Below are 135435 nucleotides of genomic sequence, written 5' to 3'. Positions count from 1 at the left end.
ACAAGTTTGGGTACGGTTACACAAGCCTAGAAACGTGCATTTCATTTGTGTATAACAAGCTATGTTTTCGATCTATCGGTTGATAAATATTAGCTTGAATCTAATCAGGTTTTCATCTAAGGGTGAATATTGAATGCTTTGTTACCAAGCTAACATTGATTGCAAACCCTGATTTGAAAGACTATATAAGGGAAAACTCTAGAAACTGGAAAACCTAATCCCCACACATTCTGTGTGATACTAGTTGTGCTAAGCTAGAGTAGATTCTTCTTTAACCTTTGGTTTCTTCTTCTAAACTAGGTTAACGACTTAAATACTTCATTGGGATTGTGAAGCCAGACCGATACTACTTTATCCTAGTTGTGTGGTATGATGTTGTTGTTTCTATCGTACGAGTACAATTGTAATAATTGGCTTGAGATTTATATCTCCGATAGGCAAGATAAAAAGTAATCACAAACATCTTCGTCTCATCGTTTTTGATTCCACAATATCTTTTTTCGATACGCCGATTAAGACTATTGTGAGGTGATTGATAATACTAGGTTGTTCTTCGGGAATATAAGTCCGGATTATCAATTGGTTCATGTTCACCTTGATTTACCAAAAGACGGAACAAAACTCGTAGGTATATTCGTGAGAGATGGATTTATCTATTACCATATACTTTTCTATGTGATACATATTTGTTTATTAAAGTCTTCGACTTTGGGTCGTAGAAACTCTTAGTTTTGGGTGAGATCAGCTAAGGGAATCAAGTACGTAGTATCCTGCTGGGATCAGAAACATACGAGCATAACTGTACCTTGGATCAGTGTGAGATTGGTTGGGGTTCAACTACAGTACAGACCGAAGTTAGTTTGGAGTAGGCTAGTGTCTATAGCGGCTTAATACAGTGTGTATTCAATCTAGACTAGGTCCCGGTGTTTTTTTGCATTTGCGGTTTCCTCGTTAACAAAATTCTGGTGTCTGTGTTATTTCTTTTCCGAATTATATTTTGTTATAGAATTGAAATATCACAGGTTGTGCGTTGTTCAATCAATTAGAATATCCGACCTTTTGGTTGTTGATTTAAATTTATTGACACTTGGATATTGGTCTTTGGTACCATCCAATTTATCTCTCTAGTATTTGATAAAGACTCGCAGATTTCTATTTGCTTGAGTATATATCAAATCGAGAGATTGAGATATAAACTCTTTGATATACTTTTTATCTAGATTGAGTCTGACTATCTAGTTGTTTCTCTAGAAAGTATATTGGATTTTGTCCATACAGATTGCTAAAAGAAATATAGGGTGTGGTTGTTAGACCCCTGCTTTTTCAGGCATCCCCGAAGGAAAGCTTCCCACTTCCAGATATACCACAAATGGTGGAAGCAGCAGCAGGTAACGACAGGTTATCACTAATGGATGGGTATTCAGGCTACAATCAAATCCCTTTGGCGGAAGAAGATCAGGAACACACGGCTTTCTTTGCACCAAGAGGATTATATTGTTATACGCGAATGCCTTTTGGTTTAAAAAATGCAGGTTCAACATACCAAAAATGGTAGAAAATATATGCGCGAAGTGGGTGCATACGACATTATAAGTCTACGTGGACGATATACTAGTGAAGTGTAAAAAGGCGGAGGATCATGTTGAAAACTTGAGGAAAATATTCGAACAAATGCGGCAATTTAAAATATAAACCGAGCAAAATGCATATTTGGAGTAGCATCAGGGAAATATTTAGGTTACATTGTATCAAATGAATGAATAGAAGTAGATCCAGATAAGGTGCAAGCGGTTCGTGACATGCCATCACTCGCAACAGTAAAATACGTGCAAAAATTGAATGGGCTACTAGCTTCATTAGAGCGGTTCATTTCAGCTTATCAGACAAATGCAAACACTTTTTCAACATCTTGAAGAAGGGAACCAAATTCGAATGGACGGATGAATGCGAAAAAGCGCTACAAAGCATTAAGGACTATTTAATGAATTTATCTATTTTGCAGAAAGCGAAGCCAAGAGAAGAATTTAATATAATTAGCATCAACGCCGCATGCGTTAAGTGTCGTATTGCTCCGCTTGGATGAAGGAGTTGAAGAGCCAATATACTACATAAGCAAAACTTACAATTTCGCAGAAAAAATTACACAAAGATCGAGAAGCTTATCCTTGCACTGGTCTATGCAACACAAAAGCTCCGTATTTACTTTCAAGCTCAAAAAATTAAAGTACTAACGAAAGTGCCAATCGAATTTGTAATGAAGAATTCGAAAAGATCAGGAAGAATAGAAAGATGGAATGCACAAGTAAGACAATTTGGAGTCAAGTAAAAAATACTATCTTCACCAAAATCACCGGTTATTGCGGACTTCTTGGAAGAATTTCCATTAGAAGAAGACGAAAATGTAGAAGAAATGATGGACATAGATGAAGAGAAAGGAAACCCAAAAGATCTATTAAAAGAACGTAATCCAAATAGATGGGAAATCTTAGTAGATGGATCATCAAATGGAGAAGGAAACGGAATTGGAATAGTATTCATTTCACCAAAAGTAGCAAGAATGGCATACTCGTTTAGGTTGGAGTTCGCATCTACATATAACGAAACAGAATATGAAGCAGTGGTGCATGCGTTACGACTGGCAATTGAAATGAAGTTATAGGATTCTAGGATAACTAGTGATTCAAAATTGGTGATACGCCAAATACAAGGGATGTACAACACAAATGAGCCATCTCTACAAAAATACAAGCAACTCGTCGCAGAACTCTCGGCAAAAATAAAAAACGTAAATTGGAGGCACATATGCAGGAAAGATAATCGATTCACAGACGCACTGGCATTCATTTCCTCTATGTTAGTGTATCCTACCGTAAGGGATATAAAGATAGAGACGCTCTCTTTGCCATCAATTAAAAAAGAAGAAGAAGAAGACGCAGACGTTATGATAGTGGAAAATGCTGAAGAAAGACAAGCAGATAAGGAGGAAGATTGGAGAACCCAACTTCATTTATATCTAGAGAAAGGAGAGGTACCAAGAAACAAAATACAGGCGCACAAGTTAAAGAGTCGGGCGATAAATTACGAATTAAGAGAGGGCGTACTCTATAGAAAATCCTTCCTTGGACCATCACTCGGATGTTTAACGCGGAAGGAAGGAATGGAAATTTTAAAGGCAATAAACTATGGAGACGTAGGGAACCATAGCGCGGGAAGGTCCTTAGCTTACAAAACAAAGACGCAGTGATACTACTGGCCGTACATGCATGAGGACGCAAAAGAAGCATCCCAGCGGTGTAAAGAATGCCAACGACACGGGAAAATGATACATGCACCAGGAGCGGCGCTAAACTCATCAACAAGTGTGTGTCCATTCGTAAAATGAGGCCTAGACATTGTAGGTCAATTTATGTCAGGAACGGGGCAGAGGAGATACTTAATGGTCACAACAGACTACTTTACAAAGTGGTCAGAGTGAAAGCAGTCCAACATATCCGAGATTGGGATGTATGCACCTTCATATTTGAAAATATCATTTACAGATTTGGAATTCCTGTGCAAATAGTCTCTGATAAAGAAAAGCAATTTGAGGGAGAAAATATAGAGATGCTACTTAACGCGTTCAAGATCCAAAGTGGAAAATCAACTCCTTTATATCCGTAGAGCAACGCGCAGGCTGAGGAAACTAATAAAACAATCGCGGACATATTGAAGAAGAAGCTGGAAGGACACAACAAAGGATGGTGCGAGCAAGTACATAATGTAGTATGGGCGTATAGAACAACGCGGAGAGAAGCTACAAGAATGTCACCCTTCTGTCTACCATATGGAGTAGAGGCGGTGTTGCCAACTGAAGTTATCATACCCACCACAAAGAAAGAAGCATGGGAGAAGAGACTAAACACATACTTGATCTTAGCAAAACTTGATGACCTAGAAGAAAATATAGAAATTTCCCTACAACATATGGAGAATTACCAAAAAATACTAGCCAGAGAATACAACAAGAGCGTTAAAGAAAGAGAATTCCAACCAGGAGAACTAGTATTGAGAGAAATACCGCCCTATCAGAAAGGTGGAGACGGAAAACTAGAGAAGATGTGAGATGGACCTAATATAATCAAAAGGGTTGATGGAAATGGAGCATATGAATTAATGGATAGTGAGGGGAGGAACACGGGGCGTAAGTTTGACCACCCATAGAATAGAATATATCTGAAGAAGTATTATCCATAAGTCATGCGGTAGTCATCATACATCTGAAGAAAATAATTCGTACGCGAATCTAAGGAAGCACAAAGGTTGAAGGAAATAAACAAGTCATGGGATTTTTACAACAAGTAGTTATTATGTAGGCGAATAAATGAAGATAGAAGACATCAAAATTGTACTAATCAAGCGTATGAATGAAAATGAAAAATACTTCTTCTTTATATATTAAACATTTTATAAAAGATACAAGTAGAAGAAAAAGGAAAAAATAAGACCTTATAATAAGACCTTGATAGAAGGCAATAAAAATCAAAACCTCTAACTAGGGAGGCTAGGCATCCAATTGTGGTGTGGTACGATGTAACTCTAGCATCCCTTCTCACTCCTTCTTCTTTATCTTTTTATTATTTATCTAATAATCAACATCATAGGACTTAACAAATCATCTATACTTACGACCATGCAATGCATGGCTTCGCTGCTCGACTCACGCTTTCTTAAGCGCCCCATCTTCGCAATGTTTCCGGAATAGTATTTGTCCTCCCTGAGGAAATCCGCGAACTCCACACCACCCGTACTCCTCAGTTTCTTGGTCTGGATGATAAAGTCGGGATATGGCCGGAATCAAATTATGGCGATGAAAGTAAGAGGCAACAATAAGACCTACCGCGCGTCATAATTGGGGAAAACCTAGTTGGCATGGATCAGGTGAAAGCTACACCGGAACTGGAACCTGAGTCAAGGAGATTTGGGGCGAAACGAAAGCCTATCCAGCAGAGACTCCTTAGTCAAAAGACTAATGTACGATGCTCTCTCCCAAGGAGTGTAGAAACTCGATCAGGGCGTCGAGGTACACGGTTGAATCAAGAGTGCCTGGGTGTCTGGAGCGTACCTGGCCATTCTTGGCAAGTCATGACTATGATACACTCGGTCCTCAAGAAACCCCACTTAGGGTGTGGTCTCGTAACCATAAGCCATATCGGCGGAGGGATAAGAGGTCACGAACACAATTGATTGTTGGCGTCACTGGATGGGAAGATCCCACCTTAACCCGGTAGCGGTAAGCATCCTTGAAGAGGAAGTCAGGGGAAATATAGGGACGGAATCCTCCATTAGAGAGCTGAATTGTGTCAAAGACGTCAATATGACGAGACTTTTACTCACGGGAGTAACAAGACTTGTCATATTGACGCATCAATACACCCTGCAGAGGAAAAAATAAGAAAGATGATAAGGAAAAATCAATGGGTTATCACTTGAAAGGGCAGTGACCTCCTGCGATTTTGCCGCACGACAAAAAAGAATACCCTAGGGGGAAGATAAGGAGGAGGCTGATAAGACCTCTACTTAGGGAGGCTCAATAAGACCTCAATATAAAACCCTAAGATTACTTTAACTATAACAATTATTATTTTGCAGGGGAGGAATTCGAAAATAACACGCAAAGAAAGAAAGAAAAGCAAAACATAATTAAAGTTTAAATGACGCACAGATATAACCGCACGATGAGAAGACAAGAGTATTTCTCCAAAGGTGAATAATAGAGGCAAGCATGGGAATAATATAAGGGAGGTATTATTCTCCTTTTTAGAAATAACCTTGTATAGAAATAGAAATGTGCTTCTTTAATGGGCAGCCAAAAACAGATAAATAGAATCCACATTCTAAGTTAGAGAATATTCAGACACACAAAAGATGGAAGAAGAAGAAAAGCTATAGATCATTCTGAGGCACATCTTGCTCTGGTGCAGATATTTCAACCTCAGCATTAGGGTCAATATCGGGATTTGGGTCCTTAGGAAGATTTCCATCGGCTTCATCTTCTTTGGGTTGATCCTCCTGAAGAAGAGTCTCTTCATCATCATCGCTCTCATAATAATAATCACTGTCAGGATCAGGAAGCTTCTCGTCTTCAGCCACGTCAAGAGGTTCCACATCTAATAAAGGAAGTGAGTTAGTGAGACAAACTCGATCTGTAAGAGCCTGAGACTTGATGTGGACTTATCGTGCGGCACTTTTCTTAGTATTCTCCATGGAAACCTCCATAAATCAATCAAGATATAGACACCTCCTATTCTCCCCGTCTCGGGAAGAGAAAAGTGCTACGGAAAGTCTCCCGCGTTCTTTATGAGCATTAGCCAGATCAGACCTCAACTTCTGGATGGTAGATTGATATGACCTCTCAGATGCTGCAAATGCAAAGGACATCTAATTAATAACAGAGCGTCAAAATGGGAACAAGCGAGGAGATTTCAAATAATTAAAAGTTGAGAAAACTGAGGCAGTCAGCTCAATGTGCCTACCTTCCTTCTGAGAAATGAAATATTGAGATAAGGCAAGACCACTACTCTTCATATCCTCCATACATTTATCAAAGTCATCACCAATTAAACCTTGAAGACGAGATCGAATCTTCTTTTCATCTTGGAAGAGAAAGGCATTTTGTTTTACAAGAAGGTCATGAAACCCCTTTAATTGTGTATGTTTCTCTCGAAGTTTATTCATATTCATATTCACTGTCATTTTTATTTTTCTCTGGATAATCTTCTCATTCTCCAAGGTTAATTTCTTAACGACCTCATCATACTGGTTTCTCAAAATGTGAAGAGATTCCTCTTGATCAGCAAAATTCTTCTGAAGAATAAGATACTGGCGCGTAAACATTTCCTTCTCATTTAAAACCGCCTCCCTTCGGCAAGGATTCGATTTTCATCTGTTAGAGTTTGATTTCTTAAACCAGAACTGTATAATAATCCCGAAAGGTTGGATACTTGGGAGCCTAGAAAATCATTTTGATTACATAGACAAAGATTTTCATTCTTTAGATTATCAATTTGGTCAAGTAGGTATGAATGGTTATTAATTAATTGATCTAGTTAACTCTGCAATCTCTCATTATCCACACGAGCATCCTCAGCAGATTTTTGATAATTAAATCTCTCCGTGACGCGCTTCTGGTTTAAGTCTTTACATATGTACGAAGAAATTCAAAAAATGGACACAAGCACAGCAAAGTTCAGAAACGATTAATAAAATAAAGGAAAACACACCTCTGAGTTCTTGATTCTTGTCACGAAGATTCTCGGACACAAGAGATTCAGCGAGAAGATCCTCCTTTAGCTTAGCATTCTATCGGGAAAGTTCATGGATGGTATTACTAGATTTAGAGAATCCCTCGGTTTGGACTAAGCGGCGACGAGATACCTAAGGAATAAATAGAACAAACATAAAGGCGCGGTAAAGTAGAGTGAGTTGAAAAGTGCAAGTGAAAGAACACTTACCAAAAGATCAAAAGCAAGATTAACGCTCAGATCCAGTTGTGAGAAAATTTCGCTCCTAGTTGACTTATCCGGAGGAGAATCACATAATAACTTAGCAAGGGCGTCACAAATGCGAACTTGGGAAGGATCACTAATGGATGAACGAGCGACATTAATGATATCCAAAAGAGATTTGGTCCCAGAATCGACTTTTACAAATACACCCTGATCAGCAGAAGTGGTATCCAAAGGGGAAGAAATGAAAATGGAAAGAGGAGGAGTAGTCACAAGAACACTAATAGAGGAACCGGCGACAATATCCTTCGAAAGAGGAGCGGTCGTATCCTCCACTGGTGTGGGAATATTCACAAAGATAGAAGCAGTAGCATCTTCCATTGACGCGGTTATATTTTCAGAAGAAGAGGTCATGTTGTGCTTTATTGATGCGGCACTCTCAGAAGCGGTAATTTCCTTCGATGACGCAGGGGTACTCAAAGAAGATGGGGCAACAACGTCCTTCAAAGGAATGTCAGCGGCATCATTAGAAGAGACCTTCTGCTGAGGACGAAGCTTATAGTTGATCTCTGGTAAGACAAGGGAAGTGTTGAGTGTAGGAGCACGGAAAAATTTCTTAACCTTCTTCTTCTCGCAATTAACTTTGCCCTCAGCACCCTTCAAATAATAACGCAGATAAGAAACAGAGGCAACAATATTGTTTTAACTATAAAGAGAATAAAGTATTTCTTACTACCTTGTTATGTGAAGGCTTCCTCTTGCGAGATTCATCCTCCTTAGAGCTCTAAGAAGAATTAGGGTTTGAAACTTTAATACGAAGATTACCAGATGGGAAATTTGTGCTGCAACAAAAATAGTATGGGAATATGATTAACAGTAGCAGATCAACAATGGTGGTCGAAAACTTAAAAGAAAGAAAAACAAGACAACAATGAAGATAGACAAATCTAACCTTGGGAGAGAATCCATGAGACCCAAAGAAGATCAACACCAGCGAAATTTCTGAAAAAGTGGAGAATGAGGGCTTCGAGAAGATGAAGAAAATTCACAGAAAAAAAGGGAAATAGAGAAAATAAAAGATATCTCTCCTCACCACAGTACATAAATAAGGAAAATATAGGAAAGAGATTACCGGTTAAACCAGGACGTGTCGGTTAAAAGGGGAAAAGGTCAACACGTGTAGACGGTTAAGCTGAAATCCCGGAAACATGTCGGTCGAAAAGAATACGAAGAGATAAATTGGTACGGAAAAACAACCAAATAGAACTTCTCTTACCACTCTTTCTCTCAAAAGAACGATACGAGAAGAGGCAAGATATGGGTGAAAAATACCGCACACTTATGTGTCAAGAGAACACAAACGCGTACAATATATCCTAGATGACGAACTAGATGACGTCACCAAGTCACGGCTGGAGTATGAAGATCAACGTGGCAGTAAAGAACCTATGCGACAATAATAAATTCCAAGCGACGTTGACGCGCACCAGATCCTAAAATAGGGGCTTTATTAGATGTCCTTCACTATGTAAACTCTTATAAAAGGAGGAAAATGCCTTTGTAGAAGGGGGAAATCTGTTGGTGAGCTAAGATAAGATATTTAGGAGAGAGAAAGTTATTTGTTTCCCAAGTTAGGGTTTCTACTCATATATTTTGTGTTTGATCTATCTTTTAATGAAATGATTTAGAGTTCTTCCCATGATGTCTTGAATAGAGTTCAGAGATTCTACTAGGGTGTGGTTGTCGGATTTCCTGCAACTACATAGACAAATTTATATAAACCAAATTTAGTAATTTTTTTAGCAAACAAATTGGACTCGTTGACCGGATACTAATAGGTAACATAAGTAATAAATCATGTCACACTAAATTCGGTATCCAATGTGTGAGTTCAGAGTTTGACATATCAAATCAATTATCGTCAAGTCCAAACATTGGGATGGTGATTCAAAACTTAATAACGTTGTCAATCAAATCCGATTTGATTTTTAGATATATATTTACAAGAAAATCACTGAACATTTACGAAGTTCAACCTATTACAAAGAGGAGAAAAAACACAAATGATATATCGATCATATCAATTTGAGACGACGTAACCACTCTAATCAAGTTTAACAAATTTAAATGATCATACCCTTTTTCATATTTTTACCCTTATTTCTTTCCATTGATTCCCCAGGTAGGTATTCCATACTCGGCTTCATTTCTCTTCACATAATTACCAATTTTCATTCAAATTCTTGAACACAAGAATACCTAGACCATTATGGAGAGATATTTTTTTTAGCTTTCTCCCATATCTCAAGCTTTTCCGGATGATCAGAAGAACATGGAAATAAAGTATTATGCATTGATTATGATTTTTGAATGAGAGTAAAAAGTTTGTTTATATTGAAACAAAATATACAATCACGTGATCATTTAATTTGAGTATCTCCAACATATCACAATTTTATCATTGGGCATTTGAAAAAATTGCGCAACTCATGTTATTCTAACAGTAATTCATGAAATAGTTTCATCTCTAACATTATAACTAGGAACGTCGAATAAAGTCAGTTGAGAAAATCATGTGCACCGTGATATCTATTTTTCACAGTTTATCGTTGGAATAACCACGGATGCCTATCTGAATTTTAACATGAAATTTTATCATAGATTCATGGATACCTATGGACTTAGTAAATTCTATAATTCGCAAATCTATTTGTGTCATCAGAATTTGTCTATATCAATTATACGTTTGGAATCCTCATTTTAATTTCACGAATTTTAAGCCTAAACAAATTATATGTGTATTTACGAAGTACTAAATTATACGGACCATACGATACTTTACCACGTCATTACCAAATTACCATTCTCTATCACGTTTTTGACTTTTAAAATTTTATATACATTCCTCTACCAACAACTTACATGTTATTTTTATGATTATGTACATTTATTTTTTTTATTATATTGCATATATTATGTGTATAGTAAATTGAAATCATTAAATCATATTACATAAGGCAAGATTATGTTAAAAATAGTTTTTCTTTATAAGTTAGTATATGCTGATTTTGTGTGTCAAATTTATATCTCTATTAGACCACTGCGCGGTTAAACCCATCAAGCATTGGTATGTCAATTTTGGTTGTCATATTTAGTTCCAAAATTCGAGTGGCTTAATAAGTAAAATATCTAGAGTCAACTTAGTTAGGATAGACTAGAAAAAATATAAATTTTGTTCTCAAGTCACTCACGAAGATCGAAGATGGATTGAAGAAAATAAATACATTATCCTTCAGCTTGAGGTTAGTAACAACAGATTTGACTTGTTCAAATTCTATCTTGTTTCTTTCAAATTGTTTAGATCGAAAACATAACATGCGAAGTTATATATGATATTATAGTATTAAACTTGGTAATATTATTATGATTAAAGTGTCAAGGAAGTATATACCATTTGTTGAATGCTTTAAGATAACGAGTGAAATTGGAACTGCTTTGCAGGCCATTTATTTATCCAAGCAACTTCATGATAAATTCCTAGTCGAAAGGGATTGTTTTTCCTTCATTTATCTTACTTATGAAAAATATCTATCTTTTTGCTGTAATTGTCAGGTCATTTAGCATAACTTTGGAGAATGCAAGCATCATAATCCAACTTCGATTATAGTTGTGCCTAAAAAAGGTACTAAACAGGTAAAGCTTAGGAAAGTAGTATAACAATATGTTGTGAAACCATTAGTTCATGCTGTTAGTGGAGCTTAAGATCCCAAACAAAGCAATTCTGTAATTAAGTAAATCCTAACTCGTTGATCTCTGATGAATAATGTTTTGTCTCCAGTGCATTCTCCAAGATGCAAAATTGATAATACAAGAGATAACGTCAATGTAAGTAGTGTTGAATGTAAATCTTGTTGAGCAAATAGCGATCCGAGCTGCTGACTAAGCACTCACAAAATTGCAACAATATATTGTTCTTAATGAAAACCCAAGTATTGCTACTAGTACAAGTAGTTAACTTGTTAATCAAGTAAGTCTGGTTTCTTTAGAATAGTCTCGTTAGAAAGATTTATCGCAGGTAGAATGTGAAATTTATTCTCAAAAAACAAGAAACAGACAATGGATTTCCTCTCAGAAGTTAATAAGGTCGGATAATGATGATACAAATATTTAGTATGCTAGACATGTATACATGTGATAATGATTATTGAATATTTTCATTATCCCCGGTATTGGATAATATGGTGGTAGAATGTACTTCTTCTCCCCCGTCAGATAGTTTTTTCCATCTTTTTTTTTGCATGGTTATAAGAAGAAGAAAAAAAAACAAGGAATTTGTTTGAAAGATCCCGAAAAGAATTTTCAGGTAAACCGCGTTGGAGGAGCTCGTTGATGTAATTTTTCGTCTTTTCCGATCTTTGGTTCCTTCTTCTTTTATTTACAGGAAGTTCTGGCATTATGTCCTCGTTTTGTTTCTTTTTCCTTTTCGTTTATTTTATTAATAAACTCTTTAGTTTTTTTGTTTTATAAAAAAAAACTCCTCCAGAACCGTTCACGCTCACATCAGCGAGCCTGGAAATCCCCACCTCCCTGTGAACAATAAAGGATCCCATTTTTGGGCGAGTTTGTCTGTGCGGTTTATATGTGGTTTTTTTGAACGGTCTATAAACTTTTTTTGTCATTTATACTTTTAGTAAAAAAATTAGTTAGGGTATTACTAGGTAATGTAAACACAAGTAACCAAATTTAATTTCATTAAGGGCATATAAGTTCAAAACAACTTCTAAAAGCACAAAAACTATTTTTTTGGTAAAGCAAAATAGTTTTGCTTTTGACTTTTACTTGTGATATCCAAACGCGTTATAAGCATTGTGCAACACATTTATATCCGTAAGTTTGTTGATTTTTCTATTCTTAAATAGTGTAAATTAGATTATCCTCAGGTCCCCGCTCACGTAATGGGGATAAAGATTCAAAGACTGGATAGGGTTATTGATTCAATCCATTTTGATTTTTTAGTAGAACAATTACAATAAAGTCGTTAAGCGAATACAGAATTCAAAATATCAAAAAGGAAAATAAACCACATTTTTTTTCGAAATCTACCTCAAGAAACAAATCGATACCCATTTGTCAATATAAATGGTAAATCAATCGTATCAATTTGACAAAATTGCAATTCAAGCAAAATGAATATAATTAGGACTAAGAGCTGAGAAACAGAGTTTTCAAAACCTAAATCATCTAATCAACTTTGTTTTTTATTGTTTTTATCATTTTTTCGCTCCATTAATTTCTTTACGAAGTAGTCAGCTTCATTTCTCGTCACATCATTATTAATTTCCGTTCCAATTTCCGGATAAACACAATAATACCTATACGACTTTCGGGAATTCTTCGTTTAGTTTTCTCCCATATCTGAAGCTTTTCTTAATGATCCGGAACACAAAAACAAAAGATTATGCATTGATGATAAATTTTATTACGATATCGTTCGGCTTTTAAGGAATCTAATTTAAATCAAGGTAGGGTTGTAAGTTTCGAGACAATCTACGAAAACAATTCATTCTAAAATGAAAACTCTCCACTCCACATATATATCCGATGAGTTCAGTTACAACATTAATTTGATGGGATAACTCATTGATTTCTAAGTTATTTGTTTGTTAAGTAGGATATGGATCCACATATTTATTGTCCTCATTTTAAAGGTTATGTCTATATATTGTTTACACGGTGGACGAGCCAGGAGGATATAACTTTTACAGAGAGGTGGTAAAACAACCAAAAATAGCGGAAAAAAAAAAACAAGTTAGTTCCACGGTCCAGTACAAACAGGTTCATTAAAAATAAGCTTGGCGGACATAAAATGTAATTGGGTGGGCCTGCTGCTAGGAGAAAGTGACCCAATCCGTGTGCCAATCTAACCATGATTGCTAAAGACGAGTACCAAAATTAGCACCATGAATACCATTTCATATAAAACAAAAATAATTGTAACCGCTCCTGATTGTAGGATCATTGAAATGGTCCCCGCCTAATGGTGGTACATGCTTTTGGTAACAATGACCATAACAATTAACTGGAATTTTGTATATTGTCTCTTAGACTGTCACTACTTTGGTGACATCTAAGTTTTAATCAATTTGTCCTTTTCCTTGTCAGAAAAAAAACAGTGACCATAACAAAGTGATATTAACAAAATTAAATCCATTACTCAATGACTAATGACAGAACACTACGGGAAAAATCATCATTGACGACACAAGATAAGCGTTGTAGTACCCCTACGACAACTCTATTTCATGCATTGTGGAACGGGGGTATTGTAGAAAGTCCAAGTTTTTCTACAATGGTTGACAAGTGTTGTAAAGGGTGATGTGATTCATGGTTCGACAATAGTTTGTCAATATTGTGATTCTCTTTCGATTTTTTTTTGATAACCTAATACAACTCTTGCTTGTATTGTAGAACAATCGTGGACAACATAAGTAGCATATCGTAGAAATTTTTAACACAACACTTATTAGTATTGTGAATATTACAGTTAGTACACTTGTTAGCATTGTAGAAGTACCTTGATACAACTATACTATGTGTAGTAGGACTATCTTGGACAACACATAGTTATGATTGTAAATAAACTATTTTACAATACTTGTGAATAAGATCAAACCCATATTTCAGAATATATATATCACTTTTGTCACTACTATTTGTGAAATGTAAAGAAACAACTAGATTAAACTGAAATGTAAATAAACAATTGGATTAAACTGAAAGACTCATTCAAATTAAACCAGACCCAGAATTAAAGCATTCACATACCAATGTGATATACACAAAACATACAAAAAAGTGGCAGTGATATGTTTGTTACCAAAAGTTAAGTCTCCAAAAAGATCACAAAAGATTAAGAAGTCTATTGGTAGATTATTCTATCTTTGGGCCATGTGATAAAATTTGAAACAACATCATGAACAGTTCTGACTTCTGAAGTAGCTTGGTAGACAAGAGCATCATCCACATAAGAAACCTTCACACATACAGTGTAGGCTCCAAGACCGATTGGTTTTCCATGTATCTGCTTACTTGGATCTGTTTCAGCAATTTCAGCATCTGCAACCACCTCGTCCTCCTTGTACCAGCTTAACAACTTGCTGCCAAATAAATGTATCAATACATGAGTCATCAAGAATAGCATAACAACATGGTATTATCTCAGAATATTTCTAAGATAAAACTTTGTAGAGAACTTCAAACAATTATATTTTTAACGATGCAATAGCTTTCACATGGTGAATATCAAGACTGTAGAACATACCAATTTCACCTCCAATCGGGCGTAACCTTCTCGACTTATGGTATGTGGGGTGGGGTGTTTTGAACAATTTTCTTGCATTTTTATTCTTCTGACCTGAATAGAAAAGTAAAAAAATCATTTGACAGACTTTAAAGTTTTTAATACAAATATATAGGCATTCTATATAATAGAAATTACTTACTCTGAATTCAATAGAGTCTACATGTTTCACAAACTCTTCCCACTCCCTAACTGTCATGGTCCTGGGCATTAACTTCTCCAGCCATTTCATTTGTTCTTCCCCTTGTAGCCGATCCAAAGCGTCATGTACCAAACCAGCTTTCCTTGACCTTGCTTCTCTAAGATAAGCGAGAGCTGAAGTTGAAACAAACTCGAGCTTAAGCTAATAAGCTCACTAGAGCTGAAAATGTAACAGTTCTGTGCAAGTACTGCAAGGTTAATGTTTATAATCTTTAGCTATTCTAAAATATTCAGACTTAAATCTTCTTCTGAAACAAACAAATTTATTTGCTTTATAGATGACACACAGATGTTCATAATATTTAACAAACGACAGGGTAGAAAAGAGCAACTGCGCCTCAATTAAAAAACAGGCAGTGCCTCTCTCAATAGTTAGCAGATGTCAATACCATAGGCTATAATTATGGATTGTTCGACTCAATCCATGGACAATCAATAAAAAAGCCACATTCACTACTTAAGATCAAATGCACCTACAAAAAAATAAAACATGGAACTCCTGTATGTGTGTGAACGAAGAACATAGTACAACTACAAATGATGTGATATACGACATTTTAAAATGCTGAAAAAAATCAACTGCACTGCCAAAATCTACTCAAAGAATTATACCAACTAACATAGCCAGTGAATACAAACAAAATAAGTATGCGGGCGAGCAACAAACCTGCTTGTGCATCGGTGCTCCACCATATGCAACAGCGACTTTAACACCAGTCTGATAAGAGAACTTTTTCGCTTCATCATGTATCTACAGGACCACAAAACCAAAAATGAGTAATTAGAAATTAGAAAAGTGTATCTACATCACTAATAACAATCATTAAACAGAAACTCAAACAAATAACTTAGCAATTTTCACCTGGCAAGACAACTCTCTAGATACCCTCCTCTCCTCCTTCAATTTCAGTAGCACTTAATTCAGCAAATTTGTCATCAACATCAAATGGGTTTGGCTCATAAGTCCTTCTCCCACCACCACCACTACTACCACCACCACTAGCACTCCATCTACCTCCTCCTCCTCCACTAGCACCACCTCTAGGTCTAACTCAGGCGGTACCTGAAATTGAAAATCAAACACCATTATGTTAAAACATTGACAAAGAAAAAAAAAGTAAAAACACAAAGTGAAAAATCCCAAACATTATACACAAATAATACTTACAATACAAATATTGTCAACACCACCAAGTACAGCAGCAGCAAGCTTTGATCTAAAAGGATTTCAGACTTTGTACCCAATCACTTTACTACCACCTTTCATTCCACCACTACCACGACCTCCTCCTTTGCTGACTCATCTGCCTCTACCACCACCACGACCTCTAATTTTTCAAATCAAACATTCCCATCTCTAATCCTTCCCTAAAACCTCAATTTCAATTTCAGTCACTTGATTCAATTACATCCAAGAACCCTAATATCTATTTTGGGAAAGAACAGAAACCCTAGCTTCTTTAATCTTCATTAAAACTCACACATCAATCACTAATTCTTCCTCATCATACTGTGTTCACAAAACCCATCTTTAATTTCTCCATTTCTAACTCAATTAACGATTCACTGAGAAAACCCTAGTTCTCGATTCATAACAGGACTCAATCTTCTTCTTCATAATTAGCAGAAACACCAACTCCTTATTCTTTTATACATCCTCACGATTTAAATTTCCTCAAGACATACCTCAATTTCACCTCTCGATTTTCAACTGAAGAAGAGCAGAGAAGAAGAACGAAAAAGAAGAAAGAAGAAGAGAGAATAAGAAGAGAAAATGAGTTTCAAAGAAGCCATTGCAATTTGAAAGAACCGAACTACAACTTCCGTAAGTTTTTTTACATAAGAGAGTGATCGAGAAATAGATTATGTGGTGAGTTAGGGTTTTCTTTTGCAAGGGAGGCGGAAGATAAGGTTAGAGACGAAGATAAGAGAGGAAAATGAAGAAACTGTAAGAAATTTTCTTTTGATCTTCTATATACCTATCTTTAAACGGCCAAGAATTGATTTAAATATGGTCATACGGATTAGGGATATCTTTGGACGGTGGAGATTTGATGTGAGACTGTCATACGGATCAAGGAAAGTGTGTTTTCTTTGTGTGTTTCTTTGTGCTTTCTCTATGTGCTTCCGGATTGAATTTATACTAGTCACATAAGTCGTGAAGTAATTTCGACTATCCATACATGTCATGAAGTATCTTTAGTTCACACTGGAAGACTCGGGTTCTCAGGATACACCATTGAAATCGATAAATATGAAGCTCTTTGTGTGTTTTTTTGTTCTTTTTTTGTGATTTCGATTTGTGTTTTTGTGCTTTATTTTTTTGCTTTCGGTTTATTTTAACTAGGGTTAGCAAGATACATCATCGAAATTGATAAATATAAAGCTCAGTGTCGACTCGAACTTCAAATGTGGCATAATGGCATACAAACTATGAATCGGGAAGCTCCAGGAGGGTTCTGACTTCAAGCTTAGCATAATACATCATCGAAATTGATAAATATGAATCTCAATATCGATTCGAAATTAGGTATAACGACAAATAAAGTATGAATCATGAAGCTCCAAGAGGGTTCTGACTTCAAACTTGGCATGATACATCATCGAAATCGATAATAAATAGAAATCTCAGAGTCGATTTAAACTTAAAATATGGTATAACGACATAGAAACTATGAATCATGAAGCTCCGGGAGAGTTCTGACTTTAAACGTAGCATGATATATCATCGAAATCGATAAAAATGAAGCTTGGAGTCGATTCAAACTTCAATTATGGTATAACGACAAACAAACTATGAATCATGAAGCTTCGGGAGAGTTCTCACTTCAAACGTAGCATGATACATCATCGAAATCGATAAATATGAAGCTCGAAGTCGATTCAAACTTCAAATATGGTATAACGACATAGAAAATATGAACCAAGAAGCTCTGGGAGGGTTCTGACTTCAAACGTAGCATGATACATCATCGAAATCGATAAATATAAAGCTCAGTATCTATTCGAACTTTAAATATGGTATAAAGACATAAAAACTATGAACCAAGAAGCTCTGGGAGGGTTCTGACTTCAAACCTGACATGATACATCATCGAAATCGATAATTATGAAGCTCAGTGTCGATTCGAACTTCAAATGTGGCATAATGGCATACAAACAATGAATCAGGAAGCTACAGGAGGGTTTTGACTTCAAACTTAGCATGATACATCATCGAAATCGATAAATATGAATCTCAATGTCGATTCAAACTTCAAATTCGGTATAATGACAAACAAACTATGAATCATGAAGCTTCAGGAGGGTTCTAACTTCAAACTTGGCATGATACATCATCGAAATCGATAAATATGAATCTCATTGTCGATTCGAACTTCAAATATGGTATAACGACATAGAAACTATGAATCATGAAGCTCCGGGAGAGTTCTGACTTCAAACTTAGCATGATACATCATCGACATTGATAAATACGAATCTCAATGTCGATTCGAACTTCAAATTAGGTATAACGACAAATAAAGTATGAATCATGAAGCTCCAGGAGGGTTCTGACTTCAAACTTGGCATGATACATCATCGAAATCAATAATAAATATAAATCTCAGAGTCGATTTAAACTTAAAATATGGTATAACGACATAGAAACTATGAATCATGAAGCCCCGGGAGAGTTCTGACTTTAAACATAGCATGATATATCATCGAAATCGATAAATATGAAGCTTAGAGTCGATTCGAACATCAATTATGGTATAACGACAGAGAAACTATGAATCATGAAGTTTCGGGAGAGTTTTGACTTCTAACGTAGCATGATATATCATCGAAATTGATAAATATGAAGCTCAAAGTCGATTCAAACTTCAAATATGGTATAACGGTATAGAAACTATGAACCAAGAAGCTCTGGGAGGGTTCTGACTTTAGACTTAGCATGATACATCATCGAAATCGATAAATATAAAGCTCGGTATCGATTTGAACTTCAAATATGGTATAACGACATAAAAACTATGAAGCAAGAAGCTCTGGGAGGGTTATGACTTCAAACTTGGCATGATACATCATCGAAATCGATAATTATGAAGCTCAGTGTCGATTCGAACTTCAAATGTGGCATAATGGCATACAAACAATGAATCAGGAAGCTACAGGAGGGTTTTGACTTCAAACTTAGCATGATACATCATCGAAATCGATATATACGAATCTCAATGTTGATTCGAACTTCAAGTTCGGTATAACGACAAACAAACTATGAGTCATGAAGCTTCAAGGGGGTTCTAACTTCAAACTTGGCATGATACATCATCGAAATCGATAAATATGAATCTCAGAGTCGATTCGAACTTCAAATATTGTATAACGACATAGAAACTATGAATAATGAAGCTCTGGGAGAGTTCTGACTTCAAACTTAGCATGATACATCATCGAATCGATAAATTTGAAGCTCAATGTCGGTTTGAACTTCCTAAGAACGATGAATTCATTCATCTACAACTAAGATTCCATCGGAATATTCTCTGAAACCTTAAGCACACCACAAATTTGTTAACTTCGACATTGAACCTGGCTACGAGCTCAAAACCTGGCCGCGAGTAGACTACAATAAGTCGGAAACTGCGTAAGAACGATGAATCCATCCATCTACAAGTAAGATTTCATCGGAATATTCTCCGAAACCTTAAACACACCACAAATTAGACACTGAACCAGGCTCTGAGCTCGATAGTTGGTCGCGAGTGGACTATTATAAGTCGAAAACTTTATAAGAACGATGAATTCACCAATCTACAGATAAGATTCCATCATAATATTCCCCAAAACCTAAAATACACCATAAATTCGTCAACTTCGATACTGGACCTGGATCCGAGATTGAAACCTGGCTGCGAATGGAGTATTATAAGTTGGGAACTTCGTAAGAACGATGTATTCACCCATCTACAGGTAAGATTCTATCTGGATATTCCCCGAGACCTTATACACACCAAAAATTCAACACTGAACCAGGCTCCGACCTCGAAAGATGGCCGCAAGTGGACTATTATAAGTCGGAAACTTCATAAGAACGATGAATTCACACATCTACGGATAAGATTCCATTAGAATATTCCCCCAAACCTAAAACACACCTCAAATTCGTCAACTTCGACACTGGACTTGGATCCGAGATCGAAATCTGGCCGCGAGTGGACTATTATAAGGCAAGAACTTGGTAAGAACGATGAATTCACCCATCTACAGGTAAGATTCCATCGGAATATCCCCCGAAACCTTAACCACAAATTCAACATTGAACCAGGCTCCGAGATCGAATCATGGCCGCGAGTTGACTACTATAAGTCAGAAACTTGGTAAGAACGACGAATTCATCCATTTACAGGTAAGATTCCTTCGAGATATTCTACGAAACATTAAAAAAATCATATTTCTGCATATTGTATGCGTACCCGGATCCAAGATCGAAACCTGGCCGTCGAATCCCCCAAACCTCATTTTTTCCCACATTCTATATTTTAACTTCAACAACACTTATAAGTGTTGTTATACGTTTCTATTAAAAAAAAAACCTAAACTTGTGAACTGTAAGGATGGTTGATGAGCTAGACATCCATGCATTAGGTTCATGTTCGAATCTCCCCTCTAACGTATTTTTCATTATCATATTTTTGTGTTCTTCAACAACACTTGTGAGAATTGTGATAGGCTAAGTCACTACACTTATGAAACAAAGTTGTTATACCTAAATGTCGTCACAACAGTTTTGCTAAAGGAGTTGTCGTTTGTTTTCTTAGCGCAACCCCTTGTTCCTAAGGGTTGGTAGTGATGATATACGACAACTCTTCCTTTGAAACCAGTTGTAAAACATAGGACTTTCTACGATGTATAGCGAAGTGTTGTAAATCTCCAGTTGTAGATGTATATTTTTCCCGTAGTGGAAGTAGAGATGTTCTGTTTCTCACATAAGTAGAAGCACTTCTCATAGACCAAAAAAGTGCACGTTTTGGCTTACAAGCAACTTCTAGAAGTTATTTTATTTTACTAGGATGTTTGTATATGATGTTGAAATTAGTTTGTTAATACAAGTTCAAAATAACTTTTAAAAGTAAAAGAAAAATTAACTTTTAAAACAAGCCTAATAGCGCGTTTGGATATATATCCAGAAACCAGAAATAACTTTTTGACTTCTAGAAATCAAAAAACAAGAAGTCAGTTTGGGTGTAGAATTTCAGAACGACTTCTAGAAGTAGAAAACTTGACTTTTTATGAAGCAAAATATCTGGACTTCTGATTTCTGATTCTAACTTCTACTTCTCCAAGATAAATTGTTTTTGCTTTTGATTTTTCATATTTTACCAGTATGGTGATAAAACTGACTTTCATTTTTAACTTTTGGAAATAAAAAAAAAAAAAAAAAACTTGTCAAGTGACCGCCAAACAACCTTTTTCTTAAAAGCAGAATTTACTATTGTTCATACCAGAAGCAATACAAGGTTAGCTTTTGCCCTGCAGAAACCGACTCCTAATTATGATATATGTAGCCAGCTTATCCGCTAGGAGATTGCATTCTCCACTTATTTACTCTACATGACCGCCAAACACCCTATAAGCATTATGCATCAAGTTTTGCATTTGGGATAGCTATTCAAGTCCCATCAATGTCATTGGTGATGGGGATGATTTTCAAGTCGTTGATCAATCCCTTTTGATTTAGTCCAATCAAAAAAATCCCTTTTGATTTAGCAGTGCATTGAGCATAAATTCAATTCTTTATAATAAAATCATTTAACAAATACAAATCTGTCATAACATAACAAACAATCAATCAATTCACCTTAAACAAAACAACAAAAACAAATACGAATCAGACAATGGTAGTTCCAGAAAGAAGAGCTGTAACCAGATTGTCCAAATTTAAATCAGATGACCGACCAACTGAAGTTGATTCTTCAGCTTTCTTTTTCCATTCCATAACTTTAATCTTCATTTCCTTACCCTTATCTCCATCCATCAATTCCCTTACAAGCTTCTCAACTTCATATCTCTTCACATTATTATCAATCTCCATTCCAATTCCCCAATGACCACAAGAATACCTACAATTTGTTTGTTGTTCCGCAAAAAACGGCCAGCAAATCATAGGTACACCCCCGCATATACTTTCCAATGTTGAGTTCCAACCACTATGAGTTAAAAACCCACCTATGGAAGGATGGTTCAATACATCTTCTTGTGGGCACCAACTTGCATACAAGCTTCTGTCTTTGGTATCCTCTAAAAATTCCGCTGGCAACATTGCCGAATCACCAACTACTAAATCCGGCCGTATTACCCATAAGAAAGTATGTTTACTATTAGCCAATCCCCAGGCAAATTCAATCATTTGTTGTGGAGTGATCACAGTAATACTTCCAAAATTTACGTAAACGACTGAGCCCGGTTCTTTCATATCAAGCCATTTTAAGCATTCGGGTTCTTCTTTCCATAGATTTGAACCAATGGATTGCAGCTCATTTTGGTTAGTTTGATTCAGAAGTAATGGAAGTGGACCAATTGAGTACATTGGCGGCAGTGATAGCTGAGATCTGAAAGCCTCTAAAGCATCTTTTTCTAAATCATCAAACGTATTGAAAATCAAGGCTGTCGCATCTTTCGCTTTTGCAAATTCTCCTATAGCGTAATTGACCATGACTTCGTTGGGATTAGTTGTTCGGACGAAACTTGGAAGATCTCTAAACCGGATAACATCTCCAATTCCAGTCATCCAATCCATGGGTGTGTCAAGAAACCCGGCATTTGTCAGATAACTCTCATCTGCAACATGTATACACCATCGTTATCTTTGAATTTGGCCTTAACAATACTAAAATTTTAATACACAACAATACACTACAAAATTTTGTCATATAACTAGCAAGTAGCAATGAAGCAAATGCAATATGAGATGCACTTCATTGCTCACCCGCACAGATACTGTGATTGTCGGGTGAATAATTCATCGATAACATGGATGGCACATGGGAAGCTGTACGCCTATGAATTAGTAAATTGATCAACAACATGGCATGGCCCATGGGGAGCTACCGATCAGTAAATTACTCCATTAAAGCTTTTGAATCTATCAATATCTCAAACCGAATAAACAGTCAGTGCAATGAGGGAGATAAAATATACACACTGCTCCAGGAGATAAACTTTCACAGGGCTGCCTGTTATCTCGTACTTTAGATTTGACACTTAGTTGAGTATTTCTTGGTTTTTGCTTTTCTTTTGTAATAATGTTGAAACTATTTTTTGTTGCTTTAGTTTGTTTGTCAAGAGTATAGTTTTCTTTTATAATCTCTTGAGTTTTTGAAGTCAGAATACAATTATGATTAAGCAAAAAAAAAAAAAAAAAAAAAAAAAAAAAAAAAAAAAAAAAAAACAAGAAACAAACAAACACCAAGGATTATGTTAATTGCAAGTGGATTACCTTTGAGTGGAACAAGACCTTTCTGAACAAGATGACGATAATGAAAATAACCAGCAAAACCACAGAAACTAATAGTCCAAAAGACTACTTCAGGGATTCCAAACTCTTTCGCAACTTTGAGAGTGAAAGTACTCAGAGATCCATCAGCAACTATACAGCTAACAGGAGGTACTTCTCCAGAATCATTGAGTTTATTGAGAAGGTTCTTAAATGGCTCATAACAAGTATCTCGCATTGAAATACATAGAGATGGTATATCTTGTGTAGCGTTTACATCCGCTGGAGGTGGAAGACCATCTGGAATTGACTCGAAACCAAAATCTTGTAAACCTTGAAGAGAATCGGATCCTCTTGAATTTAGTAAACGTTGATGATTGAAATCTGAATTAACGAAAGTTACATGGAAGCCTTTGATATGAAGAAGTTTTGCGACTTTCATCATCGGGTTTACATGACCTTGAGCTGGATATGGAATACAAACCACATGAGGCTTCTTCATTTTTCTCTTTAGATACTGTCACTTCTATCTCTCAGACTCTCACTTTATCTAATGGGCGATATGTTCATAGTGGTCTACATACATGTACTTATAGTACAAATATGTCTATACTCGATGTGTACATATGACGTATTCTGTGACAATGCAAGTTTTGAACAATTATTTGTTGTACAGCAGAGAAATAAGTTTGAATAAGAAAAATCATTCAAGGTGGTCCATGAAGAATCTTGGCTGCATGTAGACACCTTGTGAGATGAGAACACCCCCTCGGTGTCCCAAAGCTCTCGATATGATAAACCAAAATATCCGCTTAGTTGTTGTTCTTAATGGTTATCATCCCTCCACTCCCTGTGAGTCCATCTGTTTGAAGAGGTTGTAGTGCAACTGTAAAGTCTGCAGCTAAAGCCACCAAGGTGTAATTTTTAGTAGTCCAATTTGGTAGACTACATTCAAAGACTGTAGATGGCTCTTTAATTTGTTGATAAAGCTACAAGTGTAGATATTTTCTTTAAAGTGTTTGCGAAAAGGATTAACATGAGCGTAAGTGCGATATAAAGGTAATCAAATATTTTGTCTTATACTAATAATCTTTCCTTGTAAACCATAAGATTAGTAAGAATATGCTAAATGATAAGCACCCTGAGAACGTACTTGGTACGCAATCTCCACTCTACAATGACGTATTGACACTGGCAGTTTTATTGATTTGTATTTTTCCTAGCAAGTATGTCGCCTACAATCTTGTCCAAACTAGAGGAAGTGGAACCACCGGGTAAGATGGCCTCTTCTGCTTTCCTCTTCCACTCCATAGCTTTTTTCTTCATGTTTTTACCTTTCTCTCCTTCCATTAACTCTTTCACTAAGCTCTCAACTTCGTCTCGTTTCACATTGTTATCGATCTCCATGCCAACTCCCCAGTGCTTACATAAGTACCTGCAGTTCGTTTGCTGGTCTGCGAAAAACGGCCAACAAATCATAGGAGCACCACAACACAAGCTTTCAAGGATTGAGTTCCAACCGCAGTGTGTCAAGAAACCAGCTATTGATGCATGATTTAGGACATCTTCTTGTGGGCACCAATTTGCTATTAGTCCTCTTTCTTTAATTTCTTCTGCAAATTCAGGTGGCAAAGTAGCCGACTCACCAACCACCAGATCAGGTCTTATGATCCATAAGAAGTTATGCTTACTGTTGGCTAATCCCCATGCAAATTCGATGAGCTGCTGAGTATTCATAACAGTGACGCTGCCGAAATTCACATACACCACTGAGTTAGGTTCTTTAGAGTCAAGCCATTCTAGACATTTGGTATCCTCTATCCACATATTTGTACCAAGAGATTGCGACTCGCTAAATGGAATTTGATTGAGGAGTGAATGAAGAGGACCAACTGTGTAAATAGGAGGCAGTGACAACTCAGACTTGACTGCATCCAGAACCTCCATCTCCAGGGCATCAAAAGTATTGAAAATCAACGCTGTAGCATCATAAGTTCTTTTAGTTTCTCGTATCAAAAAATCCATCATAGGGTCGTTGGGATCGACCGTTCGGACGAAGCTAGGTAAATCTCTGAATCTGATATCTTTTACACCGGGTATCCAGTCAATCAGTGTGTTCTCCATGTAACCGTTGGTTAAATAACTCTCATCTACAACACAAAACCATTAAAAAGGTCATAACACATATCTAATTAAGTACAAGTGCACATAGATCCTCTATATCTTAGTTCTGCGTACCTTTGAGTGGAACAAGACCTCTTTGGACGAGATGCGGAAAGTGAAGAAGACAAATAAAGGCGCAAAAGCTAACTGGCCAGTATGTCATATCTGGAAGTCCAAACTCTTTAGCTGCTTGTAAAGTGAAGCTCAGAAAACCATCAGATACTATACAGCTCACAGGAGGGACATTTGAATCTGCAGAGTTGTTGAGTTTTTGGATAAGATTTCGAAAAGGTTCTAAGCAGTTAGTTTGTGTGGAGACGCAGAGAGATAAGACATCTTGGGTAGCATTTGGATTGGTTGGTGGTGGTAGACCGTCAGGGATTGTCTCAAAACGAAAATCCGGTAAGCCTGTAAGTGAATCTTGTCCCCTTGTATTTAATAAACGTTGATGATTGAATTTTGTGTTGACAAAGGTTATATGAACACCTCTGAAATGAAGGATTTTTGCTAGCTTCATCATGGAAGTTATGTGACTCTGAAGTGGGAAGGGGATGCAAACCACATGAATTCTCTTCTCCATTTTGTGTGTGATTGTGGTCAAGGGGAGATTGCTATCTTAGCACATTCTTCCCCACATTCTTATAGGAGTGTATTCCAGGTAAACCAAAACCAGTGGTTCATGTCTAGGTTTCAACCATAGAACATTCAAAATCAATGAGATTTACAAAATGCGTGGTGGTCCTGTATTTTGTTTTTCTTTGTCGAAGAAAAAATGGGAAATACATTGAAAACTGAAAAGGGAGTAAGAGGTACAGCCACAAGCCCACAAAGAAACAATACGTGTTAGAAGATAATATATGAATGGCTTGGGACTTTTGAGTCAGTTGTCAGTGTCTCTAGGTTAATAAGGTTTCAGTTTATTGCGGTAGAAGCAGACCATTTCTCATTTTAATACTCGTATAGTGGTAGCTACAAACATTTTGATGCCTATAGACAAAATGTCATTTATATAAGTGGCCCTGGTGATTTAACCGTTTTATAGCCCATAATGTTATGCCGTTGCAATTTGCAAGGCCTTTTATACGCTGTAAACATCAACTTAGGCGCATTTTTGGCTGGCGATAGGCCATTTTATGCTGCCAAGATTTATAGGTGCAATTTCTGAAACAGCAAACTTTGCAAGCTTTGAAGTAGGCGGCAAGATGGAGTTTTTGTTACGGCAATGTCAACCGCAAGAATTGGGCTTCAAAACACAAATCCTTATTAAGAGACTTCAATCACAAATTTAAGATTCATATAGTATGAAGGTAATAATTACATATTTATTATCTATTTAGACTTTTAGTTTTTCCAGTAAAATTTTACCAGAATGGTGAATGTAAAAATACTCAATAAGCAAGTTGCATGATTGTGCTCTCCACCTGAGCCCCAATAAAAACTGTGAATGTAAAAATACTCAACAATCATGTAGTTTTGCTGCCAAACATTTCGCTGACGATCTTGTCTATAGTAACATAAGAGGAACCACCTGGTAAAGTTGCCTCTTCCGCTTTCAACTTCCACTCCATAGCTCTTTCCTTCATGTTTATTTTACCTTTCTCTCCTTCCATTAACTCCCTAACTGACCTCTCAACTTCATCTCGCTTCACATTGTTATCGATCTCCATACCGACTTCCCAGTGCTTACATAAGTACCTGCAATTTATTTGCTGGTCTGCGAAAAACGGCCAACAGATCATAGGAATTCCACAACTCAAGCTTTCAAGAATTGAGTTCCAACCACAGTGTGTCAGGAATCCACCTATTGATGCATGATTTAAAACATCTTCTTGCGGGTACCAATTTGCTAGAAGTCCTCTTTCCTTAATTTTTTCTGCAAATCCAGGTGGCAAAGTAGCTGACTCTCCAACTACTAGATCAGGTCTTATGATCCATAAGAAATTATGCTTACTGTTTGCTAGTCCCCATGCGAATTCAACGAGTTGTTGAGGTGTCATAACAGTGATGCTGCCGAAATTCACATACACGACTGAGTTAGGCTTTTTGGAATCAAGCCATTCTAGACACTTGGTATCCTCTATCCACAAATTTGATCCAAGAGATTGCGACTCACTTAATGGAATCTGATTGAGGAGTAAATGAAGAGGGCCAACGGTGTAAATAGGTGGCAGTGGCAACTGAGACTTGAGTGCATCCAAAACCTCCATCTCCAGGGCATCGAAGGTATTGAAAATCAAGGCTGTAGCGTCGTAACTTCTTCCAGCTTCTTGCATTAAAAATTCTACCATGGGATCATTAGGATCGGTAGTCCGAACATTGCTTGGTAAATCTTGAAACCTTATATCCTTTACACCGGGTATACAATCAATTGGTGTGTCTAGATATCCGTTTGTTCGGTAACTCTCATCTGTAATACAAACAATATGTAGAGAAGGTCAAAAGAGCATACGATGCAGTATAAGTAGACATAAATTGAAATATATGTCATTTCTGTTTACCTTGGAGTGGAAAAAAGCCTCTTTGGATGAGATCAGGAAAGTGCAGAGTGGTATGACATCTTGGGTGGCATTTGAATCCGTTGGTGGTGGAAGACCGTCAGGGATTGTTTCGAACCGAAAATCAGGTAAGCCTTTCATAGAATCTGGCCCCCTTGAATTGAGTAAACGTTGGTGGTTGAATTCTGTGTTGACAAAGGTTACATGAACGCCTCTGAAATGAAGGATTTTTGCTAGCTTCATCATGGAAGTTATGTGACTCTGAAGTGGGAAGGGAATGAACCACATGAATCTTCCTCCCCATTTTGTGTGTGATTTTTGGTGATCAAAGGAAGATGGGTGCTATCTTAACTCATGAATCTTCTTCATTTGTATATATCAGGTAGACCAAATTAGCTAGTGGTTTTGAATACCTTTCAAACGTGTAAACAGGTCCAACTGACAGAACATCCAAATTAATGAAAACTAATTAAGAGTATATTTTCATGAAGAAAATTGGGAATATGTTGAAAAAGGAATAAGAGGTTAAGCCAGAAAGAAACAAAGCTGAAAGAAGATATTATAGTCAGTGGATCATTACGTAGAGTCATTATTAACAAATGTGCGTTGTGCTAATGCGCCAACCACTTTTGACCTTGGACTTTTGAGTCAAATCTCAGCATTTTTCTTTCTTTTTTTTTTGCAAGTTTTCCAAGTATGAGAACTCTTATTGCAATTGACTTGAAGCAAAAAGGACTACATAATTTGTTTTTTTGGTTCGTCTGAGAACTCTCTTATTGATTTATGAGTCGGACACTTGATTTATATTGCCTTGCACCACTTTTAAGAGTTCAGAACTGTAGGCTTAAGACGGGTAGTCAGGTATTCAAAACATTTAAATACTGAAGTTTGAGATTTGTTAATGGTTTCTTCTGTATCAAGAATGTTAAGTGGGATCAGAAAGAATCGTTCAATGAGTGATTGCTTTCTGTAATAGGATTGTACTGTGTACATTTCATCTCGGACTTCTAGCTCATTCATTTCATTAGTTTCTTCCTGTTGCAAGCATATTCTTCTCGTTTGTTGTGCTTCTAATACTCGGCATCCTCTCCTCTCAGTAGTTTGTTTAATCCTCTTTCTCCGTCCAAAAGAATTTTGAGTACAATTTAGTTGATCAGTAAAACATTTTGCTTTCCGGAAACAAATCCAGTGTGGTCGCATCAGAAGATATATAGTTGTGTATGCGTTATTTTTGACAGCTGCAGGAAGCAACGGGTCTTTATTCTTATGCCCTACTCACATATAGTACTACAGTCACTATCCAAGAGTTAAATCCTCAACTGTTTTATAATAGTACATCTTTCAAAGTCTGTGCCAGCTGAATTTGAGTTAATATTTTCATTTGTTTTTCATCCATCAATTATTAAACTTAAAAAGTAAATTCAAGTGTTAAGTAAGTTTGTAGTTTGGGTTTTCCGCCTGTCTGGTTCTAAGGTTTTCCGGGGCAATTAGAGGATATTTAATGGTATTATAGTGTTTCTAGTCTTTGTCTGTACTTTTAATACCGGGAAAAATTTTATCTGGCGGAGAAACTCGATCGGCGAGATCTTCGAATATATTTTGAAGCATTTTTATACTTCAAAAATTACATTTTGCACATTTTATACTTGCTAAGGTTGTATAGAAATAGAGTAATGAGCATTACCATTGGTCGGTAACAAATTGATGATACTCAAAATTATGATCAGTCTTCCGTAGTATGTCACGAGTTACTATTTTTTTGATTGCCAGATATCTTGGGTAGCATTTGAATCGGTTGGTGGTGGAAGGCCGTCAGAAATTGTTTCGAAACGAAAACCAGATATAAATCTTTCTTTGAATGTAGTCCCCTCGAATTTAGTAAACATTGATGGTTAAATTTTGTGTTGACAAATGTTATATGAATACCTCTGAATTGACGAATTTTTGCGAGGTTCAACATGGAAGTTATGTGACTCTGAAGTGGCAAGCGGATGCAAACTCCATTTTGTGCGGGACTATAGTGATCAAGGGAAGATTAATTGCTGCTATCTTAACACATAATCTTCTTCTCCATTTTTTATTTTCAGGTAAACCAAAACAAAACATAGTGGTTGTGAAAATCTTCTTTCAACCATGTAAATAAATCCAATAGAACATCCAAATTAATGAAAATGGCTGAATATCAGTAAAATCATTGAGCGATGATGATGCAAATAACTTACGGTCGAACCTCGTCATCGATTTTTTTCTATCGATAGAAAAAGTATCATAAAATAACTTCTCCCTTCTTGGTACTGTCTAGCTTCTAGTTTTAGGCCCCAGAAGAATCCATTGTAGACATAAACTTGACACAACATTTCTACAAATTCAAAGCTCCGTAAGTTTACCTGATTATCAGATTATGGCATCAAATATAGAAATGACTTGTAATTTTCTAACAGTACGCATATTCTAACTACTATAACGTTAAGAGCTCAATAAGAAATGTTCACCAACCTGTCGCGAAAACATGTGCACACTGAAACGAAATACAATATAGCGTAAAAATTCCAATCGAACTAAATAGCTTTTACTGCCATTACCATCCAGGAAAAAGAAATGAACAATAACAACAAAGCATAAAGCCATTGAAGGACATCAATAGAGGAAACTCCTAATTAGGATTCCATTGCATAATGTTAAATTGTTGCAATAAAACATCCATATGGAAAACTCTCCTGCAGAACTCGGTATGTTTATTTTCATAGCCTCAATTGTCGAGACCACAAACTCTAAAAGTCAAAGTTCTAAACCTAGTTGAAGCCAATATCCATTTTCTATTTTCTGGGGAAGTTACTTCTAGCCAACTTTCAATTTTTTCAACTTTCAAATATAGAAATGACTTTTAGCTATGCGAATTTGCTCAATGGATCAAAAGATTCGAAATAAACAGATATACCTCTATATTTCAATTTGAAAGATAAATGTATCCATCCATGTGTTTTTCCCTTTCAAATATACCCCTACTATTAACTTTTCCATCCATCTTGATTAAGTCTCATTATAGTTTACTTGTTTAACCTTTGCGCGTTGCCATGTTGGGCTCAGATTAGGTTTGTTTCGCCAAGGTTTCATGTCGGGGTACTATTTAGTTGGTGAGAAATTAACCTTCTACAATACTTTTCAGATTTGTCAAGCCTTATCCAGAATCGTTACACCGCTTTCAGGTTCGTCGAGTCCGGTTTAGGATTATGATATTGTTTTCAGGATCGTCGAATTATTTACCCTCCTCATGATTTAGGGTAAATAAGACTTTAAAATTGGTGAAATAACTGCCACCCATCACTTACAAAATAATCAATGGGTAACTTTTGTAGATATGCTTCAAATTTTCATTACTGTTGAGATTCCACTTATTCAAAATGATAGAGATACCTAGGACGATGCAAGTCAGACTGATTCTTTATCAATTAGTTTTGTTATGGACAGTGTCAGAAAGCATATGCCCAAACTGAATTGGTTCAGGAAGATATTGAAGAATGCAGTTCATCCCACTGTTTCAAGTAATATTTGGAAAATGAATAGAAATGCTTGTTTTACTGATGAAAATAAATAAATAAAAAGTTTTCTTATGGAATCTAGATGTTATTTGTGTCATAAAGAGCTGGATTATGTAGAGCATAATTTGTGGACTTATGACTTCAATCAGATCCGATCTTGGTTACGAGGTATTTTTCATTTCTTAAATCCATATGCTTTTGAATATGTTCTGAATATGGGTAAAGCTAAAAGTCATATGGTACAAGAAATCTGGTATGTCGCATCCTTCGATTTTATGGTAGAGTTATGGTTCTTGAGGAATCTTATATGCTTTGAGGATGAGAAACCAGAAAAAGAAAAAATCAGGAGTAAAATCTTAAGAATAATTCATGTGCGTGTGAAAGAAGATTGAAGGGATATTATGATTATAATCAGAACTTTCTTCAGGTTTTTAACATCTCTTACAGGCAGATTCAAAATCTTAGAGTGATCGTATTATACTTCAAGCATCCCAATACTGATGAGATCTTTTTTTGTTGTGATGGTGCTTCAAGAGGGAATCCAGGTATATCGGGATACAGGTTCTTAGCAAGAAATAATTCTGGTTATTTCTTATATGATTGGTGTTGTTCCCTAAATCTCTAGATTCTGGTAATGGGTAAGGATTGGAGAATTTTATAACGGAGGGGAGTCCCTCTTCTCATCGTACCTTTCCATACGTATCCCACATATGGCAGACTTCGAAAGAGAAGAGAGTACTTCATTCTCAATAGTTGTTGAATTTTTTGTTGTTCTTAGCCTCTCTCTCCTGGTGCTAATCAGGTATGTAACAACACTCATTATCTTGATAAATCATGATCTTAATCTTTGGAAAGATCCTTATTATTTATGTTGGTTTCAAATATTTTATATGCTAATTTTCCTACATCTAACGTTTTTTGAATTGCATCAATTGTGGATTATCAGCATGGCATCATTAAATTTATCTAACCAACATGTATATCAATCAAATGAATCTCTACAACTGAGAAGAAGAGAAATCTTTCTTATCCGGTCGATATCTCACTCAAGCATGGAAAATAAACTTCATAGAATTATTTTTTATTTTTATAAACTTCATAAAAATCTTTTTTGTTTTTACTTTTATTTCTTTATCGATCGAAAAAAATAATTATACACTAATATATAAATGTCAGTTTCAAATCAATTGGAAGCTCTTGGTCTATATAAAAGGGTGAGTCAAAACGTCGTTGTCGATGATCGAACCCGAGTCACCCAGGTGACACGCGAGAATATTCATGCACGATGAAAATATGGAGGATCACATTTTATTCACTATTTATCATCTGATAAATGTGAGATAAAAGATCACACTATATTTCCACGAGAAACTAAAAACATTGAGTTCTTTATTGCTTTTCTGTTGTTCGCATGATTGTTCAGCAATTATTACTCAAAGAGACAAAAAAATCGTTTTTTATAAGCTATTTATCTTTTTGAGTGTGTATTATCCTATGATTTGCAAGTGTTTTCTAAGTAACCCGAACAGTAGGGCTGTCAATGGATATTCGATATCCGGTATCCGTTTCCGAATATCCGGATTCCGTTAGGTTAATATCCGACATAACGGCTATCCGATATCCGATAACCTTAACGTAACGGATATCCGTTTATTAACATAACGGTATCGGTTAAGGGAGTTTCCGTTAGGTTAATATCCGATACCGTTAGTGTATAACTATATCATAAAATTTTCGGAAATTTTCGATACCTAATACTCTTTAGGTTTACTCTTTAGCCATTTGATTACGTCTTTCCTAAGTAAATATCGGAAATTATCGAATATTAACGGAAACTATCGGAAATTATTGAATATTAACGGAAATTATCGGAAATTATTGGAAGTTTTTTGTATCATGAGTAGATAACGGAAATTAACGGAATAATATCTGATATCCGATAGCTTATCCTTAACCTTATCGATATTGAATTTTTGAATTCCGACGGATATTATCGGATACCGGATATCCGATAACCCTTAACCTTAACCTTATCGGTATTGCCAATATCCGACGGATTTTTATCCATTGACAGCCCTACCGAACAGGTTTTGTCGATTGTATTGGGAAATTGGATCCATCACTTTGGATAATTAGATGTTATATAAAGCAGCTAATATGTTGGAGTAAATTGAATAAATGTGCCAGTCAAATGTGTATATGAAGAATGGCTTTGAAGTGTAAAAATGTTAATTAAAATCGCTAGAATTTAAGTATTGTTGATTAAGAAATGTTATTTTATATTTTCGGATACCGAGAAGAAAAGTTAGTTCCTATTAATAAATCAACTGGTCCGACTAGTTAAATGAGATGATAAAGGTCCATTAGACCCCTTTTAACATATCCTTTTGGAGAAAGGATATAGTTTTGTAACTCCATTGCAAATAATTTCTTACCCCTCAAGTAAAGGAGGAGTAAGAAAGAGGTTATCTGTAAATCTATGGGAATACAATTATCTGAGGGATGATGACCGATGAGATCGTATTCTCCCACCCATTACAAACAAAACAGAAAAAAAGGAAAAAAGAATTCTACAAATGAGATTGTGGATAGATTATACTTAATCGAAATTGACAAAACAAAAGAGATCAAAAAATTATGTTAAGATTGTATGCAATTATCATATTCAGGTATAAAGAAAACTATGGTTAGATCTAGTCTAACGATATGCATGTTTTGAGTTCCTTTGTAACTTGGAAATGCACACATGTGCATAGGGATGCAAATATAATAAAGTTGCTCACTCGCTGTCTAAACATGGTATAGCTAGTGTTTCAACATAAGAATGGTCAAACAATATTCGGGTTTGGATAACACAATGTATCTAGAGGGATAATGATTTATAATTTTTTCAATTCAATATATTTCCTTTTGTATTAAAAATAAAATAAAAAAAGTCTAACAATATAGATCCGAGTTGGGATAAATGTTATACTAACGAATAACTTTAAATTTGGGGCTTCCTGGGTTTTTTTTTTTTTTTTCTTCCGTGTCATGTTCCAATGTTTCTTCGAAGATAGATCTAAATTGTTCGTCTTCTTGAGTAGGCCTGGATTGATGTCAAAATAGACCTAGATTTACAAAGTGCAAAAAAAAAAAAAAAAATAGATCACATATGTCACATTCCTGTCGCTTGAACCGAAGATTGCGCGTTGTTGCCTGCTGTTCTGTTAAATAATTTGTAAAACATAAACGCAGGCACATACGACGCATATAAGCAGTTCCGAAAAAAAAACAATCTCATTGCATTTACTTGTTCCACACTGATAAACATTAAGACCTAGGAATCAAATTTTTCATTCAATAACGTCTCAATTTAAAGTAATCATTCACATAAATTATTCTACAGCTTCAATAGAGACTGGATTGTTGACTACTATCCGTTGTGGTATCAATTAACTGTCAAAGTTATTGGGTGATGACACCACTGACCTGAGTTCGGAACTCGTCAGTATAAAAAATAGAAAAAAGAAGCAACTGTCGAAAGCGAGCAAGATTATTGACAGCCATCCGTTGTGGTATCAATCCACTGCCGAAGTCGAGCTTGCTTCATTGCTTAAATTTCTGAAAGAATGATACAAATGTAAGTTAACAATTAGATGAACAAACAAATCATTTTATCCCTTGGCTAATCAAGTCTTATGATCAGGTACTACTACACGATCCTGCATCCACTATTCTCTTCTGCAGCAGTAATATCAGTTATTCCGTTCAATAGAAAAGAAAAACATATTCAAGTTCTGAATAGCATCTAAAAGGAAAGAAAACAAATTGCCCAAAAATAATCCATATAACGATTATTGGAGTAAAGAAGAGAAATATCCACATACACTTCAGGGGTCAAGATTTTCTTTGTCCCATCATTCAATCTCTAAAAGCTATTTTAACCCCTATCTTTTTTTTAACTTTTGATTTGTTTGACCTACATTTACATTGTAACAGGTATCTATAAAAACCATATTTCTTAAAATTATAAAGTGTAGTTACCTTCAAACTGTTTTCTCATTCAACTTAACATTTGGGCACGGTGGGACTTGCAAGATAATCTCGCAACCTACAAAATTGACATTGAACAGTCAATTTGTAAAGCATAAAGTAGGTTATTCAACGGCAAAAAAAAAAAAAACTAACTGTTGGTTTGCACGTTCATAAAACACCATCTTTTCAGCCAAGATCACCTCATTCGCTTGTGATATTTAACTTCCATCAACCACATGTGAGGCCCAGCATGGGTTCTTTGAGATGAGCATTTAGTCTATTTGTGCCCAGCTTGTCCAAAACATCTTTGCTACCATTTTTCCCTGCAAACAAAAATATGGACTGATCACTAATGTACTCCTGGTTGCATTTGTAACAATACACGACCATACAGTGTTATAATACACAACAGTTACACCAAGGCTAACTACTTAAGTTAATGAAGGATTACTCTGAAGCACATAATATTCATTTGATTCGATGTTGGTAAGCAAGATACCAAAATTGAAAAAGGAACTGAAATGATTTAGTCGGTAACCAATATACAGCATATAGTGTACTGACAGTTTCATCAACATTTGAAATCTTGAAGAACTACCTCTTATTTCTATGAAGAAGAATAAGAACCATACACTTGACCAATCATTCAATCACAATGTTAGACTTGAACCCCCAGTTTGATATACAAATTAACCGATATAGCATATTGAAGTGAACATTTAATCCCCAAATGAATAGTTTTAGTTAGAATTTTTTCACTGGGGTATTTTGTCAAATACTTGAAGTTCAGTAAAGGAAGTTGTATTTTACACAGTGGAAATTGAACCCCCAAACTTTACAATCAGTTTATTGAAGCTTTGTAAATGTGCTTTCTTTAAATTTCAGTAACATCATACTACGTTTTTGTTTAGCCCAAACTTGAAGGACCTGCAGTTGATCTCGCATGTTCTTCATTAAATTGAAATCCAGTTGGTACTGTTCCAGTTGGAATCGAAACACAGAGTAATGTAACACTCAAAATTGGGAAAACGATAATTCGAATTCAAAATTGGGAAAATCAAAATTCGAATTCGGTACTGAAAATTGGAAAAATCGAAAGTCAAAATTGAAATTGGAGAAAAATGTGTACCTCAAATAATGATTACGGTAGAGATGAATGACAGTAGGTGCTGGCGGAGGTTCATGCTGCTGGTTCCAATGGTGGTGATGGTGTTGGTGGTGAAGGAATGATTATCAGAATCTAAGCAAGGGAGTATGGATTTTGATTGGGAATAACGTAATTTAGTGGTACTTCTAGTTATGGTAGTTGGTGATGCTGCGACAGTGGTGGTGGTGGTCGTTGTGCTGGCCACAATGATGACAACGCTGGTGGTATGCAGTGCAATAAAGAGAGCTTCGTGTTTTAGAGTTTCATCGAAATTATAAGGATAGGAGAAGAGAGATATGTAAAAGATGAAGGGTAATTTGGTCTTATCAAGTACACATGACCACCAACAAAACCCCTTTTCTTTATTACGGTGATGCTATTCAGAACACAAAACACCACTCTACTCACAGCTCAACAACATCTAAACTCTCCATTTCTCAAATGATGAACCATTTTTTCTTGTGGTGGGTCCTGACTGAACATTCCTGACCACTATTTTTGCAACACCTAGCATTTGAGTGGTGAATAGAGCTGTAAGTAGATAGATGAATATCATTTCCGTTATAGTAAGATTGAAACAAGATTTGGTTGACAATGTAATCCTTTAAGATTTCCTTCGGCGAACTCCAGAGTCATATATTATGTTTCACAAACATCTTAATGTCCTCTACTGGCTTGACTCTTCCCCCGTAAATCCTGTTGTTCCTCTCCTTCAAATAATATCTCCCAGAAAATTGCATATAGGATTATCTACCATATCATGGGTTTTCTCCTACTAACTTTGTAAAGTTTCCAACTGGCCTGAAGGGAGCAGTGTGTATGGTGTAACTTTGGCTCTCATTACTGTAAAGAGTAGAATTGAAATCTCTCATAATTACCCTAGTTAAATCCATATGATCTCCCATATCTTTGATCAACTTCCATTGTTGTTGTCTCTCATCAGTATAAGTAGAGTTATATAGACATGTGAGAACCCATTCACTATTAGCTGGACTCGAATGGATAATGACATTCACCATTGACGAAGTATAGTGCATGAGCTCAAGTTGAAACCCATCTTTCCAGAGTAATAATGCAATCCCCCTGCTCTGCCTCGATTGTTGAAACACCACAGATTCGGATAATTCAAGGAAGAGAAAAGAGATTGAACTTTCTAATTTGTCGACTTAGTATACCACAAAAAGAGAATGTCAGACTGATAGTTAAAGATGCAAGTAGAAATATGATCTCGAGTCAGCTTAGGACCAAACCCTTGACATTTCCTCATAATACAAAGAGACCTAGATAAAATAAAAAGTAAAGAAATGAATGAAGTAAAGCAAAGACGTGAATGAAAAATCAGAACAAAAACATTAGGAAAACCAAAGAGGAGTAGAAGATAAGAACTGGACCTGATCAATCCAGCCTGCCAGATAACTCATGGTGTTGCTGGCAGTCGAAGGAAGAAATTTGTCCCAATCCCCAACAGCTGGTTGAGAAGATGTATGCTGCATCATCATCATCTGATCGAACTTAACCGACTTATTAGCATGCTTTAGGCCACATTGATCATTAATATCTGGCTCCTGAATATTATCCTCTTACATAGGTTGGTTGATGAAAGAACTTGAATCTTGTCGAGAGAGAGCGGCTTGATTACGAGTGTGTTTGTACTTACGAAGAGATAACCTTTCAGTTCAGGTAACAGAATTAGTGACTGAGAAAGAACTAACCAAGTGACCCCTCATCTGGTTTAACAAAACCTGCTTATGAGTCCGTTGTCTACGATAGCGAGGTGGTAAGCGAATAAGAGCAGCGTCGCCAAAATCAGGATCATCATCAGTATCAGGAGCATTAGGTGCAACTTCAGCACCATGCCTACCAAATTTATAAATGCTACGAGCTCGTTCATTAAGTTCAGCAGTCTTTCAGCACATTCAGCTTCAACATGATCAATAATGAAGCACGAAAGGCATATATTATGAGGCTGTTTGTGATAGAATAAAGGAATCCACTGAACATAACCCGCAGTAACCGCAAGAGTCTCACGAACAAGAGTCTTTTTAAGGTCAATATTAACACCGACACTCACCACATTAAAATCAGTTGGGTTAGTATCTTCTGGGACAATTGCTTGAACCTGACCCACCAGACCACCCATAGCATAAATAACATCCACATCGAAAAATTCTAGTACTAAAATTTTGAAGTCAAGCAAGAAATATTGTATACCAAAGTTTAAGGTTCTATAATCCACCGATGGATTCCAGGGATGTATACGAAATAAATAACCGACAAGAGACCAAGAAACATTTTTGAGGATTTCTAGTAACTCATCTTTAGACTGGAATCGTATTTGAAAGATATTTGGAGCTGGAGTACGAAATTGGAAGTCCTTATGCAGAGACCAAATATGACGAGCGTGATTAACAACAAGCGTAATTGACATTGGTTTCTCACGAAAAACTTTGCAAACTACAGACCATTTCCGTCTTTCAGTTCCACGAGATAAATCGACATTTGAAAGAAAGACTGTATTACGAATATATTTGGAATGTGCTAATTTGTAATGTCCAAATGAACAAGGTTAAGAAAAATCTAGAGTTGGCTACAGTAAAGAAATGTCTTGAGAGTCTGGAAATGTCCAGGTCTGTGAAGTCGGTCAAATAAATTATGTTAAGAGAGTCGTAGAAGAGCGGCAACTGTATCAGTTTGAATGTTCTCTAGAAAATTCCAGGAATTGTATGGTCGACATGCTATAGGAACTTCTATCATGAGTTGTAACTTGAGCAACAACACAATAAGATATGAGAGTTTAAAGAAATCTAGTCTTGCTCAAGTTTCAACTGATGATAGATGTGCCTATTTATATGTTATAGTTGCCGACCATACAATTACTTGAATTCTTCTCTAGAGAATATTCAAACTGATACAGTTCCCGCCTTTCTAGGACTCTCTTAACATAAGTTATTTGACCGACTTTACAGACCTGGACATTTCCAGATCTAGATTTTTCTTAACCTTGTTCATACTTATCAAACTAACTAGATTATCCTAAACTCATTTGGACTTCATTTGGACATTACAAATTAGCATATTCCAACACTCCCCAATAATTTGTAATGGCCTTTGATTTTTGATCTTCACCCAATTTTCGCCTGATAGTTTTCTAGCTTCCCTTGCTCGTAGTAGTTGCCTCTTCCGTCCAGCGTTTCGTCACGCCGTCGTCTTGTCTTCTCACTATCCAGTAGTTGTCTCCATCTCTTGTCTTCTGTTTTCTTCTTTTCTTGCTAGCTTAGTAGTGTGCTAGCATTTCAGTTGCCATATTTGAAGCTTGATCGTATAGATTCAGAAGCTCCGTTCGGCAGTTTTTTCATGTCGGGTTTTTATGAACTTGACCACTTAGTTGGTTCAGAAGTTCACCTTCACTCAAAAAAATTCTCTTTGCTTTGTTTTTTTCAATCTGAGGAAGCAATCTGATTATTGCTCTTACCCTCAAATTCTTGTTTTCAGAAATGCTCTTATGCATCTCCAATTTTTATTTGCAATTGACGGAGCAATCTTATTGCTCTTGCCCTCAATTTTTTTTTCTGTGTTTGAGGAAGTAATTGTGTAATGCTCTTACCCTCAACTTCCTGTTTGCAGAAGTGCAATTCGTCTGCACCTCTCACAACTTTTTTTTCTTCTTTTCTTGTTGTTTAAATTTCATGGAGACGATTTTCATCTTGAAAACTTCTGCAACTTTTCTTAGTATAAACCCACGAGCAAACTTTCCTTATTTTTTGATTTTTCTCTTCAATACTTAGAACTTCATTAGTATTCCTTCATATTCTTGTTCTTCATCTCACTTCATCTTTTTTTCTTGTTCTTCATCTGTTTACATGTTTCTCTTACATTCTTGGGTGATAGCTTCTATTGGGGGTTGCATCTTCTTGTCTTCCTTATCTTCACATCATCTCATCGATTTCCAGCGGACCTTCACGCCCATATAGATCAAACTAAGCTATGATACCATGTCTACTTCTCCTTGTCTTCTTAGACTTCATTTTTTATTCTCTTTACTTCTTAGGCTCCATTTCTTCTTCTTCTCTTCTCATCTCGGAAGCTTTACGCCCATATGGATCGAGAACAAACTCTAATACCATGTTGGTTTTTTAAATATTTGATGATCTTCGGAGATATATGAACATAGAACTAGAATTGCTCATACGGAGCTCCTAGTATGGAGTAAGACTATGCTTAGTAAACTCACTGATTTATTGATATTCTTGCTCAAGATTACAATGGAATAGACCATGGCTATTTATAGCCTTCAACTGACTCTCTAGAGTTTTCTAACAGTAATTGATCGACCAGTACATTTCTATATTTTTATTCACTAAACTATTTTGACTGAACAGACTCTAAAGAATTCGGTTCTCTATCTTTAACTTAGACCAACTAGTTCTCTTTTAACACTAACTAGCCGACCTTAGTTAACTCTAGACTATTCTTACATCAAGACCAAACGCCATTCACACTTACTAAAACTAATCCAGATTACAAATTATATTCCAGCATCCCCGTAATTTGTAATCGCCATAGATGTTGTAGTTTTGATATTCGCCCAATTTTCTGATCCATTTTTATCTTCTTATGCTCGTGTTGCAGCTTCTTCATGTTCGAAATTTCGTAAAAACCCAACGAGAAAAAACAGCCGAAAGGAGCCTCTGAATCGCGACGATCAAGCTTCAAAAATGGCAGGAGACGGTGGGTAGCACCCACTAAGACGCTAGCAAAACTACTAAGCTAGATGAACACAAAAAGGGAAGAAGAACACAAGATGCAAGAAGAACACAAGAAAAATGGAAGGAGAACACGCTTGCAAAACTACTAACCTAGCAAAAGATGCAAGAAGAACACAAGAAAAGTTGTCGAGGAACAGCAAACAAAGAGGGAGACGACTATGAGATTGAAATGAAGATGAGATAATATTTGCGAGAAGAAACGCCAACGTGAACAAATTACTGCAAGCACGGGCAAAAGAAGACGGAGAACTGGGTAATGATCAAAACTACAACTTCTGTGGAGATTACAAATTACAGGGGATGTTGGAAAGGGTAATTTTGTAATCAAGATTAGTTTGAGTAAATATGAATGAGGCTCCATAATATGAAGTGTTAGAAATGTCTCGAGAATGCTAGAGACAAAACTGGGTCGGTTGTAGTAGTGTGAAAAGATGAAAATGTAACTGGTTGGTCAAGATAAACATAGAGAACAGAATTCTCTAGAGGCTGTTCAAGGTCAGTCAACATAGTTTAGCCCAGAAAAATCTAGACAGTGCATGGTCGGTCTAACACTGCCTATAAAGAGGGACCTGCTGTATCATTGTAAAACTTGAGCAAGAAATGCTAATAAAAAAGAGTTTACAGAAAATTAAGTCTTGATCCACCTCTGCTTCACAGCAAATACAACTCTATCAAACCACGAGAGTTTTAAAATATCAAAAATTCAACAAATATCTGCGGAACTTGTGTAGGTACGCGAAATAGGTTCGCCACGTGTCAGATATAAAGGGAAGAAATAGGAATAGAAAATTTCCCTAAAAGATCCCAGTCAGAAACTTGTCAATTCAAAAATCAGAGTTATCTCGTCGTTGATCGCCCTTGCGAAGTAGAAAGAGAGTGCGTGCGGAAGCGACGAGACTCGCACCAAGTTGAGGTATCCAACAAGATATCAAGGACGAAGTAAGATTACTTGGCTGAAAAGACAAGCCACGAGATAGATAAATTACGGAGGAAGAAAGAGACAGGTGTCCCGACAAGTCCATGTGAAGTTAGCGAAAGAAGGGGAAAAAATTTATTGGAAAACGGTCTGGGCGATGTATACAGCACTACTGCGAGAACGTGACGAGATAAAATGAGTTGTGTTCCATTAGGGTTAGATGGCCTATAAATAGAGGTCCTTGGGATCGGATTTTGTGGAGAGTGGGAGATATAAGCCTAGAGTGAGATTAGGGTTTCCTTGTATTCAAGAACTTGTATCTTTGTCACTTTGGGTGATTCTTCAATAAATATTTCTGTGTTTATATTACTTAGTATGTCTTAGATCTTGGTTAATATCATTTTGGGCGTGCTGATGAGTTTCCAGTAGTTACATTTTGGCGTCCAGAAACAGGGAACTTAGATCGGGGATTCATCCTCATCTAAGGAGTGGAGAGAAGCTGAAATTGTAGGAGAGAGAGATCTTAGTGAGACATCCCTTTTAAGAGTAGAGTTTAAAGGATAGCCGATATTGAAACTAGGATAAGTTGATGACTAGAACACCAGATCGACAGCACACATGATAGCGACGGGGAGAAGCAAACAATTGGAGGCCAAAAGAGGAGGAAGAATGGAAAGAGGAGGAACATCAGCTGTAGGAGAGAGACAATGCGTGAACTAGCGGGATACTGAGGAGGCCAACGAAGATCATTTTGGTGAGGGTTATGTACACACTTCTGACACGAACACCATCGTAGAAGAAGAAACGACTCGTGAGGAATTGGAGGAGAATATCGATGAAGAAGACATGACGTTGGATCAGCTGAGGGAAACGCTCCGTCTTGAAAGGGAACGAGATAGGGATGTAGCGGAGAAGCATGCCCGATTAACGAGGCAAAATGCCAGGTTAATGTTCCAGAATCGTCAACTGAACAAAGAAGCGGCAGCTGACGCCACGAATTCGGAGGTAAACGTGATATCATCAGGAGAATAAGAGTTACGACGAAGGAGATACACCCGCGAGGACAACAGATGAAAGCGAAGAAGGAAGCGACGAAGAGAAAGCAGTGAAGAGAGAAGACTAAGAAGAGAATTGGAAATATCAAGATGGGAATATAAAAGGCGAAGATATGAATAAGAGAAGAAGCATGAGGAAAATGAGAGGAGAAGAGAAGATGAAAGACATCTCTAATTCAACCGGAAGGATGAGGAAGAAAGGAGACGTGGCGAAGGAAGGCTCAGTGTGATGACAGGAGACCGTTGGGAGAGAAACGGAGGGAACCTGAACCAGGAAGTCTTGGATGAACTGCGAGATATGAGAACACTGATAAAGAATTCGCGAAGAGGCAGCAGAGTGCAGCTGGAGGAGGCAATAGAAGAGGCCGATAAATCCCCATTTACCTATGAGATAATGTACATGGACATCCCATAGAAATGCGAGCTACCAACGCTACCAAGCATATTCATCGGATCTGAGGGTGCTCTGCAGCACTTGAAAAATACACCCTTTCATTGATACAATGGGGACGAAATGATGCGGTACTTTGTCGATACTTCCCCGCGATCTTGGACGGGGAAGCGTTGGCCTGGTTTGATGGGTCACCAGAAAGATCGATTTCGTCGTTCAAAGACTTACAGAGGATATTCCTGACCACTTATATAACTAACAACATGTTGAGTCCAGGAATTGAAACTCTATTCAATTTGAGAAGGACACCCACAGAAAGCCTGCGAGGATTGGTGACGAGGTGGAGAACGGTATGCAGCGAGCTTGCAGGGAGATTTGACGAGAAAAATTTCATCTTAGCTTTCATGAACGCTTTAATCCCAATTGACTTGTTGTACACTCAAATATTCATTATTCGAAACTCTTTGACGATGAATGAATTGAGAGAGTACCAAGAGGAGTACATAGACTTAGAAGAAAAGCAGAGGCAAGTTAGCGACGTGGCACCGATTCCAGCGAAAGAATGAAATTCAAGGCTATTACCAAGGACAGTTCATGTCGTGGAGAATGATTCGAAACATGAGAAGGGAGATCATTCAACTCCAGTCCCAGCGAAGCTTGTAGCTGTATCAAGTGGAGATCAAGAATGGATCGATCAATAAAGGTATGAGGAATCAAGACAAAAGAATTACGATCCACGAAGTTACAATACAGTGTATCAACAAAGGAATAATCAAGGGCCTAGATTTGGAGAGCGGAGACCAAATGCACCAGATTTCGAGGATTTGAAGCTCCCTAGGCTTAACACGACTGTTGAAAAGGTATGGGAGACAATAGTGTTAACAGAGGATATCCCACCACCAACCAATTTGGGAAGAGAGCCACCCCAAGGGACTAGGAGTCACGAGTTCTGCAAATATCATCGTTTTCATGGGCACCACACGAAGGACTGTCGAAACATTCGCCGAATTATATTTCATCTGATAAAGCAGGGAAAACTCGCACATTTTCTGGAAGGCTATGTGCCACCACCACTTCGTGATAATCAGCAGATATACCGAATTAAAATAGATCGGGGAGCACAAAAGCCAAACTGTAATACGATAATATATGCAACGAAGAGCATCCAAAATTTCCATGACAACATACTTAAAAGGGTATATAAGAGGGACTTTGAAGGAAACGAAATATTCAGCGTTACAACAAGAGAGTCATTAGAGGAATGGCAGAAAAGAGAAATAACGTTTTCAGCAAATGATGCACCCGAAGGAGGAAATTCTCACACAAACCCCTTGGTTGTAACCCTGAATTTTGGGAAGTACTCAAAGTGGGAATAGGATCAAGCCGAAAAGAAGAAAATCTAGGCGATTGACAGAATCTTGGTAGATACGGGGAGCTCGGTCGATATACTATCTTATCATACCTTTAGAACCACGGGGTACAAGGACTCAGATCTCGTGCCATCCACGTACAACATATATGGGTTTAATGGAGTTGCATCTAAGCCGAAAGGAGAACTAGTTGTAAAAAAATTCGCTGGTGAGCTGGAAATGAAAGTCGCAGTCTGCGTGATAGACATAGACTCACCTTACAATGCTCTCATAGGAAGACCATGGATACACAGGATAAAAGTGATTGCATCCACATATCATCAGGCAATACGATTTCCCATGCCAAGTGCGATTGGCGAGATAAGAGGAGATCTCCTGGACGCGCAAGATTGCATCAAGAAGGATGTCCATAATTATGAGGAGAAATAAAGAAAAAAAATCGAGCAAAGGAAAAAGGCGTGCGAAGAAGAAGAGCGGATCAACTGATGGTATTAACGGACTTGGACGAGGAGGAAAAAATGACGAGTAATGGTGAGAAGGAACACGAGATGACTTCAGAAAAGGGAGGTCAAGCTGAGGTAAAGCAAAGTGGAAAGGCAAAGAAAGGAAAAACGGCTGAAGGAAGCGATGCATCGAGAAGTGAGAAACAAACCCCTATCGTTAAAGAAAAACGAGCACCGCGAGGAGGAGCAAAGATAAACACTTCTAAGTGTAAAAGGGCATTGAAACAAGAGGCTGATGAAAGCGTTGAATTGCATGATCCTCTAGGTAAAGGGAAACAGGCTTGCGAGGAAGAAGAAATGCAGCGGTTGAAGGAAGAACTGTATCAAGAAAGAAGAAAGAGAGAAGACTTAGTGAGGGAACGCATAAGGTTGGAAAGGAAAAATTAGAAGCTTATAACTAAGAACAACCATTTAAAAAGGAAGAAAGAGGGGAGTAGTGCCCAAAGAGGAGAATATGCTCCGAAAAGGATAGCTGAAGGATGTCGCGACTATCGGCGAGATGACAAGGGACGACAGGAACAAAACGAACGAGAAGACTTAAAGAGAGCCATAGAGAATATCATGAGGGAATTCATAGAAAAAGATTATCTAATGCAGAAATCGATGGTGGCCGGAAGGAGAGGAAACAATACTCAAATAATAGAAAAGGTAACCGGGTTGCAACCCAAACTAATGAACAGATGTGCAAGAAGCGAACCACGCAAACCAGAAATAACAGCATTGTTTTCGTTAAGTCAAAGAGAAAATGAAAATACGCAAAGTCTAGTGGCGAGATGGGACGCTATCTGCAGAGAACTAAAAGGAAGGATTTCATAGGAAGATTTAGTGTGCTCATTCATCTTTGCGTTGTCAACTAGGTAGCCATTATTCACAATGTTATTTAAGATCAAAAACGACGTAAATATGAAGGAATTGAAAAGATATCAGTCTGAGCACATTCACATGGAAGAAGAACACTGATAATCGAGGAAGAGTGATAGAAACCAGATGAATATACTTAATTCAATCTATCAATTGATAACGTATCAAATTTCAAAAGGATATCAATGCAATTTTTATGAATTTTTATAAATCGTATCATGAATATGAATTTCACAAGAGCAAGGTAAGACCTCACATTAGGAGGAAAATAAGATTTATGAAATAAGCAGTTTCTAGAGAAACTTAAAACCTTCGCCTAGGAAGGCTGAGAATCCACGGCATGCACCCTAGTTCGCATGAAAGTGCAAGAGGCAACACTTAACGCATGTCGTGAACAACTCTCAGAGAAATAAGTTAGGGGCAATGATAAGACCTATCCGCTGAGGGTCCATTTTATACTGGCCTTCAGTAAGGGGTGCAGAAATATGACCAAGGCGCCGACGTATTCGGTTTAACTGCGGGTGTCTGGGACGTTTGGAGCGTTACCGGCCATGTACGTATGGCAAGTCTTGTCTACGATGCACTCGATCCCAAAGAAACCCCACTTAGGGTGTGGCTTCGTAACCCCAATCCATATCGGCGAAGGTGATAAGAAGCCACGAAAACAACTGAATGTCGTAATAACTAGATGGGAGGAGACCAACATGCATGTTAGGGTTAACCTCCTTGAAGGGGCAATCAGGGGGAATATAAAGGGATGGAACCCTCCAAATTAGGGAGTTGTGTGACCAAAAAAGACGGCAATGTCATGGGGCTAATGTTCATGGGACCAGCTAGGCCCGTCGCATTGTCGCAGAGAAAAATAAAACAAATGTTAAGACGAGGTTGATGGATTATTATTTGAAAGAGTAATAAGCGCATGAGACTTCGTCGAATTAAAATACTTCAAAAAGGATGAGGCAAAATAAGACCTTAATTAGGAGGCGCACTAAGACCTTGTATAAAGTAACATATAACAATCAGAAAGTGAATAAGAACTAAAGGCGGCGAAATAATTCTTGGAAGGTAAAGGTAGCAAAGGTAAGGCTGTCAGAGGAAAATAATATTTTTTACATTTTATATTCTTCTTTAACATTATCCACACGAGACTTAGCTTTTCTCCCCGATGATAAAGGCAAGAGGCAAAGGCAAGAGAAAATAACATAAGAAGGTCGATGATGAAGACAACATGAGAGATGCAGACGAAATATAAGATAAGATGTGGCGAGATACTCCGTGAAGGATTTAGCAAGGTCGAGGCACTGCTGGGGAGGTATCGATTAACTATACACCCTACCTCGGAAACACACAAAAGAATAAGAGGCAAGTATATACTTTAAATTTCATTATTATTTTGAGTATTCCCTCGGTAAGTATATACTTGGAAAAATAGAAAATCATGGTAATAACATAAAATTCAATCAAATTTCTACCCAAAAAAGTTAAGATATTTTGCCCCCCAAGCTTGGGAACGCCCAGAAAGATAAATTGTTTCCAAAGTGGTCAAGCATAAAAAAAAATATGAAAGAAGAAAACTAAGACTGTTGCTGAAGAAGGAAGTCGTCAGTAACTGTTGTCTCAGGGATTTCATCACCCGTTCCAGCAAGACCAGCACCAGTACTAGCGGAGACACCCTTGGACTCTTCCCCCTCAACCTTAGTATAATCGATCTTTTGCTCCTCGCCATCTTCAGTGAGCCTATCTTCTTCACCCTATATGACCCTATCATCCTTTGGTTGCTCTTCATCAGAGAACACCTCCAGAGGAAAAGTAGGATGAGGAAGACCCTGCTCGTTGCAGAAGTTGCCGAAAAGAGAGACCAGATAGTTCTGAGTATTCTTGCGAGCACACTTCGATACCTTCGCAGAGGTCTCAATCATCTCGTCCATATCAACGTTCAAGTCATCGACCTCATTCTTGAGACGAGAAACCTCTGTGTGAAATTCATCCCTTTCATGAGAAAGGTGAAGGACTTGGTTCTTATGGCGCTCTTCGGATTCTGCAAAAATAAAAACAAACAAAGCTTCATCAGAAACTGGAAGTTTGACATCATCAATAATATTTCGCACTGCACCTAAATCTACCTTCCATCTGCAAAATAGTGGTATTCAAGGTTCCTTGGACGTCGGTATACAAATGATCCAGCATGGAGATCGCTAGATCCGACTCTTGGAGTTGGACACATAGCTCATGATATGCATTGTCCCAACCTTTACCATGGTCAGATTTCGAAGTATCTTTATCAGATTGAATGATAAGATCACCCTTGTTTTGGCAAGAATCTGCGGACTTGGCTTGAGAGGAAGATTTGATGGACTTCGGGCGAGAGGAGTTATCTAGCTGAGACTGAAGGAGTTCGTTTAGACCAGCTACCTTATTACGAGACTTGCGAAGATCAATCACAACCTTATTTTTGTTAGTGATCACGCGCTCGTAATCTTCTTCCAATCTCTTGTAGGCAGTTAATGACGAGGAATGAAGATTCCGCGACGTGAGGAGGGAATTGTTGACTCGTTGAAGTTCCAGCTTGAGGCGCTCATTGTCATCATGAAGATGGTGATTCAGCTCCTCATTACGAGAACAGTCAATGGAAAGATGATCTACTTGCGAAAAAAGAGTTTCAACATTCTCATTTAAAATTGTATTCTCGGACACATAACAGTCATTTTGGGTCACGAGGTTCATGTTCTCGGCATGAAGATTTCCTAATGATGCGGATGCTTCGGAGGCACTTGTTTGTTGCATGCACCGAGCTTGACGAAATACGAAATAAGAAAATATCAGAAGTAAAGACAAAGGAAAAAAAACGAATCTACGAGGGGAGGGAACTTACTTAGAAGCTTATCTATCTTCTGACTTTGCATGTTGGAGTGCTCCTTCTCTTTGATATCATTTGCCAAAGTTTTGATTTGAGCTTCATCCTTCTTGGCTTTCTCGCAGACCAGTCTAATATCCACGAAACTGGCCATATGATGATTGACCTCTTATAAATCAAAGAACCAAAAGTTAGAAGTAAGCCTCGGAGTGAGAGGGAGGTCGAACTGAGGAGATACAAAGGATTCACCTGGCATATTAAGGTGGAAGGTTGCTGGACATACAACTTCATAGAACCGTTCAGCATCACAGAAGAATCTTGGGAAAGAAAATCGTCAAAGCTAAAGGTCACCAAGGATTCTAAGGAACGGGACCTCAGAGCTGGATCTTCGTGAGATTTGTCATAAACCTCCCAAAGAAACTTCATGTCGGGATCATAAATGAGGTTAGACATCACCGACGAAGCCGCTTGCTTCTTCTTCTCGCTGGCAGAAGGATCCTCAGTGGGCTTCTTGGAGTGCTCATCCTTGAGAAGAACAGGAGGATCAACTACATTAGAAATGCGGTCGCGCGAGGCTGAGAAGGTTGAGGCTTGGGAGGATTAGAGAGGCTTGTAAGTATGGCAGATTTCGGAACTGCGATCAAAGCAGCTAGATCCAGGACCTTCAGTTGCCTCTTATGCTCGCCTGAAGGAGGGGCACTAGTCTGCAAAATAAAAAGATTAGAAGGAAGATGGCTAAGAGTTCGAAGCAAGCGAGGTAGTAATGATGACTAAGTAGAATACCTGAGAAGAAGGAGGAGGATGAGTACGGTGATAACGCCTTTTTCGCCCCTTTGTTGACCCCGAGGTGGGATGCTTAACAAGATGAACATCGTCCTTCAAGGAGAAAAGGATTAGGATTTAAAGATATCGCGAGAAGAAAGTTATAGGCGAGGTGGGTACCTGTTTGGGAGTTGAGTACTTCGTGGTTACAACCATTTCCTTTCCCATCCTGAAAAATTCAGCGGCATTGCATTGAGAACTGAAAGAAAGGAGGAACATGAGAACTAATCGAATCCCGAAGAAAGGAAGATCTTAAAGAAAGAAGTCATACCTCGGCTGGCACAGACCACCGAAGCCTGCAAGGGTCGCAACCAGCGAGGTAGCAATGTTTAGAAAGAGGGCTTTGGCGAGGAAACCCTTTCTCGTCAGAAAAAGCTCAATGCCCCATTCCTGGTGCTCTCTCATGCTTGTGAACTTCGCCGAATAGTTAGCCACGAAGGTTTCCACGTTGAAATCGCGAGAATCGAATTATTCAGCCACTGATGGAACCTGCGAGATACCACTACCAGAACGGATTTTAAACTCGTTGGATATGCAAATTGCGTTACCCGAAAGCTGAAAATCCCCGCACTGCAGCTTTCCCAGAATCTCGAGGAAGATGGGGTTGGAAGGATCGTAAAGTGGGAAAGTTAATCCAGCCCTCAACTGACCAATCGTGACGATCATCTTATCGGCTGTCCAAGGATCCGACTGAATCCACATGTAGTTAAGTTCCATATCCTGAGTAGCAATAACATGAGGACTCACAGAAGAGTCAACATCAGGAGTTAGGGTTAAACCCATCTTTTGAAAATCTGCTTGGAAATCTTCAAAGGATTTAAGAGAGGTAGTTGCGGAGACATTCTTGAAAGCCATGATAATGAAAGAAGAATAGAGGAATAAGAAGCGGAGCGACAATGGCAGAAGAAAGTAAAAACACAAAACCAGATAAAAGCAAAAAGAAAGAAGAGGAAAGGAAAGGAAACCCCAGACTTAGGTCAGGTGGGATATAAATAGTACAAGAAGGACGAATGGCTTAATGGGTTGACGGCACCATAGACACGTGGAGGCAGGGAAGTGGAGAACGTGGCGGCTAGGGAATCCGAAGCGGTTCTTATTCCATTCTCGTATGACTCGAAAAGAATAAGAAAAGACAAAATGTAGGTACACGAAATAGGTTCGCCACGTGTCGGACATAAGGGAAGAAATAGGGATAGAAAATCTCCCTAAAATCTCCCAGTCAGAAACTATTCAATTCAAAAGTCAGAATTAGCACGTTGTCGATCGCCCTTGCGAAGTACAAAGAGAGTGCGTGCGGAAGCGAGGAGACTCGCACAAAGTTGAAGTATCCAACAAGATATCAAGGACGAAGTCGTAAGGGTCGAAGTAAGATTACTTGGCTGAAAAGACAAGCCACGAGAAAGATAAATTATGGGGCAAGAAAGAAACAGGTGTCCCGACAAGCCCATGTGAAGTTAGCGAAAGAAGGGGAAAAACTTTATGGAAAACGGTCGGGGCGAAGTTTAAAGCACTACTGCGAGAACGTGACGAGATAAAATGAGCTGTGTTCCATTAGGATTAGATGGCCTATAAATAGAGGTCCTTGGGCAATGTATTGGGGATCGGATTTTGGGGAGAGTGGGAGAGCTAAGTCTAGAATGAGATTAGGGCTTCTTTGTATTCAAGAATTTGTATCTTTGTCACTTTGGGTGATTCTTCAATAAATATTTATGTGTTTATATTACTTAGTATGTCTTACATCTTGTTTAATATTATTTTGAGTGTGCTACTGGGTTTCCGGTAGTTACAACTTGTCAGGGAAGTGTCAGTCATTCCGCTCAATATTTCTTTAACATCCTCGGGAATATCAGAAGCTGTTGAGAAGCAAACCAGAAGAGAATGGCTTGATTTTTCAAGTCAACCCATTAATGATGTCGTAGGTGTTTGGACATTTTTTGGTCCTCCCATACGACAACGTAAGATAAATGGTCGTAAGACCTTAAACAAACACGTTACTAAATATATCGGGCCGCAATACAGTAGCACACAATGGTTGCAAAAAAATAACGATTTTTTTGGGACCATGGTTATTTTGGGTATCATGATTTTATTTTGGATAAAAATATTAGAAGTAAATTTAGATCATCCCATATCTGATATTTATATTAATATCTAAATTATCCTCATAATTAGGCCGACCGACCGAAGGGTCTGAAGGGAGGGAGTCCCTTTTATGGCCACTTTTTTGTAAATGGAAACCTATCAAAAATGTTCAATTTGATAAAGAAATTTCCATGTCCATGGTTACTTTTTCATTAGACAAAATTGTCTCTTCCTTTTAGTCCAATTACTATAACTCCTTTGTGTATCCTATTTTTAGTCCAATTACTTGAATATGATGGATTTTATCAACCACAACCGGAGGAAGAGTATTTGGGTGTCCAGGTATGCTCCAAACTTAGATAATGTATGTTGAATTGGTCAAAACTTTCCTAAAAATGTAAAATTTTCAAGTGGATTTGGGCTTGTTCGGTTACATTATGTGAAGAACAGGTAACCAAACTCATCTGGAAGTGTAGTTCGGTTACTTTAGCTAAACACACAAGTAACCGAACTCATCTGAAAGTGTTGTTCGGTTACTTTCTCCAAACACGCAGGTTACCGAACTCTCCATTAATGAAAGTTTCTAGGTTCGGTTGGTTCGTAAAAAATTAACAAATCGAACTTTACGTAAAAATTAGATCTAACTTAGTTTACAAAGTTCGGTTGGTTCGCAACCAATTAACCGATAACTAACCGAACTTACGTATAAATAATAATTAACTTAGTGTACAAAGTTCGGTTGTTTCGCAAACTGCATGTTTACGACCTAGCTAACCGAACTTTACATAGTATAAGAGTACGAACTTAGTGTACAAAGTTCAGTTGTTTCGCAAACTCGAAACAACAGCATAAACAACCGAACTTAACAAACAAACAAAAAATGTGAAGTTCCAGGGTTCTATTCGGTTACCTAGATAAAATAGGAAGTAACCGAACTTTTTTTATTTTATTTTTTCGGTTACATGTCAACTTTGCTTTATGAACCGAACCTTGAGTTCGGTTATTGCAATAAAATTTACAAGTAACCGAACTCTAATGTAATTCCAATTGATGTTGTTCCATTTCTTGTAGAAGGAATGCCAACCTATACCAATGGATGATCAACCTTCTCCGGTTGATATGTTATTCGAAGATACATATCATCACTATGCTAGTGAGTTGGTATTTTACTTACCTATTGATGTGAAGAATAGGGCTAGAGAACATGCTAAGAGAGTCAAGTGCGTCTTAGTTTTGAATGTTAAAGAAAGCCAAACTCGTTTTGAAATGGTTTGTGAGATAAGTAGAGATCCTGATGTTAGTCACAAGAGGAAAGGTTATGAGTATAAAGGAAAGACGACGAGGAAGAACACAACATGCTCAAAGAAAATTAAGTTCCCGTTCAAACTAGTATTTAGCAAGAGGAAATTAACGAAGAAATGGTTTCTAGCTATGGATAAGGTGGTAGGTCGTCATAACCACCCTCGTCCGGAAGATATTGAAGGACATGCAATGGCTGCAAGGCTCACTCCTCAGGAAATGGAAAAAATTGCTAAGTATAGGAAAATGAGTATTGCACCTTCCGTTATGCTTCGCTTATTAAAGTAAGATAACCCGGATAACGTATCATCTTTGTTCACCATTTACAATGCAATTGAGACAATTAAAAGGAATGAATGGAAGGATAGACAAGTAATGCAACAATTGTTTTTTTTTTTGCTCAAGAGAAAGGCTACGCGGTTCAAAAGAAGGTAGGTCCGGAAGAACAAATAACTCATCTCTTCATTGCTCATCCGAAGAGTGTTCAATTGGCTCAATCCTTTCATGAAGTTCTTATAATGGATTGCACTTACAAGAAAAACAAATAAGAGATGCCATTGTTGAACATTGTTGGTCGGACGTCGACGAAGTCACCGTTTACCGTTGATTTTTATTTTCTAAAGGACGAGCAAGAACCAAGTTACCCTTGGGCGCTACAACAAGTGAAGGCGATCTACCGAGATGATGATATCCCCGGGGTTATCATGACGGGCAATGAGGTAGCATTGATGAACGCAATAGAGAAAGTCTTCTCATTGGCACATAATATGCTTTGTACATTTCATATATGGTGCAATGTGATGAATAAGTGCAAGCCTCAACTTTGTCCACCTAAGAGGATATGATTGGAAGATATTAGTAAGCTACCGAAAGATAAAAAAGCGGATGCAAAAGAGGTATTCGATAAACAGTACACCATAAATCACGCTAAATGGGTTCCCTTCTCCGGGGAATGGGAGGCATTGACTTGATCTCTCACCGAAGAAGAGTATTATCTAAATCTTGTTGAATTTACCGAACATTGTTCTAGACCCGAATATCCCGAGGATATTGTAACGTTTGTGGTGGAGAAATAGTTGGAACCGCACAAAGATCGCTTCGTTTATTCTTTTACCAACCACCATAAACACTTTGGGAACCAAGCGACAAGTTTGGTAGAATCGGCTCACCACCAGTTGCAGAAAAATCTCTTTGAAAGTGTCGATAATTTTGTGCTTGTGTTTAACGCAATGGAGAGTTACTTTAACCGCGAGATTGAGGGTATTAAAGAGAATTTTCAAAAAAGACGCATCATGAAGTACAAGAAGATTGTATACAAAGGTAGTAACATCAAGAAAATGGAGGACCTTCGGTTTTTCAAGGGACTACACTATAATGTTTCACATGCTTGCATTAAGATTTTAATGGTTAAGATGAATTTGATAGACATATGGGGAACCAAGCCGGACGAGGTGTGTGTTTGCAACATGATGAAGTTTATGGATTTCCTTGTCGCTACATGATAGCTAAGTATGAACATGGTATAATCCCTTTAAGCGATATAGATCCACATTGGAAACAATTAAGTTTTGTCCCTCCTCCAAAGGGCGATGTCGTAGAAGAGTTTTATGACAATGCAATGGGTAGAATAGTTATCGAGATGTACCGGAACAAGAACAAACTCGAAAGGCAAATCTTTTGGGATGACATGCAACCAATCGTTTATCCACACACTTCGGAGAATGTGCAAGAACCGAATAAAGGCAAGGGCAAAGGTAGGTCAAAAACCAAAGAAACAAAAAAACAAGTTAGAGAATATGCAAAGGTGTTAGCTAATAGGGAAAGTGAAATGACCCCTTTTACTAGAGATCCTCCATGGCATGAGCATACCGCGGCGAAGTACCAAGAAGATTCTAAGAAAAGGGCTAGGAATATTATTAAAAAAGGCGAGACAAGTGATATGAAGAAGAAAGGACCAACATTACACTCTCAACCTACTCCAATTAATGATACACCACCTCTTCAAGAAAGGACCAATCTTGATAAAAGGTTCTTGGAAGAGATACCTCCTTACATTAGAGATTACGTCATATCCACCGATGACGTCCCTCTGGATGGTAATTGCGGTTTCCACCTTGTCGTACAACAATTAGGGCCTTTCACTCACGGTTCCAAGTTATATAATGATAATCAAATCACTTATGTCCGTCAAATGTTGTTGATGAAGCTAAAGGAGAAACCGAAATTTTACAAGACAATGTTGGCCGATGGGGATGCTAGTATCAATATGCAATTTGTTAGGTATCAAATCCGTCTCCACGTGGCCAATTCAATCACAAGGGATCATTGTATGGGAATGCCTATATGTTGGCACTTAATCACCGACACATTCAATTGCATGGTTCACTATTTCTCAAAAGGTGTTAGTTTCTCATACAATCCGAAAACAACCATATGTGTCGAGCAACTTAGACGTAGAAGAGTGGTGATTGCGTTGATTGACAACAACCATTTTATCGGCCTCCGGTTACAAGACAATTGTCCATTGCCTCCGATATGGGGTCACTCTTATTGGAATGGATTTAACCCCGACATAGTGTTGGGTTAGTGCATTATGTATGAACATAACATAGAGATGTGGAAAGCTTTGCAGGAATCAGACAAAATTATACACGAAGGAACAATTTCACTTGAGGATGATTAAATGTACCATTCGTTCGACTAAGTATGCTTTGAATATCAACATATGAATGAAAGATTGTGTTTTTTGGTATTTGGTCTTTTTTTTGTGTGTTGTTTGCAATGCAATTTATATAAGTTCGGTTAAGAAATAACATTACATGACATTACCAAACTATTACATGACATAAGTTCGGTTTGGAATTGAAATTACAGGACATTGTCGAAATTAAATTACAAAATACTTAATACCCAAAACACGTTATGAAAAAGTCTCTAAGGATGCGGAAATGATCTTCATATTTGAAATCCTTTCCTTTCCATCGTCACTATTCATTCTTTGACATTAAAACGATTTCCTCGTATGTTTCACCTCTAAGTCAATTCTTCGCAACAATCCGATACAAAATCAAAAAATCCACAACTCTTTCTCTAATCTTTTCAAATCGAATGAACAAAGGTAGTTGGTCAAGGTTACCTGTGTCGTCGCAGAATTTCTCATGAATTTTCCCCCAAAAACTATTACTCATAACACTATTTCCTCTTCGTTCTTCATCCCTCTTTGGAAAGCATAGAACGTAGTTTCTACAAATAGAAAGATCTTCTTGTACAGTAAATTTATGACTAGGAATTGCCATTTTTATGAAAATTTGGTAGAAAATGTTAACCATGAGAGGCATATATATACCATTAGGGTGTAAAACGGATATAAAAATAACCGTTCCTTTTGTCAGAAGAAGTACATTGTTGTCTCAACCCTAAAGTTCGTTAACATAGCAAATTTCCATATAACCGAACTCCATGGTTAAACAAAAATCAGAATCTCAGAGTTGGGTTCGGTTACCTGGTAAATTTTAGCAGGTTACCGAACTAATTTGTTCAGTTTACCAGGTAACCGAACTACACATTGGCTAATACCTGGTTTTGGCACCCCATTGTTCGGTAACCTGCATAAACTTACTAGGTAACCGAATCCAACTCTGAGTATCTGAATTTTATTTAACCTTGGAGTTCTGTTATATGGAAATTTTGCGATGTAACCGAACTCCAAGTTCGGTTGCTAATGTTTTTTTGCGAAACAAGCGAACTACCGTATTGAATAAGAAAAATTTGAATGTAATCAAAAACATGACATGAGTGTAACATAAAGAACATAAAAATACCATAACTAATTGTTTTAAGTCTTCCAAACCCAAGATAACAAACTACCAAATCCGCAATTAAAAAGTCTTCCAAACATAAGAAAACAAACTACCCAATCCGCAATTAAAAAGTCTTCCAAGCATAAGAAAACAAACTACTAGTTGTTTCAATCACTCATTTACGACGACCACTACGAGAAACTTTTCCACTCTTGCCTTTACGAGCTTTAGCTTTTCCATCGTCACTAAGAGTGTCCTCTCCACTGCTTTGTTGTTCAACCATTCGCCTCGAACCTTCCCCTTATTGGCGACTCCTCTTCACCGGCATTGGATCAACAACATTGGGTGAAAAATAATAGTCAATTGGTTGTAGTGGTCCGTTTTATTTCGAGTGTTCATCGGCTCTCCACTTAGGATTTTTTCCATCAGTTTCTTCAACAATTTAGCATCGGACTTCACCTTTTTGCAACCAAAATCATAAACAAATGACTATTATTTTTTATTATGTCATAACATTTTGAAAATAAAAAATAAGAGTTAATATATTGTCGCCGAATTCCATAAAACCAAGGACTTATCACCACAGGTAGGCGTATTCTTCATAATTCTCTGAGCCTCTTTCTACACGAACTTTGCTTTCTCTTTCTCAGCACGGGCTTGTTGGACTTTGTTTATTACACGAGGATGAGAAAAAGTTTCATACCATCCAATATATCCCTCGTCAGCAGCATTTGGCTCATCATAAAAATCGTGCAAGTCTTCAGTTGGAACAATATAATACCCCATGTTGTTCCAATGGTCCACTGATAGAGCAGGTTCGTATTTGGGAACAAAATTCTTTTCGATGTCCTTAGATCCCCGCTTCTTCACCTTGAAGTTGAATTTTTCCTCTTATGGGACAGTTTGGATGCAAGAAAATTGTCTCAATACTCTTCGAGGATAATACATTGTACAACTGCCAGGATAAAACAACGGTCCATTGTAACCCGCGACAGCTGAGAAATCAATAACCTCAACATCTTCCTCTTCTTCATCCGAATTAAGGTTGTATGGATGGAAAACCACATATTCAACCGTTAAATTTCTCCCTCAACCTCAACACCTTTTGTTCCTTATTCTTTTCCTATGAGTTCAAAAATTCATATTTACTAGATGTAGGCTTCCCATATTTCCAAGGACTGTGAGCATGAGACAATTTCAGTTTAGGGAAGTGGTCGTACACCCAAACCTATGAGAACAACCCACAAATGATACATTCGCAGTATGATTAGTAACAATAAACATTCATTCATTCACTTAATGAAGTTTCAAACACACAAAGGATAATTCAACGACGTACCTGGACAAGGGTGTATAACTCTCCAAAGAAAACACTCCTAAGCCTCGAAGCTTTTCTGAGCTCCGCTTTAATAAATGAAAGAACCGCAATGCCCCAACAGTATTTGTTCACCTCATCAAGGGGGTCCAATAGCTGGATGTAATGGGCATTTACCACGTGACCTGAAGTATCGGGGAAGAAAATGGTTCCTAGTTGACATAACAAATAAGCAGTCACATGGTGCTTAATCTTCTCCTCGGTCATCATTAACTTTCCTTCAAGAACCAAATTTCTCTTCCCACTAAACTCATCAAACAAGGTTGTCATCTTGATTTTTTTCAACGTCTTCTTGGACATGCGGTCTTTGTTAAACGGGTTATGCTCATCACCTTCGTCAGGCTCTTTTGCAGCCTTTCTAAACTCACATTGTGCCTTGTCAGAGCTCCATCCTAGACACTTTTCGACCAACTTTTCAAGACGTTCATAAATCATTGAGGGATCATAACCTTCTCGAATACTTGTTCCCGTAATTGGTAGTCCTATGATTCTAAAAAAATCATCCGGAGTTATTGCCATCTCGCCAAACGGTAGATGAAAGGTATCCGTCTCTGGATAAGCCCTCTCGAAAAATGCAGTAACAGTGACAGCATCAAATTTTTGGTGCGCGTGTTGTATCGCGTTCCAAAGTACACAATCATATACCACCAACTGGACCGCATCATACTAATTTTCTATATTCCATAACTTGTTCTTTTGACATTTTAAATCACGAACAACATTATTATGGTCCTACAATAACAACATCCTATCTTATATACTAATATATATATATATATATATATATATATATATATATATATATATATATATATATATATATATATATATATATATGTCAAAATATAATAAAATCATTGAGAAATCTTCATGGTTAAGATTCAATACCTTTGCCGAATAGATCTTGGAAGCCCATGAGTTTTTATAGCTAAACAAGACCTCCCCTCCATCTCTTGGAGTACCATAAGTTGGGTTCTTTGGTGGCAAACACAAATATTCATCAAGAATGTATGCATATCTAGCACAAGGTATTTTAAGCGTCTTTCTAGGTTTTTTCTTGATTGTTCCTGTTCAACTTCCTCTTCATCTGAGTCATTCTCTGCTTCGTCATCTTCATTGTCTCCATCCTTATCTCCATCTTCCTTATCTTCTTCATTGTCATCCCCATCATCCTCATTTCCTTCTACGACTTCAGTTGGTTCCTCTTCTCCTCCTTGATTATGTTCTTGATTACCCATGTCTTCTACAATTTCTTGATTAACTTGTTGTATTACATTGTCAACATCATCTCTATTGACATCGTCTTGGATGACAACACCTGGTAATGACCCACCTCCAAACTTAGCATTTTTGGCTCCAAGATTATCGGCACCTAAGTGTTTTGGGCCTCTAGGCGTGGGAGTTCTCAAATCTTCCGGTAATGGTTGGTTGGATTTCTTAACTTTGCCACTAAACAAAAAAACAAAAGAAATTAGCTTAACCGATAAATGATTGACTGAATCAGACGCAACATAAGGTACCCTCAGCATAAGGTTTGGTTAGTAGGACTAATTCAAGAAAAAAAGGCCAACTCAAGAAGAAAAAAATGTGTTTCAGGGTTGAGTTCTGTTTGTCCAGCTTTTTTGCGAACAAACGAAACTCCACATATATGTAATTAACAAAAAGTTCGGTTACACTACAGTATTTCAAATTTATGCGAAACAACGAACATCTTGGGTAGAGTTCGGTTATAAGAGAACTCAACGTAGGGCGAAAAATAGTAAAGTTCGGTTACTTGAAAAAAAAAAAATTTTGCAGAGTTCGGTTACAATGAAGTTTTTCAAGTTTATGCAAAACAATCGAACCTAGTGGGTAGAGTTCGGTTATATGGGTACTCAATATATTAGGAAAAATGAAAGAGTTCGGTTACATGGAAAAATACATTTTTTTTTGGTAATATGCGTAGAGTTCGGTTACATGGCAGTTTCAACAAGTTTTGCGAAATAACCGAACTAACAGTTCGGTAACTTGGTTTTAATTCCTATAGAACCAAACTGTTCTTCATGTTCTTCATACCAGGTAGTTCGGTGAAGAAACTAGGGTAACAATAAAACATGAAATAACCGAACTCTACCTGTAACTTCCATATGAACACTATTTTGATGATTTCTACTCAATTGAACCGATGAAAATCAAATTAAAAGTAATGGGTTTGTCGGGAAATACCTGCGAATCGGTTCCATGGAAGATTTAGGGTTGTTCTTGCGACTGTTACGCGGAATCAATTGTTCACCTTCCGGTTCAAGTTCTTCCTCAATTTCATTTGCTTGATTAGCTAGATGTCCTATTGGTGGACCTGCTCCTGTAATTATTTTAGTTTGCTTTCGAAGAACCATTTATATAGTTGATTGATTAATCGACGATGAAAATTTATGAATCGACGATTAATCGATGAAAACGATGTTGAAACGAAGAAGAAGAGGAGAGAACAGGAGGAGTGCAGCAGTTTTTTTTTTTTTTTTTTTTTTTTTTTTTTTTTTTTTTTCAGATTAGCCGATTTAAGGTAGGGTTAATGTTAATTAGGATAAGGTACAAATTAATAAACTCTCTACGTAGGGTTAGTGTTAGGACACCCCATACGATTGTAGGGTATATGCCTTATAAAACAATGGTCCCAAAAAAAAAATGATGCCCAAAAAGAATGGTCCCTAAAAAAAATGCACCTTGTGCTGGAGCCCAAGAAGCCCCCTCCAGAATCGGGCCTGTTATTAAAGCTCCTATCGAGAGTCGATGCGAAAACGAGAAAAAAATCTACCATATGTCATCCTAAAAATTATGCAAATGGAAAAGCAACCCTTTCCAAAATGAAGGGAGTATATCTGAAGAAAAAGATACTTGAAATTTTAAAATATCTTTCCACTACAAGAAAATTACTAACTTAAATATTATTCAAGTGTATTAATTTCTATGGACACATACCACCATGTCCTCCGAATGCCATTGATATCTCCCAGTCTGATCCTAAATTACCAGCGAACAAAATATTATAGCAGTCTAATGTTGTATCTTGCTTAGTTTGTACTCCATATGGGTTTATGTTCACAAATTGCCCTTTTTCGTCAGCATATTTCATTCTGGTCATATAAGCTGTCTTCAAAAAGTCTTGGAGTTGAGGTAAATATCCGTTTCCCATTGGCGGTGTTGGCATTTGAGGTTTTGACCCTGCTATACCTCCATATCGTACAACTGAAGCATGGCTTGCTAAATGAGTAAAGATTTCCTTTGGCCAATATCCTATATTGATGCCGTCAACGATCAACCACCAGTTACCAGTTGGTGGGTCCTGATAATTTTTTGTGAAGAAATAATGCAAGAAAATCAACTTATATTGGGAATAAGAATGTATATAAACATCATGATTTTAAGTTGTTGTAAAATTTTATTTACTAAAATTTTAAAATGAAAATGGTTCACACTTACCCGACGTACTTGGAAAGATACTACACACGCATCTTCTCCATAGACTGATATTGGGTCAAAATCCGCACCAAAAGATATCTCATTATGAACTTGAACAAAACCAGGACAAAGCATATTGAAAGATCCTGTTTGTTTGCTACCATCAGCCTGTAAATTAAGATTTAAACAAAAAGACAATTACTGTAATGAAAAATATATCAGGTTAAATCTATCCACACTCACGGGAAAACCATATTCAATATATACGTATAAGAATTGAGATTAAATATGAAGCTTCCAGTATGGACGTATAACGGTTTTATGGTTATACAATAGGACTTTCTTAATTTATCTGGGATAAATTAACAACTTCTCTAAAATAAAAAAGAAACTTCGATCATGACTGGATTGTGTGATAAAGTAATAACCCTGCAAAAATTAAAATTATAATACGAACTTTAAATTTTCTATAAAGCCTAAATAATGTATAAATTAATAATTTGTATAATAGCACTGTGTTATTTTGTCTTATTTCCAACAGCTGTCTAGCACATTGGTAAAAGCACCGCTTTGCATCCATATTGTGGGTGGGAGGTAGGGGATCGATTCCCATTAGGGAAGGTTGGATCCACTACTTTCACCAATTTCCTACATACATAGAGTTGAAATTGGGTCATTTTGATGGATGGCGGTTGAATTAGCAGTGGGGACTAGCTATGCCATATAAAAAAACAAAAGGTTATGCTGCCTTATTAAATTAGAAAAATCCAAAATTGTTTATTTCTTATTCGCATTAACATGGCATTGGACTTTATCTCATTTTCTCTATCCCCATGAGAAGTTCCGAAGTGATTTTAATTTATTGGTCTTTTTATTGTGATTTAATTTTAACATCAAAGCGTATGCATTTAGACACAAAGATATACTTGCTCATATTATATCATAAATGAATTAGAAAGTAATTTGAATTGAAAATAAATTCTTTGGATATTTGTTATTGTTAGAATATGATTCTGAAAACTAAATTAAAATTTGAAATGTCTCAATATATTAACAACTTATTAATTTATCTATAATTCAATACTTTTCTAAATTGATAGTATTTAATAGTACCAAAACTATTAATTTATCAAAATGTTACGGTGTCAAAAATATATTAAGAATGAGCAGTTGAATAAGGCGTAAAAAGTAAAACAAGGAAACAATTAGAGATTGAATTTACCGTCCAATAACCAAATAATCGACTGCTATTATCACCAAAGAATGTAGGATATGCCTGAAAGTATGTAAATGTAGAAGTATATTATAAATAAATGTTAATATAAATATTTTTAGTAGTAGAAATAGATGACTTACCATCCACCCAAATTCAATGCTATTTAATTTTTCTGACGGACCATTTTGTATCCAAATTTGGGAAGTGCTGAATTCATCGGAATTTAGTTCAAGTCCATGTACACTCATATTAGCTGCCCCTCCAAAGTATGCTTTTCCTTCGCTAAGTTCTTCGACGGATACAAACTATAGATAACAAAGCACGACATATACAATATCTTAGAAATTGGTAGACAATTTTCCTCGGAAAAAGTTTATTTTACCAATGAATATCCAACTAAATTAGGTAACATAATTTAGCAAAAATGGTTGCACATCAATGTCTCATGCATGTGATCCCATTATTAAACAGAATATACATAAACCTTTTTATGAATCGTCAAAATGAACAAGACTAAAATACCTCACTCACAAAAAATGGGCCAAAAGCAAGTCCCCCTCACATCAGAAAACAGGTTTCTGTAACTGGACGGTTCTGGTATTATCTATTTTGACAATTCACGGAGAATGATTTCGGAAGTTAATTGTTTTTGATGACCCACCAAGAATTATTCTAAAAAAATTAATTGCTTTTAATTATGTTCCCTTAGTTAATCAATTCCGATCGACAATAAGATAATTGAAAAACCAAGTTTATGCCGTGATCGATTACTGTTGGTTCGTATTCCCATACATCCAATCATATTTGTCTTTTTTGGTATAAAAATCCAAACCAGACAATGTAGACTTGTTTGTGAGATGATAAAACATGTAAGGGTGACAATAATTCCGATAAATGAGATTATGACCTAACGAGCATATCAGTAATATCCAAATCCCTTTTTCTGATAATTAATTAGAGAAAAGCGACAACACACATAAGGAATGGAGAACAATACTTACATGGTGGTTCATATGCGAGAATGTGTAAGCATTTGTATGGATTTGATCGGCCTCCCGTAATAGCTTTTGGGCTAAAACTAAGTCTTCTTTTTTCGTCCTGCGGACAGGTATTGTCCCTAATGGGCATCGTTTACTCTGAGACCCATTGTTGATTTTCCAAACTTGGAAAATAGTTGTTGAATTGTGTTTATTGCTTGTATATTCTGGAAATGAGCTTGGGACCATTTGAATCTTATGATCTCTTAGCAGTGGATGATCGAATGCTGGTTGTTTATGAATGTTTATGCAATCGATTGTATCTCCAAATTTGGTCTGAAATTATATTAAATACATGTAGAAGTGAAATACATTAAATTTTGGTTTTTCTTAACAATATCTTAAATTCAAAGAGTAAGGAAACCAGAAAAAACTCTTACCATGATGGTTTTAATTGGCTTTTTGTTTAGAACTTGCAGTTGTCTTTCCAGATTTACATCTTCTTTTTGTTTTCTCGATGTACTTGCTTCCATTCCATCTATAATGTGTGTTTCAGCGGTAAGAATAAAAGATATTAGGAGAAATAGCACCACCAGACTATGATTTGAGTACTCCATCGTATAGGTAACCTTGTATCTGCAAATCGAAGAAAAGTAACCCCTTAAATATTTTTTTTCTTCGTAAAATGTTAATTAATACCCACTATTTTTGGTTAATTGCATTGAATACGGGTTATATTTTCAATGCTAGACAAGTGCACCGTTAAACTTTTGTCTTTTATAACCGTGCATGCGTGATCTTTCCAAAAATTCATTTCATTCTTAAAAGAATAGGATCATTTTTGAATAAACATTTTAATTAATAACATTTATTATTAGCAATATGCCAGAGAAATGACTCAATGAGCCATTAAACCTCTTTTATAACCGTGCATGCGTGATCTTTCCAAAAACTCATTTCATTCTTAAAAGAATAGGATCATATTTGAATGAACATTTTAATTAATAACATTTATTATTAGAAATATGCCAGAGAAATGAGCCATTAAATCTGTCTTTATCCGCTTTACGTATTTTGAGGTCATTTGCATCATTTCAAAATGATGCTATAATTAGCTCAATAAGTTTTAAGCTGGTTAAGGGCAATTCCATTTCTTTTGGTGTTGATAATCCATATCAATAGGGTATAGGGAAAATCAGAATTTTATAGATATTTTTTCCACCATGGAAAATCTAGATAAATATCCATAAATATAAACTCACATTATATTTTTCGATTTTACATAAAAGAATTAAAAATATATCATCCAGTTAAAACCAATCGGGTTAGTTTTCAAAAAAAATATATATATATTTTAATAAAGTTGTTATATCCGGCGAATTAGTGATTGGACAAGCAAAAAAACAAATTTCTCCCTTCGTCCCTATTATATAGGCGGAGAAGTAAAAATTATAGTCTCTATATATATATATAGGCGGATATCTATTTTCAATGTGATTTCTTCCCTATATACCTTTATTAACGAGTATGATATTCACAAACTAAGTTAATGCCTGTAGTAAGTTTATCCGAGCATGACTTGTTCTTATGGCACAGTAATCGGCTTCCTTATGCCATGAACTTCCTCAAAGCTATTCCTATTAGTGGGCTTGGCCAAGCCGTTGGGCCTCAACAATTTCGAGCTGTCCTCCAGTATCGCCTCGGGATACCGTTTTTCAATGACGATAGTCTCTGTTCCAGCTACAACAAACCCATGGATGCTTTCGGCGATCACGCTCTACACTGTGCCAAGGATATAGGGATTAAATATCGACATGATATTGCGAGAGATGCCGTGTTTGATATATGCCACAAAGCCAATGTACCTGCCAGAAAAGAAGCCTCCTTAGGACTTCGATCTGACTCCGACAAAGAATTAAAGCCATGGGATATCATTGTGCTCAATTGGGAAGGAGGGAAGAACGTTTGCTTCGATGTCACAGTAGTTTCTCCCTTTACCAGTGCTGGAACTCGACGCTTCACTCCTGGACACGCTATTTCCATGGCCATCAACCGCAAATGCAACAAATACCTCGAGAAGTGCTCCACACATGGTTACGGCTTCGGTGTGCTCGCATTTACTACTCTAGGGGAATTAGGTGAAGATACAATTGCCTTTCTGAAAAGATTAGGGAACTGCCTCACCAGTCACAATGCGAATTACAAAATAGGCGGTGCCCTTTTCCATAGATTAGGAATTATAATTCAAAAGGCGGTTGACGCTCAGCTTGTAGCCAGGCTTCCTTCCACCGACTTGTAACTGTTTGTTATATGATATGATCAATATTAATGCACTATATTTTTTAATGGGATATTTTTTTTTAATATATATATTCATATTTTCCACATTTCCTAGATAAATGTATTGGAATTGATGAGGGTAAATTTGGTACAATTAGGAAAATTTATAAAACGATATAGTTCATGCTTGTACATGTGCAGTTTATTTAATACGCAGATTAGCAAATACTCCTTATGTGTCTATTATACAGGCAGAGAAGTTAAAATCTCGTAGAATAAGAAATTGTTTGGTTTTCATAAAATTTCATGTTTTTTCCTGTTTTTATCCTTTGTTTTATTCTTAATACAATTTTCAATGCGGTATAATTAAGGTTATATGGGTCAAAAGATATCTTGAAATTAGAATTCCGCCTATTTAATGGGACTAGAAAAATCCAATATTCCACCTATATAAGGGACGGAGGGAGTAGTTTCCAAACCATATGTGACAACAAAATCACAAACTAAGACCTAAATCTTACTAGTCAATCCCACTGGTCAAACCCACTGCTTATGTGGCAATAATTTGACTTGACTTTCTCGTCTTCTTATTCAGGTTTTAATCCCTTTCAGATTAACTCTCACTCCGTAAAGCTATGAACTCATTCCGTATCAAAAAGAAAAAAAGAAAAAAAAAACCTACGAGCTCACTTTAATACAAGAGCGTTTGAGAAGGAGAGGGTTGAATAGATGGAAGGAATCAAAAACGAAGACTTGCTCTCCTTCAGGTTCACAAATAATAAATCCTAATCTCCCTTTTCAATTTGTGTGTTCCTCAATTGTTTCAAACAGAATTATTGGCTAAACAGAATTATTGTAAATCTTAATAATTAGACTGTAACAAACAGATGAATAATTCACAAATCACGGGCCAATTAACAGTAGTGATAAAGGATTTTAAATCTTACTTGTATGAGACCAATCAGCAAGTAGTAAATGGACCATATCTTCATTACTTTGACAATTACTGTACTTGTAATCCAATCAGTCACCATCTGGACCCTGTAATTTTAGTTTCAATCGCAACAAGCAAACAAAAACTACGAGTCAAAATCAAGAGCATTAGGAGAAAAAGAGGAGTACTAATGTCATTTAAAATTAACAGATAATAACTCTTAATGAATTACCTTACTCTAAATAGAAGGTGAAAATTACAAAAACCCATATTTCAGGTAAGTTAGGGTTCTGTGGTTTCAATTAAGAGAAAATTTGAAGAAGATGAATACTGGCTATTCGGGGGCAAAAACCGTCGTTTCATGGATTCTCGTTCTCCCGATTCTTTTCCCCTCTCTCGCATTAGTGGACCCATTGGTCAACCAGGTGGGGCAGTGGGGCAGCATTTTAAAAACAGAGGCACCCAAACGTTACCAAGCATAGCGTCACTAATAATAAAATTAATAACCCCTTATCACCATATTTTACAGTGATTGTAACGTCTTTATCATTTATACTTTAAAAATTATTTTAATTTTAAAAATTTCTTAGCTTTTTAAAAAAAGAATCAATTTTTGTGAATTTACAAAACTTAGATCTGGATTCGGCTAACAATTTGTCAGCCGAACCTAAAACATACCTAAGTTCGGCTGACATGAACAAAAACAGGGCAGTCGAACTGAGCATTGTTCTTTATAAAGTGAAGTTTGGCTAACAATGTCGTGTTTAATTATCTGCCGAACTTTTAGACAGCACTTTCAGAATGAAGAATAATGAATAGTCCGGCACATAATTAATTTTTTTTTGATCAACAAAACAATATAATTTTATATATAGGAGAAAAGAATGAAAGAATTACAAACCCAGAACTGTTTTATAGATAACAGTTAAAACAATGTCTCAGGAAGAAATTATCTCCTAATTAATTCTTCCCATTTGAAGACTAATTCTTCGAATCTAACATTCTTAAGAGTATGAGAGTAGTGAGACCAATACAAAATGATTGCTTTTATGTTTAAGATAATACTATGCACCCCCTCCTCCCTAGCCCCTTCACAGAACATACGTTGATTTCGCTCTTTCCACGAGGTCCAGCAAACTGCAAACGGCAGAACTTCCCATATGTAGTTACCATTATCAGAAAAGATTTTCTTGCTAAAACCCTTGTAAAGGTCCTTTATATCTCCACATTGTACCCAGCTAACTCCAAAGTCATTGAACAATCTATTCCATATCTCAGACGCAACCTTGCAGTGAATGAACAAGTGGTCTATGGACTCTAAATCTATTTTACACATACAACGGCGATTAACCAAAGTTCTTCCCCTTTTAGCAAGATTGTCTTGGGTTAAGATGGAATTATGATGTACCAGCCATGTGAAGAAACACACTTTAGGTGGCACATTATTAGTCCACACAACTGTAGAAGGGAAATCAAAAGAAGAATCATGGTTTTCTAAAGCCGGGTAGCAAGAGCTTACCGTGAAGATACCGTCTTTCGTCCATTTCCAATGCCTTGCGTCCTCTTCCAAAGTGGGAGTGAAAGAATGAAGCTTATTTGTAAGAGCTGACGCTTCTATAATCTCATTGTCTGTCAGCCTCCTCCTCAAGTTTAGGTTCCAATTAACTTGCCCATTTGTATCTATGGAGTAAAATTGGCTCACTAGGTGTTGTTTTTTCCTAGAGACCCTGTATAGATTTGGAAAAGTAGCTTGAAAGGTCCCCTCACCCATCCAATGGTCTTGCCAAAAAAGGGTTCTATTTCCTTTGCCCACTTTGTAGATGATCCCCTGTTTGAACTTTGACATTCTGTTGCACACACCCCGCCAAATGCTATTTCCATAGGCAGTCTTTGGGATCTTGGTATCCCACCCCAAAACAACAGCACCGTACTTCTCATATATTAAGATTCTCCAAAGCGCTCTTTGTTCCACAGAATATCTCCATAACCACTTACATAACAGAGAGTCATTCATGGTGATTAAGTCTCTAATACCAAGCGCTCCCTTGTCTTTGTCGGTGCACACCTTTCTCCAAGCCACCAAGGGGTACTTCTTAGCTTCTGAAGTTCCTTTCCACAGGAAGTTTCGCATAATACCTTTTAGTCTTTTCGCCACAAATTTTGGCATTGAGTAAACCGACATCATGAAGATTGCAATTAGATTAAGAACGAATTTGATTAAATTAATCTTCCTCCGTATGTCAAGCATCTGCCCATCCACCCTTGTAGTCTTGCCTCAAAATTTTCAATGACAACATCCCAAATTCTTCTACATCTGTATGAGGCCCCGGCTGGCATTCCCAAGTAAGGTATAGGGAAATATGTGATAGTGCACCCTAAACTCGAAACTAAAGGCCGTTGACAATGAGTTTCGCCCATTCCAACAGCAGTGCTCTTGGCAGCATTGATACTTAAACCCGAGCACAGACGAAAGCAAATAAGGGAGGCACTAATGTAGTGAATTTGTTGAACAGAATCCGATGAAAATACTAGGGTATCATCCGCAAATAGTAAGTGAGACACTTGAATTCCATTGTGGTGAACGCGAAAACCCTCATATAAACCATTTCCTTCCAGTTTGAAGATCATTTTGTTGAAAGCCTCCATGACCATAGTAAAGAGGAAAGGTGACAAAGGGTCGCCTTGACGCAACCCTCTAGAGCATTTGAACATGTGGCCTGGACTCCCATTCAATAAAATTGAAAAACGCGGAGTTGATACACAAGTCTGAATCCATCTTCTCCACTTTATCCCAAAACCCATTCTTTGGGATATGCTCTAGAAAATGACTAATTTCTTCGGTACATATTATTAACCATGTTACTGATCACTGATTACTAGTTTAACCATTACAGTTATAAATATTAACCATGTCACTACAGGAGCTCAACCATATCATTTACGGTCATTTGTAGTCGTTGTCACCAAGTACGTTAGCCCATGGTTTATCTCCAAGAAACTCATACTCACCAAAGATTGTCAATCAGTAGATAATCTAACCAAATCATAATGACAACCATGGCACATCATGTCAGCAAAATGTACACAACTCCCTTCACCTGTCAATTATTTTCTAGGGCTTTTGATCCTCACTTTCTCTCCATCTAATGCATAGAAAGTTGTCTACTTTAGAAATAATTAAAATACTGCACGAAATCTTGAAGAAAACTTTACTGCAGCATTAGAGAATAATCATTTCTAAAATTTATTTTGAATACTAAACACTCAAGACTGATACGTAATTGCTTCTGTTGGAAAGAAATCTTGTATATAGCACAATTCACTCGACAGCCATTTTGCGTTGCCTAATTTTTTGTTACAAGTAGTAATTTGTTTATTACCTCGTCAATGTTGGCGTAAGAAGAGCCACCGGGTGATATGGCCTCTTTGGCTTTCTTCTTCCACTCCATGGCTTTGCTCTTCATCTCTTTACCCTTTTCTCCTTCCATTAACTTTCTCACTAGCTTCTCAACTTCATCTCTCTTCACCTCATTATCAATCTCCATTCCAACTCCCCAATGATTACATAAGTAGCTGCAATTTGTTAATTGATCTGAGAAAAATGGCCAACATATCATAGGAACTCCACTAGATAAGCTTTCTAAAGTTGAATTCCATCCACAGTGTGTTAAGAAACCAGCTACGGATGGGTGCTTCAGTACATGCTCTTGTGAACACCAACTTGCGAGCAGACCTCTTTCTTTGGTTTCTTCTATGAACCCAGGGGGGAGCATTGCTGACTCACCAACTACCAGATCGGGTCGGATGATCCACAAGAAATTGTGCTTAGTATTAGCCAGCCCCCAAGCAAATGCTACTAGTTGTTGAGTGGTCATAACAGCTATACTGCCAAAATTAACATACATGACTGAGTCAGGTTCTTTGGAATCGAGCCATTTTAGACACTTGGTGTCTTCTTTCCACAGATTTGATCCTATAGACTGCAACCCATCTTGTGGAATTTGGTTGTGGAGATTGTGAACAGGACCAATGGTGTAAATTGGAGGCAGTGATAATTGAGACTTGAATGCATCCAATAACTCTATTTCTAACTCGTCAAAAGTATTGAAAATCAACGACGTAGCTTCATAAGTTCCGGCAACTACTTTTATAACATAATTCAACATGGCATCATTAGGATCTGTTGTTCGAACAAAACTAGGAAGATCTTTAAACAAGATATTTTTTATTCCAGGAATCCAGTCAATTTGGGTGTCCATATACCCATTTGTTAAACAACTTTCATCTGCAATAGAAATCTTGCACAATTAGATTATGATTCGCAATTCAAGAATGGACAATATGTCAATAATATATGCTTGTCTGCCTTATGTGTGTACCTTTGAGTGGAACAAGACCTCTTTCAACGAGATGCGGAAAATGCAAGAAACAAGCGAAGCTACAGAAGCTAAAAGTCCAAAACAAAAATCCTGGGATTTCAAGCTCTTTTGCTACATGGAGAGCGAAGTCCATGCACGCGTCAGAAACTATGCAGGTCACCGGAGGGACGTTGGACAATGAAGTGTTGTTGAGTTTGGAGATGAGGTTTCGAAAAGGTTCTAAGCAAGTGTTTTGCGTGGATATGCAGAGTGATGCAACGTCTTGGGTGGCATTTAGATCGGTTGGTGGTGGAAGACCATCAGGGATAGTTTCGAAATGAAAATCAGGCAAGCCTTTAAGTGAATCTTGTCCTCTTGAATTGAGCAATCGTTGATGATTGAATTCTGAATTCACGAAGGTTACATGAAATCCTCTGAGATGAAGAATTTTTGCTAGCTTCGTCATGGGATTTACGTGACCTTGAGCTGGAAATGGGATGCAGACTACATGAGGCTTCTTCATCATCCTCGATTATGGGTTTTCTTCTACTTTTGGCCTTTCTTATTATGGAAAAAAACAGTAGGTATAAAATCAAAGCAAGGGTTGTAGATAAGGTTGTAGATAAGAAAAAAAAAAAAAGTGATTTTTAGATAACATTGAATTGTTAATCATATTACTATATATATAGTATAATTCAACCATAGCATTTACAGTTTTTGTCGTAAAACACATAAGCCCTTGGATTGTCCCATTGGATAAACCAAGTGAATGTACAGAATTCCCTTCACTAGTCAACTACTTTAGGCTGCTTGTAGCTCATCCCTATTTCTGCCAACAACTACGTCATTGTACAATCTTTTGGATATTAACACAAAATACAGAAAAGTCAATCATGGCATTATTGGGATCTGTTACGAAAAAGGAACTCGGCAGATCTCTAATTTGAATATCTTTCATTGATTCCTGGAATCTACTCGACTGCGGCCGGTATCTAGGGTCTCGTCGGTTATGCTCTCGCATGCGGCACATGCATAATGTGAAAAAGACTAGTGGTGTTGCTGCTCGAGGAACCGGAGAAGAACAGATGAAGAATGAAGAAGAAAGAAAAAAAGTTGTTTTCTGCTTTAGGGTAAGATATTAGGTTTAGAGGGAAGGATGGGAATCAATGTCTAATATCTAATCAACGGTATTTTTATAGCACGTTCCAGTTTCTGATCTTGGTCAACGAGAATTTGACCATGAGAAATTGACTAAAACTAACGCATTTGTATGAAAAAGTGAAAACAGACATATTTGTAAAAGTGAAAAAGCGGGGATAAATTTGTCTATCGGGTATAACAATAGATGTACATTTGTTTATAATCATGAAAGATTTTTTGATTCGCCAGGTGTAACAACATTGTCATATTTTTATGATTAAAAAAGGAAAGGCTCAGCAAAAATGCTTAGGATCGTAAAAAATATGCCATAGCAAGATATTCTAACACGACTGTTCTCAAAACCAGCTCCTTCTAATCCACGTGTGGATTATGAGAGAAATTTTTTTCTTAATTTTTTTCTTCTTCTGTTATGTTGTTTTTATTGTGGTCTATTAGAATTATTGAACGCTGACGGACACGTTTTTGAGTCGGATTTGATTTCACTTCTATATATTAATAGTGCTCATTATTGTACTTATTATGTTATTTTATGTGTATATAGATGTTTTTGGAGAAATAAACATTTGATGAAAAAGTTGCTCGAAAGTGGTATTTGTACCCTCAAAGGAAATTATTAAAGGCATCTGAAAAGTATAAAGGCATTCCAGATATTCGTTAAAGGCACCCGGAAGAGTTTATAAAGAAAAATAAAAAATTACCATTTGCACCCCAACAATTGCTATTTGTACTTCCAATTGCTAAAGAAACCTAGTATGGATAAGGGGACACCATATCTTCATCGTTTGAATTCTATTTTTTTCTTTGCGTGAAAAATTTGCAGAAATTAGGGTTCGAAATTTGGGGCTGTTTGAATGAGATTTAATCGCGTAAATTAGTTTCAGCTGGACTTCTTAAGCCTAAACAGAGTTGATATGGTGATTTGATTCGATCAAATAGGGTTGTATCATCGATTGGAAGAAAACAGGGAAATGGATGATATTTCAGGTAGTTTTAAGTCAAAAATGGAAGAATGGCGTGTGTTTGAGTCATGGAGAGACGTTTTTGCTGCAATTAGTAACGTGGAAGACATAAATATGGGGAGTTTGATAGTTGCAGTTGTGTGAAGGTCAAGGAGTAAAATGGAAGTTATTTACGCGAGATTTTGAAGATTTGAGGGAGTTGTCTAGTATAAAAAGGGATGACGGGAGCTCATAGAGGATCACCGAGGGTTTGGCATACTTTGGAGAGGCTAAAACATAGACGAGAATCGAGTTGCAGGAAAACTATTTTTGCTGCTTTTGAAGATGAAGAACACGGAAAACAAACCTGCAAGAACCATCGTTCTTCAACATTGATAACGACAGAAAATTGTGACGCTTCTGTTCAAATATGCAACGCTTAATTCAAACACTTTATTAGGGTTTTCTCCGTAACAGTGACTTTGCAACGCTTACTTCCATTGTGAATTCGTTATTTTTTTTTTCTCCTTCTTTATACACTTTCGAGCTATTAACCAATATTTTGAGCAAGTGATTAATATGAGGAGCTAAACCACTTCGATGAGGCGACTGAGGAAGCCATTGTTTCGATAAAGGTGGTATAGTTCTATTTTAATTAATTTTTGCAAATTCTTTTATGATTCTTTGCGTTGATTAAAAATTGATTTAAATATTTTTATCAAGAAATTATGAATCGTTTTGATAAAGCATGGCCTTGGGTTTTTGATATTCCATGCTTTCGAATAACAGTTTTATTTAGAAATTCGTTTTTGCAACATAATAGAATCACTTTAAAGGTAAAGGTTTGCATGAATATTGAATATCTAAATTGTTCAATGGTGTCTTTTTTGACGTTAGTTTTTTTTTAACTTTCAACTGAGTTGTCTTTATTTAGTTTTAGAAATTTAGTTTACAATCAACATCTTTACATGTCTGAGAATCGAACATCTTATTTACGAGTTCTACAACTACGCCAAGAGCTCTACGGTACTGTTTTTTTATCTATATGAAGGGATTGCAGTAAACAAGACAGGAGTATACAGGCACATCCTTTCAATCAGTGCATTCTGATAGGCATTATATTTTTTTTTGGTCATTGCAGACATCTGGAATATCTTGACATCCTAACCGCAGATTGGGTAACTAGGAATTTAGGATAGGGTATGACCTCCCTTCCTCCCTCCCTCTATGTATATTTCAAAGGATAATCATAATCACATGTAAAAACATAATATTCTTAATGTCTCAACGTGGTACAAGAAAAACAAAATATATGTGGCACATTTGGAATCGTGTGTTGAAGGTGGAGCAATGTGATTGATTTCGTAGGCGTATAAGATGCAACGGGTATCATCAAAATAAATATCATTGTCTTAGCTACATAAAAATATCAGTTTATTTTCAAAAATGAACCGTTAGAATAATAACAGCTCATTTTCAAAAATTATTAGAAAAAGAATAATAGGAAGGAAAGAATGGATTTGAGGATGAAAGGATTGCGTGGAGGGAGATAAAAAGTTTAGGGGAGGAATTGACTTCCAAAATTTTATATAAAATGTCCAACATATCCTTTATTGTTAATTAGATTCATGGCGTAATAAGCATAAAGTCATGACTGATTATCACTTTGTATCTAAAAATTGAAGCGTTGATGTTCATTTAACTGAATTCAAATTACTCTTCGTACGATTAACGCCGGTAAACATATCAACCCTTTTAAGTAGTTTTCCATCAATTGTTCATGTGGCATTGAACTTGTTTTTTGAGGATCTTGTTAGGTTTTTTATTGTTAACTTTCTTGAAGCAGTTCCATGGACCTGTGAGGAAGACAAAAAGGGTTTGAATTTGATTGTTTTCTTTGTAGATATCGAGAATCAACGGATTCTGATGGGGGGAGGAGGATAGTGACCCGGATGATCATCCCAATACTATCATCTTACTAAGAGATATCTGGTCTAGGGACTCAGTGATAAAGGCATTGGAAACGTGATTCGTGGAACATCAATAGATTCTATGTGAAGAAATCAGTGAACAAAGCGAACTTGCAAATGAAGTTTAGGGATTAGGCATTTGTATTTTGGTCATTTACTAATTATCTTTGTATTTTGACATTGACTGTGCAATGACCAAATTTTGGTTATAATTTTTCGTTCCTCAAATCCATTTTTTCCCTCCTAATAGCAGGACTCTTGAAAAAATGAACCAGGGAGGGTAGTTAATTCGAATAGGATCAAAGCCATAAGCATCTTTCAACAAGTCACTCATCTTGTTAATGTAAAGAAAAGGATTATGTTTTCCAGTTAAGCATCTTTTAACAAGTCACTCATCTTGTTAATGTAAAGAAAAGGGTTATGTTTTCCGGTTCTACAAGAATGACTAAACGTAAACATCCTTTAAGCAACCTCTTTAACTTATGTGACTTATTTTGCTTTTAAAAAATCAAAAACACTTGTACCTCTGTTATCAAAGCATCTTTTAAGTAATCTTATCAAAGCATCTTCTAAGTAATCTTTCATTTTATTTTTCGTTTTCACTTAATTTTTGGTAGATTTTCTCCCGACATTTTTTTTCATTATCATCAAGTAATGTAAGATTTGAGCAACATGTCTATGAGGTAAAACAGTCCAATATCGACATTTATAATCAATATGACAAAGTACTATTTCAGTTATTTAATGCCTACTGCAACGAAAATATTTTCATAGGATCCAATAACGAAAAAGAAAAAAAAATCACACCAGTTGATTATGATGTTGTTTGATAAAAAATACAAGAAAAGCTCTCCGGCCAAAAAATCCTCAAATTTAAAAACTAACGTCGAAATACAAAATCCCGAGGAGATCCAACTATGCTCGGACATCCCTATTTAGCATTTGGATATATGTTGGACAAAATAGGCTTGCCATTCTCTCTATATGAGGTTCTTTTATTTTTGTATCAACAATTCTAGACACACCAGACTATGATTTTTCCCAAGGAAAATCTAATGGCCTTTGGTACGCCCTCTAGTAATGAGATTACAACCACAAAAGAGTGAATAATAATATGCCTTCCACGTAGGGAAATTCTAGTCAATCACTTTACCTTGAAAGATTGTTGGGGTTTATTTTTGGGGTGGGGTGTAGTGGCGGAGCCAGATAACGAAGTAGAGGGTGGCTAAAAAAATAAAAAGAAAAAGAAGGGCATTTGGGTGGACTAAATCTAAAATAATAAGGAGATAAATGCAAACTATAAGATAAATGTAAATGTGTTTCAGGGGTTATTTTGATTTTGAGGGGGCTAGATCCAGGATTAATCAACCCTTGGCTCCTCACCGTGGGGTGAGGAATATATACAAATACCAATGAAAAATAAATATCTTATAAAATAAAAATTCTTTATGCTCGTTGCACAGATAATTTCAAGAGTTTCTCGAATATATAAAGTTAACTAAATCCAATATATAGTAAAATGTGATATTTTTGAGTTTTTTTCTTAATTATTATGAAAACGATGATTTTTTTACAAATACGGTAAAATTAATCCAACGGCTAATCTTAAGAAAATCCAACGAATGTAGTCAATTGTTCACATGGAAAAAATAGTTACCCATCCGACGATCGAGTTTTGATCTTAGGAAAATCTAGTGACCGACTTTGAAAAATAACTTTTTGAACTTTCATTTGTGTTGTTTGTCGTGAAAAAGGAAAGTGATTTAAATCTTCCCCACTTGTTGTATCTTTATCGAGGAATGAGCTAAATCTATCATTTTCTTTTTTAAATTTTGAAATAAAATAGCAGACCAAACCCTCAAACATCCTGATTGCATTTTCTTTGGGCTCATATTTTCTCGGACGCTGGAATCTAGTTAGTAATTCGGGATTCGGCAAACGTACGGAACGGCAAACGTACGAGTATTAAATGGTTTTGTAAAATTCAGATTCGGTCCAAAATTCGGTCAATGGGACGTGATTCGTCAGTAATTCGGAACGGCATACGTACGTGTATGATTCGATTTATAAATGTGAGTTCGGCTCTGAAAATTCGGTATCTATATATAACAAATAATTTGTATTTATAAGGTCATAGACCAATTTTTATGCATATGTGTGAGTTATTTAAAGAAAAAATAAACTTAATATGATGATATTAATAATATATACAACATTAGTTATCCAAGAGGACGTCGTATGGTGGTTTAGATGCTTGGTTAGTGAGTTTGAGATCTCTCTCACCTTCACCTTCAAATCTCTTTAGTCGTTTTTGTTTCATAAAAATCACAACACGTCTAATATTCGGTCGTGTATGCTCGGGAGGCAGTAAAGCCCAAAAAATGGAGTCTTTGAAAAGTAAAAGCTAAAGAATTTATGGCGAATTAAACGGACGTATCATTCGGGATACGTAAAATTCGTGAACGGTTCGCGAATAATTCGGAAATGCCACATAATACGTGACTTGGGTTCGGAGTTACAAACGTACGCGAATAAGACGGTAAAATTCGTGATACGGAAAAATTCGCGAATGATTCGCGGATCATTCGCGAACTTACTAACTAGGCGCTGGAAAGAGAATTTCATTCTTAGGCCTACTAATATACACTATGTCAAAAAGTTATTTGTCGTACCAGGTGGCATGGTAAACCATCTACACCATTATGATAAGTATGACGGTGATGCAAGTGACGCATAATGATCACGCGTTACAGAATTGCAGGCAAAGTGAGTGTGCATCTAGGATGGCGCGACACTACGTAGACTGTGAAGTGCCAAGAATGGCATAACCCCGCAGGACCAATGAAGTGCAAGAGAAACACTACATTGTAAAGACATTTGACTAAGGAATGAAGCTATTGACCGACACAATGGAGCTTCATTAAGTCAAAGGCAAGACTAGGCCAAAGTTGCGAGATGCAACATGCAACATGCGAGTTGGCATGTTGACATGTCCGTGGAATTGAGTATACCCAAACTGAAGGACGATTCAAAACAAGTGGAATATACTAAGAGTTAGTCTATGCATTAGTTCCACGCAGGTCCAAAATCTTGGACAAATGAAAACCAGTTGGTAATGGAAGAGTGGCATTTCTATTGTCATGCGAGTTGGCATAGTGAAGCATATGACGCCACGAGTAACTAGAGTGAGTTCAAGGACTTGGCACGGATGTTGGAAGCATAAGAATGGTACGTGCATTATCTTAAAGCAAGAAATTGGCAGTGCCAAGGTGGACGGCATCAGTTTTAGGCCAAAGTCTGGTATTGCACAACAAGTAGTGCAATACAGCTTAAGTGACGGTTATGAGTGGGTTGCGAGTTTCAAGCATGCCAAACACGCGAGACAAATAGAGGACGGTTGTAAAGGGAGTTTATGATCGTGGGAAAAGGTTGCCAACTGCAAAAAGACAGGTGTTGGATGATTGGAGCGACTTGGAGAAGAACTGGCCAGTTAGCATAGTTATTGGCGGTTATGCAACTGCTCCATGGGACAGATAGTTGTCTCCAGCGTGTGCAACGGTTGTGCACGATTTTGGCAAGTTTAGCTACTGTATAAATGGTCCTAAGGCATGGGAAATTTTTCAGGCTGGCACATGAGAATGTGAGACTCAAATTGAGAGAGTTTTTATAAGGTTAAGGCTTGGTTCAAGGTGAGCAAGACTATGCAAGTCCCTAAGTGGGCAAGTTTTGTATTTCTTTCCTTTAATACAATAAAATGATCTAATTGTGTCATGTTTTAAGTGTTATTCGTTGGCTGATTTTTGTTAGCAAAGTATGGTATGAATTGAATGCATTATGGTATGCATTTGAGAAGTTTAAGTAAAGAGAAAGAAGAGTAAAGGCTTCCGCTAGTGAACTGAAGAGTTGGATGTTTGCATTGGTGCAAACTTATAAGGCTGAAGTGCAGGTGGGCGAAGTTTTATTCGCAGAACCACTGTGCTACCGGGTTACACTTTCGCCGAAAATATCTGGGGTGTTTGAAGGTGTGATAGTTCGGGTATCAGAGATGTGTTTGGTACACAGTTCAAGTATATTTGTTGGATAATACGCTGATATTTCTTTCTCTCTTAAGCTATTTTCCTGTGAGCATGTAAGTTGTTGCATTGTGTTCAGAAAGTTTGCAATAGAAATGGGTTTTAATGGCATGATGATTGACGAAGAACTACCGGGTTCATTTGATCAACTAGAGGATTATGGTGATCTTGGAAATACGACCATTGACTTTGGTGCAAAAGGCCTTGACATTCCTCTTATTTCTGAAGATAGTGGCAGGTTAGATTTACTTGAAGGAAGAACGTCAGATTGGTTTAATTAACTTGACGAAAGGGTAGGTGCAGTCGAGGACAAGGTGTCCGATGCAACCCTATTGAATTACGATACCAATGCTGAAGTGACTGAATTGAAGGAGCAATTCAGTGACATAAATACCATGCTAACAAGTCATGCGATGCAAATGTCAGACGGGATGGAAAGCATTCGCAAGTTAATTAGTGATGGCAGGTGCATGGAGAAAGCGTTGATCTTATCTCCGAGCCAAGAGTTTACGCTGGTTCCAGAAATGCTAGAGAAATTGATAATTTCTTGTATGACGTTGAAGTATACTTTGAGGCAAATGGAACTGGGGAAGAATAAAAGGTAACTCTCGAAGGAAATTACTTTGGTGGTGATGCAAAGGTTTGGTGGAGACTATGTTGCAAGAAGATGAAGTGCTGGTTATACCAACCCTATGTCATGGAATGACATGAAATATGGACTGAGATGTCAGTTCTGGCCAAGCAATAGTTCTTGGTACGCAAGAGAAAGTTTGCGTAGGCTAAAGATGACGGGTACACCATAGGCCTATGCTGAAAAACTTACTTGTATTGGTGCAAGAAGTACGTGGCATGAGTGAAAATGATCAGATGTTTCAATTTCTGAGTGGCGGGAGTTCGCAGGTTATTGTTGAACTCAAGAGGCGCAAAATTCAGAATATCCAGATGGCTGTTCAGGCAGTAAGAGAGCTTACTAGTTTCACAACGATTGAAGATGTGCAAAGCTGTGAAGGTAAGGCCAAAGGAAAGGAAAAATCTGTTGGCAGCAAGCGTAAGCATGAACCGAAGGAAGCTGAATTATTCCCTTCATCCCATAAGTATAGGGGATGTTTCATTTGCAAAGGTTTGCATTTCTCAAGAAGCTGTCTACTCAAGGCGCAACTCAATGCATTAGTTGGGGATGATACCACGCAGCGAAGTTGTTGCGCACTTCGAGAAAGGTAGAAACTAAGCTAAAAACAAGAAGGTGTGTTGCTATCTCCTTTGGCAATACCTAGTGCAGAAAATGTGGCATTTTTAGATCTTGATTTGCATAGCTTTAGTTTTGTTGGTTGTTGCAAACTCTGTGTGTAGAGTTTGGTTGTACAGACTTTCATTTGAGTTTTCAAGTTTGTATGTACTTTGATTTGGTGTAAGCAAGTTGCTTTGTTGATGAAGTTTTAGCTTTCCAAAAGTGATTTGTGGATCAATCATGTAATGGTACATGATCTTGTTATGTAAGAGCAGTAATGAATGATGTTTTCGTTTATAAATTCTTGCCTCTTTATTGACAAAGTATATCTAGTTCATGGGGAGATACTGCAAGTAGCATATTTAGCCTAAGTTTGCAATAACAAGATAAGTTGAGAGATAATAAGCAAAGCATAGTACAAGGGTCCTAGTTGATGTAGAAGTGATATTGTTTTTTGGGAATTTCAATATGGCACGATGGAAGATGGGCGGCGACAGTGCAAGCAATGCAGCAAGATATAAATCATTTCATCAGCAAGCATGAGTTGGGTAGAACTCATGGCCGAGAGAAAGGTGCACACACTTTCCAGGAAACATGCAATGCAGTTCAAAGAAATAGTTGGAGACCTATTGGCTTTGAAGGCGATGCATATGGACAACTAAAAGGTTAGCTTATGTTATGTCCAAATGATAGTTAGTCACAATTGCGGAGATGGGCTGTGCAACTCAATAGTTTTGCTTTAGTGGGTTAAGCAAAGTAAAGTTTCAAGTTCAGTTCTGATATGCAACATGGCATAAATATAAAGAGTATATACTTAGTGGCCAAACCAAGAGAAATGAGTTCTTGGGTGTTGCTGGCATGAACAGAATTTGGCAAGGAATGAAGTGGCATATTTGGGTATTCTGTACGTGAGAAACCCCTATGCACTTTGTGACATGTTTAACGAAGAGGCATATAAGACAACAATCCAAAGGCGGGTTGCCAGCAAAACTGATTGAAAATGAAGCCAAGTCATTTATAAGTCCTTCTCATGTTGAGTTAGATGCAAAAGGCAAAGTCGGGATGCGAAAGACTACGACAATGAACGTGGTGATCAGGTTAAGAAGAATCATTATCTGCGTACACTTAGGCGTAAATGATTCGAGGCGAAATTCAGGCCAAATTAGGAGGGATTGGCAAAAAAAGAATTTCAGCTTGTATTTGGGTATTGATTCATGATTTGAGTAGCATCTGAAGCGTAGTGAACAACGCTAATGTGTGACTCAAGTATATGAGATCAATGGCAAAGCAGTAAAGCTAAGTGGTTCTGACGGTAACTCAAGTAGGTTAAGACAAGTATGACGTTCATACTTGGTTGTGTTCAACGAAGACGTTGAACAGATTAGGTGGGGGAGGTCTATGACGGTGATGCAAGTGACTCATAATGATTACGCGTTACAGAGTTGCATGCCAAGTCAGTGTGCAGCCAGGATGGCGCGACACTGCGTAGACTGTCAAGTGCCAAGAATGGAATAGCCCCGCAGGGACAATTAAGTTCAAGAGCAGCACTACATTGTAAAGAAATTTGGTTAAGGAATGAAGCTATTTACCGAAACAATAGAGATTCATTAAGTCAAAGGAAAGACTATGCCAAAGTTGCAAGATGCAACATGCAACATGCGAGTTTGCATGTTGGCATGTGGCACGTTGGCATGTCCGTGGAATTGAGTATGCCCTAACTCAAGGACGATGTAAACAAGTGAAATAGACTAAGAGTTAGTCTATGCATTAGTTCCTAGCAGGGACAAAAGCTTGGACAAGTGCAAACCAGATGGTAATTCAAGAGTGCCATTGCCATTGTCATGCGAGTTGGCATAGTGAAGCATATGACTCCACGAGTAACTAGAGTGAGTTCAAGGACTTGGCACGGATGCGGGAAGCATAAGAATGGTACGTGCATCAACTTAGGGAAAGAAATTAGCAGTTCCAAGGTGGCTGGCATCAGTTTCAGGCCAAAGTGCGGTATTGCACAACAAGTGGTGCAATACAGCTCAAGTGACGGTTATGAGTGGGTTGCGAGTTTCACAAGCATGCCAAACACGCGAGACAAAGAGAGGACGGTTGTAAAGGAAGTTTATGATCGTGGGAGAAGGTTGCCAACTGCAAAAAGACAGGTGTTGGATGATTGGCGCGAGTTGGAGAAGAACTAGCCAGTTAGCACAGTTATTGGCGGTTATGCAACTGCTCCATGGGACAGATGGTTGTCCCCAGCGTGTGCAACGGTTGTGCACGGTTTTGGCAAGTTTAGATGCCATATAAATAGTCCTAAGGAATGGGAAATTCGGCAGGCTAGCACATGAGCGTGTGAGACTCAAATTAAGAGAGTTTTTGTAAGGTTAAGGCTTGGTTTAAGGTGAACAAGTCTGTGCAAGTCCCTAAGTGGGCAAGTTTTGTATTTCTTCCCTTTGATGCAATAAATTGAGATAATTGTGTCATGTTCTTGGTTGGTTGATTGTTGTTAGCAAAGTATGGAATTAATTGAATGCATTATGGGGTGCATTTGAGAAGTTTAAATAAAGAGAAAGAAGATTAAAGGCTTCCGCTAGTGAACTGAAGAGTTGGCTGTTTGTATTGGTGCAAAATTATGAGGCTGAAGTGCAGGTGGGCGAAGTTTTATTCGCAGAATTACTATGCTGCTGGGTTACACTTTCATAGAAAATATCTGGGGTGTTTGAAGGTGTGACAGTAAAACATATGAGTTATTCAATCTCTAACAAACAATATTGTCTATTTTACCAATGATAGAGTCCATGTCACTGGATATTTTCTGAATATCACCAATGTTTGACTCAATTTATCCAATGGACGACTCTATAACGCCTATAAATACTGCACCTCCACTCCCGTTCCTATTTACACCATCTCTTCTTTCGCCTTAGAAAAATTCTTTAGTTACTTTCGCTTCCCATTCCTATCTACAACTTCTTTTCTTTCGCCTAAGAAAAACTTTTTAGTTACTTGCTTCCAAAATGAGGAGAAAAAAAAAGAAACGGAAAAGTCAAAGGATCTACTGAAACCCCCAGACAGTAGATTAAATTATGGCGTGGATAAAGAATATGAGTTTTAACATGTTAAACAACTAGCGTATGATGGCAAACACATTGTACACATACCTGGTCACCCAGAATGAGTTAATTTCGTCGCTCTAAGGGGTGGGTAGTATGATTTTTTGTATGGTGTTCAAGTTATTTCCCATTTCTGTTCAAAATAGAGTCCGAAGATAGCTTAGTGGCGTTTATATGATATATAACCTAGAAACTGTAAAACTCAAATAATGAAAGTTCTATTCGAACGATGGGTAAAGATGTCTAGTACAATGGTTAGGAAATCCCCTTTCGTCCAAAATACATGCGAGAGGTAGGGGGATCGATTCTCACCAAGGAAGGTTGAATCCCCTATTTTCACCAATTTTCTCTATGGATGGAGATCTGAGATTAGATCTTGTTGTTGGGAGTGGTGGTTGGACAAGTAGTGGGGCTAGTCCAACTTCTTAAGTCTGCTTAGAGAGTGGGCCTAGCTGTGCCGCATAGAAATAAATGAATAAATATTCGAACGATGGTGGAGGATTACAAATACGTTCTTTTCCAAATATTTTGAATGTGGTAAATTTATTTTTTCTTATAATTAAATTTTTAGATTTTGTTCTTAATTTTATATAAATAAACAAACTCTAATTATAAATATGTTATTAAATAAGATTTACACCGTTAAATTTCTACATGTTGACGGGAATTCCATGTGAAGGAAATTTACTTCCACTGTCGAAGTGAAATTCCCGGACTATCCCCTTATCAACAATTGAATCTTTCCGTTATTCCTTTAACATACTAAAGTGGGAGTCGGAAGATAGATGGAAATAAGACCTCCTTTATACTCAAATGATGTAGAAGGAAATCAAGCATATAGATAAATAAGAGCATATGAATTAAGGAGGATAGGTTGAAAAGTTTTTACAATGTTATTTTAGGTAAATGAATCAAAAAAAGTTAGATAGTAAATAATATTGGTACACCGAACATTATTAGAAGCTCGAACGTCTGTTTTTTTTGTGGACAATAAGCCAATGTTTATTCCCAAATGCCAGTTCGGTGGTGTTAATTTGTTTTTTTCGAATCATTAAAAGATTTAGATCAAGAGCCAAAATATGATTGGGGCCCTCGTTAATTTTTCGATGTATGTTAAAGAATCGTTAATGGTTTTTGCGGAGTGTTCTAGGTAAGAACCAATATTTTTCACACTATTTATTTATCATTTTAACATGGTAATGTACTAACCACCAATGTTATTATTTTTAGTATTGGTGGTATACATATTTTCATGTTTGTGAACCTTCTATTCACAATCACACAAATGTTTTTCCAAGCATACATAAGTACGATTCCGATAATTTGCGGAAAAAACTGATTAAAGATGGTCAACATGCTTTACTTGTTCATAGGACTCAACAATTGTGTATATAAAGCCCTAACCTTGTTCATATGTTGTATGCAATAATCCCTTAGTTCGAAGAGATAGAAGCCCAAAGAATGCTAGAGCCGAGGATTGTGTTATAGAGTCTTTTTTTGAAGTTTGGCGAAAGACTACTTCTTACTTCACATATGGAACAAGCTGAAAATTTGATCCAAGAGCTTAGTTCTATAAATGATTACATATATTGGTTCAACACTATTTTCAAGCCCGATATTGCTATGCAACTGTTAAATTTGGATCGGATGGATTATCAAGCTTTAGATAGGACGCCGCTTGGTGACCCCTTCTTAACCTCCACAAGAGATATGTGATGAAGTTTTTACATCCTAATTAAGCAGGTTCATCGTCGACTATGTCACCATTTTCTTGGGACGTAGAGACTCTAGCTAGATTATCCATGTCTGGAGATATAGTTGTTGTTCCGATTGTTCCTAGAGAACTAGAAAAGACTTATTTATAATGGGTGGGTATGGGGGTAGGGGTGGTGATGCTGGTGGTTGATGCTACATCGGAGAAGTTTCAGAACCAGTTGAACGATTATTATGATCTACTACATACATGGATTTCAGAGATTCCATTTGAGTTAGATGCAAAGAGTGAGGGAACGCATAATGTTTAACATGAGTATTTCTGGATATTCCTGTCATGGTGGAACAAGTACGATTCATGGTAGTATAATCCCAAGTCATGGTAGCAGAAGTACGAGTCCCGATATATGCTCTAGTCCTGGCCGTAAAGATACAAGTCCTGGTGGTTCAACTTAGCGAAGGCGTGGAAGTGAAATAAGTCAAAAAAAATTAAGAAGGGGTCCCATACATATTGTAGTGGTGGATAGTTCTACTCTAAATGTAGTGTTAGATACTCAAGTACATGGAGGTAATAAAGTCATGGACATGGAAACCACTACTAGAGGTTTGTTTAACCAATTTACAACTAACACTATGACTCCTGCTTGTGGCTTGACCATTGAAGTAATTAGGAAATCTATTTTGTTTACCCCAATTACCTCAACCTCATCAGCATATTATGCATTTCAAACTCACGTATTAATTTCAAGATTGCTATTATGTTCACCTCCACCCAGTGAACCCGTTTATTTTTCAAGGTTATGACGATTTTGAAGAGACTCAACCACCAGTCAATCTCAAACCGGCTCAATCTTTGAAACGATAAACAACACTCTTGATCCAGAAAGCATGATCAATTGTATCTTTAATGGTGAGGGAGGAAATGATCAGGGAAATAGGTAGTCTGTGGATATAATTTAATTTAAGTACATTTTTAATGTAATCTTTTGGTTTTTATTAATGAAAACTATATATATATTAATGTTCAAATCCAAATTAGTTTTACATTTCATTAAGTTCCAATAATATGTAATGATAATTAACCGCAATTGCTACTTAATCATAATTAAATATCTACAGATGAATTTTGTAGAGTTGATAACATTCATCATGCTTAAACTGTTTTCTTGTGTTGTCTTCAACAAATTTGGTACGAGCTTTAATTTTTAGTTAGTCGATTGAAAACCCAGGATGATCCCCTTTTATCATCCACAAAATTTGCGCATATTTTTTCCCACATCTTTATTGATAAAGCAATATCTTTCTTGAAGACAATCATTTCTTCTTCATGAATTTACACGACTTAGCGCCTAAACCTTTGAAACACCGTGTCCCGTAAATCAAAAGTGACTAATTAAAATCTCTATCACTGCAACTGATATCCAACATCGAATTAGAGAAACATCTTCTTCTCAACAGAAGCGAGTACTATCCACTTTGGTGTAGCCATCACTAGCCATGTTGAAATGATGAATTTAAAGTTGAGATGGTGTGAGTTGAAATGATATTGAAGTTGCATATTTATAGGGGGTGAGTTCTTGGCCGTTAGATGATGATCTGCCGATCGATGATCATAGCGATGAGCGAAAAAAAGACTAGCGTTGACGTTATTCTGAACGTCAAGCGATTCGGGGACCATCAAACAAAGGAATCTCTCTCGCTCTCTAGATGCTATGTCGCGTATGCCTAAATGATACTTTCTCCATTTTAAAAGAGATACTTTCAGTTTTTCATTTTAACCTGAAAATAGGCCAAATTGAAAAAGTGAAAGTATTTCTTTTTTAAAATGAAGGTAATATATTTGACACTTGAGCACATATTTTTGCCATTTTTCCGTATCCATGATGGGTATAAAAGTGGCACATTATGTCGACACATATATAATAATAGGTTTTAGGAACCATATTCTTTGAACTGAGGCAAGGAAGCCCAAATCCACAAGCTTCTACAGGTTTTGATTTCTCTGACTTTGTAGGAACCTATTTTTTACTTATATTTTTACAAAAGTGATTTTTATTAACTTCGTCCATCCTATATTGAATATTTTTAAAATTGATTTATGTTGAGTGTGGAAAATTTTCGAAAAAAAAAGTCTCCTGCCTAACCAAGTTTAAGAGGTGTCGGCCGGAAGTGATACACTTACCGAGTGTTTATCCCATTTTTCATTCCGACAGGGAAATCAACGGATCCGGCCGCTTTCTTAGCATTGACAACGATGAATGGGTAAAGCCGGCCCAACAATTTATTAGAGGCGGGATTTTTACTCGGGATTTTTGCTCCCCCACATTTTCCACCGTCAATAAACTTTTTCGTTTTTAAATTGCCGATCCACTGTCCCACCCACCTCGTTTACCAATTCAAGCGAGAGAAAAATCGGAGAATCCATGGATCAAATGGTTGGCCCCCGAATAGCTATTACTCATCTTCTCCAAATTTTCTCCTAATTAAATCCCCAAAACCCTAACTTACCTGTAATTTTGGGTTTTTGTAATCTTCATCTTCGATTTAAGGGTAATTCTTTAAGAATTATCATCTGTAAATTTTAAATGATGTTAGTCCTCTTGTTTTTCTCCTAATGCTCTTGATTTTGACTCGTAATATTTGCTTGTCTGTTTCGATTATAGGGTCCAAATGGTGACCCATCGGAGTACAATAATTGTCGAAGTAATGAAGATAATCCATGAATTGAATTGCTACTTGCTGATTTGTCTTATACAAGTAAGATTTACTATCCTTTCAGTTAATTTGGCATGTGATTTTGTTAATCATCCGTCTGTTTCTTAAACCTCAATTGTTGAGATTTAGGTCCTAGACTGTGATTTAGTTGGCACAGAACATGTCATGGATTGAAAACTACTTCCATATCTGCGTGTTAAATTATATATCTAACCGCACATGTAGTTTGCGAGCTGGTATTAGTCATTTTCAGTCATGTTCAATGTTTCCCATTCTTGATAGCTTTCTGCATCATTAGAATTTTAGGTTGTTCGCCGTTTAATGCTTAGAAGTTAGGTGAGGATAAGTATTTTATGGATGCCTTTGTCTACCAGAAATTTTAGAAACGGAGTCAATTTATTGCATCATTTTAATACATCTAGAGCAGCGTTAGAGAATTACCATTTTTAAGATTTATGTTAAACACTGAACCCACAAGACCCGTAAACAATAGCTTCTGCTGGAATGATAAATTTAAGTAGCTTTAACGACTGCATTATTATCTGAATGTGAACCTAACACCATTCACATGATAATCACTTTACACTGCTAATAAATTAATTATCTCGTCCACGTTAGCGTAAGAAGAGCCACCAGGTGATGTGGCTTCTTCAGCTTTCTTCTTCAACTCCATGGCCCTACTCTTCATCTCTTTACCCGTTTCACCTTCCATTAACTCTCTCACCATCTTTTCAACTTCATCTCTCTTCACCTCATTATCAATTTCCATTCCAACACCCCAATGGTTACAAGAGTAACTGCAGTTTGTTAGTTGATCCCCGAAAAATGGCCAACAGATCATAGGAACTCCACTTGATAAGCTTTCTAAAGTTGAATTCCATCCACAGTGTGTTAAGAAACCAGCTATGGATGGGTGATTCAGTACATATTCCTGTGGACACCAACTTGCGAGCAGACTTCTTTCTTTGGTTTCTATTACGAACTCAGGGGGGAGTATTGCAGACTCACCAACTACGAGATCAGGTCGGATAATCCAGAAAAAAGGGTGTTTAGTATTAGCCAGTCCCCAAGCCAATTCCACAAGTTGCTGAGTGGTTATAACAGCTATGCTGCCAAAATTAACATACATGACTGAATTGGGTTCTTTGGAATCAAGCCACCTGATACACTTGGTATCCTCTTTCCACATATTTGATCCAATTGACTGCAGCCCATGTTGTGGAATTTGATTGTCAAGATTGTGAAGAGGACCAATGGTGTAAATCTGAGGCAGTGATAACTGAGACTTGAATGCATCCAGTACCTCGATTTCTAACTCATCAAAAGTATTGAAAATCCAGGCTGTGGCTTCATAACTCCGTTTAACTTCTCTTAAAACATAGTTCAGTATGGCGTCATTAGGATCCGTTGTTCGAACGGAGCTAGGAAGATCTCTGAACAAGATATTCTTAATTCCAGGTATCCAGTCAATTTGGGTGTCCATACACCCATTTGTGAAACAACTTTCATCTGCAGTCACAGGACAAAAAAGTTAATGTTTCACAATTAGATCTTGATCTTGATTCATGATTCAAGAATGGAAAATATGTCAAGAACGCTTGGCTTCCTTATGTGTGTACCTTTGAGTGGAACAAGACCTCTTTCAATGAGATGAGGATAATGCATGAAACAAGCGAGGCTACTGAAGCTAATAGTATGAAACAACAAGTCTGGGATTTCTAGCTCTTTAGCTACTTGGAGTGTGAAGCTCATTCCTGCGTCAGAAACTATGCAGGTCACAAGAGGGACATTCGACACTGAATTGTTGTTTAGTCTATGGACAAGGTTCCGGAAAGGTTCTAAGCAAGTTGTTTGGGTGGATATGCAGAGTGATACAATATCTTGGGTGGCATTTGGATTGGTTGGTGGTGGAAGACCATCAGGGATTGTTTCAAAATGAAAATCAGGCAAGCCTATAAGTGAATCTGGTCCTCTCGAATTGAGTAATCGTTGATGATTGAATTCTGTATTCACGAAGGTTACATGAGATCCTCTGTGATGAAGAATTTTTGATAGCTTCATCATGGGACTTATGTGACCCTGAGCTGGAAATGGGATACAAACTACATGAGGCTTCTTGATCATCTTCAAATATTGATGTTTCTTCTAGTTTTTCCTTCTTCTTACAAGAAAAATAGCAGGCCTTGAAGTTAAGGCAGAGAGTGTGGATTAGAAGGAAAATGAATGGTCCATAGAGTTAATACAATTAGTTGAGTTTTTAAGGTTGTGGCCTACGTAGTAAATGCAGTTGCCTACTAGCAGTGAATTGTCTTTACTGATTAGTGGATTATTTAGCCAGAACGATTATTGATATTAACCATGTTACTACAGGAGTTCAACCATAGCATTTTACAGTCGTTGTCACCAAATACATTAGCCCATGGTTTATCTCCAAGAAACTCATACTCACCAAAGATTGTCAACCATTGGATATTTAAGCAAATCATAATGGCAACCATGGCCGATCATGACAGCAAAATATACATAACTCCCTTCACCTGTTAATTATTTTCTAGGATTTTGGATCTTCACATTTCCATAAATTGCAAAAAAGATTAGTGCTCTTCCTTTTCTTGATTTTGACTAATAAACTTTCTCATAATTTTTACTTTGCTGTCTTTTATTTTATTTAAACTTCAATTACAGGGTGTAAATGGTGAGACATTGGAGTACAAGTATAAGGAAAAAGAACGAAGGAAGGATCCCTGAATTCAACCATTACTTGCTAATTTGTCTTGTACAAGTAAGATCTATTGTCCTTTCTGTATATAACTCGTGTTAATTGGCATGTGTTTATTCTCATTCCTGTCTTACATCCAGTTATTAAGATTTCGGTCCTAGTTTGTAATTTAGTCATTACAAAACATGGCATGGTTCTCAGTCTTGATAGCTTACTGAGTCATTACAGTTTTGGATTGTTTTCCATTTAATGCATAGAAAGTTGAGTGTATGAAGACGGGCTTGTCTACTTAACATTGTTAGAGTCAATTTACGGCATCATTTGAATCCATTTTGAGCAGCATTAGAGGGTAATCATTTTTAAGATTTACGTGGAACGCTAACCCCCCCGAGACGCATGTACATGATTGCTTTTATTGGAATGAAATTTTGCAAGTAGCTTAACAAAGGACCGAGGACGGGTCTAGTACTGGTAGCTAAGAACTTAACATTATTCACTCGGCAGTGATTTTACACTCCCAGAGTAGTTTGTTAATTATCTCGTCAATATTAGTGTAAGAAGAGCCACCGGGTGATGTGGCCACTTCGGCTTTCTTCTTCCACTCCATGGCTTTGCTCTTCATCTCATTCCCGATTTCTCCTTCCATTAACTCTCTCACTAGCTTTTCAACTTCATTTCTCTTCACCTTATTATCAATCTCCATTCCAACTCCCCAATGGTTACATAAGTAGCTGCAATTTGTTTGTTGATCTGCGAAAAATGGCCAGCAGATCATAGGAACTCCATTAGATAAGCTTTCTAAACTTGAATTCCAACCACAGTGTGTTAAGAAACCAGCTACGGATGGGTGACTCAGTACGTATTCCTGTGGACACCAACTTGCGAGCATACCTCTTTCTTTGGTTTCTTCTATGAACTCAGGGGGGAGCATTGCTGACTCACCAACTACCAGATCGGGTCGGATGATCCATAAGAAAGTGTGTTTAGTATTAGCCAGCCCCCAAGCAAATTCTACCAGTTGTTGAGCAGTCATAACAGCTATGCTGCCAAAATTTACGTACAAGACTGAATCAGGTTTCTTGGACTCCAGCCATTCTAGACATTTGGTTTCTTCTTTCCATAGATTTGATCCGATAGACTGCAATTGATGATTTGGAATCTGATTGTGGAGATTGTGAATAGGACCAATGGTGTAAATTGGAGGCAGTGATAACTGTGACTTGAATGCATCCAATAACTCCACATCTAACTCATCAAAAGTATTGAAAACCAATGCTGTAGCTTCATAAGTTCCGGCAACTACTTTTAAAGCAAAGTTCAATATGGGATCATTAGGATCCGTTGTTCGAACAAAAGTAGGAAGATCTCTAAACAAGATATTCTTAATTCCAGGTATCCTGTCAATTTGGGTGTCCATAAACCCATTTGTGAAACAACTTTCATCTGCAAAACAAGCAAAAAGTTAGTCTTGCACAACTGATTCATGATTCAAGAATGGATAATATGTCAATAATATATGCTCGGTGCCTTATATGTGTACCTTTGAGTGGAACAAGACCTCTTTCAATGAGATGAGGATAATGCATGAAACAAGCGAAGCTACAGAAGCTAAAAGTCCAAAACAAAAATTCTGGGATTTCCAGCTCTTTTGCTACTTGGAGAGTGAAGCTCATGCATGCATCAGAAACTATGCAGGTCACGGGAGGGACGTTCGACAATGAAGTGTTGTTGAGTTTGTAGACAAGGTTCCGAAAAGGTTCCAAACAAGTATTTTGTGTGGATATGCAGAGTGATACAATGTCTTGGGTGGCATTTAGATCGGTTGGTGGTGGAAGACCATCGGGGATTGTTTCGAAATGAAAATCTGGCAAGCCTCTAAGTGAATCTGGTCCTCTTGAATTGAGCAACCGCTGGTGATTGAATTCTGTATTCACGAAGGTTACATGAAATCCTCTGAGATGAAGAATTTTTGCTAGGTTTATCATGGGACTTATGTGACCCTGAGCTGGATATGGGATGCAGGCTACATGAGGCTTCTTCATCATCCTCAAATATGTGATGTTTCTTCTAGTTTTGGCCTTCCTTTTATAGGTAAAAACAGAAGGGGTTGTAGATAGAAGAATGATAAATGATTTTTAGAGTTAATATAAGTAGTTGAGTTCTTGTGGTTAGGTTAATGTAGCTGCATACTAGCAGTGAATTGTTCGTACGGATAACTGAGTGCTGGATAACCATAACAATTATAGATGTTAACCATGTCAGTATAGTAGTTCAACCATAGCATTTATAGTCATTTATAGTTATTGTCGTCAAATACATAAGCCCTTGGATTGTCACCGAGAAAATTATACTCATCAAAGATTGTTACATTGGATAAACTAAGTGAATCACATTGAAAAGCATGGCTATCATGATAGCTAAATGTACAGAATTCCCTTAACTAGTCAACTACTTTAGGCTGCTTGTTGCTCATCCTTATTTCTGCTAACAAGTACAGTGTTTACAATCTTATTGATATTAACGTACGAAGAGCCACCAAGTACAGTGGCTTCTTCAGCTTTTTTCTTCCACTCTAAAGCTTTGGTTTTCATTTTCTTACCCTTTTTGCTTTCCATTACTTGTCTCACTGATTTTTCAACTTTATTTCTCTGAACAGCGCTATCGATCTCAATGCCAACTCCCCAATTCTTACATGAGTACCTAGAATTTGTCTGTTGGTCCCCCTGAAAAGGCCAACAAATTATAGGAACCCCACTAGACAAGCTTTCGAGGGTTGAGTTCCACCCAGAGTGTGTCAAGAATCCAGCTATCGATGGGTGGTTCAGGACATCTTCTTGTGGGCACCAACTTGTTAGAAGCCCTCTTTCTTTTGTTTCTTCCACGAACTCGGGTGGCAGCATCGCTGACTCACCAGCTACCAGGTCAGGTCTGACGATCCATAAGAAATTGTGCTTACTGTTTGCTAGACCCCATGCGAATTCGACAAGTTGATTAATGGTAATAATGGTGGTGCTGCCAAAATTCACGTACATGACTGAGTTGGGTTCTTTTGAATCAAGCCATTTTAGACACTTGGTATCTTCTTTCCACATATTAGATCCAAGCGACTGCAACTCATTTTTCGAGATCTGATTGAGGAGTAGCTGAAGAGGACCAATGGTGTAAATAGGGGGCAGGGACAACTGAGACTTGAATGCAGTCAAAACCTCCATCTCCAGAGCATCAAAGGTATTGAAGAGCATTGCTGTAGCTTCATAAGCTCTTCCAATGACTTGCAATGAAAATTCAATCATGGCATTATTGGGATCTGTTATTAAGAAGGAACTCGGAAGATCTCTTATCCGGATATCTTTCATTCCTGGTATCCACTCGACTGGGGTATCCAGGTACTCGTCGGTGATGCTCTCATCTGCAGTACACACATAATAAGGAAAAGCTTAAAACTTTATTATTGGCTTAAGTAAAGTGCAACAAAATTCTCCTTATCAACAATGAACCTGTGGATCATATCACAATTATGCTTACCTTTGAGTGGGACAAGTCCTCTTTTGGCGAATTCAGGATAGTGCAGAAAACTACCGAAGAAACAGAAGCTAATCGCCCAGTATGATATTACTGGGATTCCAAGCTCTCTACCTGCTTGTAAAGTGAAGCTCATGCAAGCATCAGAAATGATGTAGCTTACTGGAGGGACATTTGAATATGTATTACTGTTTTTAAGCTTGTTGATAAGGTTTCGGAAAGGTTCTAAGCAATTCTGTTGGGTTGCACCGACAAGAGCTAAGATATCCTGGCCATCATTCGGATCTGTTGATGGAAGACCATCAGAAATTTTTTCGAAGCTGAAATCAGGTAAGCCTTCTAGTGAATCTGGTCCCCTTGAATTTAAAATACGTTGATGATTGAATTCTGTGTTGACGAAGGTTATATGAAAACCTCGGAAATGAAGAATTTTTGCTAGCTTCATCATGGCACTGATGTGACTCTGGAGGGTATGGGATGCAAACCACATGAACTTTCTCCATATCTGTTCAGTCTGGTTTTCTCAATCGGTTTCTCAAAACAATAGGTTGTAGGTTCTAATCTTTGTTTACTCACAAAGTTTGCACTACTTCTAAGTTTAGGTGTCTGCCTTCATATATAGAACAAAACACGTGAGGTTCAAGAATACGTGAGTGCAAGAACTTTCCATTTTTTCAGTACATTAAGGACTAGGACCACCAGGTCAAACATGACAACAGAGCGGGACCCTTACCCTTAAGAAAACTAATATGTGGCTAGATATTATCTTGTTATAGTATGTTTATTGATGTTGTTTGAAAATTCTGAACATGGGTGTTGCTAAAGTATGACTGTTTAGATAAAGTGGAAATAAATAAAATCCCAAGGAATATCTTGTATAGTATGTTTGAATTTTCTAACTTTTTAAGTGTGTTTTTGGATCTTTAGAACAAGACTAATGAGTCATTAGTAATGACCTATGTATTCCACAAATTGCATAGGCGCGTGAAATTTGCAGCTGCTTGATCGGCCAAATTCTGGTGTATATCGAAAATCACTAATTGTTGCCCGACTTTACATCACTGACCAAGTTGGCCAATATGTTTTTGTCGATGAAAACCTTGCTTTTTACAACGTGAGCTTGTTTAGTACGCCCGTTTGATAATAAATCTTGAAATATGAAGCTTATCATCTTATAATGTTTTTTTTTGTCAGATTACGACGGTTATAAATAGAGGATATGGAGCGGCAAGAGAATGATTATAATATAAAGACATGGCACGACAAGAGAATGCTTGTAACATAAAGGTAATTCATATTTATTAGCTCTTCAATCTTTCCTGGTAAACCGTAATATAATTGAGAATGGTGTATACTTTAGTAAGCTAGTCATACATAACTTCAACCGAGTTCTGACAATCATAGTCTTATTGGTATTTGATTTTCCTAACAAGTATTTCATTTATAATCTTGTCCGAAGTAGCATAAGAGGAACCACCAGCTGAAGTTGCCTCTTCTGCTTTCTTCTTCCACTCCATGGCTTTATTTCTCATCTTGTTACCTTTCTCTCCTTCCATTAATTCTCGCACCAACCTCTCAACCTCATCTATCTTCACATTGCTATCAATCTCCATGCCAACTCCCCATTCGTTACACAAGTACCTGCAAATTGTTTGTTGGTCTCCGAAAAATGGCCAACATATAACTGGAACTCCACTGCATATGCTTTATAGTGTCGAGTTCCAACCACAATGTGTTAAGAATCCAGCTATTGATGGGGTATTCGGAACAGCTTCTTGCAGGCACCAACTTGCTAGCAGTCCTCTTCACTTGATTTCTTCTCTGAACTCAGGTGCCAGCACCACCGACTACCAGATCAGGCCTTATAATCCATAAGAAGTTATGCTTGTTGTTTGCTAGTCCCATGGGAATTCAAGGAGTTCCTGAGTAGTCATAACAGTGGCGCGGCCGAAATTGACATACACAATCGAGTTGGGTTCTTTGGAATCAAGCCAATTCACACTTGATATCTTCTTTCACAGATTTGATCCTATAGAGAGTGTCTCATTTTGTGGAATCTGGTTGATGTAACTGGAGAGGACCAACTGTGTAAATATGTGGCAGTGGCAGTCTAAAACCTCCATCTCCAGGGCATCAAAGATATTGAAAATGAGGGCTGTGGGGTCATAAGTTTTTCCCGATTTTCTTATTGAAGCATGGTGTAGTTGTGGAAAATCACACAACTCCACCTTTGTAATGATAATAACACAAAGCTTAAGTCATATAAACTCGAACATTAATGATATTATTCATCACTTTGACGCTTATATGATCTTTCGAAACACATCTATTATGATTGCTCTTACAATGGATTATTCAAATTAGGATTCATGCACAACAACTGAGAAATATAAAGATATAAGCTAAGTTGTAAGATTAGTAGCTGATCCAGTGAATCGGGAGAACTTCAACTCAGACCGGAGGATTTACAATTTGATTTTAGACATAAAGAGTATGCTTAAGAATAAAGCTCTCTGCCAATGCAATTATGTGCCAAAAGATTTAGATCAAGCGCCAAAATATGATTGGGGCCCTCGGTAATTGCTCGATGTATGTCAAAGAATCGTTAATGGTTTTTGCGGAGTGTTCTAGGTAAGAATCAATATTTTTCACACTATTTATTTATCATTTTAACATGGTAATGTACTAACCACCAATGTTATTATTTTTGGTATTGGTGGTATACATATTTTCATGTTTGTGAACCTTCTCTTCACAATCACACCAATGTTTTTCCAAGCATGCATAAGTACGATGCCGATAATTTGCGGAAAAAAAATGATTAAAGATGGTCAACATGCTTCCCTTGTTCATAGGACTCAACAATTGTGTATATAAAGCCCTAACCTTGTTCATATGTTGTATGCAATAGTCCCTTAGTTCGAAGAAATAGAAGCCCAAAGAATGCTAGAGCCGAGGATTGTGTTATAGAGTCTTATTTTTGAAGTATGGCAAAAGACTACTTCTTACTTCACATACGGAACAAGCTGAAAATTTGATCCAAGAGCTTAGTTCTATAAATGATTACCTATATTGGTTCAACACTATTTTCAAGCCCGATATTGCTATGCAACTGTTAAATTTGGATTGGATGGATTATCAAGCTTTAGATAGGACGCCGCTTGGTGATCCCTTCCTAACCTCCAAAAGAGACATGTGATGAATTTTTTACATCCTAATTAAGCAGGTTCATCGTCGACTATGTCACCATTTTCTTGGGACGTAGAGACTCTATCTAGATTATCCATGTCTGGAGATATAGTTGTTGTTCCGATTGTTCCTAGTGAACTAGAAAAGACTTACTTATAATGGGTGGGTATGGGGGTAGGGGTGGTGATGCTGGTGGTTGATGCTACATCGGAGAAGTTTCAGAACCAGTTGAACGATTATTATGATCTACTACATACATGGATTTCAGAGATTCCATTTGAGTTAGATGCAAAGAGTGAGGGAACGCATAATATTTAACATGAGTATTTCTGGATATTTCTGTCATGGTGGAACAAGTACGATTCATGGTAGTATAATCCCAAGTCATGGTAGCAGAAGTACGAGTCCCGATATATGCTCTAGTCCTGGCCGTAAAGATACAAGTCCTGGTGGTTCAACTTAGCGAAGGCGTGGAAGTGAAATAAGTCAAAAAAAATTAAGAAGGGGCCCCGTACATATTGTACTGGTAGATAGTTCTACTTTAAATGTAGTGTTAGATACTCAAGTACATGGAGGTAATAAAGTCATGGACATGGAAACCACTACTAGAGGTTTGTTTAACCAATTTACAACTAACACTATGACTCCTGCTTGTGGCTTGACCATTGAAGTAATTAGGAAATCTATTTTGTTTACCCCAATTACCTCAATCTCATCAGCATATTACGCATTTCAAACTCACGTATTAATTTCAAGATTGCTTTTATGTTCCCCTGCACCCAGTGAACCCGTTTATTTTTCAAGGTTATGACGATTTTGAAGAGACTCAACCACCAGTCAATCTCAAACCGGCTCAATCTTTGAAACGATAAACAACACTCTTGATCCAGAAAGCATGATCAATTGTATCTTTAATGGTGAGGGAAATAGGTAGTCTATGGATATAATTTAATTTAAGTATATTTTTAATGTAATCTTTTGGTTTTTATTAATGAAAACTATATATATATTAATGTTCAAATCCAAATTAGTTTTACATTTCATTAAGTTCCAATAATATGTAATGATAATTAACCGCAATTGCTACTTAATCATAATTAAATATCTACAGATGAATTTTGTAGAGTTGATAACATTCATCATGCTTAAACTGTCTTCTTGTGTTGTCTTCAACAAATTTGGTACGAGCTTTAATTTTTAGTTAGTCGATTGAAAACCCAGGATGATCCCCTTTTATCATCCACAAAATTTGCGCATATTTTTTCCCACATCTTTATTGATAAAGCAATATCTTTCTTGAAGACAATCATTTCTTCTTCATGAGTTTACACGACTTAGCGCCTAAACCTTTGAAACACCGTGTTTCGTATATCAAAAGTGACTAATTAAAATCTCTATCACTGCAACTGATATCCAACATCGAATTAGAGAAACATCTTCTTCTCTACAGAAGCGAGTACTAGCCACTTTGGTGTAGCCATCACTAGCCATGTTGAAATGATGAATTTGAAGTTGAGATGGTGTGAGTTGAAATGATATTGAAGTTGCGTATTTATAGGGGGTGAGTTCTTGGCCGTTAGATGATGATCTGCCGATCGATGATCATAGCGATGAGCGAAAAAAAGACTAGCGTTGACGTTATTCTGAACGTCAAGCGATTCGGGGACCATCAAACAAAGGAATCTCTCTCGCTCTCTAGATGCTATGTCGCGTATGCCTAAATGATACTTTCTCCATTTTAAAAGAGATACTTTCAGTTTTTCATTTTAACCTGAAAATAGGCCAAATTGAAAAAGTGAAAGTATTTCTTTTTTAAAATGAAGGTAATATATTTGACACTTGAGCACATATTTTTGCCATTTTTCCGTATCCATGATGGGTATAAAAGTGGCACATTATGTCGACACATATATAATAATAGGTTTTAGGAACCATATTCTTTGAACTGAGGCAAGGAAGCCCAAATCCACAAGCTTCTACAGGTTTTGATTTCTCTGACTTTGTAGGAACCTATTTTTTACTTATATTTTTACGAAAGTGATTTTTATTAACTACGTCCATCCTATATTGAATATTTTTAAAATTGATTTTATGTTGAGTGTGGAAAATTTTCGAAAAAAAAGTCTCCTTCCTAACCAAGTTTAAGAGGTGTCGGCCGGAAGTGATACACTTACCGAGTGTTTATCCCATTTTTCATTCCGACAGGGAAATCAACGGATCCGGCCGCTTTCTTAGCATTGACAATGATGAATGAGTAAAGCCGGCCCAACAATTTATTAGAGGCGGGATTTTTACTCGGGATTTTTGCTCCCCCACATTTTCCACCGTCAATAAACTTTTTCGTTTTTAAATTGCCGATCCACTGTCCCACCCACCTCGTTTACCAATTCAAGCGAGAGAAAAATTGGAGAATCCATGGATCAAATGGTTGGCCCCCGAATAGCTATTACTCATCTTCTCCAAATTTTCTCCTAATTAAATCCCCAAAACCCTAACTTACCTGTAATTTTGGGTTTTTGTAATCTTCATCTTCGATTTAAGGGTAATTCTTTAAGAATTATCATCTGTAAATTTTAAATGATGTTAGTGTTGGGTATATTACTAATAAAGTAACTGAGAAGAAGATACTTAGCTCAAAATAATGTTGCTGATGTTGCTGCACAGAAAATGTAGAGGCACGTAGACTACGCTGTCATAAAGGCAATATCGCCTGCCACTCCTCTGAGATGCTACAGCAGTTGGCGAGTCACCTCCAGGATACAACTACAGTTAGTACCCCTCAATGTAGCATACAATGATGGTACCCTTAGAGCTTGGCAGAACTTAAAACAGTAGAAGAGATGTTTACAGAAAAACTAAGGGAGAGTAGAAGAGATATTTCTCTGTGGTGTGTGTTTTCTGAGATTACAACTACTCTCTTATATAGTGTTTGTGTAGTTACAAACAAGAAAGAAAACCCATGCGTATGACAGAAAAAACTGGTTATGTTGGGTTAAAGATAGTGCAACAAAAGTTGTTTTGTCAGGCATGGAGCAGTGTGTTGCTGCCAAGCCAAATACGTACATACAAGGAAGCCAAGACAAGCACGTTCAGACAAAGAAGTCAGGTCAAAACTCGTGCAGACAAAGAAGCCAAGACAAGCACGTTCAGACAAAGAAGAGATTCTTCTACTTGTGTGGAAAACACGTACAAAAAATTTCAGCAAAAAGATAGGATCTAATACACCCACACCCACACCCACACCCACACCCACACCCACACCCACACCCACACCCGAACCCGAGCCCGAGCCCGACCGACCGACCGGACGGACGGCGGCGGCGGCGTGCGTGCTTCTGTGCGAAGCACCGCGCGTACGGGAAAGGCAACCTTGCCCTAGTCTAAGCCTCCCCCCCAAGCACAAAAGTCTAATGACCCAAGGGCCATGCCCTTATAGCCAACTCTATGGTATTTATGTCTAAAACTCTTTAGATTTTAGTCAATGTGGGACTATTGTTTTATCTATTCAAAAGAAAAAACAATTAATGGGCAATAGGTCTAGGGATCAAAACATAGTCCATGGAAAAATTGGTAATTTTAAAGCGTTTTTTCTAACAATCCCCCACATGAATGATAAAACATATCGACGAAATACGAGAAAACATAATACATCAATATTAGGCTAAGGTGTCCCAGAGATTGAACCTTAACATAGTGAGAGGTTACCGGAACTGCTTGTTGTTTCGGTGAACACAATGTCTTGAACCGTCAACAGTGAGTGCAATTCAGAAATAACAACCACACTTTGATGTCTCAAAGAAAAAGAAAGCTGCCAAGCTCTTGCCGTTGTGCCCGTTTTGGCCGTGGGCTAAATCCCGGACTTAATGAATGTCTCTAGAGAAAAAGCTCAAATTCTCATAGGAAGCGGCCCCACTTCCAACATCCATATAGGTGAGTCCATTAAGAGTGTCCTGCCACACTCCGCTTTAAGCAAAGCCATGGAACTCATTAAGATCCTGACAGATCATCTTAAAACATGCAGGCATCACTTATCATACGGTTACACCATAGGGAGGGACAAAGATAGTGCTTTCTCTCGACATCACCAAAAATTAGTTATCTCATTGAACCTTGATCTTGGAGCTCCATTCACAAGGTTGAGTGTCCTTCATGGCGATTTATTCTATGAGCTTGAGTCCCATCCCCTTCGATGTGGATCTAACTACCTCTCTAGATAACCCTTTCGTCAAAGGATCTGCAATATTCTCTTTAGACCTTACAAAGTCTATAGAGATGATGCCAGTAGAGAGTAGTTGTTTCACTGTCTTGTGTCTTCTTCGAAGATGTATAGACTTTCCGTTGTATACACTATTCTTTGCGCATCCAATAGCAGCTTGACTGTCACAGTGGATTGCGATCGAAGACACAGGCTTGGGCCAGAGTGGAATTCCACCCAGGAAACCTCGTATCCATTCAGCTTCCTCTCCAGCTTTCTCCAAGGCTATAAACTCAGACTCCATGGTGGATCGGGCTATACATGTCTGTTTGGTAGACTTCCATGACACAGACGCACCACCAAGTGTGAAGATGTACCCGCTAGTGGATTTGCACTCATCTGAGTCTGATATCCAGTTAGCATCACAATACCCTTCTAGCACAGCAGGATACTTCCCAAAACTTAGGCAATAGTTTGAAGTTCCTCTCAGGTACCATAGAACTCTGTAGAGAGCATTCCAGTGATCCTGCCCAGGGTTGCAAGTGTACCTGCTTAATCTACTCACAGTATAGGAAATATCAGGTCTTGTACAGTTCATTAAATACATAAGACTGCCAATAACACGAGAATACTCAAGTTGATAAATACCCTCACCCTTGTTCTTTTTCAATTTGCAATTGGGATCATAAGGAGTAGTTGCAGGTTTAGCATTTTCATGATTAAATCTCTTAAGCACAGTTTCAACATAATGAGATTGACTAAGACTATATCCATCAGACATCTTTCTGATTTTCATCCCTAAGATTACATCAGCAGGGCCTAAGTCTTTCATGTCAAAGTTTTCGTTAAGCATGCTTTTAGTGGTATTGATACTATCAAGGTTACTACCTAATATGAGCATATCATCAACATATAGGCACACAATAACATGAGAATCATCCACAGATTTAATGTAAACACATTTATCAGATTCATTAACCTTGAATCCATTAGATATCATTACATGATTAAATTTTTCATGCCACTGTTTAGGTGCTTGTTTTAAACCATACAAAGATTTTTTCAGTTTGCATACTTTATCTTCAAAACCTTTCACAACAAAACCTTCCGGTTGGTCCATATAAATTTCTTCATTCAAATCACCATATAAAAAAGCAGTTTTAACATCCATCTGATGTATATGCAAATCATAAATAGAAGCAATAGCAATCAGCATCCGGATAGAAGTGATTCTAGTGACCGGTGAATAGGTATCAAAGAAATCTAATCCTTCCTGTTGTTTGTACCCCTTAGCTACCAACCTAGCTTTGTGTTTTTCTATAGTTCCATCTGTTCTAAGTTTCCTTTTGAAGACCCACTTGCAACCTATGGTTTTACTACCAGGAGGTAAGTCTACAAGCTCCCAAGTTTCATTTTGTTGAATGGAATCCCACTCATTATTTGAAGCTTCTTCCCAGAAGGGAGCTTCCGGAGAAGTCATAGCTTCCTTATAGGTTTGGGGTTCAGACTCTACCGTAAGAGTCACAAAATCTGGACCGAAATCTTTCTCGGTTCTGACCCTCTTACTTCTTCTAGGTTCGGTTTCAGCATCTAGAGACGGGGGTTGACTAGTCGAAGGAACATCTGAGAGATCATCGCGGACCCTTTTATGAGGTCCAGACCCTAAAGGGAAAATGTGTTCGAAAAACACTGCATCTCTGGATTCCATTATGGTGTTCTCACCAATTACCATGAACCTATAAGCACTAGTGTGCTCAGGATATCCTAGGAAAACACAATCTACAGTTTTAGGTCCTATTTTGGTTTTCTTGGAACGAGGAGTGGCCACCTTGGCCAAACACCCCCACACTTTAAAGTATGCATAGGACGGTTGTCTTCCCTTCCATAACTCATATGGAGTTTTGTCGGATTTCTTAAATGGAACTCGGTTCAAGATATAGCAAGCAGAGAGAATTGCTTCCCCCCACAGGTTCGAAGGTAGCCCTGAACTAGCTAACATAGCGTTCACCATATCTATGAGTGTTCGGTTTTTCCTTTCAGCTACTCCATTCGACTCAGGTGAAGAAGGTGCAGTAGTTTCATGAATGATGCCATTAAGTTTGCAGAATTCTCCTATAGGTATCACATACTCACCGCCTCGGTCCGACCTAAGAGTTTTAATAGTAACACCTCTTTGGTTTTCTACTTCAAGTTTATATAATTTGAAAGCGTCTAGGGCTTCATCTTTACTTCTAAGAAGATAAACCTGACAGTATCTTGAGTGATCATCTATAAAAGTGATGTACCATTTTTTCCCACCTCTAGTTGGTGTTGATTTCAAATCTCCCAAATCGGAGTGGATTAGTTCTAGGGGAGGAAGCCCAAATCCACAAGCTTCTACAGGTTTTGATTTCTCTGACTTTGTAGGAACCCGTTCTTTACTTATATTTTTACGAAAGTGATTTTTATTAAGTGCGTCCATCCTATATTATATATTTTTAAAATTGATTTTATGTTGAGTGTGGAAAATTTCCGAAAAAAGAGTCTCGTGCCTAACCAAGTTTAAGAGGGGTCGGCCGGAAGTGATACACTTACCGAGTGTTTATCCGATTTTTCATTCCGAGAGGGAAATCAACGGGGGTCGGCCGGAAGTGATACACTTACCGAGTGTTTATCCCATTTTTCATTCCGACAGGGAAATCAACGGATCCGGCCGCTTTCTTAGCATTGACAATGATGAATGGGTAAAGCCGGCCCAACAATTTATTAGAGGCGGGATTTTTACTCGGGATTTTTGCTCCCCCACATTTTCCACCGTCAATAAACTTTTTCGTTTTTAAATTGCCGATCCACTGTCCCACCCACCTCGTTTACCAATTCAAGCGAGAGAAAAATTGGAGAATCCATGGATCAAATGGTTGGCCCCCGAATAGCTATTACTCATCTTCTCCAAATTTTCTCCTAATTAAATCCCCAAAACCCTAACTTACCTGTAATTTTGGGTTTTTGTAATCTTCATCTTCGATTTAAGGGTAATTCTTTAAGAATTATCATCTGTAAATTTTAAATGATTTTAGTCCTCTTGTTTTTCTCCTAATGCTCTTGATTTTGACTCGTAATATTTGCTTGTCTGTTTCGATTATAGGGTCCAAATGGTGACCCATCGGAGTACAATAATTGTCGAAGTAATGAAGATAATCCATGAATTGAATTGCTACTTGCTGATTTGTCTTATACAAGTAAGATTTACTATCCTTTCAGTTAATTTGGCATGTGATTTTGTTAATCATCCGTCTGTTTCTTAAACCTCAATTGTTGAGATTTAGGTCTTAGACTGTGATTTAGTTGGCACAGAACATGTCATGGATTGAAAACTACTTCCATATCTGCGTGTTAAATTATATATCTAACCGCACATGTAGTTTGGGAGCTGGTATTAGTCATTTTCAGTCATGTTCAATGTTTCCCATTCTTGATAGCTTTCTGCATCATTAGAATTTTAGGTTGTTCGCCATTTAATGCTTAGAAGTTAGGTGAGGATAAGTATTTTATGGATGCCTTTGTCTACCAGAAATTTTAGAAACGGAGTCAATTTATTGCATCATTTTAATACATCTAGAGCAGCGTTAGAGAATTACCATTTTTAAGATTTATGTTAAACACTGAACCCACAAGACCCGTAAACAATAGCTTCTGCTGGAATGATAAATTTAAGTAGCTTTAACGACTGCATTATTATCTGAATGTGAACCTAACACCATTCACATGATAATCACTTTACACTGCTAATAAATTAATTATCTCGTCCACGTTAGCGTAAGAAGAGCCACCAGGTGATGTGGCTTCTTCAGCTTTCTTCTTCAACTCCATGGCCCTACTCTTCATCTCTTTACCCGTTTCACCTTCCATTAACTCTCTCACCATCTTTTCAACTTCATCTCTCTTCACCTCATTATCAATTTCCATTCCAACACCCCAATGGTTACAAGAGTAACTGCAGTTTGTTAGTTGATCCCCGAAAAATGGCCAACAGATCATAGGAACTCCACTTGATAAGCTTTCTAAAGTTGAATTCCATCCACAGTGTGTTAAGAAACCAGCTATGGATGGGTGATTCAGTACATATTCCTGTGGACACCAACTTGCGAGCAGACTTCTTTCTTTGGTTTCTATTACGAACTCAGGGGGGAGTATTGCAGACTCACCAACTACGAGATCAGGTCGGATAATCCAGAAAAAAGGGTGTTTAGTATTAGCCAGTCCCCAAGCCAATTCCACAAGTTGCTGAGTGGTTATAACAGCTATGCTGCCAAAATTAACATACATGACTGAATTGGGTTCTTTGGAATCAAGCCACCTGATACACTTGGTATCCTCTTTCCACATATTTGATCCAATTGACTGCAGCCCATGTTGTGGAATTTGATTGTCAAGATTGTGAAGAGGACCAATGGTGTAAATCTGAGGCAGTGATAACTGAGACTTGAATGCATCCAGTACCTCGATTTCTAACTCATCAAAAGTATTGAAAATCCAGGCTGTGGCTTCATAACTCCGTTTAACTTCTCTTAAAACATAGTTCAGTATGGCGTCATTAGGATCCGTTGTTCGAACGGAGCTAGGAAGATCTCTGAACAAGATATTCTTAATTCCAGGTATCCAGTCAATTTGGGTGTCCATACACCCATTTGTGAAACAACTTTCATCTGCAGTCACAGGACAAAAAAGTTAATGTTTCACAATTAGATCTTGATCTTGATTCATGATTCAAGAATGGAAAATATGTCAAGAACGCTTGGCTTCCTTATGTGTGTACCTTTGAGTGGAACAAGACCTCTTTCAATGAGATGAGGATAATGCATGAAACAAGCGAGGCTACTGAAGCTAATAGTATGAAACAACAAGTCTGGGATTTCTAGCTCTTTAGCTACTTGGAGTGTGAAGCTCATTCCTGCGTCAGAAACTATGCAGGTCACAAGAGGGACATTCGACACTGAATTGTTGTTTAGTCTATGGACAAGGTTCCGGAAAGGTTCTAAGCAAGTTGTTTGGGTGGATATGCAGAGTGATACAATATCTTGGGTGGCATTTGGATTGGTTGGTGGTGGAAGACCATCAGGGATTGTTTCAAAATGAAAATCAGGCAAGCCTATAAGTGAATCTGGTCCTCTCGAATTGAGTAATCGTTGATGATTGAATTCTGTATTCACGAAGGTTACATGAGATCCTCTGTGATGAAGAATTTTTGATAGCTTCATCATGGGACTTATGTGACCCTGAGCTGGAAATGGGATACAAACTACATGAGGCTTCTTGATCATCTTCAAATATTGATGTTTCTTCTAGTTTTTCCTTCTTCTTACAAGAAAAATAGCAGGCCTTGAAGTTAAGGCAGAGAGTGTGGATTAGAAGGAAAATGAATGGTCCATAGAGTTAATACAATTAGTTGAGTTTTTAAGGTTGTGGCCTACGTAGTAAATGCAGTTGCCTACTAGCAGTGAATTGTCTTTACTGATTAGTGGATTATTTAGCCAGAACGATTATTGATATTAACCATGTTACTACAGGAGTTCAACCATAGCATTTTACAGTCGTTGTCACCAAATACATTAGCCCATGGTTTATCTCCAAGAAACTCATACTCACCAAAGATTGTCAACCATTGGATATTTAAGCAAATCATAATGGCAACCATGGCCGATCATGACAGCAAAATATACATAACTCCCTTCACCTGTTAATTATTTTCTAGGATTTTGGATCTTCACATTTCCATAAATTGCAAAAAAGATTAGTGCTCTTCCTTTTCTTGATTTTGACTAATAAACTTTCTCATAATTTTTACTTTGCTGTCTTTTATTTTATTTAAACTTCAATTACAGGGTGTAAATGGTGAGACATTGGAGTACAAGTATAAGGAAAAAGAACGAAGGAAGGATCCCTGAATTCAACCATTACTTGCTAATTTGTCTTGTACAAGTAAGATCTATTGTCCTTTCTGTATATAACTCGTGTTAATTGGCATGTGTTTATTCTCATTCCTGTCTTACATCCAGTTATTAAGATTTCGGTCCTAGTTTGTAATTTAGTCATTACAAAACATGGCATGGTTCTCAGTCTTGATAGCTTACTGAGTCATTACAGTTTTGGATTGTTTTCCATTTAATGCATAGAAAGTTGAGTGTATGAAGACGGGCTTGTCTACTTAACATTGTTAGAGTCAATTTACGGCATCATTTGAATCCATTTTGAGCAGCATTAGAGGGTAATCATTTTTAAGATTTACGTGGAACGCTAACCCCCCCGAGACGCATATACATGATTGCTTTTATTGGAATGAAATTTTGCAAGTAGCTTAACAAAGGACCGAGGACGGGTCTAGTACTGGTAGCTAAGAACTTAACATTATTCACTCGGCAGTGATTTTACACTCCCGGAGTAGTTTGTTAATTATCTCGTCAATATTAGTGTAAGAAGAGCCACCGGGTGATGTGGCCACTTCGGCTTTCTTCTTCCACTCCATGGCTTTGCTCTTCATCTCATTCCCGATTTCTCCTTCCATTAACTCTCTCACTAGCTTTTCAACTTCATTTCTCTTCACCTTATTATCAATCTCCATTCCAACTCCCCAATGGTTACATAAGTAGCTGCAATTTGTTTGTTGATCTGCGAAAAATGGCCAGCAGATCATAGGAACTCCATTAGATAAGCTTTCTAAACTTGAATTCCAACCACAGTGTGTTAAGAAACCAGCTACGGATGGGTGACTCAGTACGTATTCCTGTGGACACCAACTTGCGAGCATACCTCTTTCTTTGGTTTCTTCTATGAACTCAGGGGGGAGCATTGCTGACTCACCAACTACCAGATCGGGTCGGATGATCCATAAGAAAGTGTGTTTAGTATTAGCCAGCCCCCAAGCAAATTCTACCAGTTGTTGAGCAGTCATAACAGCTATGCTGCCAAAATTTACGTACAAGACTGAATCAGGTTTCTTGGACTCCAGCCATTCTAGACATTTGGTTTCTTCTTTCCATAGATTTGATCCGATAGACTGCAATTGATGATTTGGAATCTGATTGTGGAGATTGTGAATAGGACCAATGGTGTAAATTGGAGGCAGTGATAACTGTGACTTGAATGCATCCAATAACTCCACATCTAACTCATCAAAAGTATTGAAAACCAATGCCGTAGCTTCATAAGTTCCGGCAACTACTTTTAAAGCAAAGTTCAATATGGGATCATTAGGATCCGTTGTTCGAACAAAAGTAGGAAGATCTCTAAACAAGATATTCTTAATTCCAGGTATCCAGTCAATTTGGGTGTCCATAAACCCATTTGTGAAACAACTTTCATCTGCAAAACAAGCAAAAAGTTAGTCTTGCACAACTGATGAGGATAACTGAGTGCTGGATAACCATAACAATTATAGATGTTAACCATGTCAGTATAGTAGTTCAACCATAGCATTTATAGTCATTTATAGTTATTGTCGTCAAATACATAAGCCCTTGGATTGTCACCGAGAAAATTATACTCATCAAAGATTGTTACATTGGATAAACTAAGTGAATCACATTGAAAAGCATGGCTATCATGATAGCTAAATGTACAGAATTCCCTTAACTAGTCAACTACTTTAGGCTGCTTGTTGCTCATCCTTATTTCTGCTAACAAGTACAGTGTTTACAATCTTATTGATATTAACGTACGAAGAGCCACCAAGTACAGTGGCTTCTTCAGCTTTTTTCTTCCACTCTAAAGCTTTGGTTTTCATTTTCTTACCCTTTTTGCTTTCCATTACTTGTCTCACTGATTTTTCAACTTTATTTCTCTGAACAGCGCTATCGATCTCAATGCCAACTCCCCAATTCTTACATGAGTACCTAGAATTTGTCTGTTGGTCCCCCTGAAAAGGCCAACAAATTATAGGAACCCCACTAGACAAGCTTTCGAGGGTTGAGTTCCACCCAGAGTGTGTCAAGAATCCAGCTATCGATGGGTGGTTCAGGACATCTTCTTGTGGGCACCAACTTGTTAGAAGCCCTCTTTCTTTTGTTTCTTCCACGAACTCGGGTGGCAGCATCGCTGACTCACCAGCTACCAGGTCAGGTCTGACGATCCATAAGAAATTGTGCTTACTGTTTGCTAGACCCCATGCGAATTCTACAAGTTGATTAATGGTAATAATGGTGGTGCTGCCAAAATTCACGTACATGACTGAGTTGGGTTCTTTTGAATCAAGCCATTTTAGACACTTGGTATCTTCTTTCCACATATTAGATCCAAGCGACTGCAACTCATTTTTCGAGATCTGATTGAGGAGTAGCTGAAGAGGACCAATGGTGTAAATAGGGGGCAGGGACAACTGAGACTTGAATGCAGTCAAAACCTCCATCTCCAGAGCATCAAAGGTATTGAAGAGCATTGCTGTAGCTTCATAAGCTCTTCCAATGACTTGCAATGAAAATTCAATCATGGCATTATTGGGATCTGTTATTAAGAAGGAACTCGGAAGATCTCTTATCCGGATATCTTTCATTCCTGGTATCCACTCGACTGGGGTATCCAGGTACTCGTCGGTGATGCTCTCATCTGCAGTACACACATAATAAGGAAAAGCTTAAAACTTTATTATTGGCTTAAGTAAAGTGCAACAAAATTCTCCTTATCAACAATGAACCTGTAGATCATATCACAATTATGCTTACCTTTGAGTGGGACAAGTCCTCTTTTGGCGAATTCAGGATAGTGCAGAAAACTACCGAAGAAACAGAAGCTAATCGCCCAGTATGATATTACTGGGATTCCAAGCTCTCTACCTGCTTGTAAAGTGAAGCTCATGCAAGCATCAGAAATGATGTAGCTTACTGGAGGGACATTTGAATATGTATTACTGTTTTTAAGCTTGTTGATAAGGTTTCGGAAAGGTTCTAAGCAATTCTGTTGGGTTGCACCGACAAGAGCTAAGATATCCTGGCCAGCATTCGGATCTGTTGATGGAAGACCATCAGAAATTTTTTCGAAGCTGAAATCAGGTAAGCCTTCTAGTGAATCTGGTCCCCTTGAATTTAAAATACGTTGATGATTGAATTCTGTGTTGACGAAGGTTATATGAAAACCTCGGAAATGAAGAATTTTTGCTAGCTTCATCATGGCACTGATGTGACTCTGGAGTGGGTATGGGATGCAAACCACATGAACTTTCTCCATATCTGTTCAGTCTGGTTTTCTCAATCGGTTTCTCAAAACAATAGGTTGTAGGTTCTAATCTTTGTTTACTCACAAAGTTTGCACTACTTCTAAGTTTAGGTGTCTGCCTTCATATATAGAACAAAACACGTGAGGTTCAAGAATACGTGAGGTGCAAGAACTTTCCATTTTTCTTCAGTACATTAAGGACTAGGACCACCAGGTCAAACATGACAACAGAGCGGGACCCTTACCCTTAAGAAAACTAATATGTGGCTAGATATTATCTTGTTATAGTATGTTTATTGATGTTGTTTGAAAATTCTGAACATGGGTGTTGCTAAAGTATGACTGTTTAGATAAAGTGGAAATAAATAAAATCCCAAGGAATATCTTGTTATAGTATGTTTGAATTTTCTAACTTTTTAAGTGTGTTTTTGGATCTTTAGAACAAGACTAATGAGTCATTAGTAATGACCTATGTATTCCACAAATTGCATAGGCGCGTGAAATTTGCAGCTGCTTGATCGGCCAAATTCTGGTGTATATCGAAAATCACTACCAATTGTTGCCCGACTTTACATCACTGACCAAGTTGGCCAATATGTTTTTGTCGATGAAAACCTTGCTTTTTACAACGTGAGCTTGTTTAGTACGCCCACGTTTGATAATAAATCTTGAAATATGAGCTTATCATCTTATAATGTTTTTTTTTGTCAGATTACGACGGTTATAAATAGAGGATATGGAGCGGCAAGAGAATGATTATAATATAAAGACATGGCACGACAAGAGAATGCTTGTAACATAAAGGTAATTCATATTTATTACCTCTTCAATCTTTCCTGGTAAACCGTAATATAATTGAGAATGGTGTATACTTTAGTAAGCTAGTCATACATAACTTCAACCGAGTTCTGACAATCATAGTCTTATTGGTATTTGATTTTCCTAACAAGTATTTCATTTATAATCTTGTCCGAAGTAGCATAAGAGGAACCACCAGCTGAAGTTGCCTCTTCTGCTTTCTTCTTCCACTCCATGGCTTTATTTCTCATCTTGTTACCTTTCTCTCCTTCCATTAATTCTCGCACCAACCTCTCAACCTCATCTATCTTCACATTGCTATCAATCTCCATGCCAACTCCCCATTCGTTACACAAGTACCTGCAAATTGTTTGTTGGTCTCCGAAAAATGGCCAACATATAACTGGAACTCCACTGCATATGCTTTATAGTGTCGAGTTCCAACCACAATGTGTTAAGAATCCAGCTATTGATGGGGTATTCGGAACAGCTTCTTGCAGGCACCAACTTGCTAGCAGTCCTCTTCACTTGATTTCTTCTCTGAACTCAGGTGCCAGCACCACCGACTACCAGATCAGGCCTTATAATCCATAAGAAGTTATGCTTGTTGTTTGCTAGTCCCATGGGAATTCAAGGAGTTCCTGAGTAGTCATAACAGTGACGCGGCCGAAATTGACGTACACAATCGAGTTGGGTTCTTTGGAATCAAGCCAATTCACACACTTGATATCTTCTTTCACAGATTTGATCCTATAGAGAGTGTCTCATTTTGTGGAATCTGGTTGATGTAACTGGAGAGGACCAACTGTGTAAATATGTGGCAGTGGCAGTCTAAAACCTCCATCTCCAGGGCATCAAAGATATTGAAAATGAGGGCTGTGGGGTCTAGTTTTTCCCGATTTTCTTATTGAAGCATGGTGTAGTTGTGGAAAATCACACAACTCCACCTTTGTAATGATAATAACACAAAGCTTAAGTCATATAAACTCAAACATTAATGATATTATTCATCACTTTGACGCTTATATGATCTTTCGAAACACATCTATTATGATTGCTCTTACAATGGATTATTCAAATTAGGATTCATACACAACAACTGAGAAATATAAAGATATAAGCTAAGTTGTAAGATTAGTAGCTGATGCAGTGAATCGGGAGAACTTCAACTCAGACCGGAGGATTTACAATTTGATTTTAGACATAAAGAGTATGCTTAAGAATAAAGCTCTCTGCCAATGCAATTATGTGCCAAAAGAACAAAATAAGGTTGCTAATATTTTAGCTAAGTTAATTAGCTAGGGTTTTTTTTCAGTAGTGTTTGGATTTCATCAATATCTGATAAGATTGTATCTCAATTACAAGAGGATGCACATCATGTAACACACGGCTCTTAATTAATGAAATTTTCAGCTTCAAAAAAGAAGAAGAAGCTAGGTTGTAAGATGAACTTGTTTTCTTTCTTTCTTTACTTAACAATTTCGTAGCCTAATTCTTTTGATTGATCTCTCTCTCTTTCATTTCTGAATCCTTATATAGGCAAATTTATCTATAGAAGACAATCATAGTTCATGTGCAAGATTTGAGTTGACTGATTTTATTTCAGTTTGTCTTACTCGCCAGGCTTTTAAAAGCTGTCTCTGTCTGTCTCATTGCTGTTTGATTCTGCACTCCTTCTGATGTAGTAGTTAGTGATCAGGTTATCTCTGTCGCGTGATTATTCCTTCGTGCTCTCTTCTCATTCGCGTGATCATTCTTCGCTTTGTTTTCTGGTGATTGTTATATCTTCGTGCTTAAAGTTGTTTTATCAAGGGCGAAGTTTGTCTATATGTCTTGTGCGATATTTTACCCCCACATTTTTCCTCTTCTCGCCTTGCTCCACTTATAGAAGAACGATGCGAGAACTCTAGTCAAACTTCGCAAAATTGTTGTTAATTGTTTCATATTTTTTCATGGTGTCTATATGTCGTGCGATCACATATTGCAAACATACTGAAAGGCTTTGATGGTTAAGATGATATCCATCAGGTTGGCAATGAGATCGTAGTCATCGAGGCTCGATATAAATAAAGTTGCCTGTGACACTAGTAACATATATGATATTAAGGACTTGAAAGACGAGGAAACTTCCAAGCTCTGAAAGAAATCATAGGATGATTCGACATCCTTTAAGAAATTAGTTTTCCTCATGTTGAGGCTTCCTGAAACATGCAAAGATACTACTGACTGAGTTGATGAAAAATAACATTGTCGTACTGTGATTACTGACCCAAATATTTATCCGGTGGTAAAAAAATCTGCAATATAACCAAACATTGAGTGTGCATTGGAACCCAAACATTGCAACTGTAACCCAAAGTTGCCTGACGGCCTACAATTCGCATTGCGACTCAAAAGTTGTTTAATGATTCTAGACGGGTTCATGTCTAAAATTTACACAGTTGCTCAACCCTGTCTTTTCACCTTTCCTATCTTAATCGACACACTTCCGTAATTCTGCATAACTGCTGCAGTGTTGACGGTTTTCTTTTTTTCGAGCGCCGCATCTTTATTGTTTCTCTTTGGATAAAGAACTTTGCTACGTACACAACTTTGTGTACACGAGGGGATCCAACGGAAAAAAGGTCACCCTCTCTGCATTGGGATAGGGGCGGATAGAAGTGGGCCCTACCCAAGAAGAGGTAAACTTTTTTGTTTTCTACTATGTTCTTCTTCCTCTCCTGTTGGACTTTCTCTTTTTGTGCTCTGCAACCTTCATGGAAGATCAAGGTGTGTTCATTCCTGCCGCTACATCATCTTTACAGTGAGTTTTTGCCTCAACTCTTCATATTTTATTTCCGCCATTATTATTGTTTTTCGAGCTTCTATTTTAGTATTCCCATACTTATTCCCAAATCAACGATGCAAATTCAACCCTAAGTTGGTCAAGAGATTGGTAGAGAATCTCGAAAGTTTTCAAAAAGGGATTCTTAGAGAACAACGGAGCGCGAATTGCATGTCCCTCGCGCTTGGACAGCTGAAGGCGGGCCTTCCTCTTCTATTTTATAATTCCGAGACTCCTACCACCAATAAGCCGCCTGATGATCCGAATGTGAAATATTCTCCCTCCTCCATATTCATGAAGCACGATTGTATGTCCTCTCATTTTATTGGTACACCAATTTCACTCAATTTGATCCCCGGGTTACTAAGTATGTCCTCTCATTTTATTGGTACACCAATTTCACTCAATTTGATCCCCGGGTTACTAATAACAACCGCACGAAAAGAATTATTTGTTATCCTGTCAGAAAACGTTTTTATCCTTCGAGAATCAATCTTTTGAGGAGTCGGAGCAGGAGTTGGAGCTAATCAAGGGCGATGGTGGGTCTTCTTCGGGACGAAAAAAGAAAAACCATCGAGGGCGAGAAGAAGATAACGGAGCTGAAGACAACCAATTCAATGTTGAGGGCGATTCTGGTGGTTAAAATACTGACTCTGAAGGCGAAATCAATTAGGTAGATGCTGAAGGCGACCAAGGTGATCATAAAGAAACTCGAGTTTTCAAAGGCGTGTAAATTAATTGTCGAAAAAGTGGAAATTAATCAAGGTATAAGCTCTTAAGTGGAGTTTTTAGTTGTATTCTTTTGCTTATCTTTTTCTTCTGTTGTCTGCATGATTTCTGGGCGCTCCCGAGCTTGGAGGCGTAACACTACTTTGCTACTGTATTTACTTTTCTGCATTCAATGGTTTTTGAATATCGCTAACAACCAAAAATCAATGTTGTTCGTTCTTAAGATGTTATTAGTAATCTCGTTCCAACGTATGAATCGTGCCTTGGCTATATGAGAGCATGTGTTGTAAGGTATTTAAGTTATCTGACTGTGGAGGTGGAAGGCATGTAAATTTTAATATTCCCATACTTGCCTCTGCCTTCCACCTTCGAAGATGGTCACTTCCTTAAATAATATGCTTGGTCTAATAAGAAATACTTCATGCGAGTATTTTTTATATGCGAACTAAATGACATCGCGAGAAGGAGTAGAATGCGAATAACTATCCATGGTTTATACGAATGTCAGTCTCATGTTTATCAGAATCATGCGAATATTGAATTTAAGGTGAAAGTTATACTTTCCCATATTGATTGTCGAGCTGTTGATACTTCGCGTTGATCGCATATTTCGTGGTTGTGATGCCTCAGCTTTTTTCATTCTTTTCTGCGGCTTGTATTGGTGTGAATTTTGGAGAAGTTTCTTACTTTGCCTTTTGAATAAGATCTTATTATGTCCTCCCTGCCTATATAAAATTGGGAGGTTTTCCTTTGTTCTCAGGCAGGGGCTTTGATATATTGAGGGATGAAATCTCAGCTCCATGTGCTCTTGTGATTCATTGGCCTTTGACGCCTTATCTATTTTGTATTTTTTACCTCGTCAGGTTATATATGCGACAATACGACGGGCCTTAAATACTCCCGTGAGTTCAAGACCTGATGCAGTGTCATCTTGACACATTCAACTCCCTAGTGGAGGGTGTCATTCTTTTATCTCCCCATGAGTTGTCCATCTCCTTTTGAGTGTAATGTCAACTGCAAGATGAAACTTAGCTTATATAAAGACAACTCTCTTTATTGATGTTTAGAAAATCTCTCAAAACTAAACACAAGCTCTAATCTTGTTCATATGATCAACCACAACTTTGGTGATCATATATATATATAGAATTATGAATTCCTTTTCCTAGTCCTATTACCTTATTACATGTCTTTCCTTTTCTTAGAACTAGATGACTTTTAATTCCCTTAGGATTACATCAATTTCCTAATCTTGTCCTAACCAGCTTGTTAGTGACTTCTATGTTGAAGTTAATCCAACATTCTCCCCCTTAAGCTTCAACTGTGCTTGTGAAAAATCTTGTACTCCTATTAATTTCCTCATCTCTTCAAACTTGATCCGAGCCAATGCCTTTGTTAATATATCTGCCTTCTGCTCAGTTCCGGGTATGTGTTCTACGTTAATGACCTCCTTCTCGATGCATTCTCGTATGAAATGATACCTTTTGTGAATGTGTTTCGTCTTCCCATGAAACACTGGATTTTTAGTGAATGCAATTGCAGACTTATTATCAATCTTGATGAGAACTTTTTCAGGTTCTCTTCCTTTGATTTCACCTAACATTTCTTGAAGCCATATTGATTGTTTAGCTGCTTCTGTTGCGGCCATGAACTCATCTTCGCATGATGACAGAGCTACTGTGTCTTGCTTCTGTGAGCACCATGTGATAGGTGCATCTCCTAGATAAAATATATGACCAGTTGTACCTTTTCCATCATCTTGGTCAATATTATGACTGCTGTCACTATACCCAACAATTCCTTTTGATTCTCCTCGACCATACTTCAATCCACAGCTGATTGTTCCTCTTAGATATCTCAATATCTGCTTTATTACATCACCATGAGACTTGCGTGGACTCTGCATATAACGGCTTGCTACTCCCACAAGGAAAGCCAAATCTGGTCTTGTGTGTAATAAGTATCTTAGGCATCCAACATTTCTTCTATAACTCGTTGTATCAATCTATGCTTCTTCTTGTGCCTTTGAAACTTTAAGTCCAAACTCCATTGGTATCTTAGTTGGATTACAAGTTTCAAGTCCTGCTTCTTTCAGAATTCTCTTTGCATAAGCTTCTTGTTTGATCTGAATCCCATCTACTCCTTGATGGGCTTCTATGCCAAGGTAATAAGTGAATTTTCCGAGATCTGACATCTCAAACTTTGATGACATTTCTTTCTTGAACTCATTGATCACCTTAAGGGAGTTGCCAGTCAAAAATAGATCATCTACATAGACTGCAATCACAAGAAGCGTTCCCTTTTATTGTCTTCTGTATACAGAGGTTTCTTTTGAACACTTGACAAATATAATTCCATTTAAGATTTGATCTAACTTTGTATTCCAAGCTCGAGGAGCTTGTCTTAGACCATATAGAGCTTTTGATAACTTGTAAACTTTATGCTCTTGTCCCTTTACTTCAAAACCTTCTGGTTGTTCAACATACACATCTTCTCGCAATTCACCATGTAAGAATGCCGTCTTAACATCTAAGTGGTGAATTTCCCATGAGTTTGATGCAGCTTCTGCTATTAAGAGACGAATTGTCTCTAGTCTAGCAACTGGTGCGAAAACTTCATCAAAGTCTATGCCTGATTCTTGAACGTATCCCTTAGCTACAAGTCTTACCTTATATTTGTTAATAGTTCCATCAGCATTTCTTTTAACCTTGAAGATCCACTTAAGACCAATCACTTTTACCCCACCTGGATTATCAACTAGAAACCAAGTCTTGTTTCTGTTGATTGAAATAATTTCTTCTCTACATGCTTGTGTCCATTTAGTCGAGACCTTTGCTTCCTGAAAGTTCCTTGGTTCATCATTAACAGAAAGTAGCATAATCTCACATTCTTCTGCAGCTTGAAGAACATAATCCTCCAGATACTGTGGCCTTTGTATCTATCTTGTTGATTTTCGCAGTGGAATGGGTTGAGTTATTTCATCGATCTCCTCCTCCTCTTCTTCTTCTTCTTCGTTATTCTCAGTGTTTTCATTATTCTCTTCTTCTTCTTGATTAACATCATTGTTTCCATTGGTATTGATGATTATGGGTCCTTCGCCTTCATCAATTACTTGAACCCATCTCATGTGAAACATTCCTGGATCCCTACTTGGTCCATCATTAGTTTCTTTCCGGTTCCAGTTTGCTTTTTCATCGAATACCACATGTCGACTCACTATTACTCTTTTCGTTGTTGGATTGAATAATCTGTAAGCTTTGGATACAGGCTGAATTCCTAGATGCACAAGAGTCTGAGATCGATCATCCAGTTTCTTAAGAGTTGTAGAATCAACTTTTGCGTATGCTTTGCAACCAAACACTCTTAAATGATCTATGTTTGGTTTTCTCTTTCGCAAACTTTCATATGGAGTCATGTCTTTCAGAGCTTTTGTAGGTATCCTGTTTATTAGGTATGTGAATTGTCGTACAACTTCTCCCTATAGATAATTAGGTACCTGCATAGCCTTTAAAGAACTTCTTGTCATCTCCATTAGAGTCCTGTTTCTCCTCTCCTCCACTCCGTTTTGTCATGGTGTATATGGTGATGTGAGTTGCCTTTTGATTCCATTTGACTCACAGAACTTGTTGAACTCTAAGGAAGTGAACTCTCCTCCTCTATCAGTTCTAAGAATTTTTACCTCCTCTTTTAAGGTTCTGAAACTTATGTGTCCTAACCTTGCGTGCCACTTCCATGTATGATCTTCCAGTATCATATTCAGACACAATGGCCTTCCAATCATGAGACTTATCTTGTAGAGTCTATTCTGTGAGCGTGAGACTCTAACTAAAAGTCTTCCACTTGGGTCATGAACTGTTAGATAATCTTGTCGCATTCTAACATCACATCCAACTTCTGTAGCTTGTCCTAAACTTAGAATGCTTCTTTGTAAGTTTGGGATGAAGTAGATGTTTGTGACAAGCTTCTGTTCTCCGGTCTTGCTCTGAAATAGAATTGATCCTTTCCCTTCAATTTCTACAGAAGATCCATCCCCAAACTTCACTTGTCCTTTGATTTTCTCATTGAGTTCAGAAAAGTAGTGTCTCTTACCAGTCATGTGATTGCTGGCTCCATTATCTAAATACCAGATTCCTTCTTCTCAATCCTTTGATTCGTAGTTATTTAGTATTAGTTTCCATTCGTTTAAGAATACAACTTCGTGCATGAAAAGAGCTGTATCGGCTTCCCTTGTTTCATTCTTGTTTGCTTCTTCCATCTTTTGTGTTCTTTCAGGGCATACAGAGGAGAAGTGTCCTGGTTTATCACATCTGTAACAAATAATGTTTGATCTATCCTTCTTTTCTTTCCCTTGGTTTTGATCATTCTGACTTGTTGTTATATCTTGTGAGTTAAACCTTCCTCCCCTTCCTCGGAATCTGTTTACTCTACCACCTCTTCCACGACCTCTTCCTCTTGTCGCAGAGTTTTGTTGGTAAGAGTTTGTGTACAAGAGTTTTTCTTGAGTTTCTCCATTGTTTTCTTCATCAAGGATTCTCTCTTCATATGCTTTCAATCTTCCAATTATATCTTCATAGCTAGTCTTCTTTAAATCTAAGACTTGTTCGAGAGAAGCTATGATATGAATATACTTGGATCTTGGTAAACTATTGAGAAACTTCTTTACCCATTTATCTTCATCAATGGATTGTCCAAGTGACGCAGCTTTTAAGGCTATCTCTGATAGCTTTCCTGCAAAGCTATCAATAGTATCAGTGTCTTTCATCTCAACTCTTTCAAATTCAGACATTAAGGTTTGCAGACGGGCTTCTTTAACTCGATCAGCTCCGAGATTACGTTCCTTTATTGCATCCCAAATTTTCTTTGAAGTTTCATGTTCACCAACTTGTAGAACAAGACATTCTGGTATTGCTTGAAAGAGTAATCCAATGGCAACATTGTTTTTGTCTGGGTCCAATGTACCAGGATCAATTGTTTCCCAAACTTTGTAGATTTTCATCAGTACCTTCATTCTCATGGCCCATACTGTGTAGTTTGCGGTGTTGAGGATTGGACATTGGATTGGAGGTGGTGTGAAATATTTTGCACGTATGATGGTGCTCTCGTCTCCCATGGCTCGGTGTAGACAAGCTCTGATACCAATTAATGGCAACTGCAAGATGAAACTTAGCTTATATAAAGACAACTCTCTTTATTGATGTTTAGAAAATCTCTCAAAACTAAACACAAGCTCTAATCTTGCTCATATGATCAACCACAACTTTGGTGATCACAATATATATAACTATGAATTCCTTTTCATAGTCCTATTACCTTATTACATGTTTTTCCTTTTCTTAGAACTAGATGACTTCTAATTCCCTTAGGATTACATCAATTTCCTAATCTTGTCCTAACCAGCTTGTTAGTGACTTCTATGTTGAAGTTAATCCAACAGAGTTATGCGACAATCAGTTTTTTTCGTGATTCCGCTCCCTCCGCCGACATGGCTTTTGGTACAAGACCATGCCCTAGGTGGATTTTGTTGGTACCGAATATATCCAAGCCAAGAATCTTCTTTCTACTCTACTGGTCATGGTTTCACACCCCTTATCGGAGAACTTATTCGTTGAGTTGTTCATTCTCAGTGACCTTGAACGGATAAGCTTTTATTTCGCCCCCATCCTTTTCCTAGGTATCTCCCAAATTTGGGTTCCCAACCTCCCTAAGTAGAGCTTTTAATATATAATTTTGTCTCACCCTAATGAGGTCTTACTAATTCGTCTCATGGAATTTATTTCGTGCTTGTACCATTTCTCTTTGCTGAGGAAGTGATTCATTTTAATTGGAAGTAGTGTACCAGGTACATTTTTCTTTTCTTTGCGTTCTTCTGGCGATACACTATATCAGTCAGGAATAGTATTTCTTGAGATATAAGCGGTTACATGGATGAGTGAGTGTGATATTTTTTCACATTGTCAGTGATCCCGTTTGCTCCATTTCCGACGAAGCTTTTGATGATGTAAGGTCCTTCCCAGTTCTTCGCAAGCTTTCCTCTTGACTCTATCTGGTATGGCAGGATTTCGCGCAATACTAAATCTAGAACCTTAAAATCTCTTGTCTTGATCTTCTTGTTGTATTCTCTAGATATTTTTCGGTGATAATTGATCATATGTTGTAGCGCGACTTCCCTATTTTCTTCCACATCATCGTGCTTGGATAATATGAGATTTGTATTCAAGTTTTTTTCCCATGCGTCGCACTTGGTGGCTGGTATAATGACTTATGTTAGTAAAACCGCTTCCACGCCACAGGTTAAGAAGAATGGAGACATTCCAGTAGACTCTCGCCGTGTCGTTATGTAAGCCCATAGAGTATTATGAAGTTGTTCGCACCATCCTTTATGATGTCCATCAAGTTTCTTTTTCAGTATGTCTGTCAAAGTCTTGTTAGTCGCCTCTACCTGGCCATTACTTTGTGGGTATAGTGGAGTCGACTTGCCTCTCTGGATCTTGAATGCATTAAGTAGCATGACGATATTTTTTCTTTCAAATTGCTTCCCATTGTGAGGTACTATTTGTACCCGGATTTCAAATCTGCATATGATATGTTCAAATATAAAGGAAAATACATCGCAGTCCCTGATGTGTTGCGTCTCCCTTGCTTCTACCCACTTCGTGAAATAATCTGTTACTAGGATCAAATACCTTTGCTTCTTACTTGCTGGCACGAGAGGTCCTACTATGTTCAGGCCTCACTTCGCGAAAGGTTAGACGCTTAAAATCGAATTGAGGGTTGCTCATGGATCATGAATACGCTTCCCATATCTTTGACATTCTTCACATTTCGTGGTAATATGTTTTCCATCCTTATGCATGTGTGACCAATAGTAGCCTTGCCCTTTGGTTTTGTTCTCCAAGGATCTCGTGCCGCTGTGATTCCCTGCATCTCCATAGTATATCTCCTTCATGATTTCAATACCTTCCTCAGGAAGTAAGCACCTGAGTAGTGGTCCAAGGAAAAATATTTTGTATATAACACTACATCGCGCAACTCGTAATTTGTGGCTCTGCTTTCAACTTTATGTGACTCTAGTCTGTCGCGTGGGACTTTTCCGCTCTGTAGAAACTTATGGATTTGAGCTCTTCTCAAATTTCCTTCTCCCCATCATTCTCTATACTTATTGTATCCACAGCTCTCCCCTCTGTACTTATTGAGGGTTTCATTAAGCTTTCAATGCGAATGAATCTTATCTCCGGGTTCACCACCATTGAGGAGATGAATATCAGTGCGTCAGCATACCGGTTATCCTTTAGGCATATGTTTCTCCTAATAATATTTGGGATGCAATATGAATAATTTTTTCCCAATTGCAAATATCTTTGTAGAGCGAGATCATTCACTCACTGGTGAGCCTGATGTCGTCCAGTCTCATTTCCACCGCCAATCTTAAACCATGTATCACTGCTTCGTACACTGTTTCATTATTTGTGGTTTCGTACTCCAATCTAAAAAAATATACTAGTCTTTCCCCTGCGGGTGAAGTGAAAACGATCCCTGTTCCATTTCCTTGGCTATTCACAGATCCATCCACAAAAATTCCCACCTCTTGGGGTTGTGTTCTTTTAACAAGTCATTCGGTTCTGGGAGATCTTCATCAATGTCCATCATCTCATTCGTGACATCATCCTCTTCTAATGGAAATTCCGCCACGAAATCAGCTATTACTTGCGATCTTGGTGATGATAAGACTTCATAGCCTATTACGAATTGTTCCATTTGCGCATTCCACCTCTCAATTCTTCCTACTCTCTTAGAGGACTTTAGCACAGACTCTATGGGTGTCTTAGCCAGTACCTTGAATCTGTATGCGTGAAAGTAGGTGCAAATTTTTTGAGTCGCAAAACCAGGGCTAGTATCATCTTCTCTATTTTGGTGTAATTTTGTTCTGCTGAATTGAAGGTTTTGCTGATGTAGTAAATTGGATTCTCTACTCCTCTATCTGATTGGAGAAGCACTGCACTGAGGGTATATGGTGTTGTGACGAGATATATCAATAATTCTTCGTTCGGCTCTGGCTTTTGCATCATTGACAAGTTTACCAGATAATCTTTTATGCTTTGGAGGGAGGCTTCACATTCTTGTGTCCATGCGAACTTATTTTCTTTCTTCACTATGTTAAAAAAGTTTTTGCGTTTGTCAGACGAACGCGAAATGAACCGCCCTAGATATGCGACCAAGACATTTAGATTTTGCACGTCTTTAATAATAACAGGTGAAGGCATCTCACGAATGGCTTGTACTTTGACGGGATCGACATGAATTCCTTCTTTTGAGACAATATAACCCAGAAACTTCCCAGATGCGACTCCAAAGGTACATTTTGCGGGATTTATTTTCATTTTTATCTTTCGCATTTGTTCAAATATTTACCTCAGATCCTTAATGTGATCAATGGATTTTTCGATTTTGACTAATGTGTCATCAACATAAACCGCCAAAGTAGTGGGTATCCACGACTTAAATACTTTCTCCACCATGAGTTGGTATGTGGCCCCCGTATTCCTTAATCAAAAGCATTCTGGTGTAGCAGTACATACCTATTGGTGTGAGAAATGTTGTGTTCTCCTGATCTTCCTCTGCTAAAGGTATCTGGTTGTATCCTGAATAACCGTCCTCCACGATATCCTTTCGTATCCTACGACTGATTCCACTATTTGAGGGATGTCTGGCACTGAGTAACTATCTTTTGGACATGCTTTGTTCAGGTCATTAAAGTCAATGCAAATGCGAATCTTTTTGTTCTTCTTCGGGAACACCACCATGTTCGCCACCCATTCTGCATATTTCACGGGTCTTATTGTCCCCGATTCGATCATATTTTGTAGCTCTGCCTCTATTAGTTCATGATATGCAGTTGCTATTTTTTATATCCTTTGCCTTACCAGTCTTTCTGTCGGGCCTGATGTCTAATTTGTAACAAGCAAGGGAGGGATTTATGCCAGGAATTTCGCCCATATTCCATGCAAAAACATCGCAATAGACTTTTAACAGTCGTACTAGGTTCTCCACTTCTTCTATATCCATTTTGGTCCCTATTTTTACTATTTTTGCTTCAGCCTTCCCCCCAGATTGATGTCTTTCGTGGGTTCTCATCAATGAAACTTGGCGTCGGTTCTCCTTGCGGTGTTGATTCTTTTAATTGGTGCATTTGTTTTCCTTATTTTTCAGGGATTTCATTTGGCATTCCCTTTCCTTCAGCCACCTTCAGGAGCAGGAAAGAGAAAACACTAATGGAAAGTTGATGTTATTCCTCTAATCCCATGTATCCATGGTCTTCCTATAATCTCGTTGTAGGGAGAATCCACATACACAATACTAAATGTTACCACTGTCTCTAGTGACTTTACAGAAATAATCACCGTGATTTCGCCCTTGGGTTTTGTCGTCGCACCATTGAACCCGAAAATGTTGTATTCTGCTGGTGCAAGTCTTGAATCGTGATATGGTAGAACAGTACATCTACTAAACGTCCGCTATCTACTAAAATTTTGTCAACCGTCCAAGTTAATATTTTCTTCTTTTTCGCGCTTCTATTATCCGTGCGATCTGGTTCAACTGTCATAGTTATGATTAGACTTTCTGTGTGCGACTCTCCACTTCCCGGGGCATCTTTGGCGTTGAACGTGATTGGTTGCTGTTGCCACTCTTCTAGGGGTAAGCTATTCTTCTTAGGACGTATTTCTTGGCCGTTGAAGTCGCGCTTGTGCACTCGCCTTATTACTTTGTTGTTAAATTCTTCAACGTCCTTTGTGGTTGATACGGTAGAATTGCATTATTGACGACCTGTATTCGTCATTACTTTTCTTTTGTTTTCGCGGTGTGTTGTCTTTCTCCATTGTTCGCCTTAATGAATGTCTCGCAGTATTCATTTTTCATCTGAGTTTCTTCTATTTATTCTTCTCTGATATCGTCGCACCTCATCCCACAGTTGCTCATTTATACGTGTTTCCCTCTTTTCTCTTTCAACATCTCTTTCTATGCGAGATCTTTTGTAACTTTCACCATATTCTATCCCCAATTCATATTCTCTAACTTTTGTGTTTAATTTTTGGTTCTCTATCATTAGGCGCCCGTGCTTACTTGCAAGATCTTCTCGTTCTTCAATCAACATTTTTTCTTTTTTCTTCCATTGGGAAAGTTTCTTCTCATGTTCTCTCTTGATGATAGCCATTTTTCATCCTGATTCTCATGGTTAGGTGACCTTCCTTCCTTTTCGTCCTTTATAATAATAACTCGTGTTTATTTTCCGTTGTTTCTTTCCCTAATCCATTTTTTTCCTGTGTTATGCATCTTCTACCTCGGGCACTTCTTCGGAACTTCCTTTTACTCTTCTCCAGTCCACACCTTTTTCTGTTGAATACTCACTTTGTGGTTTGGTTTTCCTGCCATTTCTCGAAGAAATCTGACTAATTTAAGTAATTGAGAAAGTATTTTGAGTGGGTTTATCAAAGTATTTTTGGATTTTGAGGGATAAAGTGATTTTGGGGAAAACTTTCCAAATAAGGTAAAGAAATGGTGATGCTTTTATCGAGATTTCATGGTGGACAGAAAAATGAAAAGGAATGAAGATAACAAAAAAACTTTGAGGAATGACTATTTCAAGCTGTGAATCGTGAGAATAGATCCTCCCTGTTTCTAGCGCCAAAATATAGTTGTGGAAAATCCCACAACTATACCCTTGTAATGATAACAACACAAAACTTAAGTCATATTGATAAATTCAAATATTAATGATATTATTCATCACTTTGATGCTCATATGCTCTTTTAAAACTCTTCTATTATGAATGTATATTTCTCTTACAATGGATTCAAACTAGGATTCATAAATAACCGTGGATAAACATAAATATATATGCTAAGTTCTAAGATGAACTTGCTTTCTTTCTTTTTTTTACTTAACAATTTCTTAGCCTAACTCTCCTGATTAATCTCTTTCACTATTTATCATTTCTGAATCCTTATATATGAAAATTTATCTATAGAAGATAACCATGGTGCACGTGCAAGATCTCAATTGACTGATTCTATTTCAGTTTGTCTTACTCGCAAGGCTTTTAGAAGTTGTCCATATCTGTCGCGTTGCTGCTTGAATCTTCGTGCTCCTTCTAATGTAGTTAGTGATCATGTTATCTCTATCACATGATTGTTCATTCGTGCTCTCTTGTCATTCGCGTTATCATTCTTCGCCTTGTTTTACGGTGATTGTTATATCTTCATTCTCAAGGTTGTGTTATCAAGGGAGAAGTTTGTGTATTTGTCTTTTGCGATATTTCACCCCCCACACATGGAGAAGGGCATCACTAGGAACTGTTGTTCGTACGAAACTTGGGAGATCTTTAAATCTGATATCTTTTATGCCGTGTATCCATTCGATTAGTGTGTCCAAATACCTGATGAGTGCCAAATATTGTATATATTTATCCCTTTTTGTTGGCATTTAACTCATATGTTGTGCATTAATTCTACATTTTATCCCATATTCTGTATTTTCATTGTTTTCAAGAATAAATATTTTTCTTAATTAATTTTGCATTTTTAGGTACCAAATAAAGTTTGGATGACTTGCGGAGCGGAAAAGAGCAGAAAAGTAGTGAAAAGCCGGAAGAAATTACGCAAGGAAGCCGCGAAGAATGGTGCGCATAAGCCCAAAAGACTAGAAATGGGCTCAAGAAGGAAGAATTGCTCTTAAAGAAGATATGGGCTTGGCATACCCAAGGCCCAAAACCCTTACCCAAACCCATTTTCTATAACCAAAACCGCCTCCATTCTCAGCCGTCAAATTGGATCCAACTCATCATCCTACGGTCGCTCATTCATAGAACATCAAAATCTGAAGTCTCTGACAAACACCACAGCGCTTAAATTCCAAGCCTTCAGATTAGATTGTATTTGAATGCAACGGTCGCTCCTATGCCTGTGCATCAAAATTAGATACTCCCGCTTTACACTACAGTACCTAACATCATCTAGCACCGTTGACTTTGTTGTATTTCACAATCCAACGGTCGAAGTGATTCATCTCTCATACCACCGTTAGATCTACCAACCATCTTCGTATCCAATGTCTTTCACACGCTGATCATCAGATTTTTCTGTTCCGCCTCACACCGAAAAGACGTAACCCTATACCCTAAAATCTATCGACTTCTCTTTCATTTCCTTCTTCTTCTTCTCTTTCTCTCCACCTCCTCTCTGCAACACCCATTCCTCCACCATCACCTCCACCTGCTACTGCCACTGCCATCGCCACCACCTACACCAACTGCCACCAACTACCCCCCATATCTGCAAAAACCCATCCACCTAGCCTTTATTGTTTCATCAAACCCACACTCACGCCTCTGAACCCTAGGGTGTGGAGTTGATGAAGTAATTCATGCTAGACACAACAGCAGGAGCGTGAGAAGAATCAGAGCAGAGAGATAAAGCATGGGTCGACGATGTGGTGAAGACTTGTCAACCAAATTAGGTAAAAAAATCAAACCCTAGGTCTGTAAAATTAGGGTTCATAGGTCCCTTTTTGTATAAATTGAACACAAGGGTGTCGAATAGAAGATATCTCTGGACTAGCCAGTGTATCCCCATGAGGGCTGGACTAGCCAGTTCCTCTTGGGTAGATTTTTCTTCCCTGTTTTGTATTTGTAGATTTAATTTTAATTTTAAATTTTAATTCCAAATTCAGTTTTAGTTTATCTTGTTTCAATTCAGTTTGTTTTATGTTTTAATTCACATTTCATTCTAGTTCACATGTTAGTTTGTAGTTCTCTGTTTAGTAAATGTTTTTTTGTTGCTGTTATGTGAGCTCACATGTGTATGTGTATAGCTAGGCTGAGATGATGTCTTAAGTCACTATTAGTGGTGGAATGTTAGGTTATAATTCATGTAAATTGAGCTGATTGAGAAATGGAGGAATTTAGTGATCAACTGTGCTTGTGATTGATTGTGCTGTCAAAAGACAGTCAATGCTAGGAGTAAACAGTTGAGCAAGCTTTTTATCTTTCCATTCCATTTATGTATTCCCTGGAACATAGGAAGGCTTGAACCTTCACCTAGCTCCATTAGGGACAGGGATTTAACATAGAATTACACTATCTGGCTAGGTCACAAGGTGGATTCATAACCTAGTTGTGTTGTTTCTCTGTTTTGTATCTGTAATTTTGCTCCCCTGCCATTGCCCTTGGCTTAGGCCTTGGTTTATCTCTTTGTCATTCTTTATGCCATTGTCTCATTCACCATCATCATTGTTGTTTGCTGTTTGCTTATGCCATTGTAAATATCCATGTTTTACCTTGGCCTAGTGCCACTGCTACATTTAGTTTGCTCCACCTCCCCTACCATCTTCTTATTTCCCTGGCCTTGCTGCCAGTTCTTCTCAGTTGCCCTGCAACCCTGCCTGCTTACCTTCCTCCCCTGCTGCTGCTGCTGCTTCTTCTCCAGCCCAGCCTTGTCTGCTGCTGCTCCAAACAGTTAGCTTAGAACCAAAGGCTAAAAGCCCAGGTTCAAGGCCCAGCCACAGTTCAGGTTAAGGCCTAAGGCCCAGTTCAGTTCAGTTCATTCAAAGACTACTGAAGCCCAGATTCATTACAAAGCCCAGTTCAGTCTTGGGTTAATCTAGAAGCCCATTGACACTCAAAGCCCAGTGCACTTCAAAGGCCAAGCCTAGTGCACTTCAAGACCAACTGAGCCCAAGCTCAGTTCACTTCATTGTCAAACAAGCCTATAATCCAAAGGTACCCTAAGCCCAAAGCCCAAAAGGCTTCATAGTTAACCAACAACAGTTTAGGAGCCCAAAATAGCTAGAAAACTCCAAAACACTCCCAGTCTCTGTGGATCGACCCGTACTTGCACGAGCTACAACTGACGACCGTGCACTTACGGTATTACTGTAGGCCCGTTTTTATTGCGCTTAATTTTCACACTCCTCCGGGTCCACCAAGTTTTTGGCGCCGCTGCCGGGGCTCGGGTTTGTTTCTCTAGTAGTTTTATTAGCTCTTTTTGCATTTCACTGCATAGCATTTGCATCTGCATCTGCTTCACTTCATTTGCTGTTGGACCTGCTGTTCTGAACCAGTTTTTCCTCTGCTGGGACGCCACCAAGGAAAAGAACCAAAGCCCAACTGGGTTTTTGCAACAATATCAGAGCAGCTGGGCTGTGCTTAAAAGGTAACCCATTTAAGAGAACCCGAATTGTGGGCTTCCAAATTTTAGTTGTGGGATTGTAATAATTTTGTTTCAATTTTGGTCTTGTAATAATTTTTACTTTATTTCTTTTTCCTTTTTATTATTTTGGGCTTGTAATAATTTTTTTTTTTATTTCTTTTTCCTTTTTTTTTACGGGCATGTAATTATTTGTATTGTTATTTTTATTTTCTTTTGTGGGTTGTGATAATTTCTAATAGTTCAAATTTTTGAAAAAAAAAAAAAAAAAAACCAAAAATTTCTTCCATAAAAACCAAAGTTTTCCAAATGTTTCCCTAAAAACCAAAATTTTTCTTTTTCTCGTCAAAACCAAATGTTTTTCTCCCATAAAAACCAAAGTTTTCCAAATGTTTCCCTAAAAACCAAAATTTTTCTTTTTCCCATCAAAACCAAATGTCTCCCGACAAAACCAAATTTTTCCCAAAAAGTCCAATCCCATTAAAAACCAAATTTTCTTGTAGATAATGTGTTAGTTAAATTTCCTTTTGTATATATTTTGTGCTCATCCATTGTGACTCCGAATATGTTGGAGTTTTTCCTTGGATAACGGGGTTTTAATTCTGCTTTCGTCGAAGTCGGGTATTCTCTCTCCTTTTACTCTACTCAGCATGTCCCTTTTCATATGTTGTATTATAATTTTGTTCATATTTTGAAACATTGAGGACAATGTTTAGTTTAGGTTTGGGGGTATAGAGTAGATACCACGATAATATGCCATAATTGAAAACAGAACTCCTTCTTTTTGAAAAAATTTAAAAATTCCAAAAATAAAAAAATAAGAAAATAAAAAAAAATCATAAAAATGGAGCTCATTTACCTTGAAATGTTGACTCTTGTGCAAATATGTATTTTTATTAGGAGTCTTAGTCTAGATATTTAGGCACCCTGATTCTAGCACAATTCACATAGTGATAAGAAACTTGCACGCGCACGATCTACCAATACATGTATAGCCTCGATCTTCAAGGTGTTTGATAGGAAGTTAGATTGCCAATCACTTTAGAATACTGAATGAGACTTGACTAGCTTGTTCTTTGGTTGGCTGGGATAGAAGTTGGAGGATACGTTAAGAAAAGCAACCATAGAATTTGACCGGATGCATTCGATAAGGGCCACCTCTTGCTAAGAGTCATGTAATTATGTTTTTCTTTTTGTTCATGTATCAAAAGTGTCATTATGTTGTAAAGATCAAAGTTATTTCTTCAAAAAAAAAAAAATAATCATAAAAATTCAGAAAAATCAAAAAAAAATATATATATATATATCAAGTATTTATTTATTCCATGTTTTGTCATGTTAAAGACAATAGTTCTCTCTTGTTCCAAAAATAAAAGAGAGTAATCAATGTAAATAAGAGTCATGTAAATAGTCATCTTTTTGTTGTAAATAGTCTTGTAATAAGCAAGGAGGGTGCAGCCATCGATGTATAACGCGGGTAAACTGAAATATCACCAACTCATTGGGTGAACATTCACAATTCTCGTAAAGCCGGACATCTAGCTTGGCTTAGAATTCGGTTCTTAGCCTAAAAACTATCTCTTGGTGATTAGTAGTCATAACTTCAGGTCATTCTAGACACATGTGTAGATACACTTTACACTCTTATCACATGTCTTTTTTTGTTATCAATGCTAGGATTGTGCCTTTGATAGCTAGATTGACATCTCCATTTTGCTGTGAGCTTAAACTGACTTGCACATGTCACATTTGATGGAATCTGAGCTTATATTTTGACCTAGAACTTTGTAGGTACGTTCTAAGCAAACCTTCACGAGACTTCACTCGTCCACTAGGGACACTTAGTGGTTTAAAAGGCTTAGTGCATACGCTAAATGCATTCGAGAAACCAGCGACAGTGGTATAGTTAGGATTTCCTTAGTTTTGTTTTACTTGAGGACAAGTAAAATTCAGGTTTGGGGGTATTTGATGAGTGTCAAATATTGTATATATTTATCCCTTTTTGTTGGCATTTAACTCATATGTTGTGCATTAATTCTACATTTTATCCCATATTCTGTATTTTCATTGTTTTCAAGAATAAATATTTTTCTTAATTAATTTTGCATTTTTAGGTACCAAATAAAGTTTGGATGACTTGCGGAGCGGAAAAGAGCAGAAAAGTAGTGAAAAGCCGGAAGAAATTACGCAAGGAAGCCGCGAAGAATGGTGCGCATAAGCCCAAAAGACTAGAAATGGGCTCAAGAAGGAAGAATTGCTCTTAAAGAAGATATGGGCTTGGCATACCCAAGGCCCAAAACCCTTACCCAAACCCATTTTCTATAACCAAAACCGCCTCCATTCTCAGCCGTCAGATTGGATCCAACTCATCATCCTACGGTCGCTCATTCATAGAGCATCAAAATCTGAAGTCTCTGACAAACACCACAGCGCTTAAATTCCAAGCCTTCAGATTAGATTGTATTTGAATCCAACGGTCGCTCCTATGCCTGTGCATCAAAATTAGATACTCTCGCTTTACACTACAGTACCTAACATCATCTAGCACCGTTGACTTTGTTGTATTTCACAATCCAACGGTCGAAGTGATTCATCTCTCATACCACCGTTAGATCTACCAACCATCTTCGTATCCAACGTCTTTCACACGCTGATCATCAGATTCTTCTGTTCCGCCTCACACCGAAAAGACGTAACCCTATACCCTAAAATCTATCGACTTCTCTTTCATTTCCTTCTTCTTCTTCTCTTTCTCTCCACCTCCTCTCTGCAACACCCATTCCTCCACCATCACCTCCACCTGCTACTGCCACTTCCATCGCCACCACCTACACCAACTGCCACCAACTACCCCCCATATCTGCAAAAACCCATCCACCTAGCCTTTATTGTTTCATCAAACCCACACTCACGCCTCTGAACCCTAGGGTGTGGAGTTGATGAAGTAATTCATGCTAGACACAGCAGCAGGAGCGTGAGAAGAATCAGAGCAGAGAGATAAAGCATGGGTCGACGATGTGGTGAAGACCTGTCAACCAAATTAGGTAAAAAAATCAAACCCTAGGTCTGTAAAATTAGGTTTTTTAATTTAGGGTTCATAGGTCCCTTTTTGTATAAATTGAACACAAGGGTGTCGAATAGAAGATATCTCTGGACTAGCCAGTGTATCCCCATGAGGGCTGGACTAGCCAGTTCCTCTTGGGTAGATTTTTCTTCCCTGTTTTGTATTTGTAGATTTAATTTTAATTTTCAATTTTAATTCCAAATTCAGTTTTAGTTTATCTTGTTTCAATTCAGTTTGTTTTATGTTTTAATTCACATTTCATTCTAGTTCACATGTTAGTTTGTAGTTCTCTGTTTAGTAAATGTTTTTTTTTTGTTGCTGTTATGTGAGCTCACATGTGTATGTGTATAGCTAGGCTGAGATGATGTCTTAAGTCACTGTTAGTGGTGGAATGTTAGGTTATAATTCATGTAAATTGAGCTGATTGAGAAATTGAGGAATTTAGTGCTCAACTGTGCTTGTGATTGATTGTGCTGTCAAAAGACAGTCAATGCTAGGAGTAAACAATTGAGCAAGCTTTTTATCTTTCCATTCCATTTATGTATGCCCTGGAACATAGGCAGGCTTGAACCTTCACCTAGCTCCATTAGGGACAGGGATTTAACATAGAATTACACTATATGGCTAGGTCACAAGGTGGATTCATAACCTAGTTGTGTTGTTTCTATGTTTTGTATCTGTAATTTTGCTCCCCTGTCATTGCCCTTGGCTTAGGCCTTGGTTTATCTCTTTGTCATTCTTTATGCCATTGTCTCCTTTACCATCATCATTGTTGTTTGCTGTTTGCTTATGCCATTGTAAATATCCATGTTTTACCTTGGCCTAGTGCCACTGCTACATTTAGTTTGCTCCACCTCCCCTACCATCTTCTTATTTCCCTGGCCTTGCTGCCAGTTCTGCTCAGTTGCCCTGCAACCCTGCCTGCTTACCTTCCTCCCCTGCTGCTGCTGCTTCTTCTCCAGCCCAGCCTTGTCTGCTGCTGCTCCAAACAGTTAGCTTAGAACCAAAGGCTAAAAGCCCAGGTTCAAGGCCCAGCCACAGTTCAGGTTAAGGCCTAAGGCCCAGTTCAGTTCAGTTCATTTCAAAGACTACTGAAGCCCAGATTCATTACAAAGCCCAGTTCAGTCTTGGGTTAATCTAGAAGCCCATTGACACTCAAAGCCCAGTGCACTTCAAAGGCCAAGCCTAGTGCACTTCAAGACCAACTGAGCCCAAGCTCAGTTCACTTCATTGTCAAACAAGCCTATAATCCAAAGGTACCCTAAGCCCAAAGCCCAAAAGGCTTCATAGTTAACCAACAACAGTTTAGGAGCCCAAAATAGCTAGAAAACTCCAAAACACTCCCAGTCTCTGTGGATCGACCCGTACTTGCACGAGCTACAACTGACGACCGTGCACTTGCGGTATTACTGTAAGCCCGTTTTTATTGCGCTTAATTTTCACACTCCTCCGGGTCCACCAATACCCATTTGTTAGGTAACTCTCATCTGCAGTACGGACAATATGTAAATAAGGTCAAGAAACTAAATCCCAGCTATAATCATTAAAACAACATCTCAACTTTCCGTACCTTTGGTGGAACTAAACCTATTTGAATGAGATTAGGTAAGTGCAAAAAACAAATGCATAAACAGAAAACCTAATTGGATAGTATAACATTTCAGGGATGCCGAACTCTTTAGCTGCTTGAAGTGTAAGGCACATAAAACTATCAGAAACTATGCAGCTCACGGGTAGGACATCTGAACGCTTAGCTCTATTGAGATTATAGATAATGTTTCGGAAAGGTTCCAAGAAATTCTCTTCTATAAAGAGGATTAGGGATAATACATCTTGGGTAGCATTTGGATCAGTTGGTGGTGGAAGACCGTCAGGGATTGTTTCGGAACGGAAATCAGGTAAACCTTTGAGTGAATATGGTCCCCT

The 135435-nt window shown here is 37.5% G+C and overlaps 12 protein-coding genes, 2 long non-coding RNA genes and 1 pseudogene across 18 annotated transcripts; 1 reads left to right on the top strand and 14 right to left on the bottom strand.

Moving 5' to 3' along the window:
* Positions 1–21808: 21808 nt before the first annotated feature.
* Positions 21809–24449, bottom strand: LOC113286805 (7-deoxyloganetin glucosyltransferase-like). Of its 2 annotated transcripts, none has more exons than XM_026535421.1 (2): positions 23531–24449; positions 21809–22872 (listed from the first exon to the last, which is right to left on the bottom strand). In XM_026535421.1, exons 1-2 carry the CDS (start codon positions 24027–24029, stop codon positions 21923–21925), a joined length of 1449 nt encoding a protein of 482 aa, XP_026391206.1. In that variant the 5' UTR covers positions 24030–24449; the 3' UTR covers positions 21809–21922. The 2 variants fall into 2 exon arrangements, with proteins under 2 accessions (XP_026391206.1, XP_026391207.1); XM_026535422.1 differs by lacking the exon at positions 23531–24449 and adding an exon at positions 23021–23410.
* Positions 24450–24581: 132 nt separating this feature from the next.
* LOC113286804 (7-deoxyloganetin glucosyltransferase-like) lies at positions 24582–26423 on the bottom strand. The gene is made up of 2 exons (XM_026535420.1): positions 25766–26423; positions 24582–25677 (listed from the first exon to the last, which is right to left on the bottom strand). The coding sequence occupies exons 1-2, from the start codon at positions 26268–26270 to the stop codon at positions 24728–24730; spliced, it is 1455 nt and encodes a 484-aa protein (XP_026391205.1). The 5' UTR covers positions 26271–26423; the 3' UTR covers positions 24582–24727.
* A 579-nt stretch (positions 26424–27002) lies between these two features.
* LOC113286803 (7-deoxyloganetin glucosyltransferase-like) lies at positions 27003–28713 on the bottom strand. Its single transcript, XM_026535419.1, has 2 exons — positions 28189–28713; positions 27003–28097 (listed from the first exon to the last, which is right to left on the bottom strand). The coding sequence occupies exon 2, from the start codon at positions 27976–27978 to the stop codon at positions 27154–27156; it is 825 nt and encodes a 274-aa protein (XP_026391204.1). The 5' UTR covers positions 27979–28097; positions 28189–28713; the 3' UTR covers positions 27003–27153.
* Positions 28714–34989: 6276 nt separating this feature from the next.
* Positions 34990–37103, bottom strand: LOC113285375. The gene is made up of 4 exons (XR_003328618.1): positions 36871–37103; positions 35942–36064; positions 35751–35817; positions 34990–35327 (listed from the first exon to the last, which is right to left on the bottom strand). It is a non-coding gene; the product is annotated as an uncharacterized LOC113285375 (long non-coding RNA).
* A 24736-nt stretch (positions 37104–61839) lies between these two features.
* Positions 61840–65261, bottom strand: LOC113285374. 2 transcript variants are annotated; one of them, XM_026534279.1, is made up of 6 exons: positions 65054–65261; positions 64638–64949; positions 63777–63941; positions 63643–63696; positions 62442–62588; positions 61840–62304 (listed from the first exon to the last, which is right to left on the bottom strand). In XM_026534279.1, the coding sequence occupies exons 1-6, from the start codon at positions 65228–65230 to the stop codon at positions 61927–61929; spliced, it is 1233 nt and encodes a 410-aa protein (XP_026390064.1). In that variant the 5' UTR covers positions 65231–65261; the 3' UTR covers positions 61840–61926. The 2 variants fall into 2 exon arrangements, with proteins under 2 accessions (XP_026390064.1, XP_026390065.1); XM_026534280.1 differs by having other exon boundaries at positions 62451–62588.
* Positions 65262–70044: 4783 nt separating this feature from the next.
* LOC113290393 lies at positions 70045–70473 on the bottom strand. Its single transcript, XM_026540001.1, has one exon. It carries the CDS (start codon positions 70471–70473, stop codon positions 70045–70047), a length of 429 nt encoding a protein of 142 aa, XP_026395786.1.
* A 487-nt stretch (positions 70474–70960) lies between these two features.
* On the bottom strand, positions 70961–72711 carry LOC113285373 (7-deoxyloganetin glucosyltransferase-like). Its single transcript, XM_026534278.1, has 2 exons — positions 72207–72711; positions 70961–72112 (listed from the first exon to the last, which is right to left on the bottom strand). The coding sequence occupies exons 1-2, from the start codon at positions 72709–72711 to the stop codon at positions 71172–71174; spliced, it is 1446 nt and encodes a 481-aa protein (XP_026390063.1). The 3' UTR covers positions 70961–71171.
* Positions 72712–89464: 16753 nt separating this feature from the next.
* On the bottom strand, positions 89465–91302 carry LOC113286801 (7-deoxyloganetin glucosyltransferase-like). The gene is made up of 2 exons (XM_026535417.1): positions 90707–91302; positions 89465–90596 (listed from the first exon to the last, which is right to left on the bottom strand). Exons 1-2 carry the CDS (start codon positions 91209–91211, stop codon positions 89668–89670), a joined length of 1434 nt encoding a protein of 477 aa, XP_026391202.1. The 5' UTR covers positions 91212–91302; the 3' UTR covers positions 89465–89667.
* An 894-nt stretch (positions 91303–92196) lies between these two features.
* Positions 92197–93892, bottom strand: LOC113286800 (7-deoxyloganetin glucosyltransferase-like). Of its 2 annotated transcripts, XM_026535416.1 has the most exons (3): positions 93347–93892; positions 92698–93249; positions 92198–92556 (listed from the first exon to the last, which is right to left on the bottom strand). In XM_026535416.1, the coding sequence occupies exons 1-3, from the start codon at positions 93849–93851 to the stop codon at positions 92300–92302; spliced, it is 1314 nt and encodes a 437-aa protein (XP_026391201.1). In that variant the 5' UTR covers positions 93852–93892; the 3' UTR covers positions 92198–92299. The 2 variants fall into 2 exon arrangements, with proteins under 2 accessions (XP_026391199.1, XP_026391201.1); XM_026535414.1 differs by having other exon boundaries at positions 92197–93249.
* A 283-nt stretch (positions 93893–94175) lies between these two features.
* On the bottom strand, positions 94176–95790 carry LOC113286802 (7-deoxyloganetin glucosyltransferase-like). Its single transcript, XM_026535418.1, has 2 exons — positions 95332–95790; positions 94176–95215 (listed from the first exon to the last, which is right to left on the bottom strand). Exons 1-2 carry the CDS (start codon positions 95774–95776, stop codon positions 94260–94262), a joined length of 1401 nt encoding a protein of 466 aa, XP_026391203.1. The 5' UTR covers positions 95777–95790; the 3' UTR covers positions 94176–94259.
* A 9780-nt stretch (positions 95791–105570) lies between these two features.
* Positions 105571–110666, top strand: LOC113286798. Its single transcript, XR_003329521.1, has 4 exons — positions 105571–105723; positions 105837–105930; positions 108574–108670; positions 110537–110666. It is a non-coding gene; the product is annotated as an uncharacterized LOC113286798 (long non-coding RNA).
* On the bottom strand, positions 106266–108103 carry LOC113286795 (7-deoxyloganetin glucosyltransferase-like). Its single transcript, XM_026535411.1, has 2 exons — positions 107508–108103; positions 106266–107397 (listed from the first exon to the last, which is right to left on the bottom strand). Exons 1-2 carry the CDS (start codon positions 108010–108012, stop codon positions 106469–106471), a joined length of 1434 nt encoding a protein of 477 aa, XP_026391196.1. The 5' UTR covers positions 108013–108103; the 3' UTR covers positions 106266–106468.
* Positions 108998–110071, bottom strand: LOC113286796 (7-deoxyloganetin glucosyltransferase-like). Of its 2 annotated transcripts, XM_026535413.1 has the most exons (2): positions 109499–110071; positions 109007–109357 (listed from the first exon to the last, which is right to left on the bottom strand). In XM_026535413.1, exons 1-2 carry the CDS (start codon positions 110022–110024, stop codon positions 109101–109103), a joined length of 783 nt encoding a protein of 260 aa, XP_026391198.1. In that variant the 5' UTR covers positions 110025–110071; the 3' UTR covers positions 109007–109100. The 2 variants fall into 2 exon arrangements, with proteins under 2 accessions (XP_026391197.1, XP_026391198.1); XM_026535412.1 differs by having other exon boundaries at positions 108998–110070.
* Positions 110250–112173, bottom strand: LOC113286794 (7-deoxyloganetin glucosyltransferase-like). The gene is made up of 2 exons (XM_026535410.1): positions 111406–112173; positions 110250–111289 (listed from the first exon to the last, which is right to left on the bottom strand). The coding sequence occupies exons 1-2, from the start codon at positions 111905–111907 to the stop codon at positions 110334–110336; spliced, it is 1458 nt and encodes a 485-aa protein (XP_026391195.1). The 5' UTR covers positions 111908–112173; the 3' UTR covers positions 110250–110333.
* A 535-nt stretch (positions 112174–112708) lies between these two features.
* Positions 112709–124001, bottom strand: LOC113290392 (annotated as a pseudogene).
* Positions 124002–135435: the final 11434 nt, after the last annotated feature.

The sequence above is a fragment of the Papaver somniferum genome, chromosome 6 (genome assembly GCF_003573695.1).
Source record: "Papaver somniferum cultivar HN1 chromosome 6, ASM357369v1, whole genome shotgun sequence".
Lineage (NCBI taxonomy): Eukaryota > Viridiplantae > Streptophyta > Magnoliopsida > Ranunculales > Papaveraceae > Papaver > Papaver somniferum.
The sequence above is the reverse complement of the archived record's forward strand: the minus strand, read 5'-3'. Positions and strand labels throughout refer to the sequence as shown.

Excerpts from the sequence above, each read along its gene's own strand:
- LOC113286805 (XM_026535421.1), bottom strand. The coding sequence starts at position 24,029 with ATGAAGAAGCCTCATGTGGTTTGTATTCCATATCCAGCTCAAGGTCAT. Across the intron at positions 22,873-23,530 it reads AGGTCTTGTTCCACTCAAAG|ATGAGAGTTATCTGACAAAT; the intron begins GTAATCCACTTG and ends TACATGTTGCAG.
- LOC113286804 (XM_026535420.1), bottom strand. The coding sequence starts at position 26,270 with ATGGAGAAGAGAATTCATGTGGTTTGCATCCCCTTCCCACTTCAGAGT. Across the intron at positions 25,678-25,765 it reads AGGTCTTGTTCCACTCAAAG|ATGAGAGTTATTTAACCAAC; the intron begins GTACGCAGAACT and ends TTTGTGTTGTAG.
- LOC113286803 (XM_026535419.1), bottom strand. The coding sequence starts at position 27,978 with ATGGTAGAATTTTTAATGCAAGAAGCTGGAAGAAGTTACGACGCTACA.
- LOC113285374 (XM_026534279.1), bottom strand. The coding sequence starts at position 65,230 with ATGGAGTACTCAAATCATAGTCTGGTGGTGCTATTTCTCCTAATATCT. Across the intron at positions 64,950-65,053 it reads AGCCAATTAAAACCATCATG|ACCAAATTTGGAGATACAAT; the intron begins GTAAGAGTTTTT and ends ATATAATTTCAG. Across the intron at positions 63,942-64,637 it reads TCTCGCATATGAACCACCAT|TTTGTATCCGTCGAAGAACT; the intron begins GTAAGTATTGTT and ends TGTTATCTATAG.
- LOC113290393 (XM_026540001.1), bottom strand. The coding sequence starts at position 70,473 with ATGGAGGCTTTCAACAAAATGATCTTCAAACTGGAAGGAAATGGTTTA.
- LOC113285373 (XM_026534278.1), bottom strand. The coding sequence starts at position 72,711 with ATGATGAAGAAGCCTCATGTAGTCTGCATCCCATTTCCAGCTCAAGGT. Across the intron at positions 72,113-72,206 it reads AGGTCTTGTTCCACTCAAAG|ATGAAAGTTGTTTAACAAAT; the intron begins GTACACACATAA and ends TTTCTATTGCAG.
- LOC113286801 (XM_026535417.1), bottom strand. The coding sequence starts at position 91,211 with ATGATCAAGAAGCCTCATGTAGTTTGTATCCCATTTCCAGCTCAGGGT. Across the intron at positions 90,597-90,706 it reads AGGTCTTGTTCCACTCAAAG|ATGAAAGTTGTTTCACAAAT; the intron begins GTACACACATAA and ends CTGTGACTGCAG.
- LOC113286800 (XM_026535414.1), bottom strand. The coding sequence starts at position 93,851 with ATGATGAAGAAGCCTCATGTAGCCTGCATCCCATATCCAGCTCAGGGT. Across the intron at positions 93,250-93,346 it reads AGGTCTTGTTCCACTCAAAG|ATGAAAGTTGTTTCACAAAT; the intron begins GTACACATATAA and ends CTTGTTTTGCAG.
- LOC113286802 (XM_026535418.1), bottom strand. The coding sequence starts at position 95,776 with ATGATGAAGCTAGCAAAAATTCTTCATTTCCGAGGTTTTCATATAACC. Across the intron at positions 95,216-95,331 it reads AGGACTTGTCCCACTCAAAG|ATGAGAGCATCACCGACGAG; the intron begins GTAAGCATAATT and ends TGTGTACTGCAG.
- LOC113286795 (XM_026535411.1), bottom strand. The coding sequence starts at position 108,012 with ATGATCAAGAAGCCTCATGTAGTTTGTATCCCATTTCCAGCTCAGGGT. Across the intron at positions 107,398-107,507 it reads AGGTCTTGTTCCACTCAAAG|ATGAAAGTTGTTTCACAAAT; the intron begins GTACACACATAA and ends CTGTGACTGCAG.
- LOC113286796 (XM_026535412.1), bottom strand. The coding sequence starts at position 110,024 with ATGGACACCCAAATTGACTGGATACCTGGAATTAAGAATATCTTGTTT.
- LOC113286794 (XM_026535410.1), bottom strand. The coding sequence starts at position 111,907 with ATGGAGAAAGTTCATGTGGTTTGCATCCCATACCCACTCCAGAGTCAC. Across the intron at positions 111,290-111,405 it reads AGGACTTGTCCCACTCAAAG|ATGAGAGCATCACCGACGAG; the intron begins GTAAGCATAATT and ends TGTGTACTGCAG.